Source organism: Schistocerca serialis, chromosome 11 (genome assembly GCF_023864345.2).
Source record: "Schistocerca serialis cubense isolate TAMUIC-IGC-003099 chromosome 11, iqSchSeri2.2, whole genome shotgun sequence".
Taxonomy (NCBI): Eukaryota; Metazoa; Arthropoda; class Insecta; order Orthoptera; family Acrididae; genus Schistocerca; species Schistocerca serialis.
In genome coordinates, this window is record NC_064648.1 from 12,204,208 (window position 1) to 12,327,453 (window position 123,246).

Below are 123,246 nucleotides of genomic sequence, written 5' to 3' on the forward strand. Positions count from 1 at the left end.
GAAAATCGATACAATTTCTGTGTCGTCCGTCAATGTGAGGGTGTGCAGGATACAGTAAACGGGAGTGGCAAAACAGAAACAAGCAACTGGCACCCCAGGAGAGGTTCCATGCAGTGATTATAGAAGCGTTAGTCGTTCGGAGAGAAGTCGGCATGGTGCCTGTAGTTTTCAATCGAGACAGAAATTCGGTGTCGCATTGTGAATGCCATGGTGAGAGGTTTTACAGTAAATGGGCAGTGGTGCATTGGAAACAAGCTACTGGCCTCCCAGGAGGGTTCCATTTGGTGAATGTAGCCACGTAAGTCATTTGATAAGAATTCAGGATGAAGGCTGCACTTTTGAAAATCGATACAATTTCTGTGTCGTCCGCGAATGTGGGGGTGTGAAGGATCCAGTAAACGGGAGGGGCAAAACCAAAACAAGCTACTGGCACCCCAGGAGACGTTCCATGCAGTGATTATAGAAGCGTTAGTCGCTCGGAGAGAAGTCGGCATAGTGCCTGTAGTTTTCTATCGAGACAGAAATTCGGTGTCGCATTGTGAATGTGATGGTGAGAGGTTTTTCAGTAAATGGGCAGCGGTGCATCGGAAACAAGCTACTGGCCTCCCAGGAGGGTTCCATTTGGTGAATGTAGCCACGTAAGTCATTTGATAAGAATTCAGGATGAAGGCTGCAGTTTTGAAAATCAATTCAATTTCTGTGTCGTCCGTCAATGTGAGGGTGTGAAGGATACATTAAATGGGAGTGGCAAAACAGAAACAAGCAACTGGCACCCCAGGAGACGTTCCATGCAGTGATTATAGAAGCGTTAGTCGCTCGGAGAGAAGTGGGCATGGTGCCTGTAGTTTTCAATAGAGACAGAAATTCGGTGTCGCATTGTGAATGTCATGGTGAGAGGTTTTACAGTAAATGGGCAGTGGTGCATTGGAAACAAGCTACTGGCCTCCCAGGAGGGTTCCATTTGGTGAATGTAGCCACGTAAGTCATTTGATAAGAATTCAGGATGAAGGCTGCAGTTTTGAAAATCAATACAATTTCTGTGTCGTCCGTCAATGTGGGGGTGTGAAGGATCCAGTAAACGGGAGGGGCAAAACCAAAACAAGCTACTGGCCTCCCATGAGGGGTTCCATTTGGTGAATGTAGCCACGTAAGTCATTTGATAAGAATTCGGGATGAAGGCTGCAGTTTTGAAAATCGATACAATTTCTGTGTCGTCCGTCAATGTGAGGGTGTGAAGGATGCAGTAAACGGAAGTGGCAAAACAGAAACAAGCAACTGGCACCCCAGGAGAGGTTCCATGCAGTGATTATAGAAGCGTTAGTCGTTCGGAGAGAAGTCGGCATGGTGCCTGTAGTTTTCAATCGAAACTGAAATTCGGTGTCGCATTGTGAATGTCATGGTGAGCGGTTTTACAGTAAATGGGCAGTGGGGCATCGGAAACAAGCTACTGGCCTCCCAGGAGAGGTTCTATTTGGTGAATGTAGCCACGGTAGTCATTTGATAAGACTTCAGGATGAAGGCTGCAGTTTTGAAAATCGATACAATTTCTGTGTCGTCCGTCAATGTGAGGGTGTGAAGGATACAGTAAACGGGAGTGGCAAAACAGAAACAAGCAACTGGCACCCCAGGAGAGGTTCCATGCGGTGATTATAGAAGCGTTAGTCGCTCGGAGGGAAGTAGGCATGGTGCCTGTAGTTTTCAATCGAGTTAGAAATTGGGTGCCGCATTGTCAATGTGATGGTGAGAGGTTTTACAGTAAATGGGCAGTGGTACATCGGAAACAAGCTACTGGCCTCCCAGAAGAGGTTCCATTTGGTGAATGTAGCCACGTAAGTAATTTGATAAGAATTCGGGATGAAGGCTGCGGTTTTGAAAATCGATACAATTTCTGTGTCGTCCGTCAATGTGAGGGTGTGAAGGATACAGTAAACGGGAGTGGCAAAACAGAAACAAGCAACTGCCACCCCAGGAGTGGTTCCATGCAGTGATTATAGAAACGTTAGTCGCTCGGAGAGAAGTCGGCATGGTGCCTGTAGTTTTCAATCGAGACAGAAATTCGGTGTCTCATTGTGAATGTCATGGTGAGAGGTTTTACAGTAAATGGGCAGTGGTGCATCGGAAACAAGCTACTGGCCTCCCAGGAGAGGTTCCATTTGGTGAATGTAGCCACGTAAGTCATTTGATAAGAATTCAGGATGAAGGCTGCAGTTTTGAAAATCGATACAATTTCTGTGTCGTCCGTGAATGTGAGGGTGTGAAGGATACAGTAAACGGGAGTGGCAAAACAGAAACAAGCAACTGGCACCCCAGGAGAGGTTCCATGCAGTGATTATAGAAGCGTTAGTCGCTCGGAGAGAATTCGGCATGGTGCCTGTAGTTTCCAATCCAGACAGATACGGTTTCGCATTGTCAATGTAATGGTGAGAGGTTTTACAGTAAATGGGCAGTGATGTATCGGAAACAAGCTACTGGCCTCCCAGGAGAGGTTCCATTTTGTGAATGTAGCCACGTAAGTCATTTGATAAGAATTCGGGATGAAGGCTGCAGTTTTTAAATCGATACAATTTCTGTGTCGTCCGTCAATGTGAGGGTGTGAAGGATACAGTAAACGGGAGTGGCAAAACAGAAACAAGTAACTGGCACCCCAGGAGAAGTTCCATGCAGTGATTATAGAAGCATTGGTCGCTCGGAGAGAAGTCGGCATGGTGCCTGTAGCTTTCAATCGGGACAGAAATTCGGTGTCGCATTGTCAATATGATGGTGAGAGGTTTTACAGTAAATGGGCAGTGGGGCATCGGAAACAAGCTACTGGCCTCCCAGGAGAGGTTCTATTTGGTGAATGTAGCCACGGTAGTCATTTGATAAGACTTCAGGATGAAGGCTGCAGTTTTGAAAATCGATACAATTTCTGTGTCGTCCGTCAATGTGAGGGTGTGAAGGATATAGTAAAGGGGAGTGGCAAAACAGAAACAAGCAACTGGCACCCCAGGAGAGGTTCCATGCGGTGATTATAGAAGCGTTAGTCGCTCGGAGGGAAGTAGGCATGGTGCCTGTAGTTTTCAATCGAGTTAGAAATTCGGTGCCGCATTGTCAATGTGATGGTGAGAGGTTTTACAGTAAATGGGCAGTGGTACATCGGAAACAAGCTACTGGCCTCCCAGAAGAGGTTCCATTTGGTGAATGTAGCCACGTAAGTAATTTGATAAGAATTCGGGATGAAGGCTGCAGTTTTGAAAATCGATACAATTTCTGTGTCGTCCGTCAATGTGAGGGTGTGAAGGATACAGTAAACGGGAGTGGCCAAACAGAAACAAGCAACTGGCACCCCAGGAGAAGTTCCATGCAGTGATTATAGAAGCGTTGGTCGCTCGGAGAGAAGTCGGCATGGTGCCTGTAGTTTTCAATCGAGACAAAAATTCGGTGTCGCATTGTCAATGTGATGGTGAGAGGTTTTACAGTAAATGGGCAGTGGTGCATTGGAAACATGCTACTGGCCTCCCAGCAGAGTTTCCTTTTGGTGAATGTAGCCACGAAAGTCATTTGATAAGAATTCGGGATGAAGGCTGCAGTTTTGAAAATCGATACAATTTCTGTGTCGTCCGTCAATTTGAGGGTGTGAAGGATACAGTAAACGGGACTTGCCAAACAGAAACAAGCAACTGGCACCCCAGGAGAAGTTCCATGCAGTGATTATAGAAGCGTTGGTCGCTCGGAGAGAAGTCGGCATGGTGCCTGTAGTTTTCAATCGAGACAGAAACTCGGTGTCGCATTGTCAATTTGATGGTATGAGGTTTTACAGTAAATGGGCAATGGGGCATCGGAAACAAGCTACTGGCCTCCCAGGAGAGGTTCTATTTGGTGAATGAAGCCACGTGAGTCATTTGATAAGACTTCAGGATGAAGGCTGCAGTTTTGAAAATCGATACAATTTCTGTGTCGTCCGTCAATGTGAGGGTGCGAAGGATTTAGTAAACGGGAGTGGCAAAACAGAAACAAGCAACTGGCACCCCAGGAGAGGTTCCATGCGGTGATTATAGAAGCGTTAGTCGCGCGGAGGGAAGTTGGCATGGTGCCTGTAGTTTTCAATCGAGACAAAAATTCGGTGCCGCATTGTCAATGTGATGGTGAGAGGTTTTACAGTAAATGGGCAGTGGTACATCGGAAACAAGCTACTGGCCTCCCAGCAGAGTTTCCTCTTTTTTGTAAATGTAGCCACGTAAGTCATTTGATAAGAATTCGGGATGAAGGCTGCAGTTTTGAAAAGCGATACAATTTCTGTGTCGTCCGTCAATGTGAGAGTGTGAAGGATACAGTAAACGGGAGTGGCAAAACAGAAACAAGCAACTGGCACCCCAGGAGAGGTTTCATGCAGTGATTATAGGAGCGTTAGTCGCTCGGAGAGAAGTCGGCATGGTGCCTGTAGTTTTCAATCGAGACAGAAATTCGGTGTCGCATTGTCAATGTGATGGTGAGAGGTTTTACAGTAAATGGGCAGTGGTGCATCGGAAACAAGCTACTGGTCTCCCAGGAGAGGTTTCACTTGGTGAATGTAGCCACGTAACTCATTTGATAAGAATTCGGGATGAAGGCTGCAGTTTTGAAAATCGATACAATTTCTGTGTCGTCCGTCAATGTGAGGGTGTGAAGGATACAGTAAACGGGAGTGGATAATCAGAAACAAGCAACTGGCACCCCAGGAGAGGTTCCATGCAGTGATTATAGAAGCGTTAGTCGCTCGGAGAGAAGTCGGCATGGTGCCTGTAGTTTTCAATCGAGACAGAAATTCGGTGTCGCATTGTCAATGTGATGGTGAGCAGTTTTACAGTAAATGGGCAGTGGTGCATTGGAAACAAGATACTGGCCTCCCAGCAGAGTTTCCTTTTGGTGAATGTAGCCACGTAAGTCATTTGATAAGAATTCGGGATGAAGGCTGCAGTTTTGAAAATCGATACAATTTCTGTGTCGTCCGTCAATGTGAGGGTGTGAAGGATACAGTAAACGGGAGTGGCAAAACAGAAACAAGCAACTGGCACCCCAGGAGAGGTTCCATGCGGTTATTATAGAAGCGTTAGTCGCGCCGAGGGAAGTCGGCATGGTGCCTGTAGTTTTCAATCGAGACAGAAATTCGGTGCCGCATTGTCAATGTGATGGTGAGAGGTTTTACAGTAAATGGGCAGTGGTACATCGGAAACAAGCTACTGGCCTCCCAGCAGAGTTTCCTTTTTTTTGTAAATGTAGCCACGTAAGTCATTTGATAAGAATTCGGGATGAAGGCTGCAGTTTTGAAAATCGATACAATTTCTGTGTCGTCCGTCAATGTGAGGGTGTGAAGGATACAGTAAACGGGAGTGGCAAAACAGAAACAAGCAACTGGCACCCCAGGAGAGGTTTCATGCAGTGATTATAGAAGCGTTAGTCGCTCGGAGAGAAGTCGGCATGGTGCCTGTAGTTTTCAATCGAGACAGAAATTCGGTGTCGCATTGTCAATGTGATGGTGAGAGGTTATACAGTAAATGGGCAGTGGTGCATCGGAAACAAGCTACTGGGCTCCCAGGAGAGGTTTCATTTGGTGAATGTAGCCACGTAACTCATTTGATAAGAATTCGGGATGAAGGCTGCAGTTTTGAAAATCGATACAATTTCTGTGTCGTCCGTCAATGTGAGTGTGTGAAGGATACAGTAAACGGGAGTGGCAAAACAGAAACAAGCAATTGGCGCCCCAGGAGAGGTTCCATGCAGTGATTATAGAAGCGTTAGTCGCTCGGAGAGAAGTCGGCATGGTGCCTGTAGTTTTCAATCGAGACAGAAATTCGGTGTCGAATTGTCAATGTGATGGTGAGAGGTTTTACAGTAAATGGGCAGTGGTGCATTGGAAACAAGCTACTGGCCTCCCAGCAGAGTTTCCTTTTGGTGAATGTAGCCACGTAAGTAATTTGATAAGAATTCGGGATGGAGGCTGCAGTTTTGAAAATCGATACAATTTCTGTGTCGTCCGTCAATGTGAGTGTGTGAAGGATACAGTAAACGGGAGTGGCAAAACAGAAACAAGCAATTGGCGCCCCAGGAGAGGTTCCATGCAGTGATTATAGAAGCGTTAGTCGCTCGGAGAGAAGTCGGCATGGTGCCTGTAGTTTTCAATCGAGACAGAAATTCGGTGTCGCATTGTCAATGTGATGGTGAGAGGTTTTACAGTAAATGGGCAGTGGAGCATCGATAACAAGCTACTATCCTCCCAGGATAAGTTCCTTGTGGTGAACGTGGTGGCATTAGTCGCTCAGAGAGAAGCCGGCATTGAGCCTGTAGTATTCAATCGCGACGCTATTTCTGTGTTGCATCGTCAATGTGATACTCCGAGGGTTACAGTAAATGGACAGTGGTGCACCAGAAACAAACCGCTGGGCTCCCAGGAGAGGTTCCTTTTGGTGACCGTAGTAACGTAAGTCACATGAAGATAAGTCGTCATCAAGCCTGTAGTATTCATCGCGACGCAATTTCTGTGTCGCATCGTCAATGTGAGGGTCACAGTAATCAGACAGTAGGGCATTTGAAACAACCTACTGGTCTCCCAGGAAAGGTCCCATGCAGTGACTGTGGCCGTGTTAGACGCTCGGAGAGAAGTCAGCGTGGAGTCTGTAGTATTCAATCGTGATGGCATATCTGCGTCACATTGTCAATATGAGGGTGCGAGGGTTACAATAAACGGGCAGTGGTGCATCAGAAACAGATTATTCGCTTCACTTGAAGAGAAGTCAGGATGGAACCTGCAGTACTCAATCGCATTGCAGTTTCTGCGTCGCATCATCAATATGAGGGTGCGTGGGTAACAGTAAATGGGCAGTGGTGCACCGGAGACAAGCTACTGACTCGGAAGGGAGATTCCATGCGGTGACCGTAGCCGTATTAGTCACTTGGACAGAAGTCGGCATGGAGCCTGTAGCATTCATTTGTGACAGAAATTCTGTGTTGCATCATCGATGTGATGGTGCGAGGGTAACAACAAATGGGAAGTTGAGCATCGGAAAAAGGCTGCTGGCCTCCCATGAGAGATTCCATGTGCTGAAGGTATCCACGTTAGTAGCTTGGAGAGCAGTCGACATGGAGCCCGTAGTATTCAAACGAGACGCAATTTCTGTGACGCATCGTCAGTGTGCCGGTGTAAAGGGTTAATGTGCATGATCTGTGGTCTGTCGGAAACAAGCTACTGGACTCCGAAGAGAGGTTTCAAGCGGTGAACGTTGCTTGGAGAGAAGTCAACATTGTTCCTGTAGTAATGAAACGCGATTCTTCTCCTTACACGAGGCATCACAACAACATTTCACCAGGCAACGCCGGCCAGCTGCTGTTTGTGTATGAGAAATCGGTTGGAAACTTTCCTCATGTCAGCACATTGTAGGTGTCGCCACCGGCGCCAACTTGTGTGAATGCTCTGAAAAGCTAATCATTTGCATATCACAGCATCTTCTTCCTGTCGCTTAAATTTCGCGTCTGTAGCACGTCATCTTCGTGGTGTAGCAATTTTAATGGCCAGTAGTGTAGTTCGCGCACGAGAAATTTGCTTTGTGCAGGACCCTGGATTCTTGTTTTGACAAATTTTAAAAGGATAGTATGATCTCCTTCACATCATAGTCCAAAGGTGGTAGGTACATTATTTATAAATTCATTTAATGTTGACTTAGTGCCATCAAAGGCCTGAGGGATCAACTGTAACGCATCGCTTATTGAAATACTGCTCTCAGTATCGGCAGAGTTAGGGGTCGTCATGACTCGCTGTGTTTGTGATGCGAAGTGCTGAGTAGAGGCAAGCTGGCGCTGCTCCATTGTGGCACGTGCAGATGCTGCCCTTGGAGCCGAGTTGCTACCACCTGTCCAGAGCTGCGCTATCTCGGGCCGGGCGTGGTGTCGTGTAGCCCGCTGCCGCTGGAGCCGCTGGAGCCGCTGGAGTCGCCTGCTGACGCCCAGGCGGTCCTCCCAGGACCGTGATACGGATTTAGGGCAGTGGTTGCCGGAAGGGCCTACCACTTTAAGCAGATTGAAGGTTACGTTGGACTTCAGGGATGGGATCATTCTGGCAGAGTTTACAGGTGGAGGAGTCAGGTAACTGGCAGAGACCTTCCACCTTCTATTAACTGTGATTCATAACAACAGTGGTGGAAGAACCTTTGTCTGCAGATCTACATCTACATCTACATTTATAGACCGCAAGCCACCCAACGGTGTGTGGCGGAGGGCACTTTACGTGCCACTGTCATTACCTCCCTTTCCTGTTCCCGTCGCGTATGGTTCGCGGGAAGAACGACTGCCGGAAAGCCTCCGTGCACGCTCGAATCTCTCTAATTTTACATTCGTGATCTCCTCGGGAGGTATAAGCAGGGGGGAAGCAATATATTCGATACCTCATCCAGAAACGCACCCTCTCGAAACCTGGACAGCAAGCTACATCGCGATGCAGAGCGCCTCTCTTGCAGTGTCTGGCACTCGAGTTTGCTAAACGTCTCCGTAACGCTATCACGCTTACCAAATAACCCCGTGACGAAACGCGCCGCTCTTCTTCGGATCTTCTCTATCTCCTCTGTCAACCCGACCTGGTACGGATCCCACACTGATGAGCAATACTCAAGCATAGGTCGAACGAGTGTTTTGTAAGCCACCTCCTTTGTTGATAGACTACATTTTCTAAGGACTCTCCCAATGAATCTCAACCTGGCACCCGGCTTCCAACAATTAATTTCATATGATCATTCCACTTCAAATCGTTCCGCACGCATACTCCCAGATATTTTACAGAAGTAACTGCTACCAGTGTTTGTTCCGCTATCACATAATCATACAATAAAGGATCCTTCTTTCTATGTATTCGCAATACATTACATTTGTCTATGTTAAGGGTCAGTTGGCACTCCCTGCACCAAGTGCCTATCCGCTGCAGATCTTCCTGCATTTCGCAGGAATTTCCTAATGCTGCAACTTCTCTGTATACTACAGCATCATCCGCGAAAAGCCGCATGGAACTTCCGACACTATCTACTAGGTCATATATATATTGTGAAAGCAATGGTCCCAAAACACTCCCCTCTGGCACGCCAGAGGTTACTTTAACGTCTGTAGACGTCTGTCCATTGAGAACAACATCCTGTGTTCTGTTTGCTAAAAGCTCTTCAATCCAGCCACACAGCTGGTCTGATATTCCGTAGGCTCTTACTTCGTTTATCAGGCGACAGTGCGGAACTGTATCGAACGCCTTCCGGAAGTCAAGGAAAATGGCATCTACCTGGGAGCCTGTATCTAATATTTCTGGGTCTCATGAACAAATAAAGCGAGTTGGGTCTCACACTATCGCTGTTTCCGGAATCCATGTTGATTCCTACAGAGTAGATTCTGGGGTTCCAGAAATGACATGATACGCGAGCAAAAAACATGTTCTAAAATTCTACAACAGATCGTTGTCAGAGATATAGGTCTATAGTTTTGCGCATCTGCCGACGACCCTTCTTGAAGACTGGGACTACCTGTGCTCTTTTCCAATCATTTGGAACCTTCCGTTCCTCTAGAGACTTGCGGTACACGGCTGTTAGAAGGGGGGCAAGTTCTTTCGCGTACTCTGTGTAGAATCGAATTGGTATCCCGTCAGGTTCAGTGGACTTTCCTCTCTTGAGTGATTTCAGTTGCTTTTCTATTCCTTGGACACTTATTTCGATGTCAGCCATTTTTTCGTTTGTGCGAGGATTTAGAGAAGGAACTGTAGTGCGGTCTTCCTCTGTGAAACAGCTTTGGAAAAAGGTGTTTAGTATTTCAGCTTTACGCGTGTCTTCCTCTGTTTCAATGCCATTATCGTCCCAGAGGGTCTGGATATGCTGTTTCGATCCACTTACTGATTTAACGTAAGACCAGAACTTCCTAGGATTTTCTGTCAAGTTGGTCATTCTTCGAATTCACTGAACGCTTCACGCATAGCCCTCCTTTCGCTAACTTTGACATCGTTTAGCTTCTGTTTGTGTGAGAGGTTTTGGCTGCATTTAAACTTACAGTGAAGCTCTCTTTGCTTTCGCAGTAGTTTCCTAACTTTGTTGTTGAACCACGGTGGGTTTTTCCCGTTCCTCACAGTTTTACTCGGCATGATGATTAGGTCAGGATTTGTTTTGAGGCTGTGTACGGCTGTACTTGCTGTCGTGTCCTGACACAGTTGGCAGAGGAAGGAAAGGGGTTGCTGGTCAGTCTGCGCTCCCGAGCAGTACACAGCAGAAGGCAGAAGGACAACTCACAGTGAAGGCATTTGAATGCTTCCATCTATCTGAGCCGGCACTGGTGCAGGCGTTTACTAGAAGAGCAGGCGGTGAGACTCGGTAGGGAACTCGTTGTGGAGACTCTCGGACAAACAGGGGTTTGAAACAGTTGTTTATTGCAGAGAGGACTAACTAATACACTGGAGGCTAGGGTTAGAAAAAGCACGAATAACATTGTTACAACAGAAGCCAGTGCACAAGTCCCAGGAGTGGATGCTAACCACAGCAGCAAACACTAGCACCATCTTAAGGCAACAACTTACTTGCGAAACAAAACATACTGAATGCGACACTGTTCACTGAGGCACTCCAAGTGAGAGAGAGCAGACTTACGCGGAGCTGGACCGAGGCTGGAGTCGACGGACGCGGATTCGGCGCCCAGATCGTCTGACTGAGAACTCCGCCAAGATGCGGAATCTAGGAGTTTTACAGAGTCGCGTGGGGGCACTGTTTTTCCCACTTAAAGCCACCCAGCCAAACCCGCAGGTCTCTTGCAGGCGCCTGCCAATCGCGGTTTAGTTAGGTCCCCTCTACTGCTCCTCAGGCAGGGATGATAATGCAGTTGCACTAAGTCCGTATTTGGTATCAACATTGTTCAGCTGAAAGCTAAACGTAACTGCTCTGCCAAATAAGACTTGCAACATTATCGTCACACGTCATTTAGCCCCACCCTTCGGGCTCCCCGGAGTGGGGACTGCTGGGTCAACAGCTTTTTGGCGTTGTCGCTCTCTTCCTAAGCCTTGTGAGCCCACTGACGCTGCTGGCCTCAGGGCTGGTATCAATCTGGCTTTATACACTACTACATGCCCGTAGGTTACAAAGTTCTACGGTGGCAACCTAGCACACCGTTTAGACGACATATGAAGTTACGTGTGAATTCCCCAAAGAGTAACTAGCGCCCTGGGGCCGTCTGCATTTTCGCAAGGCTTTCCCCTTACGGTTTACTTCCTGTAGTAACAGCATCTCTCCCAGTTTTGTCTGCCCCCAGCATCGTCTCTGCTTCCGCACCTTGGTGGGCCTGTCCTCCTTTCTCACAGCTTCAATATAACACTGCAGTTGCAAGGAAAAATCTATATACACTACTGGCCATTAAAATTGCTGCACCACGAAGATGACGTGCTACAGACGCGAAATTTAACCGTCAGGAAGAAGATGCTGTTATATGCAAATGATTAGCTTTTCAGAGCATTCACACAAGGTTGGCGCCGGTGGCGACACCTACAACGTGCTGACATGAGGAAAGTTTCCGACCGATTTCTCATACACAAACAGCAGTTTACCGGCGTTTCCTGGTGAAACGTTGTTGTGATGCCTCGTGTAAGGAGGAGAAATGCGTACCATCACGTTTCCGACTTTGATAAACGTCGGATTGTAGCCTATCGCGATTGCGGTTTATCGTATCGCGACATTGCTGCTCGCGTTGGTCCACATCCAATGACTGTTAGCAGAATATGGAAGCGCCTGCGATGCTGTACTCAACGACGAACGTTGGTGCACGAATGGCAAAACGTCATTTTTTCGGATGAATCCGGGTTCTGTTTACAGCATCATGATGGTCGCATCCGTGTTTGGCGACATAGCGGAGAAAGCACATTGGAAACGTGTATTCGTCATCGCCATACTGGCGTATCACCCGGCGTGATGGTATGGGGTGCCATTGGTTACACGTCTCGGTCACCTCTTGTTCACATTGACGGTACTTTGAACAGTGAACGTTACGTTTCAGATGTGTTACGGCCCGTGGCTCTACCCTTCATTCGATCCCTGCGAAACCCTACATTTCAGCAGGATAATGCACTACCGCATGTTGCAGGACCTGTACGAGACTTTCTGGATACAGAAAATGTTCGACTTCTGCCCTGGCCAGCACATTCTCCAGATCTCTCACCAATTGAAAACGTCTGGTCAATGGTGGCCGAGCAACTGGCTCGTCACAATACGCTAGTCACTACTCTCGATGAACTGTGGTATTGTGTTGAAGCTGCATAGGTAGCTGTACCTGTACACGCCATCCAAGCTCTGTTTGACTCAATGCCAAGGCGTATCGAGGCCGTTACTAAGGCTAGACGTGGTTGTTCTGGGTACTGATTTCTCAGGATCTATGCACCCAACTTGCGTGAAAATGTAATCACATGTCAGTTGTCAGTTGTAGTATAATATATTTGTCCAATCAGTACCCGTTTATCATCTGCATTTCTTCTTGGTGTAGCAATTTTAATGGCCCGTAGTGTATTACATTGCTTCTGCTGAAAGGCTGGTGTTCTGAGGAAGGGACAGGTCAAGCTGGAGGTAAGGAATTCCTGGATCGTGACTAGTGGCTGGTTAGGTGGAGGGTGAGGATCATGGTTGGACAGTGCTATGAACTAGGAGAGACAGGGATCAGTGTTGGGATTACGTTGGCTCTGGTTGGAGAGACTGGTGGCAAAAGACGTGTTTCCATTTCATGAATCAGGAGAAGGAGAGTAGGTCTTTGACACATCATCAAGGTCAAGCTCGGGTGTCGGGCGGAAGGTGAGGCCTCTACCTACGACCGAAACGTCTGTGGGGCTGAGGGTTTTGGAGGAAAGGTTAACAACAGTGTTAGGGGAATGTTCTGGCTCTGGATTTGGTGCAGTGTTACCAGGGAGTTTTTGGGATGTGGCAAGTTGAAAAGATCAGCTAGGCAGGGTTTGGAGCGCTGTGGGGAGGATAGGGACTGGATACTGGTTCACTGAGGTGGCAGTAGCATGTCAGCAGGTTGGATGACTTATGAAAGCGGTGCTCATAATGCCGTTCCAGGTGCTGGACAGTGTGGATTAGATTAGATTAGATTAGATTAGATTAATACTAGTTCCATGGATCATGAATACGATATTTCGTAATGATGTGGAACGAGTCGAATTTTCCAATGCATGACATAATTAGGTTAATTTAACAACATACTTAAGTTAATATAACAACTTTATTTTTTGTGTTTTTTTGTTTTTCTTTATTTTTTATTTTTATTTTTTTATTTTATTTTTTTATTTTTTAAATATTTTTGTTTTTTTTCCTTAATTTATATCTAAAAATTCCTCTATGGAGTAGAAGGAGTTGTCATTCAGAAATTCTTTTAATTTCTTCTTAAATACTTGTTGGTTATCTGTCAGACTTTTGATACTATTTGGTAAGTGACCAAAGACTTTAGTGCCAGTATAATTCACCCCTTTCTGTGCCAAAGTTAGATTTAATCTTGAATAGTGAAGATCGTCCTTTCTCCTAGTATTGTAGTTATGCACACTGCTATTACTTTTGAATTGGGTTTGGTTGTTAATAACAAATTTCATAAGAGAGTATATATACTGAGAAACTACTGTGAATATCCCTAGATCCTTAAATAAATGTCTGCAGGAAGATCTTGGGTGGACTCCAGCTATTATTCTGATTACACGCTTTTGTGCAATAAATACTTTATTCCTCAGTGATGAATTACCCCAAAATATTATGCCATATGAAAGCAATGAGTGAAAATAGGCGTAGTAAGCTAATTTACTAAGATGTTTATCACCAAAATTTGCAATGACCCTTATTGCATAAGTAGCTGAACTCAAACGTTTCAGCAGATCATCAATGTGTTTCTTCCAATTTAATCTCTCATCAATGGACATACCTAAAAATTTGGAATATTCTACCTTAGCTATATGCTTCTGATTAAGGTCTATATTTATTAATGGCGTCATACCATTCACTGTACGGAACTGTATGTACTGTGTCTTATCAAAATTCAGAGAGAGTCCGTTTACAAGGAACCACTTAGTAATTTTCTGAAAGACAGTATTGGCTATTTCATCAGTTAATTCTTGTTTCTCAGGTGTGATTACTATACTTGTATCATCAGCGAAGAGAACTAACTTTGCCTCTTCATGAATATAGAATGGCAAGTCATTAATATATAATAAGAACAACAAAGGACCCAAGACTGACCCTTGTGGAACCCCATTCTTGATAGTCCCCCAGTTTGAGGAATGTGCTGATCTTTGCATGTTACGAGAACTACTTATTTCAACTTTCTGCACTCTTCCAGTTAGGTACGAATTAAACCATTTGTGCACTGTCCCACTCATGCCACAATACTTGAGCTTGTCTAGCAGAATTTCATGATTTACACAATCAAAAGCCTTTGAGAGATCACAAAAAATCCCAATGGGTGGTGTTCGGTTATTCAGATCATTCAAAATTTGACTGGTCAAAGCATATATGGCATTTTCTGTTGAAAAACCTTTCTGGAAACCAAACTGACATTTTGTTAGTACTTCATTTTTACAGATATGTGAAGCTACTCTTGAATACATTACTTTCTCAAAAATTTTGGATAAAGCTGTTAGAAGGGAGATTGGACGGTAATTGTTGACATCAGATCTATCCCCCTTTTTATGCAAAGGTATAACAATAGCATATTTCAGTCTATCAGGGAAAATGCCCTGTTCCAGAGAGCTATTACACAGGTGGCTGAGAATCTTACTTATCTGTTGAGAACAAGCTTTTAGTATTTTGCTGGAAATGCCATCAATTCCATGTGAGTTTTTGCTTTTAAGCAAGTTTATTATTTTCCTAATTTCAGAGGGAGAAGTGGGTGAGATTTCAATTGTATCAAATTGCATAGGTATGGCCTCTTCCATTAACAGCCTAGCATCTTCTAATGAACACCTGGATCCTACTATATCTACAACATTTAGAAAATGATTATTAAAAATATTTTCAACTTCTGACTTTTTGTTCATAAAGTTTTCATTCAATTTGATGGTAATACTGTCTTCCTCTGCTCTTGGTTGACCTGTTTCTCTTTTAATAATATTCCAAATTGTTTTAATTTTATTATCAGAGTTGCTTATTTCAGACATGATACACATATTCCTGGATTTTTTAATAACTTTTCTTAATATAACACAGTAGTTTTTATAATTTTTGATAGTTTCTGGGTCACTACTCTTTCTTGCTGTCAGATACATTTCCCTTTTCCGGTTACAAGATATTTTTATACCCTTAGTAAGCCATGGTTTGTTACAAGGTTTCTTACGAGTATATTTAACTATTTTCTTGGGGAAGCAGTTTTCAAATGCATTTACAAAAATGTCAAGAAATAAATTATATTTTAAATTGGCATCAGGTTCACGGTACACCTCATCCCAGTCTAACTGCTGTAGGCTTTCCCTGAAATTTGCAATTGTTAAATTGTTGACTGAACGTACTACTTTGGAGGACTGTTTAGTATTGCTGAATGGAGCTATGTCATATATTGTAACTAGCTGTGCACCATGATCGGAAAGACCATTCTCAACAGGCTGAGCATTTATCTGGTTAAACTTATCTTGGTCTATAAAGAAGTTATCTATCAGTGAGCTGCTATCCTTTACCACCCGAGTAGGAAAATCAATAACGGGTGTCAAATTGAAAGAACCGAGTAATACTTCAAGGTCATTTTTCCTATTACCCTCTTTCAGAGAATCTACATTGGGGATTCAGTTTCAGAGACACGATGTATACAGCTTGTCTTGGAGGGTTGCTGAGGTAGTTCTGGCATGCCTGTGCCGTACAGATGTGTATTTGCAGTACCAGTTTAGTGAGGACCAGGGACCAGCGGAACCTGAGAAGATGCTCATTATGAAAGCAGGGGTGGGATCCAGAGAAAGGAATTTTTGCAGTTAGACCATTGTACGGGTGGGGTGTGTACTGTGGTTTAGGCAGCGTTTAAGAAACAGGATGTGGGACTGGGTTTTAGCCAGGGAAAGGGATACTCTTCTCAACTGGTGCAGAAAGATGGAGCGGGTACATTGTGGTAGGGACACTGTAGGTAAAACGGGAAGGACACGGAAATGGGCAAATGAAGGAGTTAGATTGTCGTGAGGGGAGCTCAATAACAGAAAAGAGGAGTAAAAAAATACGACACGCAAAAACATGCACAGATACGTTAAAAATGTACAGAAACACGCGAAAAAAGGAACTGACGAGGAACGGGATATGCGTGCGTAAGGGAAAAGTGGGGGACGGGGGATCGGTTAGACTGAGGATCAAAGTTCGTGTGGCACAGGTAGGTGTGGAGAATAAAATGTAAAAATAAGTGAGGATGAGGGATAAAATGGGATCAATAGGAATAATTATCATTTGCAGTGGGAAGAACTTGGAGCATCAGATGCTGCACCGACACCCCGTGCAGTCACGAAGCCACATTTTTAGTGGAAGAAATCGTTCGTACAGAGTTGCTCGGAAGTGTGTGCAGTTTGAAAGGCGGTGAATAAACACTGGAAAGAAGAGAGAAAATGTACAGAGAGAAGAATAATACTATAGAGAATAGTAACAAAGGAAAACATTGCAGAGTTGTGCGATTGTAGAAAACCCGTTAGGGAAAAATCAAACAATGGAAACTCCAGGTTCGAATTTCAACAGTATAAGGAAAAGATAGATCTACTAACTGTAAAGATGACACATTGGCTTGCTGACAGGCACAATGAAAAGATGCTTACACATTTAGCTTCCAGTCAAAGCCTTCAGAAAGTGAAACACACACACATTCACTCACACGAGCAACCACACCACACACACACACACACACACACACGACCACCATCTCTGACAGGTGGGACTGGGATGTCGCTGTAATGTGGGATGGAAACAACAATCTCTAGAGGAGGGGGGTGGGGGACAGCAGCAAATGGGTGGGGGGGGTGGGGGAGAGAGAGGAACGCTGACTGGCGGACTGTGTAGGACCAGACTGCCGAAAGGCGCAGTGTCAGCAGGTTGTGGGGCTGGGAGGTGAGGGGAAAAGGACAGGAGTGGGGAAGGGGGAAGACGGGGGGACGCATTGGCAGAGTGTGGCACACAAAGAGGGTGAGCGGGCGAGAACAGGAAGGAGGTGACGGGACAGAGGGTGCGAAAACTGTCGGACGGAGGGTGTGGGGACTGTAGGTTGACGGGAATGGAGAAACCGAAATGATGCTATTTGAAGCTAAATCGTTAAAAGGTAACATACGATGATTAGGATGTCATAGAAGCAAAACGTATGACGTTTTTACACCTTAAATCTCCAAAAATATCTAAACTGGAAGGCACACATTGACTACTTAACAGCTTAGTATTTTCAATTTGTATTTTGGCAGGTGCGAGAAACACGGACTGGAAAGGTAGTCTATAACTTCTACTTTGAGTCAGTTATTCATTATGGCATAATCTTATGGGGAAATTCAACAAATGAGACTCCTAGTATTACAGAAGAAAATACTTAGGAACATAAGTGTTACCAAACAACAGGTGTCCTGTCAACTATTGTTAAAAGATTTCAATACACTATCTATACCCTCCCTTTACATATATGAGGTGATGTTATTCTTATATAAAAGTCAGCATACAGTAAACTCTGTTTCGTCCACAACTAAAATACTCACCACAGAGAGAATTTTAAACTCTTGAAACACTACTGAAAACTTTTTACCCAAACACCAGGGTAGAAGGGACTTAAAATTTACAATAAAATAAAAGGCAGTAATGTATTTAACATGGAGTTTGGTTCATTTAAAAGATTAGTTTTTACCATTCTAATGGAAAAGTGTTATTAGTCTATTGACGAATTCAATGGGGACAGTTTCAGAGTTTTAAGATGGTAACTATGCATTTTATTTTTGTATACTGGAAACTGCAGTATGCATTTGTGTAGCAGTATCTCAGTAGTATACATAAAATAATGTAAACTATTGCATTTCTCTTTAAAAATGTTTCTTATTTTAAATCCTGACATGTCTCCCACAAATTGTGTATTACGAGACAAATAAGAATGACGACAAGGCGCGACGGTGAGTGCGTGTTTCCACCTGCTGTGGAGGGTCGCTTATGCTTTAGACTCACAGCTTTGCAGGTCTGTCAGCAAGCAAAATCGAGAATGGTGACCACAAGATATTTATAATGTGTAAGTTGGCACACACATCAGCAGGGTGACAGATCATTCATGGAGTGGATCACCAAACCCACACTTGTGCCACTCCACAATGTGTGCTGAAACCACAACAAATGAAATAAAATGACAAAAATTGTTTTCCTAATGAGCCCTCCAATTGTGATGTTGTTAATGTTTATGTTTTATAACTTCTAATTATATGTAAATCGTGAAATATAGATTAGAAATACTGAACAACGGAATGGCAGTGAAGTGTGACTTCTGGTGACACTGACTGTGCAGCAATGTGTTTCAGAACCTCTAGAATATGAAAACTGGTCAGATCTGACAGTTGAGCTCTGGATCAGTGCAACATGGAAAGCATGTAATGTATGTATGACTGACACTTTATTAACAACATTATGAGAAGGAAAGTTGCTACTCAACATATAGCGGAAATGCCGAGTCCGTCCTGGATTTTCCATTGTTTGACACTTTATTAATTTATTTCCATTTCGTCCCAAATAAAAATCGTTGTGTCCTTTCGTTAGTGTATTACTATCTGCAGGTGACATCAAAATAGTGCACATATGAAATAACTGAAAAGTGTGAAACAGGCATCTGAAAGACATTCAGGACACATGGAGGTAGGATTGCCTGCCCATTCAGATTTAAAGGACAATTTCATCAACACAAGGATATGGCAATAAAAGGTATGAATATGACATTCACTATGGTGCCAAAAATTCCCATTTGTGTAATGATAATTGTGACAATGAGCTTCAATATAGAGGGAAATAAAATCAGTTTCAGTGGCTGACATAATGAATTCTTTTGTGAAATAAAATTTTTTTAAACACGAAAAATTGCATTTTTATTTCGGCCAACACTTTCTTGGCTCTTATACAATAATTTCATAAATCCATATTTTGTCTTTTACTTGCTTTTCAAACAGTTCACTCATCCAGGGGCTCCAATGTTACATTCTGCAGTCTGAAAACCAAAATTATTTCTCAGTACCCTATGTCGGTGTCATCATCATCATCCGTTTCGTAATCTGTTAGGAAGTCATTCTCTGTCCATCGGAAAGTATTAATTATCCTGAGCCGAGGCATTTGACTGTGCATCTCAGCAAAAACATTTTTGTAGAAAACCTCATCCTCTTCCTCATACGTCACATGTAGTTCTCTGGAAGAAGAAAGAGAAAAGTAACTGCAACATTTGTATTTCTGTATTTTATTACACCCTATTTCTTGTAATACTACAAACCATAAACATTGATGAACTGTGTCATAATTGAAGTGCAAAGGAAATTTATCAGAATTTTTAAACTTAGGAGATACAAATTCTAGTTAATACCTATCTTCATATTAAACAGGTTTTAACTGTGGAAATATGTGGGTAGCATATGGTGTTTTGACTGATATCTCAATAAAGGACTTGGAGAAATGAAGAACCTACAAAAACAGTGAAAACTGGTCTCAACATGCAGCTGAGGTAAGTACTAAATGATTTCTATTGTGTTTTTCATTCTAATTATTTCTCGAATACATCAAATCCAATGAAATTTGGAATAATGCACTATTTTGCGACTGATGATTTTAAAGAAAGTGTTTTTTTCCTCTGTGCCTTAAATACCTGAAGACCATCCTACAAGATATTTTCAAAATTTTTCCTTTTTTCCAGTCAGTCTTCTGACTGGTTCAATACAACCCACCACAAAGTCCTCCCGTGAGCCAATCTCTTGATTTCAGTTGCATCTTGTGTCCTCAATTATTTGTTGGATGTATTACACTCTCCTTCTACACTTTTTACTCCTCACAAGTCCTCCTAGTACCACGGAAGTCATTGCTCAATGTCCTAACACATATCCTATCATCCTGTTTCTCTCCTATCATCCTATCCCTCTTCTTGTCAGTGTTCTCCACACTGATTCTGCACATAACCCATCTCTCATTTCTTATAACAGCCCACCTAACTTTCAACACTCTTCTATCAATTTTCTTCTCTTCTCTTCCAGTTTTCTCATAGTCTGTGCCTCGCTTTCATACAATGCTGTACTCCAAACGTACATTCTCAGAAATTTCTTCTTCTAATTAAGGTTGATGTTTGATACCAGCAGACTTCTCCTGGCCAGAAATGCCCTCTATGCCTGTGCTAATTTGCTTTATACGTATTGTTTGGTTATAATTAAAGTTCAGCCACTTACACAGGTCCAGTGTGGGCTGAATTATCATATGGCAGTGAATCTTGGTAGGTATGCTAATGTGTTAATGCAGGACCAATTTATGCTGGAAAAACAATTACTTCCAACTACAGCCACTACGAGAAAATCTGGCACAGTACACCGTTTGTACGACATCCACACTATCGTTCGACAAGCTGTAACGTGAGTGAACCGTAGTGATAATTGAGGAGAAAGACTGTGTGCTGTTAGTGAAACAGTTTCATGTGAACGGCAGCAATTCCAATGCTGCACTGACAGAGGGGCCGGATGTCATTAAATGCTTTAAAGAAAATGACGATGAAATTCAAAAACGTGGGTGGGCTTGGTGTGGCACCTGGAAGAGGAATGCATACTACCGCAGTGGAAGTTATTGACACAGTTATTATTGCTGCAACTCAGTATGCAGCACGTGTCCCGGCTAATGCTAGTGTTTGTGCCCTTCCACGAGAATTGTCCATCCTGTGGTCAATGGTGTGGACAGTTTTTGTGTGGTGTCACCGCCAGACACCACACTTGCTAGGTGGTAGCCTTTAAATCGGCCGCGGTCCGTTAGTATACATCGGACCCGCGTGTCGCCACTGTCAGTGATTGCAGACCGAGCGCCGCCACACGGCAGGTCTAGTCTAGAGAGACTCCCTAGCACTCTCCGCAGTTGTACAGCCGACTCTGCTAGCGATGGTTCACTTACTACAGACACTCTCATCTGCAGAGACAACAGTTTAGCATAGCCTTCAGCTACGTCATTTGCTACGACCTAGCAAGGCGCCATATTCACTTACTGTAACTAATTACTTCAAGAACAAATAATATTGTGAATCATGTACCGTCAAGAGCGACGTTCATCATCAATGGATTAAAGTTAAGTATGAAAGTAATTACGTCCGCTTTCTGAATTCTCATTCCCTGTCATGTTCCAGACCTCACGTCAGCATAGTCCTTCCCTCCTCACGCCAGCCTGCGTGAGCTAAAACGCGTGCATTTAGACTGGTGCCCCTACAAGATCCGGACGGTGCAGCAACCAAATCGTCATATCTGCAGCAACGTACTGAATTAGCTCTTCAGTTTTCGGACAGATAGAAGTCGATGACATGCGACCAGGCAATTTTCTATGGAGTGAAGAGGCACATTCTACACTACAGGGTACAGTAAATACACAGAACTGCCAAATTTAAGGGTACTGTTAAACTGCATGTTGTGCACCAAGAACCACTGCAGTTGCTCTATATGACTGCTTGGTGTAGAGTCACAAGCATCTTTATTCTTGGTCCGTTCTCTGAAGAGGATACATCCGTAGAGCCTGTCGGGGGTGGGGGGGGGGGCCCTCTGTGATGCCTTTACGTTATGGAGACCTCCCTGTACAGCACGTGATTCCTGCTTTGGAAGAGCACAACCGTGTGGAAACCATTCTTTTCATGTAAGATGGGCCAACATTGCACGTCACTCACCCAGTGAAAGATCTGCTTAGTGCAACCTTCCTTAAAACATATTATATCGAGAGGTTTTCAGATGCATTGCCTGCAAGATGACCTGATCTGAATCCATATGACTCTCGACTCTGGGAATACCTAAAAGAATACCTTTACCAGAGGCACATTAGGTCTCTACCTGATCTGAAGGCCAGTACGCAGGAACACATGGCTTAAATTCCACCGGAACTACTGTGAGCAAGTGTTGATCACATCGTTTTACAGAAGTAGCATCTCATTCGACATCTCCAGTGCTCGTACAGAATGAATTAACCCTTTAGTGACCAAATTATTTCCGGAAGTTGTAGATTTTTTATGAACACTTTATTGGGCTAAGAAACCGTTCATAAAATCATAGTTTAAATCTTGAAATGAGAGTTTAGCCTATGAGTGTAAAAAAATTAGTGGGAACTATTGGAACTGTGGAGTAACTTCACTTGCTAATTTAAAACAAATGTATTTCCTTTATTTTTTAGTACAAAAACATGTTAAACATTACATTTATATTTGTATTAGTTCATACTGTCCTTTGAGTTCACTAAGGTGATGTACTATGGAACTTAGAGAAGCATGGTGCTACATACAAAGGTACACGACAGTTGCTACTCATTACTTTTGTTCGCTTTTCTTTGTTCTTGGTGCTACATTGGCGGCATCTTCTGTTTGTTGTACCTTTTGTAGGGAAATGAGTTCCAACTTTCTCCAGACGAACTTCATCTGGTACTCCAGACACACCTCTTATTGGTGTTTGACCTTCCTCTTCTCTTACGACTTGAGAAGCCAGAGATAAGCTGCCTTGCCAAGTGCAATCTAAATGTTAGCTGGTCTGCTTTTGTCTTCTGTAGCTTCCACATAACGTAGGAACTGACAACTGCCAAATGCACAAGAAAGGAAAACAGTTTGTGCCACCACTTCCACGAACGACGGCCTACAGCATACCGTTGACGCAGCTGATCAAATCTATCGACTCCTCCCATTATTTTATTATACTCTGCCACAGCCAATGGGCAGAATACTTCAGTTCTGCTTCCACTAACTTACCTTGTAATATTTATGTAATTTTCAGTCAAATGCAGCAAATATCCACGAATACTATCTCCCTCATAAATACAAAAATAGATAAATACAACACAAGTCACTTCACACGCAAAAGGAAAGCACACTATCCAAAAAACGCTGTAGCGGTCGAAACAGTGGCTCGTTTTCACACGGGAACTGCGCTTCTGCAATGATTGACTCACAAGGTAGAAAAACAACAGCTTTAGCCTAACTGTTGACAATCTATACATAGTTAGCACACTCTAACAGAGATGGTAGCATAAGTTAGAAGTGGGAACACGGATTACCACTGAACTTACAGAGAAAACAAATAAGTGGGAACTATTTGCATTCGCAGCACCAGATTCGCACCTGGTCGCCAAAATTGAAACTAATTTTTCTCCAGCGTAAAACTGTTCTGTGTTAACGCATTAGAATACAAATCGAGTTTCGCTTCCATATGATAATTACAGCCCACACTGGACCTCTGCGAGTATCTGCACTTTAATTACAGCCATTTGGTATGTCATCATTGCTTCATGCATCGTGTGTTACTTTATTTCAAATGTATCAGAACTGCATCACTTCTTCATGGACACCAGTTTTGATGTTAAATCCATAACTAATCTGATATAGCTAATGCTCATTAATTTCATCTTTCCTGGTTTCTTTCTCAATCTGTAGTGTGTTCTCATTAGACTGTTCCTTCCATTCAACAGGTTCTGAAATTCTTCCTCCCTTTCGCAAGCCAATAGGAGTATCATCAGTGAATGATATTATTAATATCCATTCTCCCTGAATTTTAATCCACTCTTCCATCTTTCTTTTATTTCTTTCACTGCTTCTTTGATATATAAACTGGAAAGTTGGGATTGAAAGTTTACATCCCTGCCTTACACTCTCTCTAATACTAGCACTCCGTTCCCAGTCTCGTGGAAGTCATCGAGGTCATAAGGTAGAAACGCAAAGTCATCGGAACCGGGCTCGGACGGTGAACAGAAGCAGCAGGAGCAACCTACCTGAGGTTCACGAGCCTCACAGAAAATTCTTCAAATGGCACAGCTCTGATGTGGCCGCTGTACAGGATATCGAGGCAGCGCAGTTGCTTCAAGTCCAGGACGTGCCGTAGGCTCGGCTGCAGGTCTGTCAGGTCGTCAATGTACTGGAGCAGCAGCGTGTGGAGGGCCGGCAGCTGCGCCACGTGCGCCACGGCAGATCCACCCAGCCCACTGCATCCGGAAAGATCCAGTCTAGAAGAACAAACAGAAAAATAATGTAACACTTTAAGATGTTGGTGACAACATGAAATTTGCTGTGTAATACACAGTACGACAAAAAAGAAAGGCAATGAATTATCCAAATGGGACAGAAATCAGTACATGTACAGACAAACAAATGGTTACATGTTGTATACATAGTTCCGTGTAGTCAGCGCGTACACAACTTTCCCACTAGAGCGCGCCCCGTTAAGCACAACAGCGCAGGCGCAGCGCTCGTCCGTCTCCGCACTACGAGATGGCGCTGCCTTAGAGACGGACCAAATTCTGCTTCCGCCGATCTGCGTATTAATATGAAACGCAGCCAATGAGATTGCTGCTAACGTAGAACCTTTTCTCCTCGCGGATCACACTCGCGCAGTGATACCTGAACGCGCGAGGTATTATAACGAGTGTACAGACCTCCAATTAGTCAGTCTGCATTAGTCTGTACCAGTCTATAGTCAAGTTTCAGTGTGCGCCTAATAAGATTATCATATTCCTGTACATAGCCACGAAGATAAATGTATAGACACTTTGTCAAGTATCAGAGATATGTGAGAATAAGATTAACGTACCAAGACCAAAGGAACTTCAGATTGTCAATTGTAAATAGCATCCAGAATCAAGTTACGTAATGTTTATGCTTGTTATCATTTTAATAAATGTGTGCGAAAATTAATCAAGTTCTGTTTGAAGTCGGTCACCGTCAACCTGCTACTCTAAGCGTGCAAGTGGCATATCTACCGTCCGACCTAACGTAGAAGATAAACACGCCACAATAAGACCACGAGACATATTGCTGACACTCGCCTACTTCGTTAGATCGACAAGTCAAATAATCTGATGGTGTATGTACCGAATGTCTTACAGTACGCACACCACATTACAATTTCAGAAAAAACTGGAGAGAGCTCCACAAATTGAGCAAATCAATAGCGCATTGGTCCATCTCTGGCACCTGTGCAAGCTTGGCACTGATGACAGAGCTGTCGACTGTCCTCCTGAGGAATATCGGGCCAAATTCTGTCCTATTGATCCATCAGATCGTCATAATTCTGAGACTGTTGGAGGACCCTACCCATAACGCTCCAAATGCTCTCAATTGGGAAGACATCCGGCAAACTTTTTGACCGAGGTAGGGTTTGCGAAGCACCAAGAAAAGCAGTAGAAACTCTCGCCCTGTGGAGGCAGGCATTATCTTGCCGAAACGTAAGCCAAGGACAGCTCGCCACGAACGGCGACAAAACGGGGCGTAGAGTAGCATCGACTTACTGTCGTGCCGCAAGTGTTCCGAGGACGACAACCGAAGAAGTGCTGAAAACAAATGGCACCTCAAACCGTCACTTCCGGTTGTCGCACCGTATGGCGGGTGACAGACACGTTGATATCCCTCTGCTATCCGGGGTACCTCCAGACGCGTCTTCAGTCTGGAATAAAATTGTCTTCAGTGATGAGCTCTGCTTGAAATTGAGCCACAGTGACCAGCAAAGACCTGCCTGGGGACACCCCGGAATGTAGTGGGGTACCAACCGACAGCAAAACAACCGGAACTGATAGTCTGGAGTGCCACTTGTTTTCGTAGCAGGTCACTTTCGGTTGTTATCCTCGGAAAACTTGTGGCATAGCAGTAAGTCGACACTATTTGGTTGCCATCCACAGCACCCTTACAGCACAGTGATACGTCAACGATATTCTACGCCCCTTTTGATTGCCCTTCCTGCTCATACATTTCAGCAAGATAATGCCCGCCCGCACACTGCGGGAGTTGCTATTGCTCGTCTTCACGCTCGCCAAACTCTACCTCGGCCAGCGAGGTTGCCGGATCTCTCCCCAACTGAGAGCATTTGGAGCATTACAGGCAGGGCTTTAATGATGTCAGGATTTCGATGACAGAATTGGGCACCCAATATCCGTCAGGACGACATCCGACAACTCTGTCGATCGAAGCCGAGCCGAATAACTGCTTGCGTACAGGCCAGAGGTAGACCGACACGTAGTCGAATTGCTCAATTTCTGAAGCTCTTTCTCTCGAATAAATCATCCAACTTTTCTGAAATTTTAATGATTTGTTTGTCTGTGCACGTACATCACATCTGCCAGTTTCCATCCCTCTGGACAATTCCTTCGTGGTGTGACCTTTTCTTGACTTAGAGCGGCATTTACACGTGAGTAATTTCCTGTGCACACTAAGTGCAGCAGCTGTTGCAAATACATGCACGGGAACAGACTTTCACTCAGCTCTGTCCCGTGGCACAATCTTCTGGGCCTTTGCAGCTAAGGGGAAAAAGTACAGGGTCTTCATTAATGAGTGGTGCATTTTCATATATTTATTGATTTATATGGGCACATTTTACATCATAGTTTTACATCACTACATGACTACGGAGAGCAAGGCTCGCTGTGTCGTTGGGACCGGAACACGGGTCCGGGAACTGCGACGGACGAGCCCGGACGCGGTCGGGGTAGTATCTGGAGCTCAGCGGGAACGTGGCACGCACACCGACAGTGGCCCCAATACCCGATGCGACGACAGTGGGCCCGGGAGCTGTGACGGGCAGTCGGCCGACGAGACGGGAGGAGACGTCTGGAGAACTGAAGACGAGATCACAGCCAGTGAAGTGGCCTGCCGGGGACAGTGTGTTAATAGCAGATGGCAGGCAGGGTGCAAGCTGGCCGTGTCGTGTGGTGTGACGTCATTACGGTGCGGCACGGGCATTCGAAATGGACGCGGCGGCCAGCTCGCGTGACGCAGTCTGCCGGCTGCCGGAGTGCCCGTTTGGAGCACGGTCTCGGGGGCTGCCCGGCCAGGTCGGGGACGGGACGAGGTGGGTGTGGCTGCGCACTGGCAGCTGGCGGTACCCGTGCACCGTTGACGGCTAGGGGAGTGGGCTCTGCCTAACAGGTCGCACGGGGAGTGTCGTCCGTGGACAAATCCTCCACTGAAACTTCCTAGCAGATTAAAACTGTGTGCCGGACCGAGACTCGAAGTGATAGGAAGTTTCATATCAGCGCACACTCCGCTGCAGAGTGAAAATCTCATTCTGGGAACATCCTCCAGGCTGTGGCTGAGCCATGTCTCCGCAATATCCTTTCTTTCAGGAGTGCAAGTTCTGCAAGTTTCGCAGGAGAGCTTCTGTAAAGTTTGGAAGGTAGGAGACGAGATACTGGCAGAAGTAAAGCTGTGAGGACGGGGCGTGAATTTTGCTTGGGTAGCTCAGGGGTAGAGCACTTGCCCACGAAAGGCAAAGGTCCCGAGTTCGAATCTCGGTGCGGCACACAGTTTTAATCTGCTAGGAAGTTTCATATCAGCGCACACTCCGCTGCAGAGTGAAAATCTCATTCTGGGAACATCCTCCTGGCTGTGGCTAAGCCATGTCTCCGCAATATCCTTTCTTTCAGGAGTGCAAATTCTGCAAGTTTCGCAGGAGAGCTTCTGTAAAGTTTGGAAGGTAGGAGACGAGATACTGGCAGAAGTAAAGCTGTGAGGACGGGACGTGAATTGTGCTTGGGTAGCTCAGGGGTAGAGCACTTGCCCACGAAAGGCAAAGGTCCCGAGTTCGAATCTCGGTGCGGCACACAGTTTTAATCTGCTAGGAAGTTTCATATCAGCGCACACTCCGCTGCAGAGTGAAAATCTCATTCTGGGAACATCCTCCAGGCTGTGGCTGAGCCATGTCTCCGCAATATCCTTTCTTTCAGGAGTGCAAGTTCTGCAAGTTTCGCAGGAGAGCTTCTGTAAAGTTTGGAAGGTAGGAGACGAGATACTGGCAGAAGTAAAGCTGTGAGGACGGGGTGTGAATTGTGCTTGGGTAGCTCAGGGGTAGAGCACTTGCCCACGAAAGGCAAAGGTCCCGAGTTCGAATCTCGGTGCGGCACACAGTTTTAATCTGCTAGGAAGTTTCATATCAGCGCACACTCCGCTGCAGAGTGAAAATCTCATTCTGGGAACATCCTCCTGGCTGTGGCTAAGCCATGTCTCCGCAATATCCTTTCTTTCAGGAGTGCTAGTTCTACAAGTTTCGCAGGAGAGCTTCTGTAAAGTTTGGAAGGTAGGAGACGAGATACTGGCAGAAGTAAAGGTGTGAGGACGGGGCGTGAGTCGTGCTTGGGTAGCTCAGGGGTAGAGCACTTGCCCAAGAAACGCAAAGGTCCCGAGTTCGAATCTCGGTGCGGCACACAGTTTTAATCTGCTAGGAAGTTTCATATCAGCGCACACTCCACTGCAGAGTGAAAATCGCATTCAAGTCCTCCACTGGTTTGAAGAACTGAACGAGAATCGGAGTAGTTGAGGTGAAAGCTGTCTCAATTCTGTCCACGGAGACTTTAGTCGGCTCGCCATTACATTTGATCTGCAAAATGTTCTCGTCACGGTGATCGTGCGGTGCACTCTATGGCAGCGTAAGTGGTGGCCGTGCCACGTCTACGCATAATACCGGGTCAAAAGTATTTAATGCGACAAACTCCTGGAGGTTGTAGGGGACGTCAAAACAAATATTTTCCCCTAATGTCATTTTTACCTATGAGGATTATTTAAACTGGTGGAGGCTGTATTATGCTCGTCAGTTGTTAGACGCCGTATTGCGATCTTGAGATGTTAGAGGGTTTATTACGCTCTTCAGTTGTGGGCAACTGCTGTCCACCAGTGTAGTAGTGCATTGTCTCTGTTTACTAGTAGAGCGATACACCTGGAGTGAGTACACTGATATGGCTGGTGCGTACTACGTAGCGCACCACAACGGACGAGCTGCACAGCGGGTTTAGCAACAGCAATATCCTAATCGCCTTATCCCGCATCATACGACCTTTGCTGCTGTGTACCAACGTCTGCGTGAGACCGGGTCATTTAGCACATTACCTGGACAGGGACGCCGTCGCACGGTAAGAACACTGCAGTTTGAGGAAGCTGTCTTGTAGCATGTGGAGCCGGGTGCTTCAGTCAGCACTCGTGCAATTGCACGTGACATTGGGACTAATCAGACGAATGTAAGAACAGTCCTTCGAGAGCAGTTGTTACGTCCATTTCACTTATAGCGTGTCCACAACCTGGAACCAGTTGATTATCCACCCAGAGCACAGTTTTCGCAGTGGTACCTGGAACAGTGTGAAATGCATCCTACATTTCCATCCTCTGTGTTGTTTAGCGATGAAGCAACGTTCGGGCGTGATGGAGTCTTCAACATGCACAATTCGCATGTTTGGAGTGAGGATGACCTACATGCCACAGTTACTAGCGCTCATCAAGTGCGGTTCTTCGTTAATGTGTGGGTCGGTGTTGTTGGGGACTGTTTAATTGGGCCGTATCTGCTACCTAGGCCATTAAATGGCAGGCACTATTACAGTTTTCTCGCCAGAGCATTGCCAGAATTGCTGGAAGACGTCCCGCTCCCTACAAGACAACGCACGTGGTGCCAACATGACGGGCCGCCGGCACATTTCAGTCTTCGTGTGCGTCGATTCCTGGACCGACGGTTCCCAGAAACGTGGATTGGCAGAGGTGGTCCTGTACCGTGGCCGGCTCGATCCCCAGATATGTCCCCTCTGGACTTTTTTGTGTGGGGAGAGATGCGCAACCTTGTTTACGCACCTCCTGTTGCATCAGAAGAGGATCTGGTTGCCCGGATAGTAGCAGCAGGAGCAAGAACAATTCAGGATACTGCTGGGGTTTTGCCCGTGTCAGACATAACATGATCCGACGGTGTAACCTTTGTTTACGTGGGTCAATGGAGGCATTTCTGAAAATCTACTGTAATTGAAATTGGGTTGTGTTAATGTGTTGTCTCTTGGTCATAAAAAAATGGAAAAGTGTTTCTTGGTTTAATTAATTTGCCGCCAGAGAAATCTTCCTCTACCGGTTTAAATACTCCTCATAGGAAAAAATGACATTAGGGAAAAATATTTGTTTTGATGTCCCCTACAACCTCCCAGAGTTTGTCGGTATAAATATTTTTCACCCTGTATAATGTGGAACAGTGTAAATCGGCTCGAGCAAATACCCACCGGTACTGTGCCGTGTCGGCGCGTGCAGTCGGAGGTCGGCTGTACGACTGCGCAGATGTTGTGCCGGTGTCGGGCACCGAGGCAGCGTGTGACGGTAGTACCTCCTCCACTAATTCACCGGGAATGGCGAGCGAGTGAGCACAGGCGAGGTGTACAGGTGGAATACCGATGTCGTCCTTGGGATTATTCGCAGGTCGAGAAGTACGAGCCGAAGTGCGTCCGTCCGGGTGATGCCGTGACACGTCAGGGATGCTTCCGGTATACAGTGGAGCCGTTCCGGGTGGCTACGCAGACGTCAAGTGCACGACGACGAGTCCGGAACTGTGTCGGACTGCCGTCGCGTGCCGCCGAATGTGCAAACTACGTCTCATCTCACTGGCTCAAATGGCTCTGAGCACTATGGGACTTAACTACTGTGGTCATCAGTCCCCTAGAACTTAGAACTACTTAAACCTAACTAACCTAAGGACACCACACACATCCATGCCCGAGGCAGGATTCGAACCTGCGACCGTAGCAGTCCCGCGGTTCCGGACTGCGCGCCTAGAACCGCTAGACCACCGCGGCCGGCTCATCTCACTGGCACCGTTTGATTCGTGGACACGACAGGACGAAGCAAACAGTCGGCACTCGTTCAAATCCGTCAAGGTGTCAGTGGGGCGCCACGCATTGTACTCGATCCGCGTGGTCCGCGGCTGACGGAATCGGAAATAGGCGTAACTGTCCACGAGGCGTGGAGATCTAGCTCACACTGGCTTTTGCTTCGCTGGGTGCTCCACCGTCGTCACAGGTTGGCCCGGCCATTAAATCTCCTCCCACAGGTAAACGCTGACGTGCTGCTACCCACGTGATTCTGTGGGATGCCTGCCACAAGTTTGGCATAAGCTACGTTTAATATTTTTTGTGGGATCTGAAATTTAAAAACCTCTCTGACACCGGCCCGATTGAGCTTCACAGATCAGGATAGTAAAAAACACGCGAATATTTAGGGAATTTTCATTCACAAAGCAGGCTTATCACATTCACACAGTTCAATGCTGTCCTATCCTGATTAAATTGAGCTTAACTTAAATTTCATAAGGCAGTGAAGCAATTTCGAAGTCTCGGTGCGACGAAAATTGTCAGTCGATCTTCTGAAAACATTTGTAATAATTATTAACTTTCGGTGACCACACGGGGAAGACCGGAGATGTGCTGGTAAGACCGTGTTAGCCCATTTATTTGAAGTAACTGGATATCTTGAGCATACAGAACGGCAGGTTCGTCCAGTGTAAATCAGACGTTCCCCACTGATCCCGTGCAGCACAGCGTAGTAAGCAGACACTGTCAATAATAATCAGTTAAATAATACGCGAACACACTTACTTTAGTTTAGTTCATGTTTTAAATTCCTTCTCATACAGAATCTCATCAAGATGGCGACTAGCTCAACAATACATACATATACATCTTCGTTCTTTCACGGCTAATCGGCAAGATCTCCTTCATTCTTTTCATAAGAGAAAACATAGATAGCAGAGAAGGTATTCCATGGAGTAAATGCACGCTCCAAGCAATAATAGGGCTTGAAACTACTTTGCATTGATAAAAGATAAGAAGAGATATTTCGAGATATGTACTGAGTTATATATTTTTATAATATTTCTGAAAATATCGCGTAGAGACCGCCGCAAGAGACATTACATACGGTAGTGCTCAGGTGATCATTAGTGACAACGTCGGATTTCAAACAGAGTCCACAAAGTGGGTACCCCATCTTCTCACCACAGACGACAAATTTCATCGTCTTGAAGCGTACAAACAGCTACTGGTACGCTACCAAATTGAAGGGGAACATTTTGTGCACCGGATTTTGATCTGTGATGAAACGTGGGTACACTGTTACGCACGGGAATCGAGAAAAGCAGCCCAAAATGGCACAAAAAAGACCAATCTACACCCACTGACGACTCTACACCCACGGAGTGCCTAAAATTGTCTCTGTGTGGGGAAGGTTATTGCGACAGTCTTTTTTTATATTAAGGAAGTTCTCATCAGTTTTGTCCAAGAATGCTGTACTGTGAGCGCCGTATACTACTGCCATTTTTTGCATAGATCGGAAAGCGAATATCGTCAGAAAATACCAAATCTGGGGCGTGACTAGGCCGCGTGACAGTGCTCGGCCCCACACGGCAGCCCGGACTCGACAAAAAGTTCGGGAGCTGTCGTGTGCCACACTAGGACATCCTCCCTACACTCCGCACTTATTGTCCTGTCATTTTCATTTGTTTGGACCACTAAAAGAAGCAGTCGGACGACACAGATCTAACAACAATTGCGCTGTCAAAGTGTTTGTGTGAACCCTGCTGTTACAGCCACATTCATTTTGTGAAAACGGGGTTGAGAAAACTACCTATCCCCTGGGGAAAATGTATTTCCCATTCAGAAGACTATACAAAGATTAAATAACTTGTGTGTATGAGTTTTTCTGAAGTGAACTTTTCTGAAGTGAACTTATAAACAAAAAATTCAAATTAATATTTGAATTTCCTTTGTACGTGAGCATAAAACATGTTCAAAAACTGCGCAACAGCGACGTCAGGTACTTACATCTGTAAGTGTTTAAGACGGTGGATCTCGGCAAGTGCTCCGTCTGTGAGACTCGTCGCAAAAGTCAGGCTCAGGTGGCGCAGTGACGGGCACCCCCGAGAAATGGTGACCACCGCGTCACCCGGGAGGTCGGTGGCGTGCGGCAGGTCCAACTTCTGCAGCAGTGGTAGGCAGCCGGGCCTGCAGTTGTTCAAAACAACACCTGTTGTGAATGTAAATCTAAGCCGCACAGGTGAAATATTAGTCAGACCCTCAAAAGAGTACCGTATTTACTCGAATCTAACAAGGGGAAGGCCTCAGACACGGCCAACCGATTCGGCTCAAATTTGGCAGGTCGCTTGTGTACAACCCAAAACGAAGGAATCTAAGATATTTTGGGTCAACACCCCCTCGTTTTTGAGAAAATCACCCCTAAAGGTTATGGCGAGCAATCAACTCAAAATTGGCGGGATCGATAGATAACTGTAATTACATTTTTCATCATCAGGTATGAGGTCCGAAAACGCATACTTTTCCAGAAATGGGGGTAAGAAACTTTTACAACTGCCGCTTCTGTACCGACATGCAAAACGCTTTCCGCCGGCAGCGCCGATAGCACAAAGGTAACTGGCTCGGAATGGGAGAACCCGGGTTCGAATCTCGAAGAAACCTAGCGGATGTTATTATTTTCATTTGTATTTTTCCATATCTCAATTGATAAGGATAGGACGGTTAATAAGGTAAGTAAATCAATAACGAATGATAATAATAAGGTAAGCAAACTAATTTCCCAAACGCCGTGAGTTAGTAAAGTATTAAACTTTTAAGCCTCGTCACATGAAAACAACTCCGAGCAAGAGTGCTGCGAATTCCTCACGAGGGATCACAGACAGCCAACCGCGCGACGCTTGTTTACTGCGAGGCACGGGACAGAATGTACGCGCGGAGAGTTTTGTTGTCCCGGTTGCCTCTTCGTCATATCATAGTTGAGAACCTGGAAGAGTGAAGGTGTGCAGCACGAGCCTTATAGAAGTCAATCGGAAAGAGTTGTTTTCCGTCATAGGCTGCCGCGAACCTCGCCGATGCATGTAGTGATTTTTCCATCGTTAATGCGCCGAATGAAATACGATTTGTGAATGAATACAGTCCTTCCGTAAGTAACATATGACGAGTATTGTCTGTAGTTTGTGGTAATTAGCTCGTCTGTTTATGCTGTAGTAACTAGTTATTGTTTGTTGTGTCATATTTTTTCGAGATTCGAACCCGGGTTCTTCGAGACCCAGCCAGTTACCTTGGCCGGTGCGCATCAGCGCTGTCGCCGAATAGCGTTTACCACGTGGGCACAGAAGCGGCAGTTATAAAAGTTTCTTTCCTCGATTTCTGGAAAAGTTTGCGTTTACGGACCCCATACCCGATGATGAAAAATGTTCTATTTACAATTATCTATCGATCCCTCCAATTTCGAGTCGATTGCTCTTCACAACTTTTAGGGGCGATTTTCTCAAAAACGCGGGGGTGTTGACCCAAAATAACTTACATTCCTTCGTTTTAGGTTGTACACAAGCGACCTGCCAAATTTGAGCCGAATCGGTTGTCCGTGTCTGAGGCCTTCCCCTTGTAAGCCGCACTTGAATCGAAGCCGCACCTGAAAAATGAGACTCGAAAGCAAGGAAAAAAAATTTTCCCGAATCTAAGCTGCACCTGAAATTTGAGACTCGAAATTCAAGGGGAGAGAAAAGTTTTAGGCCGCACCTCCAAATCGAAACAAAGTTGGTTCATTTTAATACGAGACACAATTTAGGTCGAATGAATGACGATACAGCTACAGTAGTTTGGTTCGAGTCGTAAGCTTAGCAATTAAGCTTTACCAGGTAGCCATTGCTATGCGTCAGGCGCTCCGTCGGTATTTATACGGGTACCCTTCCTTTTTCACGTGCTTCGTCTGGTTTGAATTGATTGCTTATATTTCTTTGATCTCGTAAGTGCCGTTTTCTTTGTTATAGGTGTTTACGTCACTCTGAGCGGAAAATGCATTAATGTACTGTGTCACGCATTGTTTGTAGCATTATGATAGTGAGTGTTTACGGCCTGTCGCCGCTCGCGGCATGGCTTGCTTATGTGCGCGCTACCGCCGCTTACAATGGCAGCGGGGGGCGGGGGGGGGGGGGAGGGGGAGGGGGCGGTGGAAGATGTTCTGAACGAGAGTTTAGCGAAAATTTTTCTCCGTTTGAAAATCTTTGCAGACGCCTCTTTAGTACATTACATTCTGCACAGAAATTAGAGTCATCTTAGATTTAAAAATCTAGTCAATTGCCGTGCTTCATTTCTGACTGTATCACTAATAGGCATAAGAATAATACGAATAGGTCTAGCGGTTCTAGGCGCTCAGTCCGGAACCGCGCAACTGCTACAGTCGCCATGCCTCGGGCATGGATGTGTGTGATGTCCTTAGGTTAGTTAGGTTTAAGTAGTTCTAAGTTCTAGGGGACTGATGACCACAGATGTTAAGTCCCATAGTGCTCACAGCCATTTGAACCATTTAATACGAATATAAACATGACATGATATGTACATTCTTCCGCGTTTGCTGTTGTCTCACTCTAGTTTCGTAGTTTATTACGGAGACAGGATTTAAATGAGATAGCAGCAAACACGAAAGAATACATGGCAAAATGTTTATATTCGTATTATTATATTGTGGTGAAGAGAATACCGCATGTGATTCACAATTCATAAAATTTCCTATTAGCAACCATCTCTTCTCACAGGTAGGTAAAAATTCAGAATGTAGAGTTGGCCATATTGACAAAAACCCCAAACAGTCTTGCCAGTCGGATTTTCATAGTACATTGAAATGCTGCTACATTCGAAGATGAACAATACGGTATTTGTATTTACTTCGTTGGATAATGTATGAAAATGCAGTGGTCGAAACTCGGGGCGGAGGAAACAGCTCATCTTCCATTTTTTTTTAATTTATTTACTGACGCAGAGGTTTTGGCACCAGTATTTATCTTTGTGCCTGCAAAGCAAGCCTGTGTAGCACTACATATATTCGACGGCAGAAGTTAGTTGTGGCGGCACCTATGAACATTTTTCAGAACTTCCGCTTACTTTGCACTCGATTCTAAGCCGCAGGCGGATTTTTGGATTACAAAAACTGGAAAAAAAGTGTGGCTTAGATTCGAGTAAACACGGTACACAGGGATGGCTAGAGGACAAATGTAAGGAGGTAGAGGCTTATCTCACCAGGGGTAAGACCTTTGGAGAGACCTTTGGAGAAAAGAGAACCACTTGTATGAATATCAAGAGCTCAGATGGAAACCCAGTTCTAAGCAAAGAAGGGAAAGCAGAAAGGTGGAAGGAGTATATAGAGGATATATACAAGGGCGATGTTCTTGAGGACAATATTATAGAAATGGAAGAGAGTGTAGAAGAAGATGAAATAGGAGATATGATACTGCGTGAAGAGTTTGACAGAGCACTGAAAGACCTGTGTCGAAACAAGGCCCCGGGAGTGGACAACATTCCATTAAAATTACTGACAGCCTTGGGAGAGCCAGTCCTGACAAAACTCTACTATCTGGTGAGCAAGATATATGAGATAGGCGAAATACCCTCAGACTTCAAGAAGAATATAATAATTCCAATCCCAAAGAAAGCAGGTGTTGACATATGTGAAAATTACCGAACAATCAGTGTAATAAGTCACGGCTGCAAAATACTAACGCGAATTCTTTACAGACGAATGGAAAAACTAGTAGAAGCCGACCTCGGGGAGGATCAGTTTGGATTCCGTAGAAATATTGGAACACGTGAGGCAATACTGACCCTACGACTTATCTTAGAAGCTAGATTAAGGAACGTCAAACCTACGTTTCTAGCATTTGTAGACTTAGAGAAAGCTTTGGACAATGTTGACTGGAATACTCTCTTTCAAATTCTGAAGGTGGCAGGGGTAAAATACAGATAGCGAATGGCTATTTACAATTTGTACAGAAACCAGATGGCAGTTATAGAAGTTGAGAGACACGAAAGGGAAGCAGTGGTTGGGAAGGGAGTGAGACAGGATTGTAGCCTCTCCCCAAAGTTATTCTATCTGTATATTGAGCAAACAGTGAAGGAAACAAAAGAAAAATTCGGAGTAGGTATTAAAATCCATGGAGAAGAAATAAAAATTTTGAGATTCGCCGATGACATTGTAATTCTGTCAGAGACAGCAAAGGACTTGGAAGAGCAGTTGAACGGAATGGATAGTGTCTTGAAAGGAGGATATAAGATGAACATCAACAAAAGCAAAACGAGGATAGTGGAATGTAGTCGAATTAAGTCGGGTGATGCTGAGGGACTTAGATTAGGAAATGAGACACTTAAAGTAGTAAAGCAGTTTTGCTATTTGGGAAGCAAAATAACTGATGATGGTCGCAGTAGAGAAGATATAAAATGTAAACTGGCAATGGCAAGGAAAGCGTGTCTGAAGCAGAGAAATTTGTTAACATCGAGTATAGATTTGAGTGTCAGGAAGTCGTTTCTGAAAGTATTTGTATGGAGTGTAGCCATGTATGGAAGTGAAACATGGACGATAAATAGTTTGGCCAAGAAGAGAATAGAAGCTTTCGAAATGTGGTGCTACAGAAGAATGGTGAAGATTAGGTGGGTAGATCACATAACTAATGAGGAGGTATTGAATAGGATTGGGGAGAAGAGAAATTTGTGCCACAACTCGACTAGAAGAAGGGATCGGTTGGTAGGACATGTTCTGAGACATCAAGGGATCACCAATTTAGTATTGGAGGGCAGCGTGGAGGGTAAAAATCGTAGAGGGAGACCAAGAGATGAATACAGTAAGCAGATTCAGAAGGATGTAGGTTGCAGTAGTTACTGGGAGATGGAGCAGCTTGTACGGGATAGAGCAGCATGGAGAGCTGCATCAAACCAGTCTCAGGACTGAAGACCACAACAAGAACAACAACATCAACGGTACACAGATCGGTCTGGAGCGCTGCACACGTGTGGAAGTGGTAGTGAGCGGCCACGAGGCGGTGTAGTAAGGCGTGCTGAGCAGGAGACGTGGCAGAGTGGCGCAGAGGAGGTGTCTCGTCTGCAGGTGACGTGGCCACACCGTCAGCGAAGTTGCCGCATTTATTGGGGTATCGACACAGAGCGTCTGCTGTGCCTACAGAGGCTACTGCACAACTCACAGCATAATAGAACAGAGGTCCTAACGAGATTCTAACTGACAGGGAGACGAGTGTCGCGCCTTTTCGACGATAATTTCGTACCTGACAAGAACTGCTGCATTTTCGAGATGAACATTGTAAAGAGAACTGCACGTAACGAACGTACGATGTTTGGTGCCTCACAGAAGGCTATCATTCAGAGCTGCACGTAAAGCTCAAAGTTGCAGCTCGAGTTACGCACTGTAATTGAGTCGACAACTTCACGAGCGGTCCGTCATCCGAGTATTATTCTTGATGACTTTTACCTCGATTCTCACACAGTTGCCTTTCTCAAATTTTCTCGGTGCACAGGACCTGCTACACAATGCCAAATATTGCAGTCTGACTTCTTCTCCGTCTACAAAATACCGAGGGCGGGAAGAGAGCTTTGTAGTATTTACACTACTAAATGATGTAACAACTCTTTGAAGAACCATTATGTTTTCGGTTGTTCTTTCTAACAATTACAACACAGTGTGAGGGTAGTGGTGTGTAGTATCTGTAAGTGGTTGTTCTTTGGTGGGCGACAATGCCCAGTGGCGCAGAGAGTCGCTAAGTAGAGGCAGTTGTTGAGAGGCTGTGGACAGTGTAGGCTGCGTGAGCCGAAGGCGGTTACATAGCGAAGGATTTACCTCTGTGTTTAATAGTAGTGGCACAGTTTGATTAATAGTGTGTTTATGTTTGTGCAGTGTGATAAGGGAAAAAAATTAAATTTTACCAGTTCTTAATGCGTCTCCATCAGTTAGTACCACACCACTGCATGTAACAATGAACGAAATCTCGATATACACGGTCAACTAAAACAAGAGGAATGTAACATAATAATCATTAGTTAAGCCATATAATCTCCAAGGAGACGGGAGCTTATAATTGCATCTCTTGTTAATCAGAAAAACATATCCAAAAGGAATCTCAGAACAGATCAGAAGAGAATGACACCTTTCTTCAGCTCCTTTCAACCGTCCGTCTGGACGTCGTCATTCTGGGTGGCCCGTCTTATTCTCTGCCTTCTGAGACACAGCCGAGCCACGACGCAAAGCACGAGTGACGCCTACACTACAGGTGGCGACACCTGACCGCTATCGCACCCTGGTGACATTCTGTGCTAGCTTGGCTCGCTCCGACTCTGCACACTCGTGAAACCGGCACGAACACAGTGGAAAATTCTCTGCAGCCCAACCACCTAAGCAATAGTTTTACACTGACACCTTCCATCTCACCGTGAGGAAGAGGTGGAGCAACCACGAGCTGCACACATTCGACGAGCCAAATGACACGGACTGGACAGTACCCAGTTGGAGTTGTACGGTTTGGTCCAGTGGGTCGTGATACTGCTCATTTTTGTACGACATCGAGTGTACTGGTGACCCAATGAAGTGTTTAATCTGCAGTATGTACCGTGACTTGAGCACTTTTGTTGAGGTTACTGTGAACATTAACAGTGTTTATTTCCACATTCTCAGTAACCAAACGTTTTCCTTCTGTGTATGTTCCTGATCAGTATGCTGTGGACACTCCTGTCATTTGAGATGACAACAGCCATGTTCACAGGGCTGTAAGCATACATACCCAGTTTCATGAACATTCAATAGCCCTGCCACACCTTGACTTCTCCTCTATACCAGCCAGTATAAATCCCATTGGAGAATATGTGGGACTCATACAATGTAGGCTTTCACAGCCGGTGTTGTCTTCAGTTGAAACTTCCTGGCAGAGAGGCCGTGGTCGATGTATAAAATTTCCACCTGTCGTTTCGTCTCCATCTACGAGAGACATCTTCTAAGGTCGACCGGCTACTGCCACTGAGGCACCATGTACTCTCGCATTTATAGAGGGCACCACCGTTCGTCACGTGATGCCGACGGTATGCCTATCTTTGGAAGGCATCTTTTTGGTGGGTCTGAAGATTGTTTCGAACCCATACTTGGCCAGAACTTTCTAGATACGGTCCGTGACCCACCATGAAGTTTAAGGAATATTTAAGAACTGCAAAAGACGCCCGACATCCCCTATCAACACCTGGGGTATACAAAATTCCATGCAGTTGTGGACAAGTATATATTTCAACAACGAAAAGAAGTGTAAAAACCCGCTTAGCCGAACATAGAAGTAACTGTCGCTTAGGACACATCGAAAAATCGGCCGTAGCTGAGCATGTTTTTCGAGATGGGAATCACGAAATTAAATTTAATGAGACAAGCGTTCTAGCACGAACATCCCATTATCGTGCTCGCATGTGTAGAGAAGCAATAGAAATTCACAAACACCATAACAACTTTAATAGAAAAGAGGAAGTTTTAAAGGTGGACAAAATATGGATGTCGACGTTGCGCCAGCAGAATGACAATCAATTACTCTTAATCGAGAATGATGACGCCTCCCAAAGATAGGCATACCGTCGGCATCACGTGACGAATGGTGGTGCCCTCTATGCGCTCTATAAATGCGAGAGTACATGGTGCCTCAGTGGCAGTAGCCGGTCGACCTCAGAAGACGTCTCCCGCAGATGGAGACGAAACGTCAGGTGGAAATTTTATACATCGACCACGGCCTCTCAGCCCAGAAGTTTCAACTGAAAAATATGTAGGACTATCTCAAATAGAGGTGGGAAGTAGCAATCGATATCCCCACATTTTTTGTAGCTCTTTGTTTTTTTTCTTTTCTTTCTTTTTTTTTTTTTTTTTTAATCTCATTTTGTTCGTTGCATTTGCTCGGGGCGGACGTCGTAAGACGTCCATTGAAGTTCGTTGTTGATCGATTAACTCAGTTTTTTATTACAGAGGGCAGCTAACCCTCTGGCCGAACACGCTGAGCTACCATGCCGGCGTAGCTCTAGATGATCTGAGCATTGACGAGTGGCTCCGGCTGGGTTTGGCATACCTGAAACAGCGTCTGGACTCTCAGCCACTGTGAAGGTGTTAATGTGATGTCTTTATGGGGTGAGTAACTTTGTGTACGGTGCACTTAGAATGGCACTCTCTGCTGGCACACGCAAATGTTCACTTAGGTCGTATCAAAGCCAATCACAAACTTGTGAAACTTGAATTTCTGCTGATGTATAAGATATTCAAACAACTTGAGGGAGCACAGTCAGGAGATGTTTTAGGCAACCAATGACACGTAGCCAGGTGAACAGCCCTTCATTTTCGCAGCACAAATGCAATAGGGCAGCATTGTGTGAGGAAGTTTAAAACCTCAATATGCAGGTCACATTCAGACAAACACTGTGATGATAGATGTCAAAAGTTATCAATAGCAAATACTAAATGGTGACGTCTCTAGAAATGGAAGTTTTTGCTTAAATTCCATTTAAAATCCAGCTCTCTCCCTCTCTCTCTCTCTCTCCTGAAACAACAGAGAGACAGAGTTAATGTTGCTTCCTCTCCTGCTGATAATTAATATTCACAATCAATAACTTCCGGTGTTCATCATCTTTGGTTGTGCAGTGGAGCTAGTATTTACTCTCTCTCTCTCTCTCTCTCTCTCTCTGTGTGTGTGTGTGTATGTGTGTGTGTGTGTGTGTGTGTGTGTGTGTGTGTGTGTGTGTGTGTGTGTGTCCTTTTTGACCAGCATACCGAGGTTTTAAACTTCCTTGCACAGCACACTCTCATCTCTCATTGCATATGTGGCTCTCAAACGGTGGGGTGTGTGCCTATCGAAATATTGGCGGTTGTCAAACACGTCACCAGCTGTGTTCTAATAAGACATTTGAACAAGTACGCTCTCGAATAGTACCAAATACGAGAGTCGAGGAAAAAAATATTTGGTTTTTGGTTCTCCAGCACTTTTCATTGAAGATAATTGAAGAAAACTTATTTTACAACATATTTTGGTAGCTGAGCTACTTTTCTATGTAGCTGCCACTCAAATTTAAATACCTGTCACAGACTCATTTGCCATCAAGTTGTTGAGCCAGTCACTACTGACCTCTTTCAGTTTGTTGTCATTACCATTGTGCTCTCAGCTCAAAAAGTTCTTCATTTTGTGAAAAATATCATAATCATTTCATGACCAGATCTGGGCTATGACGTCGCTGTTCAAAAGCTTTCCACATAAACTGCCATGGCGACGCAGCAGAATGCGGCTGAACATTATCGTGAAGAACCACAGTGCTGCCGGAAAACAACCCATGCATCAGTTTTGAATTGCCTGGCACGGTCTCCGAAGGGTCTGACGGCAGGCTGCAGCATTTTTGGTCTCTCCTTTAACCCTACAGCCAACGAGCAGGATGCCCATTCAATCCCTAAACACTGTGGCTGTAGCCTTTCTGGTGATCAGAATTTGTTGATTTTTTTTTTTGATGTAAATCACGAATGGTGCCATTTGAATGACACGCACTTTGTTTCTGTACTTTTACATGGAACCCACGTCTTGCAACCAGTGACAATGCGGTTACAAAAACCCCCACCATACTTGTTATGCTGTGTGAGAAATGTTGCTGCCAAATGTCAAGAATACCACCTGGTACACACTTTCTATAGCCGAAATCACCAGAATCAGTTTGATAAAATCCATGTGGTACACACTTTCTATAGCCCAAATCACCAGAATCATTTTGAAAAAACTGATCATGAAATTTCAGGAAAGTACAAGTTCAGTCCATCAAAAGTGGAACGTTTATGGCATCGAATTTTTTTTCCTGCGTTTGTCAGTAGCAACTGCCAGTCTGGCGGATTGTTCTTCATCATAAATTTTCCTCTGTCTGCCACTAAATGTGATGCACAATTTTTGAACTAAAACTTCATTCAACACACTTCCATAATGTTTTGTTATGTGTTTCTAAATTTCAATACAGCAGACTTTTTGGCATTCAGAAACCACATTATGCTAAGAACCTCACACTTCATGATCATTACAAGGTGCTGTGACTATCGCCTACTTGCTGACACCATTTTCCATAGGTCAACTGCTTCCTGCGCTGGAATCTTCCTCTTTTGACTTCATCCTACATTTTTATTCTACTCCTTCCCACTTTCTTCTGTGCTCTCACTGAACCTTCAAGAGCTGTTGTCAGAAATCCTTTTACTCATTTTATGTGTTCCGCTAAATCTGTTCCCCTTTTCTTAATGAAGTTTAGGAGATTTCTTTGCTTCTTTATGCTTTTCACTACCCCATTACTCCTCACTTTACCCACTCATGTTGTTTTCTCCATTCTTCTTTCAACCTCACATCTCAAATTCTTTAAATCTCCCTCACACACACACACACACACACATACACACACACACACACTCTCTCTCTCTCTCTCTCTCTCTCTCTCTCTACATCTAGATCTACATCCACATAGATATTCTGCAAGTCGTCATATGGTGTGTGGCAGGGGGTGTTCTGTACCAATACTTGTCATTTCTGTTTCTGCTCTATTCGCAAATAGAGCAAGGGAAAAATGATTATCTACATGCCTCCATATGAGCCCTAATTTCTCTATCTTATCTTCACGGCCCTTCACACAGAGTATATTACTGACAGTAGAATCGTTTGGCACCCTGCTTCAAATGTGGGTTCTCTACATCTTCTCAATAGTGTTTCTCGAAAATAGCTTCACCTTTCCTCCAGAGATTCCCCTTTGAGTTCCTGAAACATCTCCATAACATTCACGTACAGTTCGAACCTACTGGTAACGAACCTAGCAGCCCACCTCTAAACTGCTTCGACGTCTTCCTTCAATCCGGCCTGATACAGATCCCAAACACTCGAGTAGTACTAGCTTCCTATATGCAGTCTCCTTTACAGGTGAACCACTCTTCCCTAATATTCTCCCAATAAACTGAAGTCCACCATTCAGCTTCCCTGCCACAGTGATCACACACTCGTTCCACCTCGTATCGCTTTGCAACGTTAATCCCAGATATTTAAATGACTTGACTGTGTCAAACACGACACTAGTAATACTGTATCTGAACATTACAGGTTTGATCTTCCTACTCATCCAGATTAACTTACATTTTTCCACATTTTGGGCTAGCTGCTATTCATCACACCAACTAAATTTTGTCTAAGTCATCTTGCATCTTCATACAGTCACTGAACTTTGACACCTGCAAACAACTGCAGATTGCCACCCACCCTGTCCACGAAATCATTTACGTATACAGAGAACAACAGCACTACTGTCACACTTCACTGGGGCACTCCTGGAGAAACACTTGTCTCTGACAAACACTCACCGTCGAGGACAACATACTAGGTTCTATTATTTAAGAAGTCTTCGAGCCACTCACATATCTGTGAACTCATTCCATATGCTCGTACTTTTGTTAACAGCCTGCAAGGGGGTAGCGTGTCAAATTCTTTCTGGAAATCTGCATGTTGCCCACCATCCATAATTCTCAGTATGTCACGTGGGAAAAGGGCAAGCTGACTCACACAAGCGAAACTGTGCTGATCCGTGTACATAAGCTTCTCATTCTCAAGAAAGTTAATTATATTCTTCTTAAATTTATTATATTCTGTCTCTCTCGCCTTCAATTCCCAGCTTTCACAGCCATACAGAAAAACACTCTACACTCTCACTTGGTGGGATCATTAATTTTGTCACACGTTTAAAAATCATACAAATAAACAGTAAATGACACATGCTGTTTGTGTCATACTGGCACTGAAGACAATGAAGGTGTAAGACACAGTGGCGGGATTGCGGGTAGAATTGTGCAGCTCTCAGATCAAAACATTCTTTACTTTTTTTTGAAAGACCCTCTATTTCCCTGGATAAACTGAAAGAACCAGAGGATGTAGAGAGCTTCAGGGAAAGTATAAGGGAACAATTGACAAGAATGGGGGAAAGAAATACAGTAGAATAAGAATGGGTAGGTTTGAGAGATGAAATAGTGAAGGTAGCAGAGGATCAAGTAGGTAAAAAGACGAGGGCTAGTAGAAATCCTTGGGTAACAGAAGAGATATTAAATTTAATTGATGAAAGGAGAAAATATAAATATGCAGTAAATGATGCAGGCAAAAAGGAATAGAAACGTCTCAAAAATGAGATCGACAGAAAGTGCAACATGGCTAAGCAGGGATGGCTAGTGGACAAATGTAAGGATGTAGAGGTGCATATCACTAGCGGTAAGATAGATACTGTCTACACGAAAATTAAAGACACCTTTCGAGAAAAGGGAAGCACTTGCATGAATATCAAGAGCTCAGATGGAAACGCAGTTCTAAGCAAAGAAGGGAAAGCATAAAGGTGGAAAGAGTATATAGAGGATATATACAAGGGCAATGTTCTTGAGGACTATATTATAGAAATGGAAGAGAATGTAGATGAAGATGAAATAGGAGATACGATAATGCGTGAAGAGTTTGACAGAGCACTGAAAGACCTCAGTCGAAATAAGGTCCCAGGAATAGACAACATTCCATTAGAAATACTGACAGCCTTGGGAGAGCCAGGCCACATAAAACTCTACCATCTAGTGAGCATGATCTATGAGACAGGCGAAATACCCTCAGACTTCAAGAAGAATATAATAATTCCAATCCCATAGAAAGCAGGTGTTGACAGATGTGAAAATTACTGAACTATACGCTTAAGGAGCCCCGGCTGCAAAATACTAACATGAATTCTTTACAGACGAATGGAAAAACTGGTAGAAGCCAACCTTGGGGAAGATCAGTTTGGATTCCATAGAAATGTTGGAACACGTGAGGCAATACTGACCCTGTGACTTATCTTAGAAAACAGATTAACAAAAGGCAAACCTACATTTCTAGCATTTGTAGACTAAGAGAGAGCTTTTGACAACGTTGACTGGAATACTCTCTTTCAAGTTCTGAAGGTGGCAGGGGTAAAATATAGGGAGCGAAAGGCTATTTACAATTTGTATAGAAACCAAATGGCAGTTATAAGAGTTGAGGGGCATGAAAGGGGAGCAGTGGTTGGGAAGGGAGTGAGACAGGATTGTAGCCTCTCCCCAATGTTATTCAATCTGTATATTGAGCAAGCAGTGAAGGAAACAAAAGAAAAATTCGGAGTAGGTATTAAAATCCATGGAGAAGAAATAAAAACTTTGAGGTTCGCCAATAACACTGTAATTCTGCCAGAGACAGCAAGGGACCTGGAAGAGCAGTTGAACGGAATGGACAGTGTCTTGAAAGCAGGATATAAGATGAACACCAACAAAAGCAAAACGAGGATAATGGAATGTAGTCGAATTAAATCGGGTGATGCTGTGGGAATGAGATTAGGAAATGAGACACTTAAAGTAGCAAATGAGTTACTGATGATGGTTGAAGTAGAGAGGATATAAAATGTAGACTGGCAATGGCAAGGAAAGCGTTTCTGAAGAAGAGGAATTTGTTAACATCGAGTACAGATTTAAGCGACAGGAAGTAGTTTCTGCAAGTATTTGTACGGGGTGTAGCCTTGTATGGAAGTGAAATGTGGACGATAAATAGTTTCGACAAGAAGAGAATAGAAGCTTTCAAAATGTGGTGCTACAGAAGTATGCTGAAGATTAGATGAGTAGATCGCATAACTAATGAGGAGGTGTTGAATAGGATTGGAGATAACAGGAGTCTGTGGCACAACTTGACTAGAAGAAGGGATCGGTTGGTAGGGCATATTCTGAGACATCAAGGGATCACCAATTTAGTACTGGAGGGCAGCGTGGAGGGTAAAAATTGTAGAGGGAGACCAAGAGATGAATATACTAAGCAGATTCAGAAGGATGTAGGTTGCAGTAAGTACTGGGAGATGAAGAAGGTTGCACAGGATAGAGTAGCATGGAGAGCTGCATAAAACCAGTCTCTGGACTGAAGAGCACAACAACAACAGTAAAGTGGAAAAGTGAAGGGACACATACAGCACAAAAGCGTACAGGCTGACCTCGTCTGTTGACTGACAAAGACTGCTGACAGTTGAAGGGGGTCGTAATGTGTAATAGGCAGATATCTATCCAAATCATCACACAGGAATTCCCAACTGCATTATGATCCACTGCAAGTACTATGACAGTTAGGCAGGAGGTGAGAAAACTTGGAATTCATGGTGATAAGCCGCACATCACACCGGTAAATGGCAAACAACGCCTTGCTCGGTGTAAGGAGCATAAACATACAATGGACGATTGAACAGTGGAAAAACATTGTGTGGAGTGACAAATCACGGTATGCAATGTGGCGATCCGATGGCAGGGTGTGGGTATGGCGAATGCCCAGTGAATGTCATCTACCAGCGTGTGTAGTGGCAACAGTAAAATTTATAGCTCGTGGTGTTATAGTGTGGACGTGTTTTTCATGGAATGGACTTGCACCCCTTGTTGTTTTGAGTGGCACTATCACAGTACAGGCCTACATTGACGTTTTAAGCACCTTCTTGCTTCCCACTGTTGAAGAGCAATTCAAGGATGGCGATTGTATCTTTCGACATGATCGAGCACCTGTTCATAATGCACCGCCTATGGTGGAGTGGTTACATGACAATAACATCCCTGTAATGGACTGGCCTGCACAGAGTCCTGACCTGAATCCTATAGAACACCTATGGGATGTTTTGGAGCACTGACTTCATGCCAGGCCTTACTACTGCCATCGATACCTCTTCTCAGTGCAGTGCTCTGTGGTGAAGAATGGGCTGTCATTCCCCAAGAAACCTTCCAGCTCCTGATTGGACGTTTGCCTGCAAGAGTGGATGGTGTCATCAAGACTAAGGGTGGGCCAACAACAAAGTGAATGCCAAAATTACCGATGGAGGGTTCCACAAACTTGTAAGTCATTTTTAGTCAGGTGTCCAGATACATTTGATCACATAGTCTATCTTACAACCTGCCTCATAACTGCTTGACAGAAAGTCACCTCAATTTTCTGCTTGGTCTATGTGACTAAATAATCTTAATTGGGGGCCAGTAAGCTCTATCTCACACAGCAATCCACACCTTTTATTTCTTCGCTTATGCTGTTATTATCAATTATCGGCACTTCTGAGCACTAGACTATCTCTCATCTCTCACAGTTGGTCCCGTTCAACTCGATGTATTTCTCTTTAACAGCAGCATTTCTCCTGGAAGAAAAGAAGTACTGAGTTTTGATGTCGTCTACTCAAATGCTCAACTCTTCTGCTTTCTTTTCTAGTCTGCCAAATACTTGTTCCAGTTCTTTCAATTTTCTGGACAACATGCAATCATCATAGGGATATGCTCGGTTTTGGTTCACATGGTTAAACAGAGTACCACATGGGTTATTGATCTTTCCACTTATCATCACTTTCTCCAACACTATGTTGAAAGGTAGTGCAGATAGTAGATCCCCCTGTCGTAACTCTTGGTTAACTTCAAATTTTTAGAAGAATTTCTTTCTATTTGCACTTGGCATTTCATGCTGGTGAGGACCAATTGTACCAATCTCATTAGTTTATAATGAAATTTCATACCCATTACAATCTGATATAGCTTCTTCCTTTTAAAGCTATTGTAAGCCTTTTTGAAACCTACAATGAGCTGATGTACATCCACATTATGTTCATAGTGCTTCTCCATTATTTGCCTTATAGTAAATATACAGTCAGTCACTGATCTGCCCTGTCAGAAATCACACTGATGGTCTCCAAGTATCTCTTCTGCAAATGGAATGAGTCTCACAGGAATGACTTTGGCTATGACTTTGTACACAACATCAAATAAGGCGATACCACAGTAATTTTCACAATCTGCTTTCTCCTTCTTCTTATAAATCGGGCAAATAATGGCCAAGTTCCACTGGTCTGACATCACTTCTTTTTCTCATATTTCAAAGATCAGCTGGTGGACAGGGTGTGACAGATGTTCACCACCACCTTCAGTCATCTCTGCTGAAATGTTATTGATCTCCGAGACCTCATTATTCTTCAGGCTTTTAACTGGCAACCTAATTTTCTCTACTATTGTTGTGGGTGCAAATATTTCATCCTAGCTACCACTGTGCATGGCCGACCGTGCCCTGTTTCATTTTCTTCCAGTATTACTACAGTGAAATCTCTCTATGATATTTTTTTTCAAGGGACCACGAATTCTCAACACTGCATCGAGGTAAACACTGTAAAGGTGAAGACTTCTAATTGATGATTATAAAAGTTGAGTCAAATTTTACTGAGGTTATACTACGTAAGAAGACAGTAAATAGTAAAAATTAAAAAAGAATTAGCTACAAATAATTACTTTAATAATGAACTTGTAAAATACAACTTGTCAGACTTTCGCAAAAATCTATGAACTGACACAAATTGAACATCCTGTACCCAGGGTTCTTTGAAGTAATCAAGCAAACATGTTTGCTTCCTATTTCCTCTGGGGTGTATTAGAACCATTTCTTGCTCCAAATGAGAAAGTTGTGCTATTGTTGTACCCGAGGGGTCATCATAAATCTTCTGAATGTTTTGAATGTTTCAAATCCTTCAGCCACCTTTGTATAAATGGATCTTCAGGCCCCAGATTCCTTCTTCCCATCCAGGGTGAACCCAAAAACGTTTGTTTTTTTCATCACAGTCATTGACATCATCATCCTGCCCTCATCCTAATGGTTACAGGCACTGCCAGGGAAATATTCGAAAAACGGCTACGTCTACCGTGTGTAAATTTATGGCCTGTGTGGTTGTGTGTACTACTGCTGGAAGAAGAGTAAATGCTCAAAAGCTAGGATGAATGTTGTTGCTTTTAAGTGTTTCTATGTTCCACATACCAATCTGTTAGACCGTAGGTAATTGCCTTTCCCTTATTTTACGTATTGCTCCATCCTGGAATTTCCATTATTGTTATAAATTTAGATAAAGTGTCCTTGAGCAAACAACCATTATAATACAAAACAGTTGGGTCATAATTCAGAACAGTAATAAAATAATTTTGTGCTAGCTACGTAACAGAACAACAATTACTTTAAAAAATAGGAACCTCAAGGTCACACCTGTCAGAAATTTTTAATTCAAATGAATTATGTTACGAAAAATCACTAATTCTCCTTCCATTTTCACATTTTATTCCATCTAGTGTAAACACGCAGATTCGTGCCAGGGATACCCTGTGTGTACTGTGTAATTGGTTGACGTGAACCAATCTGCAGTTCCAAACACGTATGCCTGCAGTGCACCTCAGGTGTATAGTGTAATTGAGGTGGAGTGTTAAACACACCGTACAGCTGTTCACCGTTTGCTCACACGAAAAACAAAAAAACAGTGCCGACGAGACAAACGACAAGCACAATGTGTGTCACATCTCACATCACGCGGGCACTGACGCTGACGTGTGACTCACGCCCAGTGTGACCTTTCAGAGCTTGTGCAAATACACAGGACGGGAAATGAAGCACCTCCACCAAAGGCTTAAATGCTATGAGGAGAGAAATAATTGGTTAGGGTTCCAAAAATATGAATGTTACATGGAGGAAAGTGTTGTACAGAGTAAACATACTAAAGAGGAAACTTTAGCAGTGGGCAAACGGGCTTTTCGTCGGGACTGGAAAAGAAGGACAGAACATGGGGGAAACATTATCTGAGGGAAAGTTATAAAGAGGTTTCCGTATATCTCTGATCAGCAGTTTACTAAAATATTCAGCCCACCATTCCAGAATCTGTTCTTCTCCTCCTATAAAATTTCCTTCTTTAGCACTGCAGAATACAGTACTCGAATAAAAGCCTTTATTTAGTTCACGAACCCTTTCATAGAATTTTCTTACTTCTTCGCCGTTACATTTTTATTCTAGCTCCATAATTCGTGTCTTCTCTGATTTTCATTTCTTGCTTCTGTTGATTCTGTTTACTTCCTCCCTTTCCTTTGTGAAATCTTCCGTATTAGATTTTGTTGCCCTGTTTATCATTTCCTTTCTTGCCTCATTTCCCTCTGTCATTTTCTTTTTACAGTCTTCTTCAAACCATCCTGACACTTAACAGAGTTGGTACGAGGGTGAATCAAATACAAATGGGATTTTTGTTCCTGAGCACCAACAGTTGGTAGGACCGGACCTGTGCTGCTAGTATTGTCGGGTGGTTCCGTGAGGAGCAGGGAGAGCCGGCTATCGCATACCTCCGACAGCTCCGTCCGTAATGCGCAAGATATCTGAGTGACAGGTCTACCTCTCCACTGCACGATGCATAATTATTACAAAAATTCTTGCTCGTGAAAGAGTTAGAGTGATAGAAATCTTCCAGAGACTGATTGCACAGTTCGGTGATCAAATACTGTCAAGGATGCGTGTGTTTGCTGGCATAAAGATTTCGAGGAAGAACGGGAACGTGTGGAAAATCAGCAATACGATCATCATCCTCGGACCAGTATTACAAACTGAGACATTTGTGCAGTTCGATACATTCTCGAAGGCGACCGATAGGTGAGAGTATCAGAAATAAGTTACGGGAGCTTTCGAGTGATCGTCACAAATTACCTACAACTCCGGAAAGTTTGTTCCACATGGGTACCTCGCCTTTTGATCAAAAATCAGAAGCTGACACATTCGGAGGTCTGTCAAAGTCTTACAGCAAGGTTTGAGAAATAAAGTGATGCACTTTTGAGTCGGATCGTCAGCTGTGACCTGTGTGTCGGTCCACCACTGCACTCGCACATCCAGACGGGCCAGTAAGGAGTGTTGGAGGAAGGGGGAGGAAGCCCCAGGGAAAGACAGGGCTCAGCTGTCAGCTGGCGTGGTTCTTTCCACCATTTTTCATTTTTACCGGTAAGCCATTTTGCTCACTGCATTTTTACACGAGCAATGCACAATCGGTGCTGCACACTACTGTGAGCTGCCGAAGAAGGTGAGGGCTGCGTATCGCCTCAAAAGACGAGGTCGACTGCTTTGACAGGTCGTCGTCTTCTGTGACAGTGCTGGACCCGATACTGCAGCTCTGGTGATCTCCAAATTACAGAAAATGCACTGGACTTAACTTAGTCGTCCTCCTTACAGCCCGCACCTATCACAATGTGATTTCAATTTATTTGGACAGCTTGAAAAAAGCTCTAGGAGAGCACCAATTTGAAGATGACGGGGGTGTGGAGGAATCCGTGTGCAGTTGGCTTCTGACGTGACCAGCTGCATTCTATAATGCTGCAATAAAGAAACCTTCCTTCTCCCTGGGAAAAATGTACTTCTGAAGCAGGGAATTATGTGGAAAAATAAATTGTAACTGCCTTTTTTTCAATAAATGAATTTTTTAAAAATAAAATCTGATTTATATCGACTCAGCCTCGTACCTATAAATAGTGAGGAATGACTTACTGGAAGGCGAGAGAGATGAGGCGAGGCCGGTGCGGGCAGAGCTGGTTGCAGTGCAGTTCACGCAGGTTGTGCAGCTCTCCGAGATCTGCAAACGTCGCGGCCTCCTCATCGGGTGCCACGTCAAAGAGGCGCAGCTGCAGTTTCTCGAGAGAGCTGGCGGCCTCTTTCAGCACGGGAACCACACATCTGTCGGCAAGTGACACACTTTAAGCTTTTTAAAAATTTTTATTATACAGGATGTACAGAAATACCAAAATTTCCAATACCGGCTGTATTAGAGCGGAAAACATATTTTAGGTATTTATTAAGTGGACAACCTTATACTGTGTGTGCCCTAATTTTACGTCTGTGCAGATGAACTGTAAATAATGTCAGCTCCAGACATCAGCAAGGCACGACGGTGAATAAAACACTCCACCTGCCGTGGCAGAGCGCTTTTTCTTTGGGACGTCGCAGCTCAGTGGTGGCTTGAAGGACGAGGAGTGAAAAGAAGTGTGCAAGAAAGTCAACAGAGAAATCAAATGATGAAAATTGTTAGAACTGTCACTCAGTCATTGGCTAATATCAAAGCAAGACTTATGTATGTTGAGACTTCCTGAGATCTGTTCACCTAGAGTGTCACTGAAGTTGTACACAGAGAAGTAGTGAACATATAATACAGAAGATTTAACGATACACTGTTTACATCTTTGTGTAAATAGTTGACGTACATCTGCACTCTCTTACAGACTGAGTAATTTTTCCACCTATCTATGTAATTATGTAGTTATGTAGATCTCAATTCGTTCAAGCAGTCAGTCATTCATAATAGGAAACACAATCATATCTCAGTCACTCAAATGATTCAGAAATTTTACTTGTTAGAATGAAATCAGGCGATGATTCTTCTTCTCTGCAGGCTCGTGCTTTGTGGCAGTCTGCTAATCTGTACAAATAAAATGCCTCGTAATTTTGGGAGCGTTGTATAATCAGTCGGGAAACCTCAGATTATGCGGATATTTGGCTTTGATGAAGTTTAACCTTCTGAAGAAGTAATGGAGCTCTTGGATTATTAAATGCAGGTTCGTATCCAGTCTTTCGGAAGATCCCTTCTGATTAACAACTACGCAATATATTGATGGATATCATTAATTCTCAAATGTCAAATACACACCTTTTGTATAAAGGAGCAATATATATATATATATATATATATATACATATATATATTTCCCTTTTAATCGTACAATTTCGTATCAGTTATCTTTTGTCATAAATTTCAATATTCAGATTACAATTCTTCAAACAAAGCTCAGGCTAATCGGCACGAAGACAATCTCGGAAGCTTTTTCTGACAACCACCAGAGAGAGTACTACAAAGAATAATTATGTGCTCATGGCATAGCTATTGTATGAAACTACTTTGAGCATGGATTCTGGAAGTATGAAGATAGAAAGTTAGTAAACATCATTCAAGGGTAGAATTGTATCAGAATAATTCATCGAATATAAAGAGGTATTACAACCTCGACCTTCTGCAGGAGGAGTCGAAGTCACACGGCCAGAAGTAGTGGCACTGTGCAGCATTTCCACAGCGTCGAGAGAGCTACGAGAAGGCAAGCGTCGGGCTCAAATGAGACAAAGGTGATCGCGTGAAGCATCAGAATGACAGACAGAACTATAAACAAGGACTCGGTTACTACCGACAACCGGAGACCATTTTATTTCACTTCAGAACATGAAACTAACATGACGCTTGAGAATTATAGAGTTTTGGGCAGGGAGAAACAAAATTAAAAGACATTCCTAAAATAAACACATTCTTGAGCAAAGTATTATGGAATGATCAATGTACAGTTGAAATGTTAGTGTGGTTGGGCACTGGTGAAGTCAATGAATGTGAATGGAAGAAAATGATCACAGTACACAAGGATCTGTAGTGTAGCTATAAGCGTAGGCTACTTTGGAATGTCACAGTTTGGTTGCAAGATGGTGAAGCCAACAAATGTGAATCAAAGAAAACTCACTGTGATGACAAACACATATGTAGCATAGCCTGAAGTTTATGTTAATGTGGAATGTTTAATTAATTGTCAGTTGGGGAAGCCATCAAATGTGAATGGAAGAAAACTGGCTGCCGCGGCAGACTGATCTGTAGTGTAGCCCAAAGTCTAAGTCACATCTGAATGTGGGAGTTTAAATAATAATCTCAAAAACGTAGTGTGGTTTTTGTTTTGTTTTGGAATGCTCCATTTTCCAAGGTCGTGATTTCACAGAAGCCTAAAAGAACAGCTTAAATATTACTCAGCATTAAATTTCATATGTCAGCATTCTGCACACCTATATTTCATTATACCGCCCTGTATTTTCAGTTACTCACCATGATTACATTTATCATACGCTTTTGTCTCACTGGTTCCCATATTTGATCTATTTCTCTTGAAAGATACTTTTCAGTGCACTGCTTAGCAATTTTGGTGATTTATATAAAATGACGTACTTCTTACAATATAGCAGAGATGCTGAGTTGCAGATAGGCACAACAAAAAGACTGTCACAAAATAAGGCCTTTGTAAAAATAGACAGACACACACACACACACACACACACACACACACACACACACACACACACACACGCACATGCACGCATGCACGTGTCCACAGTCTCTTCAGCTTCCTGGATTTTTCATTGTTCGATGTACTTCTTACCTACATGTCAGTGCCTAAAATCTGATTTTGATATATGACAATCTCTTTTAATTGGATACAGATATATTCTTAAGTTTTATCACACTGTCCCACTCTCTCTCTCTCTCTCTCTCTCTCTCTCTCTCACACACACACACACACACACACACACACACACACACACACACACACACACACACATCTTTCCCTGCTAATGAAGTTCGTGTGTGTGTGTGTGTGTGTGTGTGTGTGTGTGTGTGTGTGTGCGTGCGCACGTGCGCAAGCGTGCGCGTGTGAAGGGGGATTTTGCTCGGTAAGTACATTTTTAATTTTTTGCATTTTAAGAAGAATGTCGTGGATTTATTTGATATAGCAGAACGTGATTCAGTTGTATACCTAAATATATGAGTGTCAGGGCCAGTGAATGCTGTGTGTCTGATGCTCATAGGTTGGCAATGTGTCAGTTATGCATGTACATCAAGTGATGTTTTCAGTAACAGTTTTTGCAGCATGTTTTGCTTTCTTGGTACTGAGGACAGAATTCTAGTTATATAGGTCAAGTGGAGATTTCAGTGCCAATTTTTGTAGTAAGTTTCGCTTTCTTAGTATCGTGGACTTCTTTCTAGCTATGTGGTCAATTGAAGTTTCCAATACGAGAATTTGTAGTGAGGTTTGGATTTTTGGTTAGACTTTTTTGATACATTTTCTTACAGATTTACTCATTAATTGGTATTATAAAGCTCGGTTTACCTAAACAGGTTAATAAAAAATGACAATACCAAATTGTGTGGGTTTTTGTGGCCTTCATGCAATGTAGATGTTATTGATTCCTGTGTGTTATTTTGCTTGGGTATGTGAGTTAACACAGAAAGTCATTTGTTTTGTTTATCACTACCCAAAATCCCCTAATTCCTACGTGTTTCCTGTTACTTTCATGTTATTCTTTAAATTACTATAATCAAATTTTGTATTTATTTGTTTTGTTAATTTACTGAGTTTGTCAATGTGGTGGACAGAGGTAATATGGCTAAGTATGCTATATTCGTGACTTCTTGGATCAAAGGTGACAGCCAGTAATGTCTCGACATTTCCACTGTCCACATTTATCGTAAATTTTAACGACTATAACTCTGAAAGTAAGTTTCATGAAATTAGTAATTTTTGTCCCAGGTTGCTTTATGGAAATACTGTTTTGTATGCTTATTGCTTCTGCACTTAAAGGGAATTAGTAATACTTTTAGCTTAACAAATCCAGAAATTAAAAGAGAATCAGCAGACTTATTTTAAAGTTATTTGTTGCTGTTTAGTAAAACATTGCACCCGCCACAACGGAGCCTCACTGTGAAGGCTGTTCTCAAACATGGGATGAGATAGATGGAAATTGCCTAACTATTGTCAAACAATTGGAAACTGCTTTGAATATGTGTGTTGGGAGAGCTCCCCAGAGTTTTGTACCAGAGGTAACAAAGTTACCTCCAGCACTATCCTCTCCTGTCTCCTCTACAGAAGACTATTCATCCACTCGGCTGTGGGTGATGTGTCAGTGGGAGGGCTAGGCAACATTTCCAGGGGAGACAGGAACCAGGGAGAACTCCGTGTGTTAGACCCATCTCAATAACAGACAAGTTCAAAATGCTGACTTCCCCTGAAACTACACTCAGCCAGTGAGACTCACTTTCACTGTCGGAAACCTGTTCTGTCTCAGGTCAAGAGAAGGGAAATGTGAAAGTGTACAGTCTATCACTAATTTGTAGTTCAAATGTATGGCAAATAATGGTACCTGTTAGGGAAATGTCAGCTAGGGATGTAAAGGAAGATCAGATTCACCTGCCTGGGGGGTCTCATTCAGCATACCGAAGAGGCTAGTCTGGCAGCCGTTGACAAAATGAGGTACAACCGAGAACCGGTTGTGGTGGGTGTTGGAACAAATGATGCCTGTCATCTTGGCTCCGAGGTCATATTCAAATTATCCCAAGCAGATGGCAGGAAAGGTTGAGGAGACCATCCTTGTTCAAAGGTCACGGTTTACAGCACTGACCCCAGAACTTACTGTGGCACCACAGTTCTGAATGGAGTGGAAGGGTCGAATGACAGGCTTCAAAGGTTCTGAAACTTTCTGGAATAGCAAGATAACGCCGAGAACTGTACGGTCCCCCTAAATGGGTAAGAAATGCACTACATATCAGAGGCTGCTACCCAGGTAGCTGAATGTGTATTGAGTGCACCCAAGGGCTTTTTAGATTAGGTAACCCAATATTCACTCTAGACAATGACAGATGTAGGGGACGCAGAAGTGTCCGTATAAGATTCAAAGAAATGCCTCGTACAGGTGAGAGTCTTAAAATCCTACTGATTAATTGCAGCAGGATTCAGATGAGAGTGACTCACATAATGCTAGGTGCAGAAATCCGGTTAAAACCGGAAACTGATGGCAGTGAGATTTTTGTGAAAACTTTAAATGCGTATTGAAAGAGTAGGCTAATGGTAAATGGATGTGGTGTATTTCTCATAGTAGATGAGAAGAATACAGTTTTGTAAGTGGTGGGCATGGCAGGGTACCCTGCAAAACATTATTAAACCACCTACTTCATACTGTCTGGAAGACCAGTCACGATAGAAATATATTGGATATAACAATAATAAATAAACCTGAGCTCTTTGAGGATTTACACATAGGCCGGTATCAGTGACTGAGGCAGCTGTAGTAACGATGATTATCAAAATACAAAAAGCACAAAAATGAGTAGAAACATTCACAAATTCAGTAAACTAGATAGAGATGACGTAGTGCCATATCTCAGTAAGGAACTCAAAACATTGAGCTCTAGTGAGAATACTGCAGACAAACTGTGGCTTAGGTTTAAAAAAATAATTGCCCATAAATTTGACAGATATGTACCTAGTAGAGCAGTTCATTTTCTTAAAACATTGGGCTACGAACAGAGAGGCGCTACAAATTTGGCTGTCAAGAGAGTAATGACTACCGTCACAGAAATTTATCGAAGACCTGTCGAGAAACCAAAAGAAATTCAGATCGCGAGTAAAGGCTGTTGCTGGTATGTCTCCAGACACTCGTGGGCACGACAGGGACTGAGACTGAGAGTAGCAAAGCAAAAGCAGAAATGCTTAACTTGATTTTCAAATGTTCTTTTACAAAGGAAAATCTACGGGTGCTGACTCAATTTAATTCTTGCACCACTGCAAAGATAAGCAATATAGATTTTAGTGTCAGTGGTGTTGAAAAATAACTGAAATCACTAGAACTGAACAAATCTACAGGGCCTGACGGAATCTCCATCAAATTCCATACCAGACCTGTGGCTAATTTACAATAATCTATCGCAGATCACTCAAACAAAAACCTGTGCCCTTAGTTGGGAGAAAGCACAGGACACACACTTCCACAAGAAGGATGGCAGAAGTGATCTACAAAACTACCATCCAATATATTTAGCATCCATCTGCTGCAGAATCTTAGAATATATTCTGAGTACAAATGTAATGCTGTATGTTGAACAGAATGACCTCCTCCATCCCAACCAGCACGGATTTTGAAATCATTGATCGTGTGGATCCCAACTCATACTTTTCTCACAGGAAATCTTAAAAGCCACAGATCGAGGCAGTCACGGAGATGCAACATTTCTCAATTTCCGAAAAGCGTCTGACTCAGTACCATAGCTATCCTTATTACTGAAAGGATCATTGTATGGGCTGTGAAGTGAAAGTTGTGAGCAGGCTGAGGAATTCTTGGGAGGGAGGACACAGAGTGCTATCTTGATGGAGAGTCACTGTCAGGTGTTGCAGTAACTCAGGGTGTGCCCCACAGAAGTGTGTCCAGACACTTCTGTTCATGTTGTATATTAATGACCTTGAAGACAATATTAACTGTAATCTCAGACTTTTTGCAAGTGATGCAGTTATCTATAATGAAATACTATCTGAAAGAAGCTGCATAAATAATCAGTAAGCTCTTGACAAAATTTCAAAGTGGTACAAAGATTGGCAACTTGCTCTAAATGTTCAGAAATGTAAAATAGTGGACTTCGAAAAATAGAAAAAATGTAGTATCCTATGACGAAAATATCAATGAGTCACTGTTGGAATCGGCCAAATCATACAAATACCTGGATGTAACACTTTATAGGGATACGAAATTGAATGATCACATAGGCTCAGTAATGAGTAAAGAAAGCAGGCAGTAGAGTTCAGTTTATTGGTAGATTAGTGGGGAAGTGCAATCAGTCTATAAAGGAGATTGCTTACAAATCATTCGTGCGACCTATTCTAGAATATCGCTCAAGTGTGTGGGACCTGTACTATGTAGGATTAACACAAGACACTGAATGTATACGGAGAAGGGCAGAATGAATGGTCACAGGTTTGTTCGAGCCGTAGCAAGAGACTGTCACAGAGATGTTGAAAGAAGTGAACTGGCAGGCTCTTGAAGTGAGACATAAACCATACCAGGAAAGTCTACTGAAGTTCTAAGAACTGGCTTTAAATGCTGACTCTAAGAATATACTACAATGCCTTACATATCACTCACACAGGAACATTTTCACTGTACAGCGGAGTGTGCGCTGATATGAAGCTTCCTGGCAGATTAAAACGGTGTGCCAGACCGAGACTCAAACTCGGGACCTTTGCCTTTTGCGGGCAAATGCTCTACCAACTGAGCTACCCAAGCACGACTCACGCCCCGTCCTCACAGCTTTACTTCTGCCAGTACCTTGTCTCCTACCTTCCAAACTTTACAGAAGCTCTCCTGCAAACCATGCAGAACTAGCATGGAGTGTGTGCTGATATGAGACTTCCTGGCAGATTACAATGGTGTGCTGGACCGAGACTCGAACTCAGGACCTTTGCCTTTCGCAGGCAAATGCTCTACCAACTGAGCTACCCAAGCACGACTCACGCCCTGTCCTCACAGCTTTACTTCTGCCAATACCTCGTCTCCTACCTTCCAAACTTTACAGAAGCTCTCCGCTGCAGAGTGAAAATCTCATTCTGGAAACATCCCCCAGGCTGTGGCTAAGCCATGTCTCCGTAATATCCTTTCTTTCAGGAGTGCTAGTTCTGCATGGTTCGCAGGAGAGCTTCTGTAAAGTTTGGAAGGTAGGAGATGAGGTACTGGCAGAAGTAAAGCTGTGAGGATGGGGCGTGAGTCGTGCTTGGGTAGCTCAGTTGGTAGAGCACTTGCCTGCAAAAGGCAAAGGTCCCGAGTTTGAGTCTCGGTCTGGCACACCATTTTAACCTGCCAGGAAGTTGCAAGATCAGAATAATTACAGCATGCACAGAGGCATTAACAATCATTCTTCCTGCACTCTGTACAAGAGTGGAACAGGAAGAAACCCTAATAACAGGTACAGTGGGAGGTACCCTCTGCCAAGCACCTCACAGTGATTAGTGAAATCTTGATTAGATGTAGATGTAGATGTACGTTAGTGATGCTAAAAGTGCTGGGCACTATCTGGATTCTGACTGCCTCTGAACTGAGAATTTTAATTCAAAACGGTTGTGTGTGTGTGCGCAAACTACTGCAAGACCGCCTTACATTGATTTCGAGTCTGGACAATGGCTAGATTGCAGAGATGAAATTAGCTTCCACACTGCCACAGAGAGGAGAGGGACAGATATAGAAGAGATAAAAGGTTTCACACTTTATGCAACACCATCCATAACTTATCAAGCACCTCTCGTCAAGCTTGTAGTCGACACTGGAATGTATGTGCCAGCCAGCTAACTAATGGGCTGCTTCAAGTACAGACTACACAAACCTGCAAAGCTCAGATCCAGCAAAAATGTCTATTGGCACAGCTTTACCTTTCTTAGTAGATATGACACAGCTGATGAGGTAAGCTCTGTTGCCTCATCTCTGAGACAACTACATGCTCTCATTAATACAAGGGTTGCCCAGAAAATAATGCAAAGCATTTTATTTTTTCAGCCAGAAACAATGCTACAAATGCAAAACATTACATACGTATTATTTGAAGTCTCCCGAGAGAGTGTGCCAAGTTTCAGTCACTTCCGACGGATAGCGTAGCTTCGGGACAGTTTCAGAGTGGCGTCTGTAGGTGACAGACGTTACGAGTGATGTGCCGTCATCGAATGACTCGCTGCAGGAAAAGAAATTGTGGGGAATACTCAAAAACTCTTGTCCAGAGTTTAAGGAGCACCTGCTGTTGACAGAAGTACAGTCAGTTGTTGGACACTGAGGGTGAAGTGACACGAAGGCAGTTCGGCAGAGCTCCACGATTTTCAGCGGTCGGGGAGACCGTTGACAGCTCTCGCACCTGACCTAGCCCCCTCGCACTTCCACTTGTTTGGGCCATTAAAGGATGCAATTCGTGGAAGACATTTTGAGGGCAATGAGGAGACGATTCAGACAGTGAAGCACTGGCTCTGGCCCCAGAACAAGGATCGGTACCGACAGGGCACACACGCCCTCATCTCGTGCCGGAGGAAGGCTGTAGAACAGGATGGAGATTACATAGAAAAATAGGGTGTGTAGATTAAGGAAAGGCAAACCTACGTTTCTAGCATTTGTAGACTTACAGAAAGCTTTTGACAATGTTGACTGGAATACTCTCTTTCAAATTCTGAAGGTGGCAGGGGTAAAATATAGGGAGTGAAAGGCTATTTACAATTTGTATAGAAACCAAATGGCAGTTATAAGAGTTGAGGGGCATGAAAGGGAAGCAGTGGTTGGGAAGGGAGTGAGACAGGGTTGTAGCCTCTCCCCGATGTTATTCAATCTGTATATTGAGCAAGCAGTGAAGGAAACAAAAGAAAAATTCGGAGTAGGTATTAAAATCCATGGAGAAGAAATAAAACGTTTGAGGTTCGCCGATGACATTGTAATTCTGTGAGAGACAGCAAGGGACTTGGAAGAGCAGTTGAACGGAATGGACAGTGTCTTGAAAGGAGGATATAAGATGAACATCAACAAAAGTAAAACGAGGATAATGGAATGTAGTTGAATTAAGTTGTGTGATGCTGAGGGAATTAGATTAGGAACTGAGACACTTAAAGTAGTAAAGGAGTTTTGTTATTTGGGGAGCAAAATAACTGATGATGGTCGAAGTACAGGGGATATAAAATGTAGACTGGTAATGGTAAGGAAAGCATTTCTCAAGAAGAGAAATTTGTTAACATCGAGTATAGATTTAAGTGTCAGGAAGTCGTTTCTGAAAGTATTCGTATGGAGTGTAGCCATGTATAGAAGTGAAACATGGACGATAACTAGTTTGGACAAGAAGAGAATAGAAGCTTTCGAAATGTGGTGCTACAGAAGAATGCTGAAGATTAGATGGGTAGATCACATAACTGATGAGGAGGTATTGAATAGGATTGGGGAGAAGAGAAATTTGTGGCACAACTTGACCAGAAGAAGGGATCGGTTGGTAGGACATGTTCTGAGGCATCAAGGGATCACCAATTTAGTATTGGAGGGAAGCGTGGAGGGTAAAAATCGTAGAGGGAGACCAAGAGATGAATACACTAAGCAGATTCAGAAGGATGTAGGCTGCAGTAGGTACTGGGAGATGAAGAAGCTCGCACAGGATAGAGTAGCATGGAGAGCTGCATCAAACCAGTCTCAGAACTGAAGACCACAACAACAGCAACAGATGAAACACCATTATTTTGTGTGTGTAATTCTCATTACGTTCAATAAAGAGTTGTTGAAGAAAAAAAAATGTGGTGCATTACTTTCTGGGCAACCCTTGTAAGTCGACGTGGGAGGAATCGTGCAATAGAAGGCAGGACCCGACCTAAAAATAGTACAAATCAATGTAGTCCAACCAGTTTTATTCCAAATACCTTAGTATGGGGGTATGCTGGAATGGTAGAGTGGTGATTCTGAAGCTTAACGATGTTGCTTACTTAGCCTCATAATTGTGTGACACACTACTGATCCTCGTGTTAGCACATTGACGAGATATCTCTGAGGAAGACGGAGGTGAAAAATTGGCTCAGTCAGTCACCCAACACTCCCTATTCCAGTGCTGTCACCCTATCAGGGGCCAGGCCTTCTGTGAAAGCAGCCACGCCATTTACCAGCTCTGTTGCAACCACTCCACAGCTTTTCATATCAGTACGACTACCAGCCAGCTGTCCACCGGGAGGAACGGCCACTGCCAAACTGTGGCCGACAGTGAAGTGGACCGCCCTGGGGCACGGCGTGCAGCTGAACATAATTTGCTCGATTTCGACGCCTGCATCGTTACCTGGGGCATCTGGGTCCTCCCATTCACTACCAGCCTTTCCGAACTGTGCTCCTGTAACTATCCCAATCTCAACCTACAGTAACATACTGTTCCTGCACTCTGTATCCGACAGTTTCCACTCCCCTACATTCTGTTATCTCCTCTCCATTCCCATCTCCCACCCTCCTTGTTTGCTATTCTCTGCCATTACACCTGCCCACGTTTCCTCGCTCCTCTCCTCGTTTGCTCCTTGTTTTCGCTACCTACCTGTCCCACGACCTCCTAACGCCGCACTCGTCAGCATTTGAGTCCCCACTCACTCCGCTAGGCAGCGTTCGTCTCTCTCTGCACTCGTACACTACCGCCCCTTCCACTTCCTTGCCCCTCCAGATTGTCGCTCGTATCCCACATCGCAGTCGCATTCCGGCCCGAGAAACTGAAGTCGGTGGTCGTGTCTGCGTGAGGTATGCTTTCTTGTACGTACGAATGGCACGTGTCTCTCTTTTACTGATGATGGCTGTGGCTGAAAGCTTTATATAAATGTCTTTAAACTGTGCTCGTCTGTAACTTAATATGTCTTCTTTACGGTAAGTAGCAATCTGTCTTTTCCTACATTGTCGATATTCCTACCCGGAGTTTCCATTACAACAAATCTTCTCGAGAGAGAAAAGCTCGTATCCAAAAATCGATAGGGATCTAGATATCACCATTCCGGTGAAACTCGGCTCTTCCTCTTCTCACACGATGTCCTGCAAACTGTAAATCGAGGGCAACAGGCAGACTGCAAATTCCTAGATCTGCAGGAAGCATTCGACACGGTGCCAAACAGCAGACCGTTAATGAAGGTTTGAGCTCGTAGAATAGGTTCTCAGATAAGTAAGCGTCTCTAAGAGTGTTTACGTAATAGAAAAGTTAGTTAGTTCATTTCGTGTTCCACGGATCATTTTTGCACGATAAATCGTAATCGTCAAACGAGTCTTATTTGATGTTCGCACTGCAAATTAATTTGTAAATATGGCTATATGCTGAACATTTATAAGTTTTTTTTATTATGTATTAAATATACAGATGTGAGTTAGTAATTCTTACTCACAACATTTTACATGTTACAATAATGGAAATTCTTGTACAGAACAGGAGTTGTCAAGTAGAAAGTTTTTTAATTTGTTTTCAAATTTTACTTGGGTGCCTGTCAGACATTTTATGTCCTTGTGTAAGTGATCAAAAATGTTAGTTGCAGCACTGTGCACCCCTTTTTGTGCAAAAGACAACCTTAATGTGGAGTGATGAATGTCATTTCTCCTTCTCCTATTGTAATTTTGTACATCATTGCTCCTTTCGAACTGTAGTGGATTATTTACAACAAACTTCATGAGGGGATAAATACACTGGGAAGCAGTAGTCAGAACTCCTTAAACAGATGTCTACAAGTTGATCACAGGTGAGCAACACATATTATTCTTACAGCCCTTTTTGAGTTATGAAGACTTTCTTTTTTAAAGATGAGTTATCCCAGAAAATTATTTCATATGACGTTATAGAATTAAAATATACAAAATGTCAGCTTACTGTTTTGTCTTTCCGTGGGATTTTCAATGTTTCTAAGCGCAAATGTGGGTGAACTAAGTTGTTTCAGGAATTCCAAAATTTGTTTTTTCCAATTTAAATCCTCATCAATGAGGACAGTGAATGTTCCTCACAGAGAAAGTAACCATCAGGATTTCCCCAGGGAAGTGTGCTAGGACCACTCTTGTCCTCTGTACATCTATATACACAAATGACCAGACAGATAGGGTGAACAGCAACAATTTTCTGACAATCTCAGTCGGTCCGTTCCAATTAGGGGACATCGGCTAGTATGTACTTTTCAATGTCAATAAACCTTACCGACAGCTGTACACTTTAAGATATTTTATTTTATTTTGAAAGCAACCAGTTTCGGCAATTCGTGTTCGTGTTGCCATCTTCAGGCCCCGTACGCTATACAATAAGTTCTGCATGGTTCACAGAAGAGTTTCTGTGAAGTCTGGAAGGTAGGAGACGAGGTAATGGCAGAACTGAGGCTGTGAGGATGGCTCATGAGTCGTGCTCGGGTAGCTCAGACGGTAGAGCACTTGCCCGAGTTCGTGTCTCTGTCTGGCACACAGTTTTAATCTGCCAGGAAGTTTCATACAATAAGTTCATTGACACTGAAAATTTTCTGATGCTGTAGTTTATGGAAAGTGTCATCTTTGAGTGATTGTAGGAAGATTCAGGACGTCTTAGACAGAGTTTCTATTTTATGAGATGGATGGCGGCTTGCTCTAAATGTGGGGAAATGTAAGTTAATAAAAATGACTACGAAAAACAATTCTGTAATGTCTGAATACAGTATTAGTGGTGTGTGACCTGACAGAACATCTAGGCATAATGTAGCAAAGTGATAGGAAATGGAATGAGTGTGTAAAGAGAAGGCAAGTGGTTGACTTTAGTTTTTTGGGAGAATTTTATGGAAATTTAGCTTAGCTATAAAGAAGTCTGCAAATAGAATACTTGTGTTTTGAATGCTGCTCAAGTGTTTGGAATCCGTACCAGATTGGATTAAAGGAATACATGCAATTATTTCAGATTTGAAATCTGTTACAGGTTTGATCAACGCGTATTGCAGAAATACTCTGAGAACTGAAATCCGAATGCCTGTAGGGAAGAAAATATCATTTTTGTGAAGCACTATTGAGAATATTTAGATAACTGGCATTTGTGACAGACTGCAGAATGATTCTACAGCAAGCGACATACGTATCACATAATGACCACAAAGGTAAGGTAAGAGAAATCGGCACTGGTACAGAGGAGAACAGATAGCCACTTTTCAGCTTGCTCCATTTACAAGTGTAGCAGGAAAGATAGTGACTAGAGGTGGTAAAAGGTATCCTCCGCCACGCACCGTACACTGGCTCTTGGAGTATTTTACGTCTGTGTGAATTTAGGTGACGTACCAGAACGCGGAGAAAGATGCCGACAGGCTCACCTCTTCCCCGCCATGGTCCAGCGCACGGTGGCAGAAGTGAGTGTGTCCCTCTTGGCCTTCACGAAGTACTCGACGTCCTCCAGCGGGTGGTAGTCACAGCTGAGGTTTATCTCCCGCAACTTCGAGCAGGTGTCTGCCAGGAAGCGCAGCAGCACGGGCCCCGCACCTCTCCGATTCTCGAACACTTCCAGGCTCTGCAAGTGTTCCAGGCGCGACACCAACTCCGCGTACTGTCGGTCGGCCAGTAAGTTGTTGGTGATTATCAGCTTCTCTATCTTCGGACACTTCTCAAATATGTACTTCAGGAGCTGCAGGGAGAACAAATTGCAGTGTATTTGTTAGTACATCAGTATTTTCCATAGATTACATCTCATTATGGGATGTAACTATTCATTTACTATTGTCATATTTCATACACTGAAACCAACCTTCTCAATACCAGTATTGCTATTAATATTCTCTACGAATTTATACAGCTGCATTCTCGTTAATGTGAAAATAAGTGTAAGAACACCATCTACATCCACACTCAGCAAACCGCAGTGAAGTTGGAGCATGCCGGGACATGTATCATGTATTAGTGCCACTTAAAGTTCATGTCACAACTGGATGAACCGGTTTTGAAACATTTCCTCACCCAGTAGATAGTGCGCAGTGTTCTCGACCTACCTTGCTTTGCTTATTCAATATTGTCTTCCCGGTAGCTGCGTCTGTCTCACCTAAATCACACTGAAATTAAGAAGCCAGGATCCTAGGTTAAGTTTTCCAAAATCAAAAGTCAAGATCGTATTCACTGTTGAACATTTATGTCAACCACAGTGCGATTTATTTGTTATCACTCGCAAACACAATATTCATGTGACCAGGCCTCTTACACTTAATTGTCAAGTTAATATATCATACTTTATAATTTCCCAGGGTTAAAATGATCCTTTCTAATTGGTTTTGAAGTTAACTATAGTGTTTTATTACTTAAATAACATGAGTGAGCTGTATCAATTTAAATACAGGGAACTAACTAATGCATCCGCCGTGGGAATTCCCGACTTATAACCATGGCACCTCTTGAACAATAATTTTTACATATTCAAATTTACTTAATTCTTAATTAATGCACTTACAAAGTTGAGACTGGAGTCATTTTACGAAGAAAATATAGGTAGCAAAAGTATCAAAACAGATCTCGGAATTATACAGTAGTTTGGTCCCAATTGGCACTTAAAGTCATACAGGCTGCAGATTTCAAGTCTTAATATCTATTTAATTAATAGACTTTAGGTTAATTTAAACACTTTGCTGGAATCAGTAAAATTTAGGCTTTCTTTTGGATGCAGTCTTCTAGCTGAATTCGATCTATTAGCTCACTCGAATTTTATTTAATATGTATTGCACAATATATGTCATTGTTCATAACTGTTAATATGATGCATTTCCAATAAAACTAATTAGCTCATTACTTTCAGAATGGACATTAGAATGTACTGAAATAATAGATTTTACAAGGGGAATTTTATTTAAACTATTTCTGAATTCTGTACGATGAGGCTGAACGTCACAGAATCTGTAGTCGGAATCTGAGTAGTGAAAATGAAAAAAAATACAAGTTCATTGCTTAACTAAGTTACTAAAGCAGTGTAAAACCAAAACAGGATATCAGTGGGCAACCCTGCTTCATTACAAAGTGAGTGGAAGAGGGGATGACCCACTGTGTCATCTATTAGGGTTTCTTTCCATTCCGTTCATGTACGGAGCAGAGGAAGAATGATTGTTTGAATGCCCCTCTGCATGCTGTAAATAACCTACTCTTGTTCTCACAATCCTTATGTGAGCAATATATATAAGGGGATGTAGTATATTTATAGAATTATCATTACAAGCATGTTCTTGAAGCTTTTAACAGGCTTTCTCAAGATATATGTAAACTATACGAGTTGGTCGACGTTCAGAAGCAGTCGGAAATTACCACGACTACTGACAAACGATTGACAGCTGCTGCGAATTGGTGTGTCGGAAGAACTCCCGAGAGTCGTGTACCTGTGATACCTCTACCAGAGGTACCTCTTCTCCTGTGGATCCTGCCTCCTCTGCAGAAAGTACAGGATCTGTCATTACCTGTCCAACTGACTTTGCGTGGCTTGTACAGGGCGGACGGTGACCGAGGAGGACTCAGACTGTCGTACCGATCCCCCTAACCGACAAGTTCGAAGTGCCGTCTTTCATTGAAACTGAGCCAGTGGGACCCACTACACCTGTTGTGGGGAAACCTGTTTTGTCCAGTGTCGGGAGGAAGCAAACGCAAAAGGGTAGGGGTCAATTAATCGTCAGCACTTTGAATGTACGGTGAATGGTGGTACCCCTCAGGGAAATGGCAGCAAGGGACGGGAAAGAACATCAGGTGCACTCAGTGCCTGGGGGGGGGGCCTCATTCAACATGTTGAACGGGCTGTTCCAGGAGTCATTGAAAGAATAAGTTGCAGCCAACTACAGACTGTGGCACACATTGGAACAAATGATGTCTGTCGTCTGGGCTCTGAAATCATTCTTGTGTCATTCCGACAACTGGCAGAGAAGGTTGAGAGGACCAGCATTGTGCGTGGAGTTTCAATGAAGCTCACAATTTGCAGCATTGTCCCCGGAAGTGATGGTGGCCCTTTGGTTATGAGTAGAGTGGATGGACTGAACCAGAGAATTCAAAAGTTGTGTGACAAACTAGGCTAAAACTTCCTGGACTTGCACCATAGGGTTGAGAACTTTAGGGACTCCCTAAGTAGGTCAGGCATGCACTACACATCAGAGGTAACTCACTGTGTGTGGGATTCACACAAGGGTTTCTCAGGTTAGGCGACTCTCCATCCAATCCAGATAACAATAGATGTAGGAAACCCAGAAGTATCAGTGTAAGATCGAAAGAAATGTCTCCCACAGGTGAGAGTATTGAAATCCTAATGGTTAACTGTGCAATACAAGAAGAATGGGCAGCTTTGAGAGATGAAATAGTGGAGGCAGCAGAGGATCAAGTAGGTAAAAATATGAGGGCTAGCAGAAATCCTTGGGTAACTCAGCAGTTATTGAATTTAACTGATGAAAGAAGAAAATATAAAAATGCCATAAATGAAGCAGGCAAAAAGAAATACGAACATTTCAAAAATGAGATCGACAGGGAGGGCAAAATGCTTATACAGGGATGGCTAGAGGTCAACTGTAAAGATGAGCGCAGATGGAAAACCAGCCCTAAGCAAAGAAGGAAATGCAGAAAGGTGGAAGGAGTATATTGAGGGTCTATACAAGGGTAATGTACTTGAGGGTAATATTATGGAAATGCAAGATGACGTAGATGAAAATGAAATGGGAGATATGATACGGCTGAAGAATTTGACAGAGCATTGAAAGACCTAAGTCAAAACAAGGCCTGGGAAGTAGACAACACTCCACAACACTCAGCCATGTGAGAGCCTGTCATGGCAAAACTCTTCCATCTGGTGAGAAAGATGTACGAGACAGGTGAAATACCCTTAGACTTCAAGAAGAATACAATAATTTCAATCCCAAAGAAAGCAGGTGTTGATAGATGTGAAAATTACCAAACTATCGGTTTAATACGTCACGGTTGCAAAATACTAACACGAATTTTTTGCAGACGAATGGAAGAACTGGTAGAAGCCGAGTCACCGAAGATCAATTTGGATTCTGTAGAAATGTTGAAAAATGTGAGGCAATACTGGCCCTACAACTTGGAAGATGGGTTAAGGAAAGGCAAACTTATGTTTCTAGCATTTGTAAACTCAGAAAAAGCTTTTGACAATGTTGACTGGAATAATCTTGTTCAAATACTGAAGGTAGCAGGTGTTATTTACAGGGAGCGTAAAACTATTTACAACTTGTACAGAAACCAGATTGCAATTATAAGAGTCAAAGGGCATGAAAGGGAAGCAGCAGTTGAGAAGGGAGTGAGACAGGGTTGTAGCCTATCCCTGATATTATTCAATCTGTATATTGAGCAAGCAGTAAAGGAAACAAAAGAAAATTTGGAGAAAGAATTAAAATTTATGGAGAAGAAATAAAACCTTTGAGGTTTGCCGATGACATTGTAATTCTCTCGAAGACAGCAAAGGACCTGGAAGAGCAGCTGAACAGAATGGACAATGTCTTGAAAGAAGGAAATGAGATTAATGTTGTAAGGGATCTGTGATCCCACGAACACAGATACTAGTATCCGACGCCCAGGTCAATAGTAGACAGGAGTCGATTGTCGAGCGCTGCAGGAGGCAGTGAGAGGAGTGTCGAGTGAGTGGCAGTACTGAGAAGATGGGCAAGAAGGGTGGTAGAGCCGAGTATGGTGTCAATGGCGGATGTGCCGAATGAGGAGTAAATTGTAAATTCACGGAAGTGTAACAAATGAGCGCGTCCCCATTATCGTTGTGGGGTTGACCCTCATCAATACCGATTTGTGAGTGATATAAAACCGAAAGTGACAAGTGCCGAATTTTGTGTTTCGCATGAACCGCGTCTGCCAGTAACGACCGTCGATTGCAGTGAGGATTGTTGTGAATGTTAACCATCATCATTGTGTGTGGCAAAGTACTTAAAAATCAGCAACCAATAACAGATATAACCGTAATTAAGCGTGTAAGGCGAAGGTAGCCACTGCCTCAGAATTTGCACGCAGGTTGCAGACTGAGCTGTCTATTTGTAGCATCGTACCCAGGGTCGATCGTGGTCCTCCGGTTTGCAGCAGAGTGGAAGATCTAAACCAGAGGCTCAGACGACTCTGTGGCAGTATCGGATGCAAATTTCACGACCTCCGCTATCGGGTGCAGAATTTTAAGGTTCCCATTAATAGGTCAGGCGTGCACTAAAGTGCGCGTCATTTACAACGGCGGGCAAGTTTAGGTTCTTTCTCAACATCTGACGTCACAAAACACAGTCAGCCGATGAACAGAGAATGACGTTGCCAGAACTCGACTGCAGTGCAGAGCACGGACGAGTGTCTTAAGTTTTAGAAACGTTCAGTCATAAATAAAGTAATCAAACAAAAGCAAAGTCTTGATAGCAGACTTTTTTTTATAGAAAGTTTGGAAAAAGCATTCTTTATACCAACTGCTTCATATTCTATTAATTAATTAAGCCAAACAAGCAATAAGCCTCCTAATTCAGGTGATAGCAAGGAAAGGTGTTTGTATCATTCTCACGAACCGCTTTTTTGCAATAAAGAAAAGCGGTAATTGTTTATTTCCTATTGTACTTAGATGAAACATGAGCAATTCGTAGTCATACCAACAGTGTTTGTCGGTATTTTGCTTGGTATTTTTAATTAATTAAGCCAAACAAGCAATAAGCCTCCTAATTCAGGTGATAGCAAGGAAAGGTGTTTGTATCATTCTCACGAACCGCTTTTTTGCAATAAAGAAAAGCGGTAATTGTTTATTTCCTATTGTACTTAGATGAAACGTGAGCAATTCGTAGTCATACCAACAGTGTTTGTCGGTATTTTGCTAGATATTTTAGAGTACTCCAGGACTTTTGTTAAACGGAATGCGGGGAGCACGTCTCTTAGCAGCGAAAGGGTTAGTGCGGCCGTGGTGGCTTTACTTCATAAACTGCGCGCTCCCGCCTAAACGTAAGTTGGCGCTGCTTCTCTTGGCGTGTACGTCGTTTGCAACTGGCAACGCAGCAATCTCCCGCATCTGGGCGGGCATGCGCAAGCCGCCAAGATAAAAGAATTGAACTATAAATGCAGGATGCGGCTACTAGAGTAGTGGAGTACGTGTGGTGTGCACACGGAGCTGTTTCAGGTTAGAGAACTCCTCCCTTGGGAGCAAAGATGATTTGCATGTCAAATCAACCACAGCAACCACGGAGATTCTTGGTCCTCGCAGATCAGAGATAGAAAGATTAATATGATTTTAGTAAACTGCAGGAGCATCCCAGGAAAGGTCCAAGAATTAGTATCGCTTACTGAAGGTGGCATTGCACAGTTAGTATTGGGAAAAGAAAGCTGGTTGAAACCAGACATCAGTGACAATGAAATCCTAAGTTCAGACTGGAATGTTTATCCTAGGGATAGGTTAGTCGCCAATGGTGGCAGCGTGCATATTGCAGTAAAAAATTTGATAATATCTAGTGAGGTTACCACGGACTCCGAATGTGAATTAATCTGGGTGAAATTGAGTGTCAAATAACGGTCAACAATGGTTATCCAATGCTTTCATAGACCACCTGGGTCAGGATCTGTAGTTGTAGAATGCTTCGGACAGAACTTGCACAATATCATTAGTAATTTTCCTGATTGTGCCGCTGTAATAGGGGGTGACTTCCACTTGCCAGGTATAGATTGGAAGTGTTATGCCATCAAAAGTGGTGCCAGAGACAGAGAATCATGAGCCATTGTCCTGGAAGTCTTGCCCTAAAATTACTTTGAGTAGATAGTTAGAGAACCAACTTGAGAGGATAACGTTTTAGACCTCCTGGCAACAAACATACCTGAACTTATAAAATCAGTTAACGCAGAGAAAGGTATCAGTAATCACAAGGCTGTGACAGAATCTATGATGACGGGTCCTACAAGGAATGTTAAGAAAGGTAGGAAGACATATTTGCTCAGCAAGGGTGACAGGATATAAATTTCAGAATATCTCAGCAGTTAGTATCAAATATTCGGTGATGAGGACAAAGATGTGGAGAACAAATGGAAAAAATTCAAAGGCATCGTTCAATATGCCCTACACAAGTATGTTATGAGTAATGTTTTAAGAGATGGAAAAGATCCACCATGGTGTAATAATCATGTTAGAAAAGCACTACATAAACAAAGAGCACTTCAACTCAGATTCAAGAGAAGTAAAAACCTAGGTGACAAATAAAAGCTGAACAAAGCGAAAATGAGTGTAAGGAGAGCAATGAGAGAAGCGTTCAATGATTTTGAAAGTAAGACATTGTCAACAAATCTGAGAAAAAACCCTAAGAGAGGCTGTGTCGCCTGGCCACCAAGAGCTGTTACACAATGATTTGAATCACGGATCCAGTTATATGGCTCCCTCCGTGTATAGCAATTTTACGACTATGACGTGTGGGGCCTGAAGATGGCATCAATGTAATGCCGAAACTGATAGCACATAGAATTTCATAAAATAAAATAAATTTCTACAATACATACGGCTGTTGGTAAATTATCGCATCAGGAAGTTCATGCCAGCGTCCATAATGGATCAACGAAGACTACGAGATTTTGGTTGTATGTAAAATCAGTAAGTGGGTCAAAATCATTTATTCATTCTCTTGGTGACCACACTGGCACCAAAATGGAAGATAACAAAGAGAAGGCCAAAATACTGAATTCGGTCTTCTGAAGTTGCTTCACCGTGGACTTTCAATCATCGTACGACCATCGAAGTGGCAGATATTGAGATAACTGATCACGGAACTGAAAAGCAGCTACAATAGCTTAATAGTGGAAAGGTTTGAGACCCAGATGAGATACCTATAAGATTCTATAAAGATTATGCAAAAGAACTTGCTCCCCTTCTAGCAGTAATTTATTGCAGATCGCTTGAGCAATGAAAAATACCTAACAACTGGAAAAAAGGCAGGTCATTCCCGTTTTTAAGAAAGGCCGTAAGACAGATCCACACGGTTAAAGACGTATATCATTGATGTCAATCTGTTGTAGAATTATGGAACATGTTTTATGCTCAAGAATTATGACATTTTTGGAAAATGAACATCTCCTTTATAAAAATCAACATGGATTCCACAAATAGGAATCCTGTGAAACTCAGCCCACTCTATTCCTCCATGAGATCCACAGCACTGTGGACAATGGTGCTCAGGTTGACGCCATGTTCCTTGATTTCAGTAAGGCATTTGACACCGTCCCTCATTGCCATTTAATGAAAAAAATATGTGGTTACGGAGTATCACAGCAGACCTGCAATTGGATTCAAGACATTCTTGCAGACAGAACTCAACATGTTGCTCTTAATGGAACTAAATCGACAGGTGTAAAGGTAATATTCGGAGTACCACAGGGAAGTGTGATAGGACCGTTGCTGTTAACAATATACATAAATGATTTAGAAGAAAGCATCGGATGCTCTTTAAGGCTATTCGCAGATGACACAGTTGTCTATACCAAAGTAGCAACATCAGAAGATAATAAGAATTTGCAGAACAACCTGTAGAGAATTGATGAATGGAACAGACTCTGGCAGTTGACCCTGAACATAAATAAATGTAACATATTGCGCATACATAGAAAAAGAAATCCACTACTGTACAGCTACACTATTGATGACAAACACATTGAGACAGTGTCTGCCATAAAATATCCAAGTGTGACTATCCAGAGTGACCTTAAGTGGAATGACCATATAAAACAGATACTGGGAAAAGCAGACACAAGACTCAGATTCATCGGAAGAATCTTAAGGAAATATAACTCATTCACAAAAGAAGTGGCTTATAAGGCATTTGTTCATCTGATTCTTGAGTATTGTTCATCTATCTGGGATCCCTATCAGGTAGAACTGGTAGAGAAGATAAAGAAGATCCAACAAAGAGCAGCACATTTCATCACGGGATCTTTTAGCTGGCGAGAGAGCATTACAGAGATGTTATACAAACTCCACTGGTAGATGTTACAACAGAGGCATTGTGCATCACGGAGAGATTTCCTATTGAAATTTCAGGACAGCACTTTTCAGGAGGAGTCCGACAACATATTACTTCGCCCCGACATACATCCCGTGTATTAACCACGAGGAGAAAATTCAAGAAATTAGAGCCAATACAGAGACTTACCGACAATCAATCTTCCCACACACTATTCAGGAGTGGAACAGGGTTGCAGGGTCAAAAAGTGGTAGTGAAAGTACCCTCCACCACACATCATTAGGTGGCTTGCAGAGTATGATGTAGATGTAGATGAAAGGGTGAAATGCTTAACTCAATTTTCAAATGTTCCTTTACAAAGGAAAACCCAGGAGAATTGCTCCAATTTAATCCTCAAACCACTGGAAAGATTAATTAAATAAGTGTTAGTGTCAATGGTGCTGAGAAACAGCTGAAATTGTTAAAACTAAACAAAGCTCCAGGGCCCAATGGAGTTCCTGTCAGATTCTCTGCTGAATTTGCAGCCAAGTTAACCCCTCTCCTCACTACAATCTATCATAGATCCTCGAACAAAAAGCCGTGCCGAATTTTTGAAAAAATGGCACAGGTCACACTCATCTACAAGAAGCGTTGTAGAAGTGATGCACGGTTTTTTAAAAAATTGATCATGTGAAAATCCCAATTTGCACTTTTCTCACATGTCATACTGAAAGCTTTGGATCAAGGCAACCAGGTAGACACAGTGTTTCTCGATTTCCAAAAAGCATTTGTCTTAGTACTGCAATGTCAAAAGTATGATCATATGGGTATCAAATGAAATTTGTGACTGGGTTGAGGACTTTTTGGTAGGGAGAGTGCAGCCTGTTATCTCGGATGGAGAGCCATCATCAGATGTAGAAGTAACTTTGGCTGTGCACCAGGGACCATTGCTGTTCATGTTGTATATTAATGACTTGTAGGCAATATGAATAGTAAAACCAGTCTTTTTGCAGATGATTCAGCTATCTATAATGAAGTACTAATTGAGAGAAACCGCATAAATATTCAGTCAGATCTTGATAAGATTTCAACATGATGCAGAGTATGGCAACTGGCTCTAAATGTTCAGAAATGTAAAATTTTGCACTTCACAAAATGAAAAAAATGTAGTAACCTATGACCAAAATACCAATGAGTCACTGCTGGAATCAGCCATCTCTACAACCAGGTGCTTGTATATGCTTTGTAGGTACATGAAATGGAATAATCACATAGGTTCAGTCATGGATAAAGCACGTAGTAGACTTCAGTTTATTGGTAGAATACTAGGGAAGTGCTATCAGTTTATAACAGAGATTGTTTACAAATCACTCGTGTGACCTATCCTAAAATATTGCTCCAGTGGGTAGGAGCCGTACCAGATAGGACTGACAGGGGATATTAATGTATACAGAGAAGGGGAACACTAATGGTCACAGGTTTTTTAATCTGTGGGAGACTGTCACAAAGATACTGAAGGAACTGAACCAGAAGACTCTTGGAGATAAATGTAAACTATCCCAACAAACTCTGTTAATGATCCCTCAAGAGCTGGCTTTAGATAATTACTCTAGGAATGTACTACAACTCCCTACGTATTGCTCACAGAGGTGGCGCGATGGTACGATTAGAATAATTACTGCACACACAGAGGCATTTAAACAATCATTCTTCCCATACTCCATACACGAATGTCACAGGAAGAAACCCCAGTAACTGGTAAAACGGGACATACTCTCCGCCGTGTAGCTCACCGTGGTTTGCAGAGTATAGATGCAGATGTAGATGTAGATGAGTCTGTCAATTCAGTATCCGCAGTATATCTGTGACACTCTCTCACGGGTCAGACAAGCCTGTGATCATTTGGGCTGCCTTTCTTTCTATCCTCTGAATATTCCCTATCAGTCTTGTCTGGTATGGGTCTCACACACCTGAGCATTATTCTAGAATGGATTGCAGAAGTGTTTTGCAAGCAATCTCTTTTGTGCACTCATTCTATTTTCTTAGTGTTCTACCAATGAACCAAAGTCTGCCACCTGTTTACCTATGGCAAAGGCTACAAAACAGTTCAGTTCAATTTCCCTACAAATTCTTACATCCAGAGATTTGTATGAGTTGCCTAGTTTGATGCAGCTGTCTGCCTCTTCATCTCTGAATAACCACTCAGCCTACACTTGTTTGAATGTCTTTCCTTCTTTCCTGTAATTAAGTTCTGGTCTGCCTCTAAAATATGTAGACTTACTAACATTCCCTGCCCAAATGACATCAGGCAAACATTCATAATTTTATACTTCACAGCATTTACGTTAGCTTCATCTCAATACATTTGGCAGTGGCCTTGCCATAGTGGTAACATCTGTTCCCACCAGATTACCGAAGTTAAGCACTGTCGGGCCGGGCTAGCACTCGGACAGGTCACCATCCGATCTGCCGACCGCTGTCGGCAAACGGGGTGCACTCGGCCCTCGCGAGGCAAACTGAGGAGCTACTCAATCGAGAAGTGGCAGCTCCGGTCTCTTAAACGTACGTACGGCCGGGAGAGCAGTGTGCTGACCACGTCCCCCTCTGTATCCGGTGACACCTGTGGGCTGAGGACGGCACGGCAGCCGGTTGGTACTGTTGTGCCTTCACGGCCTGTTCGGGCGTAGTTAGTTTAGTTTCTTTTCGATACATTTACTCAAATGTTTTCTCATTCTCCATTTCGTGTGGAGTTTACAATACTGACAGTGTGGTATCATCTTTCTCATCTGATGCAACACCAGGCACCACGATTTTTTAGCTGACAGTCAGCAAAGGTGAGAACACGGCAGCTGTGTAGTCAATAAAAAAAGGTGACGGCTCTGTAACTGTACCGTGTAATTTACACTCCTGGAAATTGAAATAAGAACACCGTGAATTCATTGTCCCAGGAAGGGGAAACTTTATTGACACATTCCTGGGGTCAGATACATCACATGATCACACTGACAGAACCACAGGCACATAGACACAGGCAACAGAGCATGCACAATGTCGGCACTAGTACAGTGTATATCCACCTTTCGCAGCAATGCAGGCTGCTATTCTCCCATGGAGACGATCGTAGAGATGTTGGATGTAGTCCTGTGGAACGGCTTGCCATGCCATTTCCACCTGGCGCCTCAGTTGGACCAGCGTTCGTGCTGGACGTGCAGACCGCGTGAGACGACACTTCATCCAGTCCCAAACATGCTCAATGGGGGACAGATCCGGAGATCTTGCTGGCCGGGGTAGTTGACTTACACCTTCTAGAGCACGTTGGGTGGCACGGGATACATGCGGACGTGCATTGTCCTGTTGGAACAGCAAGTTCCCTTGCCGGTCTAGGAATGGTAGAACGATGGGTTCGATGACGGTTTGGATGTACCGTGCACTATTCAGTGTCTCCTCGACGATCACCAGTGGTGTACGGCCAGTGTAGGAGATCGCTCCCCACACCATGATGCCGGGTGTTGGCCCTGTGTGCCTCGGTCGTATGCAGTCCTGAATGTGGCGCTCACCTGCACGGCGCCAAACACGCATACGATCATCATTGGCACCAAGGCAGAAGCGACTCTCATCGCTGAAGACGACACGTCTCCATTCGTCCCTCCATTCACGCCTGTCGCGACACCACTGGAGGCGGGCTGCACGATGTTGGGGCGTGAGCGGAAGACGGCCTAACGGTGTGCGGGACCGTAGCCCAGCTTCATGGAGACGGTTGCGAATGGTCCTCGCCGATACCCCAGGAGCAACAGTGTCCCTAATTTGCTGGGAAGTGGCGGTGCGGTCCCCTACGGCACTGTGTAGGATCCTAGGGTCTTAGCGTGCATCCGTGCGTCGCTGCGGTCCGGTCCCAGGTCGACGGGCACGTGCACCTTCCGCCGACCACTGGCGACAACATCGATGTACTGTGGAGACCTCACGCCCCACGTGTTGAGCAATTAGGCGGTACGTCCACCCGGCCTCCCGCATGCCCATTATACGCCCTCGCTCAACGTCCGTCAACTGCACATACGGTTCACGTCCACGCTGTCGCGGCATGCTACCAGTGTTAAAGACTGCGATGGAGCTCCGTATGTCACGGCAAACTGGCTGACACTGACGGCGGCGGTGCACAAATGCTGCGCAGCTAGCGCCATTCGACGGCCAACACCGCGGTTCCTGGTGTGTCCCCTGTGCCGAACGTGTGATCATTGCTTGTACAGCCCTCTCGCAGTGTCCGGAGCAAGTATGGTGGGTCTGACACACCGGTGTCAATGTGTTCTTTTTTCCATTTCCAGGAGTGTATATTAAGAAAATGTTCAGTTATTGCCTATTGGCAGTAGAATTATTTTCCACCTGTTCATCATAGGAAATGATTTGTGAATGTATAATGTAGATTCATAGTGAGTAGTGAGAGGAATTATCACAATTATCACAATTCACAATATCACATTATCTGTAGTGAGAGGAATTATTCACAATTTAAAAAAAATTGCAACTGGGTATTTTTATTTATTTTGCACAGAGTTTGGGAAGTTATATGGAAAAGAAGCATTAAAGACCCATTTAGCCCAAATGGAAGATTGCAATTAGAAACTCAGAGAATGTAATAAGCCTTTTATTACAGCAATGAGTGGTAGTTGTCTTTGACTTAAAAATAAGAACAAATTATTTTACTAAATCCAAGAAAACTTATCTACTAATAGTTTTCTACACTGAGGTGGGTAAACAAAAGAAGGAAGTATTACAACAAAACTATTATATTATTGCGATGAAATGGAGATTTATTATGGTGTACAGAGTTTCCTCATATTCCTTCAAAGTCCGCTTCATATAGCAGGCACCAGTAACTGAAAAGTATTTTGAACTTCAGTCCAAGTAAAGCATTATAATCAAATATACTTCCCTTCACCACCAAATTAATTACTCCTCAATGCCGCAGATTGTGCTGTATCGAGCTACTCCTTCCTTTAGCCATATTGTGCCAGGGAGTTATTTTCCCCAATTTATTTATTTATTTATTTATTATCGTCCCAATGATCACACTTGTGATATAGGATTTGTCAGGAAACATTTCAACAACTATATAATATCTTAACAAAATGTTTTTCTATGCTGAATTCATATGAATCTATCTTATGTTTAATACAATATACAACTAATAAGTGTTTTTATAACATAATTTCTTATGTGCTTAACAGACCTATTCCTTGATGTTGTGATTTCATTTGTCACATTTATGATATCATATATTCTTATACAGTTGAGCAGAGCTATTCACTTATCCTGTAGTGACATTTGTCAAGCATGTGGTTCTTTATATTCTAATACAGTTGAGCCTAGAAATTCACTTACACTGTATCAACATTTGTCAAGCATGTGACTCTTTATAACAGTTTTAAATTTATCCTCATTTTCCAGCTCTTTGATATGTTTTGGTAGTGCATTAAAAAAGTTTGATGCCTTGATTACAAACATGTTTCTGACTTCGGGTCCTTGTTACAGCTTGTAAGGGGAGATCTTTACATTGCCGTGTATCGTAATTATGATAGTCTGTATTGGTTTTAATTTTGTCCTGATTTCTTTTGATCATCAACAGAAATTTCAGAATGTATAATTATGGAATTGTTAAAATTTTCAATGCTTTAAAAAGGGGCCTACAATGTGTTTGAGGTGGGCTCTGGCTCATTATCTGAATAGCGCATTTTTGCAATTTCAAAGTCTCATTTAGACGACAATTTATTTTTTCCCAGAATACTATCCCATAGGACACAATGGACTGAAAATAGCCAAAATATACTAATCTGGTACAGTCATTACTACAAACTCTTGAAATTATTCTAAGTACAAAACATGCTGAATTTAGTTTTAGTGCTAAGCTCACCAAATGGTCCTTCCAGTTTATCTTCTCATCACTGTGCATACCGAGGAATTTTGCACACTGTACTCAAGTTGTTTGTCCTCCATGGTGGCATTTAGGTCATCATGTTCACTTATTTTTCCATATTGCACATAATTAGTTTTTTTTTTTCATTCACTGTTAGCTTGTTTGCGCTAAACCATTTTTGTATATCTTGTAGGTCATGGTCCACAGCACTGTGCAATGACTGCTTCATATCACTAACTATTAAACTAGTATCATCAGCAAATAACACGATTCTAGCTTTTCTCTCTGACACCCAGATATCACTAATGTAAATGAGGAATAGCAAAGGGCCTAATACACTTCCTTGGGGTACTCCTACAGTGACCTCCCTTGGACCTGACCTTAGTTTAATTTTTTGGTTAATATTTGGTGCTGTAATTTCAACTACCTGCATCCTCTTTTCCAGATACGACTCAAACCACTTTTTTACCGGTCCTCTAATACCTATAGCTTCACGTTTTTCCAAAAGTATGCTGTGGTCAACAGTGTCAAAGGTTTTTGACAGATCTAGATTTAATCCAACTACACTTTTTCCCTCTCTCAATTTACTGATTATTTCTTTTGTGTATTCCAGTACAGCTGTTTCGGTACTTCTCCCAGCTTGAAAACTGTGCTCATTACTGTTTACCAGATTGTGGATATTAAGATTAAGGTTTTACAGATACAAATGAAATATAGAGTCACACATTGAGAAAGTTGGGAGAAGTGAGACAGGTCTGTAGTTTTCTATTTTAAGCTTAATTCTCTTTTTCAACAGGGGGATGACTTTAGAAATTTTCAGTTTCTGTGGAAACACTCCCTCAGCCATTGACACGTTTGCTACGTGCACCAATGGTTTCGCTATTTGATTAGCTGTTTTCTTTGCTATTATTATTGACACCTCAACCACTCCAACTGACATCTTGGACTTGAGACTTTTAATCATTTTTAAAACTTCCTTTTCGTATGTTGGGACTGCCATCATACTGCTGGGTGCCTTGGGTGCTGCTCTCCTCATCTGCTCCCCAAAATTCCTGCTTAATGTCTGGGGTATATTTAAAAAGTAATTATTTATATAACTGGGCATGGCATATTTATCTAACATTTTATTCTCCTCATCTTTTAGAATAATTTCCTTATCTTTGATAGGTACCCCAGTTTCTTTTCTCACAATTTCCCATGCTATTTTAGTTTTATTTCTGGACTGTTTTATTTCCATGTCATTACTTATTAACTTTGCATTTGCAATTACTCTGCAGCATATTTTCCTATACGTTTTGACATATTCTATAAAATCAGTATCTGCACACTCCCTCAACTCTGAATTGAGTTTTTTCATTTTTTCACACGATTTATTAATGCCAAGAGTCATCCGAGAACCTGACTTTATGTGTCCATTAGACTTGATTCTGGTCAGTTTCTTTGGGAAACACATATCAAAGTTCATCAGATAATTCGATGAAAATACACTATATGCCTCATCTGTACTTGTTTGTTTCATAACATCTAACCAGTTTTTCTTTTCTAAAATACTTATGAACAGATGACAGCTGTCCACAGAGAAGTTTCTTTTGTAAATATTATTTATACCTTTATCATCGTTTGACCTTAAAGGGATTTCAATGGTGAGAGCATTGTCGTCAGACAATCCTAAATCTATGTTACCTCTATTTCACAGAGTACCTCTTTGTCAGTTACTCATCTAACCTTCAGCTTTCTTCTGTAGCACCATATTTCAAAAGGATCTGTTTTACTGTTGTCTGAATTGCTTATCAATCACGTCCCAATTACATACAAGTGTAGACTCCACACAAGTACTTTCAGGAAAGGTCTCTTAACATAAACGTAAACACCGCTCACAGATTAGGCCTCAGGCCTGTTCTGGCTGGCCAACTGCTGCCTAAAAGGCACTACGAGGAGCGGTCTACGACGGTGGAACGTGTGATCGGCATGCTGACAATTGCTCCAGCCATTGTAGCCACCAGATGAATCCTGATGATGCTGTTGCTTCTTAATTTGACCTCACAAGGGCTGAGTGAATACCGTACCATATCTCCCTATCTCAAAAGATATCTGAAGAGGTACCTGGAATTGAACCTGCGACCTCCACACTGAAGGCAGCAACATTAATCGTTTGGTTGCAGAGGTGGACTTTCTGACACTTAAGTTTGAATTTGATGTTAAAAGAGTCCTCTTTTTCAAAAATGCTTTTCTTGTTATTGATAACCTGGATTTTACATCCTCTCTAATTCAGCAATTATGTTATTTTGCTACTCAGATAACATAACTCCTCCACTACTTTTAGTGTCCAATTTCCCAATCTAATTCTCTCGCCACAGCCCGTTTTAATTCGACTATATTCTGCTACCCTGTCTTGCTTTTGTCGACGTTCGTCTAATATCCTCCTTTCGAGACATTATCCGTTCTGTTCACCTACTCTTCCGAGCCCTCTCCCGACACTAACAGAAATTACAGAGTCATCAGGAAACCTCAAGCTTTTAATTTCTTCTTCCTGAACTTTAATTCCATTTTCAAATTTATTCCCAGTTTCCTTTACTGCTCGCTCAGTGAACAGACTGAACAACACCTGGTTTAGGCTACAACCCCATCTTCCTCGCTTTGCAGCACTGCTTCCCTTTCGTCGGATCCGCACGTGGCGGGTGTCATGGAATAGCGGGTACTTAGACAGAGAGCAGATACGATTAGAAGTATGCACAATCACAGTGGCACTGCTGTTTACGTAAATTCGTACAGCATGTCCAAGAGATTCCATTAGACAGAGCCTAATCATTATAAATGATCAAAATACAGAAATGCCACTATAACCTTCACTCATAGACTACTAGTTGGCTCATTGCAGTGTCTTCTTATCCAGTTCAGCAGTGGTGCTACATACGTGTACGACCAGAGATGTGGCTTCAAGACGGCAGCGTATGCGTTCTGCCTGGCACGGTATCGATACTGTACAGCACTGCAACTTTCGTGCCCTTAAACTCTTACATCTGCAGTCTACTTTCTGTACGTGCCATAAATATCCTTTCACTCCCCGTATTTTATGCCAGCTAACTTCAGGGGCAGTATTGCCCTGTGTGTTTCTACATTTCTCTGGAACCCAATCTGACCTTCCTCGAGGCCAGCTTCTACTAGTTTTCCCGTACCTCTGTAGGCGTGATGGCGTGTCAATAAATAAGTTGCAAAACAGGCTAGAGGCAATAAAAATCGAAGTAACTTCCTGAAATTTGTTTCACTTTGCTACATATTCACACTGTACATTCAGACACTTATCCCACCTTTTTACAAGCCTTCAATAACTGGCAGCAAAGAAGTCTTCCGAGGGTAAGTTGGGACCGTAGGGCAACTGTTCAAAGCATTCCCAATTAAATATTGGTAACAGGTCCCGTATTTGTCTTTCTGTACGAGGGCAGGCACTGTCATCTAGAGGAATCACTACATTTGTGGTGAATGGTGTGTCAAGAGTTCCCACACACTGGTGCAGTATGACACGGCATTCGGTGCCTCACCGTGAGGACGGAATTTCACCAGTACAGCCCTCACGTGTCCCAAAACATGGTGAGCAGAATCTTACAGGCTGACGGAATGGCCTTCAGTGTTTTTATTGTCGAGGAGGTAGAATGCTTCCGTTCCGTGGATGGTCATTTGGTCTCTGGTTGAAAGTGGTGAACCCAAAACTTGACCCCTCCAACAATTTGTGCCACTAAATCCTCTCCTTCCCTCCTTCCTTCCCCAGAGTATCGAATGAGGTGCTGTTGAGAAAAGCCCATTATATTCATTTTGTGCTCCTCAGTCACCATGCTAGGCAACCACTGTGCACAAACTTTATGAAACTTCAGCTGCTCACCCATTATAGTGTAAGCTGTTTGACACGAACAGCCTACAGCACGTGCTACGTCACTGATCGCCACATACCACTCGTTACGAATTATCTGCTCCACACACTGCTTCTCGGTTTCAGTTGCAACCACTGCAGGACAGCAAGCACGCTCCCAATCTCTGACGCTTTGCCTTCCCTTTATAAACTCCTGATCCGAGTGAACACAGATTTCTGTGATAAACAGTTGTCAACATACACGGGACCCATTTCACGATACACTTCCCCTGTGAACAGCCCTTCCACCCACAAGAAATGCACGACCACATACTATTCTACTCGTGTACACTTCCCTGCAGCCTCTAAATGTGTACACATGCCACTATCTGCTGGCAAAGTATGTATGCACGATTTAAACACAGTATAAGGTAAACTGATATTTGTGACTTATTCATTGACTTGTCCTCACGGTGTCAGTATTTTGCAACAATGGTTTAGTAAACCGTTGGTCCAGTAGAATACACACCTGTAAGTACAGCAACTGCCTTCTCTGGAATTGGAATCGTGACACCCTCCTGGAACTCGGAGAGTATTTTGCCTGTTTCATACACCTTACGAGGTCTGTTCAAATAATTCTAGAACTTTGTCCAAAAAATTTGTCTATGCTTACCTTCTATTTCTACACGCTCTCTTTCGAAATACTCTCCACCACAATTGATAACACCGCTCGCAATGTCGTTTCTACATGTGGAAGCAGTCCTGGTACGCCTCTAGACGGATTACGCAAAACGCTGTTTTAAAATCTTCTTTTACGTCGTCTATCATTGCAGATCTTCGTCCTTTCAAAAGGGATTTCAACTTCGAAAATAAAAAAAGTCCACAGAGGCCAGGTCTGGAGAGTACGGAGCATCAGGCAGCACAGTGATTTCATTTTTTGTGCTACAGTCGTGCAGCAACAGGGAGAGATGTGTGGACGCGTTATCGCGAAGCGAGAGCCGTGAACTGTCTCGCCACTCTTCAGGCTGTTTCCTTCTCACATTTTATTGGGCTTCGTAACACGTCCCAATCCTACCATTGGTTAACAGTTTGTCCCTGTGGAACAAATTCGTGATGAAGATGAACTAATCATTCAAAGTCAAAGAAAACTGTCTGCGTCGCTTTGACATTTGATCTGACCTGATGAGCTAGTTTTGGTGTCGGAGAATCCTTCCTGATCCATTGTGAAGATTGAACCTGAGTCTCAACATCATAACTGTAGACCCACATCTCATCACCCGTTATGATACTCTTAAGGACCATCTCATTCTCATTTGTGCGATGCGATAGCCCTTCACAGGTTGCACGGCGACGATCTTTCTGGTCTCAACTCACGAGCTGTGGGACGAATTTGCTGGCAACACATAGCACTCCAATATGCTGTGTCAAGATTTCATGACACGGTCCAATTGAAATGTTACATTCTTCCGAAATCTCTCGGATAGTCAGTCTGTGACTGGATCGCACAATTTTGTCGATGTTACCGACACGAGTGTCGGTGGTAGACGTCGGAGGGTGTCCCGAATGAGGGTCATCTCTAACTTCTGTTCAGCCATTTTTAAACTGTGTCAGCCATTTGTAACACAGAGTACGACTTAATCACTCATCACCGTAGGCTTCCTGCATCGTTTGGAGTGTCTCTGCAGATTTTCTTGAGTTTCGTGCACAATTTAATGCAGATGCATTGCTCCTCTAGCTCTTCCATCTCGAAATTCACAAACTGTGCAACACAACATTCTATTAAATGCAGCACTCAACAATAACTAACAGAAATACAACAATGAAACACATTAAACACAAGCATACGCGGATGCCAACCACATTTCACTCTAAATTACAAATGTTCTGGAATATTTTGAACAGACCTTGTACACACACAATGGAATAGTTCTGTCATGGCTGACTCTCCCAAGGATCTCAATAATTCTGAGGGAATGTCATTTTCTCCAGGGGCCTTATTTCAACCTTCAGTGCTCCAACAAATGCTTCTCGCACAATAAGATCCCCCATCTCATTTTCATTTACGTCATCATCCCTTTGCTTTCAAGTTGATTTCCATTGTAAAGTCCTTCTACACACTCCTTCCACCGTTCAGCTTTCTATTCTTTGTGTAGTACTGGCGAGCCACTTGAGCTCTTTATATTTGTACAGCTGTTTCTCTTTTCTCCGAAAGTCATTTTAATGCTCCTCTACATGGCATCTATCATTCCCCACAGTAATGCGTGCTCCTGTAGCATTGCATTCATCCATTAGCCATTCCTGCTTAGCAATTTTGCACTTTCTGTACAACTGACACACACACACACACACACACACACACACACACACACTCACACACACACACACACACACACACTAAGAACCACAAGGGCCTCAAGCAAACCATCATCAAACCGAATATCAGAGAAGCCAGTGAGATAGCTTTTCGTGACTGTTCATACATACAATGTGGATCTAGAGCACAGACAAACGTGACACAGCCTAAGATTGATGGATGTCAGAAGCATAAATAAATGCTACAGTCTCAATCAATGATGATACGCTTTGGCCTCTTATGGTTCTCAGTGGCTCATATAATTTATGGTTGTATAATTTTATCAAGCAGTGTAATATAATTAACACAAATTTCCTTATGTCTCTCAGTAATTCACATACATTTGTAAATTGATTAAACATGTCCTATTTTTTATGTGTAATTTATGCAGTATACTCCTGATTACATGTTCACATGCAAAATTAAATAATTAAATACAAGTACATTCTAAATTATTGAAAATTAGATAAAAATTAAAGAATTTTTTAAATTAAGGAACTTAGTACTGTAGAGCAGTACAGGTCATTGTCCTAGGAAGTATTATTATTGATGCTGAAATTTATTGACTGCACGGTACTATGAAATATCAAAAATCAGGTTGTTCTGCAAAATAAAATTTTGTCACAAACACTGACTGTCTATCCTAGCATTTACCCCATCATAAGGCACTACTATTTAACATGATTTGGCAGATTTTGTTTTTATTTTAAATTTGAGGCCAGATAACCTTCCTGGTGCCACAGTCACCAGTTAACGTCAGGGAGGAGAGCTGTGGCTGCCACACGACTATGGATCGTGTAAACTTTGTCCTTTGTGTAACCGTATATTACAGATATTTGTACCGAGTGGAGATTGGGGACCAGCCCAGCATTTCCCTACATGAGTGCAGGAAACCACCTAAAAGCCACACTCGGGCTGACCGAAGTACCAGACCACCGGTTCCCAACCCCTCACGGGACTCGCCACTCTTCGTCGGGTCCGTGCTCGGCTACCGTGAGGCCGCGCAGCACAGTTTCCCTTCGGTGCTGCACGTATATCCTCACACTGTTCTATTTCTTCTCCCTCGGGGAACGTGTCCAGAATGTTTCTGGAAAGGTGTTTTGCATTTTCAGTGGCCAATATCAGAACAGTCTCTGCACTGTTTTTCATTTCTTTTTTCTTTCCTTGTTCCCCTTCTCCTATCCTTCCTCCGTTTCGGCGTTCGAGGTCCTCCTTTTTTCTTCTTCCTCCCCATGCACCGCCTATGCCTCTGACACATAACACGCGAACGGGTAACGTGTAAAACCCAGCCCCGAGTCGACAGGTAGAGTTCGCACGTACCCCCTCGTAGAGGCCGGGCCTGAGGAGAGATGATTGCCCGAGCTGCTAGCTTCTCAAATTGCCAATTCGAACGTCTGTTAGGTGTTCGTGAGGTGCAATCTGAAGTGTGAACAATCGTCTGAGGCAAGTGTGCCCCCTTCTGATGTGTGCCCCCCCGTAGTAAGGAGCACGCCGTCGGAGATGCCGAAAATCGTGGGGGATTTTCTCGCAACGAGCCAATCGTCTTCACCTTCAACGTCTACAAAACATAAACGGAATGAGGCCAATGATTCAAAAGACCCTCCCAGCTGCACCACGGTTCCACGTGGTTTCACATATTGAAGACGGTCAGTCACTACGCTAAATCCGTATATTACCTGGAAAGGTGTCGATGCAACTGCTGGCCCTGTGAACTCCTGCTCTCATTTACACAATGTCACTTTGCTTTCGAAGGCTACTTCTGACTCTCAGGCGCGACACTGTTCGCAGCTCCGCTCCTCCGCGGCTATCCCGTTGGTGTCGAGGCCCGCCGAATGCGGAATTCTTCCTGCGGTGTTATTTACACTACACCGCTCGACGGTCTGACTGAGGCAGAAATTCGAATGTACCTCTCCGATCGGAGTGCCATCGCAGTCTATCGTGTGATGAAAAAGGTAGATGCCTCCTCAGTGCCCGCACGCACTCTGTTTCTCACTTTTGACAGAGTGGTTCTTCCGTCAAAGATCAAAGCAGGTGATGAAGTTATCACAGTCAGACTGTATATTCCAAACCTGACACACTGCTACCGGTGTCACCGTTACGACCACACCTGAAAGTCCTGTCGACTCCCGGCCAGATGTGTAACCTGCGGTAGTGACGCTCACAAGGGCGAGTGCCCACCTCCTTCTCCCCGCTGCAGCGACAGCGCTGACGACCGTGCCAAATCCTCCTGCGATTATCCCGCATATCCCGACGAGTTGGCTGTCCGGGAGATATGAGTGAAGGAAAAACTGCATTACCCGGCTGCTCGTAAGTTGTCGGCTACTCGTAAACCCCACGTCCTACCGCCTGGCACCTACAGTATCGTTCTCGCTCTACGGAGGACCCGGCCGTGCAGACGTCCGACCTAATATTTAGCACCGCGATTGTGAAATTGCTCGGTGTCCCGGTAGCATCCCCGTCTCCTCCTCCAGCTGTGCGACAAACTTTCGCCTCCCAGAGTTAAGCCACCTGCTACACAACCGGCAGGCATAAAGGACAGAAGGAACACTCCTACAAAGACTTTGTACATCCCTCCAGCCAGCCGACATCAGAGTCTTCTTCTGCCAACCGGAAAGGCTCCGAGAAGTGGAACGGAGGCGGCCGGTCTCCCCTGCGACGCTGTCGCCACGTGATACCCTCACCTGGCGGAACTCTGTGTCGCCGGTGTGCACTCTCGGCTGTTTTTCTGCCCTGGAATACGCAGGCCGACAGACGGAGAATGCCGACACTCCTGTAGACTTAACGGAGTGGGATGTTCCTGCTTCCGTGTCCCGTAGTGACAGGTATACGTAGGCCGGCACTCGGCAGCCGCCGAGGTGACACCCCTCCATGTTTTCCTCGTCGTGACTCTCCTCCGGTGGAACGTTTGCGTTCTTCGATCCGACGACGACAATTTATGGGTGCTCTTAGAATCACAGTGTCCACTCGTCCTCTGCCTCCGGGAAAACAATATTGCATCCTCACGACCACTTTGAGCTCTCGCATTTCTTTCCAGTCTGTTTTGACCTCCTCCCCCTCGTGGAGGAGCCTTGTAGCTCATACGGGATGATGTTTACAGTCGATCCACCTCTCCGATTACCCATCTCCAAGCTGTTGCAGTTTGCCTTTTCTTTCCTCACTTGACCTTTTCCTTCTGTACCATTTATGTCCCTCCGTCATTTGTTATCGCCGGGGCAGACATTCTAGAGTTTATTGGGCAGCTACCTCACCCCATTCTGCTGCTCAGTGACTTTAATGTGCATCGGCCCCTTTGGGGTTCTACCAGAATGTGTCGGAGAGGTGACCTCTCGGCTGTCCTTCTCAATCAAATTAACCTCCTCTGCCTTAATGTAGGAGCACCCATGTTCCTTTCAGACTTCACGCACACCTATTCCCATTTGGAGCTATCCTTCTGCACTGACCAGCTCGCCCACTGTCTGAGGCGTACATTCTCTGACACGTAATCGAGTGACCGTTTTTCCCGTGTAATATCCGTTTGCTGACTCCTATCCCATCTACGTGCACACCCAAATGGCAGCTTACTAAGTCTGACTGGAGGCTCTACTCCTCTCTGGTGACCTTCGACAAACATTGTGCTGACCAGGTAGAGTATCTTACAGATGTTATCATTACTGTGACACAACATTCCATTCCTCACACTTTCTCTTCACCACGCTGCGCCCCCCGGTCCCTCGGTGGACCGAGGCGTGCCGCGATGCAATTTGTGTGTGGACACGTGCTCTCTGCATTTTTAACCGTAATCCTACAATGGCAAACTGCATTCATTGTAAACAGTTGTGTGCACAGTGTCATCACCTTCTTCAGGACAGCAAACAATCTAGTTCGGTTTCATTCATTAGCTCTTTTAACATTCCACTCCCTCGCCCACCATGTGGGCCAATCTCTGACAGATCTCTGGGATTTTCAGGCCTGACAGTAGCAGACAATGTCACAGTGGACCCTACTGCTATCTCCGACACCTTGGGCTGCCATTTTCCTGCCTTCTCATCCATCGGAAATGAGTGGAGGAGGCTCGGGCAGGGCAAGCACTTTCTGCTTAACATGTACGACCGCATCTGGGCAGAGGGCACATTTCCCACAACGGCTCTCGATCTTCCACCATAATCGAGTCCGTCAACACGAGGTGGCGAAGATGAGGTAGCCGAGGAGGTGGAAACGTGGGTTCAACTATGCCAAGACTGCTCGGTAGCTACAACAGGAAAACACAATTAATTAGCAGGAGTACAAAATAAGAAAGAAGTTATTACTTAACTTTGCTGCAGTCCACGATCAGTTGGTCATCAATTATAGAAGGTGCGACTAGACTAAGCGTCTGTAGAATGACATAATATACATGTCAAAGATCGTGCAGTGATGACTTAATGTCTCGTAATCTCAAATGTCGAATCCGGTGAATTTGAAGACTAACTTGAAATGAAGCAACAAAGACTCGATGGCAGCAATACTGAGCTGCAGATGATGACTAACGTCGGCACTGGCTGACCACTGAGCGCGGCTACGAACTGTAGACTGGCACAACTGCATTACTCTCCTGCTGCACACGAAATGGCCCAGCAGTGCCTCGTGGCAGCGTAAGTACTGTGACTGGCTGTGTACTCTTTGGCTAACACAGCCATTCTTCTGTTCCATTTATTGAGAGAATCACATCCGGCGGATCGGTGTCTCAGGCGGTGGTGTGGTCGTATGACTGATGACATCACATCCCAGATTCTGGCATGAAGCCACTGTCATACCCATATCTAAGGCCGGTAAGGACCTTCCTTCTAGCTACTGCCCCATTTCTCTCACCAGCTGTGTTTGCAAGGTGACGGAACATATGATTCTCGCAATTTACTAAGCATTGCACACTGTGGATTTAGTGGCAGTCGACCATCTCTTCATTTCGTCCACCCGTGTCACAAACGGTTTGCTGCGGAACTCCCAGATTGTGGCCATGTTTTTCGATTTGGAGAAAGCCTACGACAACTGCTGGAGGACTGGTATCCTCTGTCCTCTCTACAGGTGGGGCTTCGGTAGCCGCATAGCCCGTTTCCTTCAGGAATTTTTAAAAGACCGAGTTTTCAAAGTACGTGAGGGTTCTGCCTTGTCAGACACCTTTATCCGGGAAACAGTGTGCCTCGAGGTTCCATCCCAAGTGTCGTCCTCTTCGCTATCGCCATTAGTCCCATAATGGCCTGACTCCCACTGGACATCTTTGGCTCCCTTTTTTTCGACGATTTTGCATCTATTCCAGTTCTCCACTGACTCGGCTCATCGAGCAGCATCTTCAGCGATGTCTCGATCGTCTCTACTTGTAGAGCACGGACAGTGGCTTTTGTTCTTCTGTTGACAAAACTGTTTGTACATATTTCTTGTGGCGCAACGGGTTTCTTCCGCCATCTTTGCACCTCAGCCCTGTACCTCTTCAGTTTGTTGAAACTATGAAATTCTTGGGTCTCACGCTCGATAGGAAACTTTCTCGGTCCTCTCACGTGTCTTACCTAACAGCCCACTGTATGCAGTCCCTCAATGTTGTACGTGTCCTCAGTGGTACTTCCTGGGGAGCAGATCGAACCACCCTCCACTGTTTGTACCGGTCCCTTTTCCATTCAAAACTAGACTAGGGGTGTTTCGTTTTTGCATCTGCACATGTGTCCCTCTTATCCTGTTTCAATACTATTCACCATTGTGGCATCTGTTTGGTCACTGGCACCTATTCACTGGACCGGCTGAGAGTCTGTATGCTGAAGCTGCCAAACTACCGCTATCCTACTTTCTCCTCAGCAGGTAAGCACACCGTTTGTCTGCCGTGCAGGCCACCCACCCTATGCCTCCTTCTTCAATGACTCCTTTGATCGCCAGCATGGGGCACGTCCCTTTTCTCTGTTACCTCCCGGAGTTCACTTTCAGCTCTTCCTCCGACAGCTTAACTTCACAATACCTGCCACTTTCCTGATGCGTGTGAATCCTTCACCAGCTCGACTTCACGCAGCGGCCCGTGTTCGCCTCAGCCTCCATTCGCTTCCTAAAGTCACTACCTCCAGCCTCGCTCTATCGCCTTCAGTTTCACGACCTTCACACGGAAATTCACAATAGTACCTTTGCATATACTGACAGCTCTCGAACTGACCGTGATGTCAGGGGTGCCTTCGTCATTGGCACCGACATTCTACATTTCTGACACGGGTGCGTACGACCCTGCACCCTAAAACAAAAACAGAAGACCTGGTCATTAATCTGCTGCACAGAGCTGATCGGTGTCTGGTTTCCCTCACTGTCATCCAAGGTAGCACGCTGCAGCTAAGCTGTACGAGAAGCTGCTTCCTCGACAAGACTAATTACACTCTACCGTAATGATAAAAAATTACAGCTGAGAACATGACATCTGTCTTCAGAGTGAGACTCCAGATGAGGAGAGAAGCCAGTATCAAGTAGTATCTGTCCCAGACAGCAACAGGCATCACACAACAGAGCTTGGCACAGGCTCCTCCATCATCTGGGGTCTGAAGTCGGTTTAATGACTGAAACCAATTACTGACACCAGATATAAAACAAATTTGTGATCCCGGTTGCTACTTTTTATTATTCTATTAACCGTGATTGCCGAGTTTGGTCATTGCATCAAAAATTCTCACACTACAGAAATAAGCAAATTGTCAATTGCATCTTAATCAATTTCACCCAAATTTGGAAGACATGCTGGTTGCTGTATCACATTCAGCACTATGGCAGTTAGAACTTTCTAGCTTCCACAGGAGTGGTTATATGGGCACAAAAGGGTTTCCTACCACTGACATGTAGGCTGCCCTGCATGACTGGCATGTCATGTGAGTAGTATCTGCACAACTTGCAATGGCACAGCTGAGCAAGGTGGGGTGGGGGCGCAGGAGAGACTGACGGTGAGAAAGGGAGGAGGAGGAAGCTGAGAGAGAAAAGGGGAGGAAGAGATGGGCAGAGAGAGAGAGTAGGGAAGAGGTGGGAGTAGGGAAGAGGTGGGAGGATGAGGGAGACAGGGAGAGGAAGAAGTGGACACAGCGAGCGAGAGGAGGACGTGTGTGTAATATATGTGTCAAAAGTGTATGTGACCGAAGCCACTGGGAAAAGGCTAGTTAACGATAATACGAGAAATGTAACCTACAATATAATTTTAACAGGTAACTGTAGTTCAAAAATAAATTAAAAAATGAAAAAAAAGAAACATACCATGTATGAACTCTAAGAGTGATCTCAAAGCAAGATGAGAGGTCCCACATTGCTACATTTTGAATCACGTGCACTTTCTGTTTCTCAGAAGCACACGTATCTTTTAACCCGTCCAATCCCTCACTATAAAGTACAGAAAACAGGAATTGTCCATCTGGTTAAAAACAGTACTCGCACAAGTGGGCCCTCATTTATATCTCACACTATAGCTGAAGGTTCAACTTACCGAGTAGTTCATCTTCTGACAGCCGTGAAGCTGCAAAGTTGTGAGATTCGGACAGTTCCTGCAGATCTTACGTAAGATGCGAGCTCTGGTACCGCGCATCATCGTAAGTGTCCGGAGTTGTGGCATCATACCGGCTGTCCGTAAGACCTCTCTGTCCGTCTTGTCACACCTGCAGTGGGCGCACTCGGAGCAGGTGACACCGCAGCAGCTCCTCCCATTCTGTGCCCTGCAGTGTGAGAGGCGCACAATGAGAAACACATAATGATCGAATTCTTATACTTTGACGTAAGTTTCGTGCGTAAAACTACTCTCGTTAACTGTGTAGTCCATTTATAGTGAATTAATCCACAAGATCTTGAAGGCAGCAAATACTGGTGCCCAGGTTGACGTTCCTCGACTTTTGGAAGATGTCTGACAGGGTTCCACACTGTAGCTTAATAAACAAAAGATGAGCGTACGGAATATTGGACCAGTTTTGTGACTGAACAGAAGAGCTCCTAACAAATGGAACATAGTATGCCATTCTTAGTAAAGAGAAACCTTCAGACATATTAGTAACCTCTGAAGTATCCCAAGGGAGTTCTTAAAAGATGTCATTTTCACTTTTAGCTGTAACTGTTTTTATTGTGCTATTGCAATTTTGGATTATAAGCCACTGTCTTGTAACAAGAACCGACACGACCTCACTGTGCCAGTACTGCAAACAGTTAAATGCGGCAGGAAAATACAGCTGTTAGTTTTCCTGGGGGCATGCTGCCTCTACTGTGTAGTTAAACGATGATGGCATTCTCTTGGGTAAAATATTCTGGAGGTAAAATAGTTCCCCATTCGGGTCTCCACGTGGGTCCGATAAGGAGGATGTCGTCATCGTGAAAAACCAAACATACAATCTACAGGTGAGGTCATAGACTGCTAGATCCCTTAATTGGGCAGGTAGGTTAGAAAATTTAAAAAGGGAACTGGATGATTTGAAGTTGGATATTGTGGGAATTAGTGAAGTTCTGTGGCAAGTGGAAAAGGAGTTTCAGTCAGGTGAGTACAGGACCATAAATACAAATCAAATAGGGTAGTGCAAGAGTAGGTTTAATAATGCATACAAAATAGGAGTCCATGCAGGCCAAAAACGGATATAAAGCCAACATTCACCACAGTAGTACAGGTTTATATACCAACTAGCTCCACAGATGATGAAATAAAAGAAATTGTTCAGACACATAGTTAAGGTACAGAAAAATTTAGTTGTGACAGGGTAATAATTCCTGCTGTCGATGTGCACTAAGGTCGTAAGCTGAAGCGAAGACTTGTTATTTTTCATATATCACACACACACACACACACACACACACACACACACACACACACACATATATATATATATATATATATATATATATATATATATATATATATATACCATGCACACATGACCACCAATCCAGCATCTTGGGCTGGAATGCACATCACATTGATCACATTGGTTGCAGCAGCTATATGGAGACGTAGGGGCTTGCACAGGAAAGAGTGGCAGGGGGAAGTGCATCACACGAATCTTTGGAATGAAAATCAGAACAATAACAACAATACGGCACTGAATCTTAAGTGTGACAAAGGCATGTAAGCCAAAATTGCAATAGCATTATAACAAAGGAAGTTGATACCCCAAAGGAGTGCTGTAGGACCGTAACTATCCACAGAGTGTATAAATGACCTTGTGGAGAACATCAAGAGGCCCGTCAGTCAGTTTGCAGATGATGACTGCAGTGGACTGACACTTGGTGCAGTGACTGTTAGTTGACCCCCAAAGTAAACAAATTAACATATTGCGCATAAATAAACAGAAAGACCCATTACTGGACAATTACACAATTGCCAAACAATCCCTGGAAGCAGCCATATTTATTATGTTGGAATATGTGCACAGAGCATTTTAAAATAGAATATCCTTGTAAAACTAACTGTAGGAAAACGTTGATGCCACACTGAGATTAGCTGACCACCCACAAAGGAGCTAGTCCAAAAGTCCTCGTTCAGCCAATACAGTGGAACCTCACTTAATAAGCACCTCCCACATTGTGCAATTCACATAATGAGCTAAACAAATTATTAAAAACAGACACGCTTAACAAGCACGAGTCACGACGATTTAGTGCAACATCACCAGCCGTATGCACGCGGTGGGGGAAACGGTTGCCAATATGAGCAACTTTCATTGTCAGCAGCAGCATATCAATAATGTCTTTAGTACATACCACAGTCCGGGCTTAGCGCTCTTTCTGTTACCCACCTTACTGCAGCTTGCAATCACACATTTTTTCTAAAATAGTGCTCCCACAGTGTTTTTTATGCACAAATTTTAATAAGCTTCTTAAAAATGTCCCAGAAGCTAAAGCTGCAAGAATATGACCGTAAGAGTAAGAAAATGACCTTAGAAATGAAACGTAAAATAATTGAAAAAATGCAGACGTGGTGTGAGCATTGCTGATTTAGCATCACCTATTTGCACTATCCTCAAGAACCGGGACAAGATTAAGGAGATAGAGGCTGCAAAGCGAGTGACATGAACATCCAAACAATGGTTTCGTATTCTGGACGATACTGACAGGTTGTTCCTTATACAGATAAAATGGATAAATGAAAAGCAATTGCAAAACACTATTAATGAGAACATAATTTGTGAAAGGTGAGAATGATTCACTGAAGTGTTTAAGGGAAGCGGTGGGTGGTCCGAGAAGTTTAAGAGAAGAACTAGCGTCCACTGCATGGCGGACACAGAGGCAGCAGAGAGCTTTCATCAGAAACTTCATAATGCTCATAGATTCTGAGTGTTATCTGCCACAGCAGGTTTTTAATTGTGATGAGACAGGTCTGTTCTGGAAAAATATACTGAAGCATACCTTTGTAAGAGCAGAGGAGAATGCATTACCCAGGTGTGAGACAACCAAAGCCGATCTCACACTGCTATTCTGTGCCAATGCGAGAGATTATTTGAAAATTAAACCTCTCCCTGTTTACCATTCAGAAACTCTTCAAGCCTTCAAAAAGTGTAAAGGGCACAAGAGCAGGTTAAATGTGATGTGGAGATCCGACAACAAGGCTCGGGTGACACACGATCTTTTTTGTGATCAGATCGACGAAGTGTTCAGTCCTTCGATGAAAAAATATTCTCTCTAGATTAATCTACCACTCTGTATCTTGCTCATTATGGACAACGCTCCTGCCTATTCTCCAATCCTCCAGGCCTACAAGACCACTTCCTTGAAGAATTTCAATTCATCAAAATCCGTTACTCCAGCCTATGGACCAGTAAATTATTTCTAATTTTAAGAAGCCCTACACTAAGGCACTCTTCAGGCATTTCTTTGAGTCGACTGAAGTTACCAATCTCACTCTTGGAGAGTTTTGGAAATATCACTTACACACGATTACCTGTGTCAAGATCACCAAAAAGGTGTGGGATGGGATTACCGAGAGAACTCCCACTTCTACTCAGAAGAAACTTTGGCCAGAGTGCACTGTCGAATGTGACTCGGAGGCAATAGAGTCAGTACCTGTGGAGCCTGTAGTCAATGAGATTGTGTCTTTGTTAAGAGCACGGGACTAAAAGTGGACAACAGTGATATCAATCAGCTTGTGGAAGATTACAGCCAAGAAATGAGCACCGAAGAGCTTATAGAGTTGCAGTGTGTTTCACGGCAGGGAGTTGTGGAGAGGAGTTCTTCAAAGGAGGAGGAAGAGGAGAAAGAGGAGGCGGCAGTAACAGCAAAGCAGCAATCTTCTGGTCCAATACGAGAAATGCTGAAAGTGTGGGAATTGGTTGCATCGTCCACTGAAAATCATCACCCCAAAAAAAGTCAGTCCATAAGTTTAAGTAAACCCAGTCAACAATACAACATAAGAATCAGCTTAATTTTTCAAGGAACTCCACAACAGAATACAAGAAGTGACCCGTGAGGAAACTCTTCAGTTTCGATTTGAAAGTGCGTGGATTACTGCTAAGGTTTTTGAATTCTTGTGGTAGCTTATTGAAAATGGATGCAGCAGTATACTGCACACCTTTTTGCCTACGAGTCAAGCAAGTACGATACAAAGGCAGGTTGGATTTATGCCGAGGATTAACTGAGTGAAAGCTGCTTATTCTTGCGAATAAGCTGATATTGCTAACAAGAAACGGCAGTAAAGAATATATAAATTGAGAGGCCAATGTCAAAATACCCAGACTAGTGAACAGGGGCAGACAAGAGTTTCGCGAACTTACACCACTTATTGCCCGAACCACCCATTTCTGAGCCAAAAATATCCTTTTAGAATGAGAAGAGTTACCCCAAAATATAATACCGTATGACATAAGTGAATTGAAATAAGCAAAGTAGACTAATTTTCATGTCGAACCATCAGTTACTTCAGATACCATTCGAATAGTACAAATGGCAGCATTAAGTCTTTGAATGAGATCCTGAACGTGGGCTTTTCCAAGTCAGTTTACTATCTATCTGAACACCCAGAAATTTGAACTGTTCAGTTTCACTAATCATAAGCCCATTCTGTGAAATTAAAATGTCAGGTTTTGTTGAATTACGTGTAGAAACTCTAAAAATGAGTCTTACTGTGATTTAGTGTTAATTTATTTCCCAGAAGCCATGAACTTGGGTCATGAACTGCACTATTTGAAACCAAGCCATTGTTGCACACAACATCCCTTATTACCAAGCTAGTGTCATCAGCAAACAGAAATATTTTAGAATTACCCATAATACTAGAGGGCATATCATTTACATAAATAAGGAACAGGAGCGGCCCCAACACTGATCCCTCGGGCAACCCCCCATTTGACAGTACCCCACTCAGATCCCACATCACAGACATTCTCAACATTGTGAGTAATGACCTTTTGCTATCTGTTTCTAAAGTAAGAGATGAACCAATTGAGCTACTCTCACTATTCTGTAATGGACCAACTTATGGAGCTATAGTCGGTGATCAAAACAATCAAACATCTTAGTTAAATCAAAAAATATGCCTAGCATTCAAACCCTTTTGTTTAACCCATCCAGTACCTCACAGAGAAAAGAGAATATAGCATTTTCAGCTGTTAAATAATTTCTAAAGCCGAACTGTACATTTGATAGCAAATCGTGTGACATAAAATGATCAATTATCCTTACATAAGCAGCCTTTTCAATAACTTTAGCAAACACTGATGGCATAGAAATAGGTCTAAAACTGTCTACATTATCCCTTTCTATAAAGCAGCTTTACTTCTGACAAGGGAACCTCCCCACCACACTCCCCTCAGATTTAGTTAAAAGTTGGCACAGTGGATAGGCCTTGAAAAGCTGAACACAGATCAATCGAGAAAAGAGGAAGAAGTTGTGTGAAACTATGAAAAAAATAAGCAAAATATACAAACTGAGTAGTCCATGTGCAAGATAGGCAACATCAAGGATAGTGTGACCTCAGGAGTGCCGTGGTCCCGTGGTTAGCGTGAGCAGCTGCGGAACGAGAGGTCCTTGGTGCAAGTCTTCCCTCCAGTGTAAAGTTTAATTTTTTATTTTCAGACAATTATCAAAGTTCAGGCACTTACACATAATCAACTTCGCTCTCCAAAATTCCAGAACATGTTCAGATTTGCTTGGACATATGCAGGATTTGACAGTCTGCACACGGAAAAATTTGAAAATGTTAAAAACATATGTTTTGACAGAGCACAGGAAAACAGTGTGACTGTGAAACCGTTGCATTCATTTGTTGCAGTTTATGAGACAAACTCTTATGTTTTCATCACTTTTTTGGGAGTGATTATCACATCCACAAGAAAACCTAAATCGGGCAAGGTAGAATCTTTTTACCCATTCGCCAAGTGCACAAGTTAGGTGGATCGACAACATACTCTTGTCATGTGATGCACATGGCGTCACCAGTGTCATATAGAATATATCAGACGTGTTTTCCTGTGGAGGAATTGGTTGACCTATGACCTTGCGATCAAATGTTTTCGGTTCCAATTGGAGAGACACATCCTTTCGTCTACTAATCGCACGGTTTTGCAGTGCGGTCACAAAACACAGACACTAAACTTATTACAGTGAACAGAGACGTCAATGAACGAATGGACAGATCATAACTTTGCGAAAATAAAGAAAAAAAACTTTTCACTCGAGGGAAGAACTGAACCAAGGACCTCTTGTTCCACAGCTGCTCACGCTAACCACGGGACCACGGCGCTCCTGAGCTCACACTAGCCTTGATGTTGCATATCTTCCACATGGACTACCCAGTTTGTATATTTTGCTTATTTTTTTGATAGTTCCACACAACTTCTTCCTGTTTTCTCAATTGTTTTGTGTTCAGTTTTTCATGGCCTATCCACTGCGCCAACTTATAACTAAATCTCAGGGGAGTGCGATGTGGAGGTTCCCTTGTGAGTATTTTAATTGTTCAGGAAACTGACCATACCTAAAGGGAAAATTACAAATATGGCTAAGTACAGGGCTTACATGTGCATCACTGTACTTTAATACTCTGCAAGGAACTCCATCATATCCATTAGAATCCTTAGTCTTCAGTGATTTAATTATTGACTAAATCTCCCCCTTGTCAGTATCACAGAGGAGTATTTCAGACATCAGCCTTGGAAAGGCATTTTCTAAGAGAATTATATGATTCCCTGTAGAAATTAAATTTTTATTTAATTCACCAGCAATGCTCAGACAATGATTGTTAAATACTGTACATATATCTGATTTAATAGTAACAGAAATATTTTTACTACGAACTGACTTTATATTGTCAACCTTCAGACACTTCCTTCACAACTGACCATATGGTCTTAATTTTATCCTGTGAATTAGCTATTCTATTTGCGCACCACATACTCTTGCCTTCCTAGTAATATTTTTAAGCACCATACAATACAGCTTGCAATGGGCAACTGTAGCTTGTTTGTGACTACTTCTAACATTTTGATATAACTCCCACTTTGTTCTACATGATATCCTTACCCCAGTAGTCAGCCACCCAGGCTGCCTTTTACTGCTAGTACTCCATGTAGAACGTTCTAATGGAAAGCAGCTCTGAAAGAGCAGGAGCAATGTGTTAAGGAAAGCGTTATATTCATCATCTATGTTATCGGCACTATAAACATCCTGACACTCTCGTTCCTTGACGAGTTTTAAAAAACTCTCAATTGCCCTTGTATTAACTTTTCTACACAGTTTGTAATTATATGTGACATTCGTTTGAGTACACAAGCCTTTTAGAGCTAAAATTTGTGCATCATGGTCTGAAAGGACATTCACCCTTTTACTAACAGAATGCCCATCTGGTAATGAAGAATGAATAAAAATATTGTCTATGGCTGTGCTACTGTTCCCCTGCACCCTAGTAGGAAAAAACACAGTCTGTATCAGATCACACAAATTTAGGAGATCTACCAACACCATTTTTCTTGCACAATCATATACAAAATTAACACTGAAGTCACCATGTATAACTAATTTCTGGTACTTATTATAAAGTGAATCGAGAAACCTCACTAGCTTGAGCAGAAATGCTCTGAAGTCGGAGTTGGGGGACCTATAACCAAGAAAAAATACAAGTTTAGTTTCATTAAATTCAACTGCCCCTGCACAACATTCAAATATCTGTTCAGTGCAGTGCCGTGATACGTCTATGGACTCGAATGGAATACTATTTTTTACGTACATAGCCACTCCCCATCCTGCAAGGAACTGCTTGAAAAACAGCCAGCTAATCTGTATCCTGGTAAAAGAAGCCTCTGAATTGTCAAATTATTTATGTGGTGCTCTCATATATCAATAATTTCAGAGTCAACATCTATAAGCAGTTCACTAACTTTATCTCTAATACCTCTTACATTTTGATGAAATACGCTAATTCCTTCCCTACTCGGGAACATGACGTCCTCTGACGGTGATTCCTTAGTTAGAGGGGCTTCCTTTAAGCAGGTATACCTATCAGCTGACTTCAATCTAAAAAAGGTGCAGCTCTAACAACAACTACTACAGGAATTTTTCCACGAGTGATCCCACCACCCCCTCCCACTACACTGTCACCTATAAGCTTTGCCAGCCTCCCCTCCCTATATCTTTTGAGGTGCAGCCCATGCCTAGTGAAACCTGATCTACTGATAAGACTGTACTGGCACAATTGCAATGTGACCCATCCCCTCTACCACCAGTGCCTTCTCCAGCACCATGTTAACATGCCTAACAGCCACATTAAGATGAGGCCAATTGTGATGCTGAAACGCTGCACGAAATGCACATAGTGTTATGTTTGGGTAGCTATCTTTACCAGGTCACCACCTACTTCACATTCCCTGTCCCTATCACGTATGTAATACTGTATGCATAATTTTCTTTGAACAAATGGCACAAGGAAGATAAAACTTTTCGTACTTTTTCTGCACGGAACGCATTATCGTATTTTACATCACTTTATACGGGATAAATTATTTCCCTTAAAGAGTGTTTTGCACTACGAGTAAGATTCCGGAACGAATTGTGCTCACTGTGCGAGGTTTCACTGTATTTGAATACTGCTCGTGAGTCTGGGATCTGTAACAAATAGGACTGATAGAAGAAACAGACAATACCCAAAAGTAGAGCAGAACATTTTGTCATATAATAATAAAGATTCTATTGTCTTTAGGCCATTACAGCAATTGACAACGTCAAATGAAGTTACAATTTATAATACAGTGTGATAAGGTATTGACTACTGAAATATTTTAGCTTATATTACAATAAATGTACAGTGGGTCATCTGTTGGATTACTGCATTTTACTGTTGAAGAATTCATTGATATCATAGAACGGGTGGGCAATAAACCATTCATGCAGTCTTTCTTTGAATGTATGTTCAGGAAGATCCTGTATAGCATGTGGGAGCCTATTAAATAGTTTGTGCCCTGTGACTTCATAGCTATTTATTGATTTTGATAGTCTGTGGTAAGGCGTGTATATGTGTTTGATGCTTCTTGTGTTGCAACAATGTACATTTTTTCTACGTTTCACATCTTGTAGGTTCTTCTTCGTAAAGGTTCATTTAGTAAGTGTGAAAGCATCGACGAGATGTCCAGTCAACTCAAATGGTAAACACTGCGAGAGGAGTGTCGTGTACCACAGAATAGCTTACTTTTAAAATTACGAGTGCGTACGTTGCCAGAAGTCAACCTCCCGAGAGTCCACCAGTATATCGATCCTTCCTTCGTACAGCATATCCCAACAGGAACAGTCAATATTCGGAGGTACGACAGGAATGATCAATTGAAGCAAAAAATTTTGTAGGAATGGGCTGTAAAATGTGCCTGTGGTCATACCTTAAAAGCTATGACCACTGGTTCATCTTTGCTATTTTGAAAAACATCTCTTCTACTGAATAAATGTTTGTAGCTCTTAAGCTATGCACTTAAGAGCCCCTGCTTACTGGAAATTTTTTCTTTGTTTTGATCCATACCACCACCTCTCAAAATGCGGAAAGCAGAGAGCTTGCAGTACAAGGGACTTGTTACACAATATACAGGGTGTATTCATAGCTCTTATGGTATGTACTTTAGAGCCCATGCTTATGTGACGTTTTTTGTTTACAATGATCGTTTCTGTCACGTTCCCAAATCCTGGGACACTCTGTAGATGCAGATGTGGATATAGGATAATGCTAGAATATTGCACACTTTTTACTTGCTTTCGGTCGGTACAACATTGAAGGTTTTTTCTTACCTCAAAAATAAGATGTGTACTGAAATTACTTAATTCTATTATTAGATACTGTGTGAATGTCACCCTAAATAGTTTATAACACTGGTTTGGTGCAAGTGGATTACAACTGAACAGGAAAAGAACTAAATACTACAGTTTAAAAAACCAAAATCAACGGACTTCCAAATTATCCATAAAAACGAGGAACTTGGAGAAGCAGAATCTGTCAAATTCCTTGGGGTATTTTTAGAAAAAAAAATTATCCCGGTCTTCTCATATAAGCCTATCTCAATGACAATACTGTTCTATGCAAGTGACACGGACACTAGGAAAGTTCTCCGAATGACATTTTCACTATGCAGCGGAGTGTGCGCTGATATGAAACTTCCTGGAAGATTAAAACTGTGTGCTGAACCGAGACTCGAACTCGGGACCTTTGCCTTTTGCGGGCAAGTGCTCTACCAACTGAGCTACCCAAGCACGACTCACGTCCCATCCCCACAGCTTCAATTCTGCCAGTACCTCATTTCCTCTCTTCTAAACTTCACAGAAAAGCTTCTGTGAAGTTTGAGTCTCGGTCTGGCACACAGTTATAATCTGCTAGGAAGTTTCACTAGGAATGTTGTTTACCACAACTCTTTTGAATCTATTATAAGATATAGTATAATCTTTTGGGAGGGGGGGGGGGGAAAGTAGTGTAAATAGAATATTATTAGTTTGAAAAAGTATTAGCATAAATATATGAACTATTGATCCTATAGCGTCATGCCGACCTTTATTCAAAGGTTTAAAAATTTTAACTACTTCATGTATTTACATTTATGAACTGTTTGTCTTTGCCCATATCAATCCAGAATTATTTATGGGAAAGCATTTTCAATTTATATATGGCACAAGAAACGAAGATAATTTTCTGTTGCTATATCATAGGCTAAATCTCTACTCCCAGGCTCCTCAATAAACAGCTATAAAAATTTATGATAAATTAAAAATGAAAAACTTTCTCAGTATGGAACTAGGTTCACTGAAGATAAAATTATGCACCATCCTAGTGCAAAAATGTTATTGTTCATGCATGGAATTTCTGAATGACGGGGAAGATTCCTTTTGTAGAATAATGAAACCAATTTGTAATGATTTTTATAGATTAGGTTTCTTTCTACATTGTATGTACCTCTGGTACATTATTTACAATTACAAGCATCCTCTACTTTAAATCAATTATGTATGTCATGAGACAATAAAATTGTGATTCTGACACAGACACACACACACACACACACACACACACACACACACACACACACAGACAGACATACACTTTCAGTGACTAGTCTCCTTTAATCTAAAAAGAGTTTAAATTCTATCAAAACTTTGCTAGAATATTATAAACAGCTTGATTCATGCAAGGCACACCCCTTCAGCTTCAAGATACTGACACGAGGTTTTCAGCAATTGGTAGTAAGCACAGGGGCATCTAAATTTGTTATGGAGTGAGCACAGTTAACCCTTTTCCCAATCATAATTTGTTTTAATGGAACAGCATACATTTTAATGGCAATCAAAACCTCTTTTTCTTAAATGGCAATCAAAATATCTCAAAAAGACGAGTATGGCGTTATACCACTCATAAATACTGGTGTTGAAATTTTTCATAAAAATATCTGTCAAATATGCTGGAGTGGAGAGGCAAGGTGGACAGATACTGATACTGGGATGTAAACACAGTCAAATTGGGCTCTTGTGCAAGGGAGTGTATTGTGTGCAGTGAGAAGAAGGACTGAGGCTGATAAAATGAAACATATTTCCTCTTCGTTTTGGCACTACAGGTCTCGGTGGACCTCGAGCTCCTCAATACTCTTCCTCCATACGTATCTGTTCTCTGTTTTTCTCCTCCATCAGATCTCTATCTCAGTAAGGTCAGTGGATACAGTATCCCGCCATCTAGCTCTCGGTCAGCCCTTCCATCTGGTGGAACACAACCTGTCTTTCATTATTCATTTGGGCATCTTGTCATCTACATCTTCCCCACAAATCCCAACCAGAGTATGCTTTCAGAGTTAACAATATTAGGGAAGGAAAGTTGCTACTCACTATATAGCAGAGATGCTGAGTTGTGATAGGTACAACAAAAAGATCAATTATAGCTTTCGGCCATTAAGGCCTTTGTCAGCAATAGACATGTGTACGCATACGCATACGCATACGCATACCCACACACACACACACACACACACACACACACACACACACACACACACACACACACAAATGCAACTTGCACTCACATCTGGCGTCTCAGACAAATGAAATCATACTGTGGCACCTACTGCACCTAACATGAAAGACATACGTTTCTAGGGGTGTCTGTATACTTTTGATCACAGTGTATGTTCAATTCAAAATCAAAATGAAAAACCTAAGCAAGTGAATTCTTATGAAATGGAGTAAACGAATTTCAGTTTACAATTTAATTGTGCCAACCATGTTGAAGAATAATTCAACTGTTTCACTTTAACAGCAAGCTTTCCAATTAAAAGAAAATAATGTAAATAAGTTATGTTGATAATAAAGTAGTACTATGCTGTCTACTTAATGACACACTCATTTCATTAATTTACACAGCAATTGTGAATCACAACATAAAACTTGTCACAGCAAAGCACAGCAAAACAAAGAGAGCTCTGGCACCAGCTGCCGATTAAAAACTGTACATCTCGACACGACTATCACTTGTCGGTTCAGAAGCATGACGAAGAGGAACTTCTTACTTACTTCGCTACACAGTATTTTGCACTCGGGCATTAGGCGGTGTGAGAGAGAAACAACCAAAGCATGCAAAGTATAAAAGCAGTACATTCAGAAGTTCGTAACTGTATACTATCAGAATTGTGGCCCAAACTTTAGTGCAGGCTCGATTGCTGAGCAACTACAATTTGTGACCACACTGAGGACTTCTCAGTGAGGAGAATGCAGCATTTTATCTCAGATGGAGTGCCGTTGGCAGGTGTAGAAGTAACTTCAAGTGTGACTGAGGGAAGTGCGTTAATGAACTGGCACACAATAGTAACAGTAGCCTGTAATGGGCTTAACACTACACAGAAGTGAGACATATCCCTACGTCTTCTTACCAACAAATGATACTATAAATGAAAGTAATTTATAATAACAGAACATACAATAATACACTGAGGCCACGAAAGTCATAGGATACCCTTTAAATTGCTGACGGACCTCCTTTTACCCGGCACAGTCCAGCAAGTTGACATGCACTCGACAAGTCACTGGAGTCCTCTACATCTACATCTACATCTACATCTACATCTACATCCATACTCCGCAAGCCACCTGACGGTGTGTGGTGGAGGGTACCCTGAGTACCTCTATTGGTTCTCCCTTCTATTCCAGTCTCGTATTGTTCGTGGAAAGAAGGAGTGTCAGTATGTCTTTGTGTGGGCTCTAATTTTATTCTCAGGGGCTCTTTGCATGATAAACGTAGGAGGGAGCAATATACTGCTTGACTCCTCAGTTAAGGTATGTACTGGAAACTTCAACAACAGCCCCTACCGAGCTACTGAGCGTCTCACCTGCAGAGTCTTCCACTCGAGTTTATCTATCATCTCCGTAATCCTTTCGCGATTACTAAATGATCCTGTAACGAAGCGCGCTGCTCTCTGTTGGATCTTCTCTATCTCTTCTATCAACCCTAACTGATACGGATCCCACACTGCTGAGCAGTATTCAAGCAATGGGCAAACAAGCATACTGTAACCTACTTCCTTTGCTTTCGGATTGCATTTCCTTAGGATTCTTCCAATGAATCTCAGTCTGGCATCTGCTTTACCGACGATCAACTTTATATGATCATTCCATTTTAAATCACTCCTAATGCGTACTCCCAGATAATTTATGGAATTAACTGCTTCCAGTTGCTGACCTGCTATTTTGTAGCTAAAGGATAAGGGATCTATCTTTCTATGTATTCACAGCACATTACACTTGTCTACATTGAGATTCAATTGCAATTCCCTGCACCGTGCGTCAATTCGCTGCAGATCCTCCTGCATTTCAGTACAATTTTCCGTTGTTACAACCTCTCGATACACCACAGCATCATCCGCAAAAAGCCTCAGTGGACTTCCGATGTCACCCACAAGGTCATTTACGTACATTTCCTCTGCGGAAGTACTGAGCCGCGCTGCCTCTGTAGCTGTTTACACAGTAGTTGCAAAAGCGTTGCCACAGCACAGTACTGTGCACAGCCCGACCTGTCGATTACGTCCCACAAATGTTCAACGAGATTTGCATTTCAGGCATTCCGGGTGGCCGAATTGTTCACTCGAGTTGTCCGGAATGTGGTCCAGTGATATGGTACATTGCCATCCATAAAAATTCCATCACTGTTTGCAAAAAAGAAGTCAATGAATGGCTGTAAATTGTCTCCTAGTAGCCAAACAGAACTGCTCCAATGGACCAGTTTGGTTCCGTGTGAAGACAGCCCACACCATTGTGGAGCCACCACCAGCTCGCACAACACACTGTTGACAACTCGGGTCCGCAACTACATGGGCTACGTGCCACACTCAGACCCTACCGTTAGCTCTTACCGACTTAAATCGGGACTCGTCTGGCCGGGCCACAGTTTTCAAATAATCTAACATTCAACCGATATGCTCACGAGCCCAGGAGAGGCACTGCAGACAGTCTTGTACTGTTAGCAAAGGCACCCGCATCGGTCGTCTGCTGCCGTGGCCCCTTAACGCCAAATTTCCCTAACGGACACGTCTGTCGTATGTCCCCGATTCATTTCTCCAGTTATTTCACGAAGTGTCGCTCGTGAGTAAGCAATGACAACTCTGAGCAAATGCCACTGCTCTCAGTCATTAAGTGAAGGCTATCGGACACTGTGTTGTCCACGGTGAGAGTTAATGCCCTAAATCCGGTATTCTCGCCACACTCCAGACACTACCAATCTCAGAATTTTGAATTCCCTAACGATTTCTGAAACGGAATGTCCGACGTGTCTAGCTCCAACTACTGTTCAACATTAAAAGTCCGTTAACTTCTGTCGTACGGCCATAATCACGTCGGAAACCTTTCGGCAGGAATCAGCTGAGTATTAATGACAACTCACCGATGCACTGCCCTTTCATACCCCACCTGTATACGTGCACATTGCTATTCCGTGAGTTTTGTCACCTCAGTGTAAGTCTAATATAAACAGGCACATATTGTGTGCTGGTTTTATTTTTATTGCACATTTGGTGGGCCATATCTACATCTATGTCTACACAGATATTCCACAAGCCACTGTACAGTATGTGGTGGAGGGCACTGTGTACCACTACTTGTCATTTCCTTTCCTGCTCCACTCACAAATAGGGCGAGGGAAAAACGACTGTCGATACCCCTCCTCGTGAGCTCTAATTTCTTCTATCTTATCTTCGTGGTCCTTACGCACAGTGTATGTTGGCGGCAGTACAATCGTTTGGCAGTCAGTTTCAAATGCAGGTTCTCTAAATTTCCTCAATAGTGTTTCTCAAAAATGACATTGGCTTTCCTCCAGGAATTCCCATTTGAGTTCCCAAAGCACCTCCATAACACTCGCACATTGTCTGAACCTACTGGCAACAAATCTAGCGGCCCACCTCTGAATTGCTCCAACGTCTTCCTTCGGTCCGACCCGGTACGGATCTCGACCACTAGAGCAGCACTCGAGATGAGGTCGCACCGGTGTCCTATATGCAGTCTCCTTTACGTTCGAACCACTCTTTCCTAAAATTCTCCCAATGAATCAAAGTTAGCCATTCACCTTCCTTACCACAGTTCTCACACGCTCGTTCCAGCTCGTACCGGTATGCGATGTCACGCCCAGATATTTAAATGACTCGACTGTGACGACCAGGACACTAGTAATACTGTATCCGAACACTACGGGTTCGATCTTTCTACTCTGTTCTCTGCCAGATCTTTCGCTAAAGTATCACGTCGGTAGTTGTTTTATGCTTCGCGTGTAGATCTCACAGACACACGAATCTCTACTGACCTTCACTTGTCGTCAATTATGCACTCGCTTTTGAACCGAGAGTGCAACAGCCTCTACTTCCACAGCATCCAACGAATTTTGTTATTAAACCGTGGTGGGTCTTTTCCATTGTTTTCTGCTTACTAGTTATGTAACTCTCCAGACCACGATTTACAATAGGCTTATACTTTGGCCATAATTCCTCAACATCCATGGTACTGGAAGTAAATGATGCCAATAAACAGTCTAAGTGAGATGTTAATAACTGCCCATATGCTCTATCGAGCAGAAACTCTCTCCTAGCCTTCTTGACTGAATTAATAACTTCCGTACTCATAATTGCTACAATGACATCACGATCGCTAATCCTTGTTTCTGTACTGTCTCTGTCAATAAGGTCAAGACCGTTTATTGCTACAAGGTCTAAGATATTTCCACTGCATGCGGGCTGCCGAGCTAGCTGCTCGAGACAATTTTCAGAAAACATGTTCACAAGTGTTTCGCATGACTGTATGTCTGTATATTCCCACAATGAATCGACAGACATCCCAGTCTATTCTCGGTAGGTTAAAATCACCTTCAGTTAGTACTACACGATCTGAGTATTTATGCATGAAGGTACATTTTCTTCTAATGACTCTTAGAAGTGTCACAGCAGAATTGGGTGGACAGTAAAAACATCCAACAATTAACTTGGTTTCACCTACACCTGTTATATGTGACTTCTTTGTCACACCCACTTCGACCTCAAAGACAACATTTTTGTCAACTGCAACGAATACTTCCCCTCCTATGGCCTCTAATCTGTCTTTCCAATATACGCTCCACAGTTAGCTAAATATCTCTTAACTTTACTCTTCACGTTTCAGCTACCTCTCAGCCCAAGAATAATTTGAGCGTGAGAACTTTCCTGGAGGGCAGTACATTCAGGTACGTTATTACGAAGACTTCGACAGTTTACTCATAAAATTGACAGACAAAATGTCTTTATTCTGAACGCCGTTTGACTCCCCTCGATGCTTATTGAATGGTGAGTGTCCGTCAGAACACCTCAAACTGCTGCCTAGCCAAAAAAATCCCATGTGCACTCCAGAATTACTCTGCTACCTTAGTAGCTGTTTCCTTGTGTGGTGCAAATTGTGTAGTGGATACTGAGAGATGACATGCATCTTCGGCATGGGACTGCAGTTGCAGCAACTTAGTGAGAGGAAACAGCTGCTCGGACATGGCAGTAAGCATTTCGTGGGTCGCCATCCTGCCCTGGAGATGTGCAATGTTCTCAAGAACTGTTATATCGACAATAAAAATGGTGAACTGGAAGGGAGATACATTTCTGAATTTGATATCAATCTTTTATGAGCAACGATAAAAACATTTGAATAGTACAAGTTATCAATGTACATAAAGTATAGGAATATATATCGCATCTTCAGTTGCAAATTGTGTGAAAAGTTTAAAATTTAAAAAATGTTATCTGTTCTACATCACATTTTACAATTAAAGTAATTATTACAATATCACTGATGAAGTATGGGAGATTAACATGGGAAGTACAAGGACGAACTAATGCTATGCAGGTGTAATTGAGAAGTTCATAATAGTTTTTAAAAAAATTTTACCTTGCACTGATACTGAATGGTGGCCATTTTTATTTGTAATCACATGGTGGTTTTTCAATTTGGAGACCAGGAAGTAACAGCTACATCAAGAATCTCAGACTTTTTGCAGATTACGCAGTCATCGAATTGAGTGCTATCCAAAAACATATCCAGTCAGATACCTATATACGATTTCAAATTGTTGCACAAATTGGCAGCTTACTTTAGGGCCAGTCCTAATGAAGTGATCCAATAAAAATTAAGTCAGTTGCTTGACCATTTTTAAATATTTTGATTTTTTATGGGTGATTACCCTGTAATTGAAAAGTTCAAAATAGTTTTTGAAACAAATTTTACCTTGCACCGTTACCGAATGGCAGCCATTTTTGTTTGTAAGCACATGGTGGTTTTTCAATTTGGAGACATTAGGTTAATTTTAATATCACTGCACTGTGTTAAGTTACAACACTGCAACTGACATGATTGTTTTTAGAAAAGTCTCCTCTACAACATTGTTTATTACCCAAAATATCCTAAATTCAAAAATAACCAGTCAAAATAACCTCCAAAGTTTGGTATTGAAAATTTAGAAAAGCCACTTTTTAGGCTCATAAATGACAACCAAGAAACAATTTTTTTTCTAGTTAGACATCATAAACTACTAGCCTTATATAGAGCCTTATACAGAACAAGAACACTGACAAATGTTTCCTTAATTTTTATAAATATTTGAAATTTGAAAATCTTAATTTTTTGTAAAGTGTGGGACTAGTTATCCTTGGTGGGACTGATTGATTTTTGAACATTTTGTGCACCTATATGATAGCAAAGTACTGTAAAAAACTCAACATTGACATTTGACTGTGGACATAGATACGAATTTTTGAAAATGAGGAAATAATTCCCATCACATTACAATTGATCTTATGGCTGTTGCCTAATTCAAGTGTGATATTGGCTAGACGTAATCAAATTGAACTTAAGGTACTGAATTATATGCATAAACTCTGAAGTACGTTAACTGAAAATATTTATTTAAAATTTTTCAACATAATACAAATGTTGAGTTCAGTAATTTTTCAAGATGTGGTGCTTCTGAATCCTAGTAGTTTCTGTTAAGACCACTTATTTCTTCAGACAGCTTGAGGGATATAGAATACGACCTCCCAGTTGTTGTGGCAAGTTCAAGAACTGAAATCATCATGATCATCATCATCATCATTTAAGACTGATTATGCCTTTCAGCGTTCAGTCTGGAGCATAGTCCCCTTTATAAAATTCCTCCATGATCCCCTATTCCGTGCTAACATTGGTGCCTCTTCTGATGTTAAGCCTATTACTTCAAAATCATTCGTAACCGAATCCAGGTACCTTCTCCTCAGTCTTCCCCGACTCCTCCTACACTCTACGGCTGAATCCACGAGTCTCTTGGGTAACCTTGCTTCTCCCATGCGTGTAACATGACCCCACCATCTAAGCCTGTTCGTAACCTCAACCTTGTGATATGGTAACCTGAATCCACCCAGCTTTCGCTCCCATACAGCAAAGTCGGTCGAAAGATTGAACGGTGCACAGATAACTTAGTCTCAGTACTGACTTCCTTCTTGCAGAAGAGAGTAGATTGAAGCTGAGCGCTCACTGCATTAGCTTTGCTACACCTCACTTCCAGTTCTTTCACTGTGTTGCCATCCTGTGAAAATATGCATCCCAAGTACTTGAAACTGTCCACCTGCTCTAACTTTGTTCCTCCTATTTGGCACTCAATCTGTTTATATCTCTTTCCCACTGACATTACTTTCATTTCGGAGATGCTAATCTTCATACCATAGTCCTTACATTTCTGATCTAGCTCTGAAATATTACTTTGCAAACTTTCAATCGAATCTGCCATCACAACTAAGTCATCCGCATATGCAAGACTGCTTATTTTGTGTTCACACATCTTAATCTCACCCAGCCAGTCTATTGTTTTCAACATATGATCCATATATAATACGAACAACAGTGGAGACAGGTTGCAGCCTTGTCTTACCCCTGAAACTACTCTGAACCGTGAACTCAATTTACCGTCAACTCTAACTGCTGCCTGACTATCCATGTAAAGACCTTTAATTGCTTGCAAAAGTTTGCCTCCTATTCCATAATCTCGTAGAACAGACAATAACTTCCTCCTAGGAACCCGGTCATATGCCTTTTCTAGATCTATAAAGCATAGATACAATTCCCTGTTCCACTCATAACACTTCTCCATTATTTGCCGTAAGCTAAAGATCTGGTCCTGACAACCTCTAAGAGGCCTAAACCCACACTGATTTCCATCCAATTGGTCCTCAACTAATAGTCGCACTTTCCTTTCAACAATACCTGAGAAGATTTTACCCACAATGCTGATTAAAGAGATACCTCTGTAGTTGCTACAATCTTTTCTGTTTCCATGTTTAAAGATTGGTGTGATTACTGCTTTTGTCCAGTCTGATGGAACCTGTCCCGACTCCCAGGCCATTTCAATTATCCTGTGTAGCCATTTAGGACCTGACATTCCACTGAATTTGACGAGTTCCGACTTAATTTCATCCACCCCAGCTGCTTTATTGCACTGCAATCTATTGACCATTTTCACCACTTCCTGAAATGTGATCCTATTTCCATCATCATTCCTATCCCATTGTACATCGAAATCTGAAACATTACTGATTGTATTTTCACCTACATTGAGCAACTCTCCAAAATATTTCCTCCATCTGCCCAAGGAATCCACAGGATTCACAAGCAGTTTTCCTGACCTGTCCAAAATACTTGTCATTTCCTTCTTACCTCCCTTTCGAAGACTGATAATTACATTCCAGAATGGTTTTCCAGCAGCTTGACCCAAAGTCTCCAACCTGTTTCCAAAGTCTTCCCAAGATTTCTTCTTGGATGCTGCAATTATCTGTTTGCCTTTGTTTCTTTCTTCAACATAACTTTCTCTGTCTACCTGAGTTCTAGTATGTAGCCATTTTTGATACGCCTTCTTTTTCCTTTTACAGGCTGCCTTGACTGTGTCGTTCCACCAAGCTGTTTGCTTCATCCTACCTTTACACACTACTGTTCCAAGACATTCTTTAGCCGCTTCTAGTACTGTGTCCCTGTACCTTGTCCATTCCTTTTCCAATGACTGTAATTGACTACATTCAACTAACTGGTACCTTTCTGAGATTGCTGTTATGTACTTGTGCCTGATTTCCTTATTCTGAAGTTTCTCCACTCTTATCCTCCTACATATGGACCTGACCTCCGGCACTTTCGGCCTCGCAATCCCAATTTCACTGCAGATTAAATAATGATCAGTGTCGTCAAGGAATCCCCTGAATACACGTGTGTCCCTCACAGCCTTCCTGCCTTCCTGAAGTCCTTAAAAACTTTGTCACTATTCAATTTCTTGAATGGTGTTATTGGGCCAGCAGGGCGGTAAAAATGCACAGAAACATAATTATTTTCCAAACTTATGACTTTCAACCTCTGCATGCCACCATTGTCTATCACACACACATTCTCCTGTGTCATTCAGTGTTAAAGACAGAGAAGTACTTTTACTGACACAATGATCCTGGTAAATTTCGGTATCTGATGTTTTGTAACATCGAACTTAGTATTCTGCAATTCCAAGGAATCTAGATTAGATTAGTACTTGTTCCATAGATTGTGAATATGACACTTCGTAATAATGTGGAATGTGTCATAGATATGACATTACATAAAATATTACATGACACTCAATATTTTTAATTTTTTTTTAGGGGGGGGGAGGGGGCGGGGGGAGAATGACCCACTTACTATATCCAAAAATTCATCTAATGAGTAGAAGGAGTTGCCATTAAGAAATTCTTTTAATTTCCTTTCAAATGGTATATGGCTATCTGTCAGACTTTTGATGCTATTAGGTAAGTGACCAAAGACTTTTGTGGCAGCATAATTTGCCCCCTTCTGAGCCAAAGTTAGATTTAACCTTGAGTAGTGAAGATCATCCTTCCTCCTAGTGTTGTAGCCATGTACACTGCTATTACTTTTGAATTCATTCGGATTATTAATAACAAATTTCATAAGTGAATATATGTATTGTGAGGCTATAGTGAAGATCCCTAGCTCTTTAAATAAGTGTCTGCAGGATGATCTTGGATCAGCTCCAGCAATTATTCTGATTACACGCTTTTGTGCAATGAACGCTCTTTTACTCAATGATGAGTTACCCCAGAATATGATGTCATACAAAAGCAGAGAATGAAAACAGGTGTGTTAAGCTAATTTACTGAGATGTATATCACCAAAATTTGCAATGACCCTAATAGCATAAGTAGCTGAACTCAAACGTTTCAGCAGATCCTCAGTGTGTTTTTTCCAGTTCAACCCCTCATCAATGCATATACCTAGAAATTTTGAATATTCCACCTTAGCTACCGATTTTTGATTGAAGTCTATATTTATTAATGGTGTCATTCCATTTACTGTGTGGAACTGTATATACTGTGTTTTGTCAAAGTTTAATGAGAGCCCATTTGCAGAGAACCTCTTAATGATTTCCTAAAAAACATCAGTTACAATTTCACCAGTTAATTCTTGTCTGTTGGGTGTGATAGCTATACTTGTATCACCGGCAAAACGTACCAGCTATGCATCTTCGTGAATATAGAATGGCAAGTCATTAATATATATTAGGAACAGCAGAGGACCCAAGACCAAACCTTGCGGCACCCCATTCTTGATTGTTCCCCAGTCTGAGAAATCGCCAGTTTTTTGCATATTATGTGAACTGTTTATTTCAACTTTCTGCACTCTTCCAGTTAGGTATGATTTAAACCATTTGAGCACTGTCCCATTCATACCACAGTACTTGAGCTTATCTAGAAGTATTCCACGATTTACACAATCAAAAGCCTTTGATAGGTCACAAAAAATCCCAACGGGTGACTTCCAGTTACCCAGCCATTTAATATTTCATTAGTGAAAGTGGAATTGCATTGTTCCTTTAATTGCTATATAGTTTTCAGATCTGATTTGAAGTGTTGTTTCTATATGAAGCACTATCTCTTCTTTCTTGATGGGAAAATAGGTGATATTTTTAATATTATGCTTGGAAAAGGCATACATATCCTCTTCTGTAAGAAATTTGTCTGTGGTCTTTCTTTGTATGCTGGATTTACTCACTTCACATTTTGTTGTACCTCCTACTTCAATGTTCGGTCTCCAACTCAAAATCTACTTTGCGGTTGCAAAGATTTGAAAATTCTTTTTGTTCTTGTATTGACTACCACTTCCATCTCAAAAGTGTATGAGCTTCTCAGCCTTGGACAACTTTTCTTTTATGTAATTTGTTACATACACATGGAAAACCAAAGTGCTGTGCTCCAAGCAGTTACTTAGAATGCAAATTGATGAACTGCAAATTTTGTCCTCATTTTTAAAGTACAGAACAAATGGATGCACTGTCACCTGGTCATTGATCCAGTGGTACCCTTGTATTGCATCATGAACCACAAACGTAAAGTAAAAACTTAGTTTGGTATTTAGAAATATAGTGGTGACTTTGTGATTCTCTAAGTTATCAATTAAAGATTCAAAGTACTCTTCCTGAGATTTAATCACTTAAGCATTTCAGCACTGCAGTTGTGACCCACTGTCTCAAGGTAGCACTGTCGGGCATTTCCTCCTCAGATTCGCTAAACAATTCGAGAGCAGTTTCATTATTGTAGCATTTATCATACAAAATCATCATGCAGTCATCATTGTTAGTGTCACAGCCTGTTAAATCTAGTAACTTTTTGTAGATAACATCATTGGGTTTTGCACCCATAGTCACCAGTCTGACGTTTTGATGACATAAACATGGCTCTAAGTCTTTTCTAATATTGTCTGAAATTCATTGTACCTTGCTTTCAATAGCTGCTTTTATTTTTCTGCAACTCAGTTTTCTTATTTTTGAGGCACAAGATATTTCTACATCAGGAAAAACAAAATCCAATTTGCTAATAGCTTTTTCATTAGGAACCAAAATGTCATTTACAAGATTACACAGTTTTGGTCCTGGATTCATCACAAATATTTTTGAATAACAATTTGGGCATGGGGAATTTCCAGGATTTACATTAAGTTTCATTTGGGTAGCTGTTTTACTCTCACTTAGCAAGGACAAATGTTCAAATTTTATTTCCCTCGAACCTTTAGTAACTGGCTTTTTATAAACTTTGAATGGATCAGAGCATTTTTTTTTTTTTTTTTTTCCAGAAATGTGATTGTATGTCAGAACATATTTTCCCTTAAGATACTCAGAAACTGGTGATACAGAAGACCCTACTTGTTATTTTAGACAAAGTTTGTCTATCTTCGTCAAAGTCACTAACATATTTTACATTTTTTGAAACTGAACCATACACTGTTTTGTGACACACTTAACTTAGAGCACTGTTCATCCATTTTATTGCATTCCAATTAGGCTTTCAAATTTATTTATTATTAAATTTTAAAATTATTTTAGTTGATTTCAAATTACACTAAAAACAAAAGTAAATAAAATATTCTATGCTCTCAATGAAGTATGTAGATCCATACTAACAGAGGTTTCTGGCCAGACCGGCTAAAACAATACCATACCCAGCAAATGTAGTGGGGGAACACAGTTTATGTCACCGACTACTGGGCTGCAGTACAGACTTGTAACTCTGGCTACCAAGCCCCTGTACACACTTGTCATGCACAAAATAGTAGACTTACCAACAATAGGGAAATTTTTCATGTTTATTATTTTACTCTTATCATTTTGAACTTGTAATAATGTGCTACTTTTTTTGAGAATAAACCTAGGTGTAAATGGGCAATTTTTTTTAACATAGAACCAAAGCAAAAGCTCCTATTATTGAATATTTTGTTATTAAAATAAATAATAATAACTAAATATAGGATGACGGTGTTAACTTAATATATTAAACTAAACTCCACCCCGAACAGGCCACGGAGGCCCGAGGGTACTGACCGCGAGCCATGTCATCCTCAGCTCACAGGCAACGTCATCAGATGCGGATACGGAGGGGCACGCGGTCGGCACACCGCTCTCCTGGCCGAATGTCAGTTTCCGAGACCGGAGCCACTACTTCTCAATCGAGTAGCTCCTCAGTTTGCTTCGCGAGGGCCGAGTGCACCCCACTTGCCGACAGCACTCGGACGAGTGCTAGCTCGGTCCGACAGCATTCGGCAGACCGAAAGGTCACTCGTCCGAGTGCTAGCTCGGTCCGACAGCACTTAACTTTGGTGATCTGATGGGAACCGATGTTACCACTGTGGCAACTAAATTTTATTACAATGGAACAATAAACCATTTAAACGGGCACAATATCAACTATTTCAACGTATTCAAAAATTCATATCTTTGTTCACAGTCAAATATCAATGTTGAAATTTTTACAGTACTTTGCTATCATATAAGTGTACAATAAGTGAACAAAACAAATTTTTATATTCAGTCTCACCAGAGATAAATAGCTCCAAACCTTACAAAAAAATAATGATTTTCAAATTTCAAAAATTTATAAAAATTTAAGGAAACCTTTGTCAGTGTTCTTGCTCTATTTAAGGCTAGGAGTTTATGATATCTAACTAGAGAAAAAAAATACACTCTGATAATCACTTCTTGGTTGTTATTTTTGGGTCTAAAAAGTGGATTTTCTGAGTTTTCAATACCAAACTTTGGAAGTAATTTTGACTGGTTATTTTTTAATTTAGGATGTTTTGGGTAATAAACGATGTTGCAGAGGACATTTTTCTAAAAACAGTCATGTCAGTTGCAATGTTGTAACTTAGTCTAGTGCAGAGATATTAAAATTAATGCTAGTGTCTCCAAATTGAAAAACCGTTGCGCACTCACAAATAAAAATGGGTGCCATTCAGTAAGGGTGCAAGGTAAATCTTTTTAAAAAACTGTTTTGAACTTTTAAATTAAGGTTAATCACATGAAAAAAAAACAACAAAATATTTAAAAATGGTCAAGCAAGTCTCATTAGATCTTTTCATATGGACTGATCCTTACAACATAAAACAAAGGTAATGAAGTGCAATCTGATCAAGTCAGGTGATGCTGGAGGGAATTGGATTAAAAAAATTTGTTTCTATATGTTGTAGATACATTTACTATCTGGACTGGAAAGTAATTTAAGTCATCAGAAATAAAGAGGGTATAAAATTAGTACTGCCAAAAGAAGGAAATGTGTCTCTGAAAAAGTGAGTATGTTATCATCTAATCTAAGTATATGTGTTAGCTAGCATTTTGTTATGCATTCATTTGGAGAGTAGTCTTCCATGGATAATAAATAGTATAGGTGAGGCAAAGATAATAGTTTTTGAAATCTGGTTCTACAGGTGAATGATGAAAATGGAATGGGTACATCAGATAATACACTTAAACTAATAAACAAAAATAATCAGTTTTTGAAAATATAACAAAAAAATACACTCTGATAATCACACCGAGGTCACCATTTCGACGCTGTAGAGCACTCTCTGGAACAGAATAGTGCGTGTTGCCGGTGTGCACCCTCTGCCTATGCGTATTCACCTTAACTGATAACTTGGTGGTAGTTGTGCCAATGTAAAAGGCCGAACAGTGTTTAATTAACAGCTGGTGCATGATGTGTGTCATTTCACAGGTGGCTCTCTCTTTGACTGTACATGTTCTGCCAGTTACAGGGCTAGTACAGGTGGTGGTAGGAGGGTGCAAGTCTTACAGTGAAGACAACCACAGGGGTAGGAGAAATAGCATAGGGAGAGAGGTGCAGAAGGAGAATGAGGTCTGAAAGGATATTGCAGAGATTGCGAGGGTGGCAGGCAAAATGTCAGACAGAATAAACCCCATTTCAGGGCACAATTTAGGGAAGTCAAAGCCTTGTCAGAGTAGTTAACTGTATTTAATTGGGACAAACTGACAAAAAGAAGGGACAGGTTGTTAAGACATTCTGAGGCATCAAGGAATGGAGGAAAGTGTGGTGAATGGGTAAAAGTCATACAGAAGACAAAACTTGAATACAATGAGCAAATTCAAATGTACAAGGGTAATCCCAAAAGTAAGGTCTCCTATTTTTTTTGTAAGTACATAGACCTGTTTATTTCTACAATCGTTTACATCAATTTACAGCTTGAACATTTAGCTATTTTTCGACATAATCACCATTTCTGTCAATGCATTTTTGTAGACGCTGTGGCAGTTTTTGTATGCCCACATCATACCAGCTCGCCACCGTGCTGTTCAGATAGTTATGAACCTCTCCTTTCACCTTGTGGTCAGAGCTGGGACCACAGTTAGCACTGACAGGTACTGTGAGACTCTGAAAAAACTTGAATGGGCAATTCAGAACCAGAGAAGAGGAATGTCAAGCAAGGGCGTACACATTCTCCGTGACAATGCTCGCCCACACGTTGCTCGGCAAACCTTTGCTCTCCTGCAACAGTTTCAGTGGAACATAATCACCCACCCACCCTGTGGTCCTGACTTGGCGGCCAGTGACTATCAACTGTTCCCTAGGTTAAAAGAACATTTGGCTGAAAAGTGATTCAGCTCCAATGGTGAGGTGTAAGAAGAGGTTCATAATTTTCTGAAAAGCATGGCAGTGAGCTGGTATGATGTGGGCATACAAAAACTGCCACAGCATCTACAAAAATGCATCGTCAGAAATGGTGATTATGTTGAAAAATAGCTAAATGTTCAAGCTGTAAACTGATGTAAACCATTGTAGAAATAAACAGGTCTATGTACTTATAAAAAAAATAGGAGACCTTACTTTTGGGATTACCCTCGTATGTAGGTTTTTGTGTTTATATAAATGTGAAGAGACTTCTACCTCTACATCTACACTCCACAAAACACCGTGAGTTCATGGCAGAGGGTACATTCCAGTGTACCAGTTATTAGGGTTTCTTCCTGTTCCATTCACATATGGAATGCGGGAAGAATGATTGTTTGAGGGCCTCTGTGCATGCAGTAATTAGTCTAATTTTATCTTCACCATCCCTATGTGAGCGATACATAAGGGGTTGTAGTCTCTTGCTAGAGTAATCATTTAAAGCCAGTTCTTGAACTTTGTTAGTAGACTTTCTCGGGATAATTTACGCCTGTCTTAGAGAGTCCGTTAAGTTTTTTCAGTATCTCTGTGACACTCTGCCACTGACCAAACAAACCTGTGACCAGTCATGCTGTTCTTCTCTCTATTCATTCAATATCCTCTGTTAGTCCTATTTGGTATGGGTCCCACACCCTTGAGGAATATTCTAGAATCAGTCACACAAGTGACTTGTAAGCGATCTCCTTTTTAGACAGATTGCACTTCCCCCACTATTCTACCAATAACCCATGAGCTCACAGGAAGAAATTATCAAAATCCTACGGAGCAACATTCACACTTTAAAAGCAGAACTGTCAGTGCAGAAGCAAAAAAATTTGGGACCTGAAAGGGGAAGAAAATGTTTTTGTGAAATAGCTGTGGCAATTGACGAAAATAACATCAAAAACACGCGGACTATTACATCTGTTCAAAACAATGCACCTGCAACACCTACAGAAGAAACTAGCACAGAAATCACAAAAACTCCAATTTAATGTAAATGGGCAAGCGTAACATGCAGAAAAAAGAACTCAAAGCACCTCAGTAATGTAAAACAGAACGAAAACAGTGATTTCCTTGTTATGGGCAATTCTCTGCTCAAAAATGTGGCAGTGCCAAATTCCACAATAGACATTCGCCCAGGTTTCAAGACCCATCAACTGAAGAAACGTTTTAACAACATATATAACTCGAAGGATGGTTCAGCAGAGGCTTCTCGGAAGAATTACAAGGGGATATTCATCCACGTAGGTACAAATTCCCTTACAAGCAACACTGAAGAGGAAATTGTAAACAAAACAAAAAATTTAATTTGATCTGACAGATACGTCTACAAGACGTTTAGAATGGTAGTGAGTGGTATTGTCTACAGAAGATCTGTGAGTGATAGTTAAATAGCGAGAATAAATAGTGATATAAATGAAAGCTGTAATGATATGGGAGCCGTGTATGTAAATCCTAATAAGTTCTTAAGCAATAAATGCTTGGGTAAAGAATGTCTTCATTTTAACAGATTAGGATCAAAAATTCACAGCAAATTGTTCACTGATACTTGTAAAATTCTGAATAAAGGGGGAAACGTATAAGGAATGATGGGGATGAGAAACAGTGTTTGGTAACAAAAATGACAAAACCGAAATGATACCTAAGAAAGAAAATACTGCTTGAAACCATAAATAAGAAAGAATGTTCTTACATAATGCACTTGAATATAAATGGTCTAAGTGCTGACTTTCAAAACAAAAGTCATTAAATGGACGAATTACAAATTATTCTTTTGCAGTATAAAAATATCAAAGTTATTTGCCTCAATGAACATTGGCTTACATGTGACAATATCAAAATTCTTAACAAAATCGAAAATTTTGAAGTAGCAAACAGCTCTTGTAGATGTGAGAAATCATGTGGAAGCTCTTGCATACTTACACATTCTGAAATAAAATATGCAATAAGAAATAATTTAAATCATTTGAATGAAGACAGTATATTTGAGAGCTGCTGTATCGAGTTAAGGGACCTAAATATCATAGTAGTTTCTATTTACAGAGTATCAGAGAAAGCTGCAATTGAAACTTTTCTGTCCAAGTTTCAGTGCCTCCTTGAAAATCTAAAAAAATAAAAAGAAAAAAGGTTGTAACAGCTGCTGACT

General features: G+C 42.5%; 1 protein-coding gene across 1 annotated transcript; it reads right to left on the reverse strand.

The window, feature by feature from the left end:
• Positions 1 to 19,031: 19,031 nt before the first annotated feature.
• On the reverse strand, positions 19,032 to 94,366 carry LOC126427131 (F-box/LRR-repeat protein fbxl-1-like). The gene is made up of 6 exons (XM_050089356.1): positions 94,139 to 94,366; positions 66,001 to 66,308; positions 52,109 to 52,294; positions 32,739 to 32,918; positions 23,913 to 24,143; positions 19,032 to 19,350 (listed from the first exon to the last, which is right to left on the reverse strand). The coding sequence occupies exons 1-6, from the start codon at positions 94,265 to 94,267 to the stop codon at positions 19,176 to 19,178; spliced, it is 1,209 nt and encodes a 402-aa protein (XP_049945313.1). The 5' UTR covers positions 94,268 to 94,366; the 3' UTR covers positions 19,032 to 19,175.
• Between the last annotated feature and the right edge of the window lie 28,880 nt (positions 94,367 to 123,246).

Excerpts from the sequence above, each read along its gene's own strand:
- LOC126427131 (XM_050089356.1), bottom strand. The coding sequence starts at position 94,267 with ATGATGCCACAACTCCGGACACTTACGATGATGCGCGGTACCAGAGCT. Across the intron at positions 24,144-32,738 it reads CGTCTTAAACACTTACAGAT|ACTGGATCTTTCCGGATGCA; the intron begins GTAAGTACCTGA and ends TTGTTCTTCTAG. Across the intron at positions 19,351-23,912 it reads GTGAGGCTCGTGAACCTCAG|AGAACTACATGTGACGTATG; the intron begins GTAGGTTGCTCC and ends TTCTTCTTCCAG.